Consider the following 144,179-nt stretch of genomic DNA (forward strand, 5'->3'; position numbering starts at 1 on the left):
AGCTTTGCAAGAGGGAGAGCTCAAAGCAATTCCACAATTCCAAAATTAAGTTCCCCTTGGTGTACAAGAAGATCAGGCCACCATCTAGGAAGCTGAAGACCACTTACAAGGCATCAAGGCCCAACTTGTTTATGTAACTTGGTCAGTTGAGGAATGAGCTCAGGATTGTTAGACCGGGGTCTATTTTTGAATCATTTTGTCAGAGACCTTATCAGTGAATGTTTCTTTTGGGTATTGTTTTATTTAAGAATATTAGCAAACCAAAGAGTTGAGTTTATCTTTGTGGTTTCCAAAATCCCTGTTTTGTTTTCGTTATAATTTTGCTATGACATATGATAGTAATTTTTTCTTTCAGGAGAGTTGAAATCCCTCATTCTTATGGTTGTGGTTCATTATATTCTCGTTTTCCACTTCTATGTTTTTAATGGTTATATTACGAATGAAAGATTTGATTAGTGGTGGGAAAAGAGCTACATGTTAAACTGCAACGATGGTACACAAATGTGCCTGATGGGTTTGACCAGCTCGGGTCTCTGTTTCTGGGTTGATGTTTGATTGTTTGTTGACTCATCGAGTGTTCTTGGTTTTTTTAAAAATAAAAAATGTTCTCAAAATATACGTAGAACGTATTTATTTGAAAAAAAACCAAAGTGATGTTTTCTGGTTCCCTCAAAATGATGTTACTATTCCGTAATCCAAATTGCCAGTTAGCCATAGCCGGCAAAATGATGTTACCATGGCAAACTGGCTTATTTGTTCTTTCTTGCTTCTTTAACCGATTTTAATGCAATCCAAACCACGTCCGTTTTTCTTTATTTCTTCTTCAATTCCTTGGCGGTCTCGCAGTCAAGGTCGATGGGTGATAGGATTCTCAAACTTGGTTGATTGCGGTGATTGACTCATGGTTTTTTTAATTGAAGGGGTTATGGTTGGTGGTGTAGAATTGTGGTTTTGTGATCGATTGGAGATTGGGTAGTGGCAGTGTGATTAGCTTGGGTAATTGGATTTGTTGGTGGCCCTTTTGTCTTGTTGAGGTGGGCAGGGTGAAAGAGGTTGAGCTGGAGCCGAGGAGATGAGAGTTGTGGCCTTGTGGGTCAGTTCGACTAGGCCCCAATTGATAAGAGTCGTTGGGCCGAATGTTTTGGTTAATGGTATTGAGACCTTGTCCAAAAATACAATCTGCCAGTTTTATTTTCCACGGCTGTAATTTTATGTTGATGAATTTTTAACATGGATCTTGTTTTGGTATTGATTTGAGAAAATGTTTGAATTACAACTTTTGTTACAACTTTCTCACGTGACAAGTTGTGAGTGTTGAAGTAAAAGTTATGGTCCACAACTCCACTACTTATGACTTGTCACGTGAGTAAGTTGTGGCAAAAATTATAGTCCTAACATTACTCATTAATTTGTACTTGAAATTTCAGTTTGGTTTGTGTTGCTCATCAATTGTTTATGGAAATGTGTAAGTGGATTTTTTTAGGAAAAAAATCCATAGTTTTGTATTTAGAACACATATTAAATTTTATGCTTCGAGATACTCTAAACCCCACACTTTCACATAAGTAAGATACTTTAAACTCCATATTGTAATTTTTTGGGTATATTTTTAAAAGCATGGGATTTAAAGTGTCCCATTGAAAAGTGTAGGATTTGATGTGTTCTAGGAATAAAACTAAAGTTTATTATTATTATTAAATGTATTTTTCTAAAAAAAGAAATAAGCACATCTCGTGGGTTTCCATTTAGCCTAATGATAAAGAAGTAAAGAACAATCATCATAAAATGGATGTCATATGTTGAAATTCTATTTTATTTATTATAATAATAATAAAAGTTAAATCTCATCCAAACCAAAACACTATGCACTTTTTTTTTTTTGGGACATAAAATCGTACATCTATTTGTCTTATTTTTTCCCATGTACATTCCCAATCACCAAACATCTACATTTGGTTGAAAGAAAAACTCAATCTCAAATTTAAAAATACACTAATATTTTGAGTAACCAAATAAAAACAATACTTAAATTTAATTTCAAGAAACACAAAAAGCAAGATATTCACAACCGTCCATCTAAAATTGTATAAGCCCAATAATTTGTCTAACCAACCCCAAAAAACTCCCATAATATACACGATTATTGTTTGTATGCAAATTAGTTCTTTAATATTTTCTTCACTCATAGAAAGAGAAATTTGATTTGGGAGAGTAATAAAAAATTAATAAAGAAATTATATTATATTGAAATGCAGTGTAAAATAGATAATTTGATGTATATGTTTTTGAAAAGTGATTAAGTAAAATAGAAAAAGTATATTTTTATGTTAAGATAGACATGAATTTTTGCACAAGTTGATGCGAATGTTTTAAGCTCATCTTACTTAACCAACACACCGTACAGCTATTTGTCTTTATTTCCCAATTTTAAAAATAACCAAAAAAAAGAAAAAAGAAAAAAACTCTATCAAACTCTAAAGTTTACAAACGCACAATTTTTTTTTAAGAAAATAAACAAAAAATGTGAAAACTCAAAACTTTGCATCCAAATTCACATATACAATACACTTTCCCCTGGTAGTGCTTAGGCCAGCGTTGGTGAGCCTCCTTATGTGGTATAGGCTCTCCAATAAAAGTAGCATCACTCTCGTTAGACTTTTCTACCACCTACGGTTCCTCGGGGATCTGCTGCTCTCTTTCATCACTGTTGCCACTTGCGTTTGTGCCTTCTTAGTTATTGACTTGCGCTTCATCATTACAACTGCGATCAAATCAAGAGAGGTGCAACATAAAAGAGACCATGAGATAGATAAAGAGCGAGAGAAAAAGAGAAATAGTAGGGCTAAGCATGAGTTAGGTGGGTATGAGTTTGCCCTCAATCCGCAGCTCGATTTGTACACATCGTGTTGTAGAGCATAATGGTAGCCTTTTTCATGGAGTAAAAGTAAATGAATAGTTATTGGCAGTAGACTCCCTAAAATAGGGCAGGGAACAAAATAGAGAAGGAAACTCAAAAAGCACCCCACATTAGCTTACCTATCTCCTCCCTATTTTGGGTTTTTGCTACAATTGTTCTCTCTCTTTCACTCCCTTTGTGAATCGTGAACACCCCCTCTACACTATGCTTTACTTTCATCACCTTTTATTGAGTGGTTTTCATCTATATCACTACATTTGCAAGTTTATTCATCTATTTGTGACCACTAAATGACTCTATTAAGTAGTAGATAAAAACAAAAACTCCACATAGAACTAAGCTCAATACACAAGGAAAAAAGAAGGAAGAAAGTATGTAAAAACCTATAATTTTATACTTGGGACAAATTAAACCATATACTTTTAAATAGTACACTTTAAACCCCAGATTGTAATTTTTATGATATATATATGAAAGTATAGGGTTTAAAGTGTCCCATTTAAAATTATGAGGTTTAATGTGTCCTATAAATAAAACTATAGGGTTCATTATTATTATTATTATTATTATTATTATTATTACACTACTAAAAGCTTGTTTCCCACCAATACAATGCTTCTAAAGATTCCCAATAATTGTGCTCATTTGATATTATTTGACACAAAAAGACAACAATTGTCTTTACATATCCTCCGTATGATTCCCTAAAGATTGGAGTCAAAAGAGAAAAAATTCACTTTTTACTATTCATCTGTCACTATTCACCTGTTACTGTTTACTTGTTACTATTCATGACACTGTTCACTCTGAATTTTGCCTATTTAAGGGGGGTTGTCCCTTAAGTTTGGAATAAGTTTTTCTTCAGAATTTTCTTTCCTTAGAACTTCTTCTCTTAGAAGTCTTCTTTGAGAGAAAGTTCATTGTTTCTACTACCACTATTTCCTTACAATCTTGTATCTAGGACTAGAATAAGCTTTGTAATTGTTAACTTGTATTGTTGAGATCTTGTAATCACTAAGTGTTTTATTTTACTTTCAATAACAAGTATTTTCAGTTTTCTGTTTATTATACTACTTATTGCTATCGCCATCTTGGATGATTCTAAATTTTATTGCTTTCATATATACTACTTGACTGGTTCTACCACCTTAATATTGCTTTTAAATTACTTTTTATATAACTGCAATACCGCCTTCTTGGCTGGTTCTACTTTGTTTTTATATTATTTTCAATATAATACAATTGTGCTTCTGCCTTCAGCTTTCATTGAACATTTTAAAAAAGTACCCATTTGCAAGTACAATAATTTTTGGTTTCTACATAAGGTTTTTTTTTTTTTTTGGGTTTTATTTATTTATTTTTATTTTTTATATAACCCTAAATCTCTTGTTAAATAACAATAAAGTTTACCAGTTTAACTAACTAGAACTCAAGCTAAATAAATTATTTATTTATATGTTAAAAAAATAGTTTTTGAGCTACATCATACCAAACAAAACACTTTAAAAAAATTGAACAGAAAAATAAAAAGTATTTGTTTTTATTCTTATTTATTTTTTATTTTTTAAAAGAAAATGTTGCTACAAAACATATCCTTGGGGTTGCATTTGCATAGAAGAAGAGATATAGTAAAAAAGAGAAAATGTTTTTCCAAGCCCAAACCCGCCCGAACCCCACAATCTCAGCTCATTAAGCTCAAGATCCATCAGTCACACAAAACCATAACCATGTCCAACTCAAACCCACCAATACTCCAATCCTATGCCTGAATAGAGCCCAACTACAAATCCAGTCAGCCTGCGACCCACCTAACTCTAACCAAGAGAGCCGACTAAGAATATAACCTACCTATCAACTTGAACTCAAGCCCATCTTCCACATCTTGACTCAACCAAGTCCAAAACTCAGTATCTTCGGCGCAAGCACAAACAAACTTAGCCCAAAAAAAAGAAAAACCCAATATCTCAACTCTCAACTCTCAAGTGCGCTTTTGCATATTTTGTTGGAATTTTGAATTCTTGGCCTTCCACCTTTTTTTTTTTTTTTTTTTTGAGAAACCAAAAAGGGTGGCTCACGTGTGATATCACAGCCGACCACACCCCACAGATACATCGCCTGTGAGTACCACCAGCACATAATGGTGCTCGCGACTTGGACTCCACCCATGCACTTTGTTTTTTTTTAGAAACCAAAGTCCAAACCCCACACCTATGGGGTATGAGGACTCGAACCCGTGCCTGTCTTGGCCTTCCACCTTAACGCTAGGAATTATTCATTTCTATTTAAGCTCTAAGGAATAAACTTCCCACCCATAATTCAAAATTTGGTAATTAATTTATGTTAGCATTTAAATTTTAAAAACAATAATTTTGCAAGTGACATAGCATTTAAATAGCTCAGATATTTTTTTAAAAAAGCTTAGAGAATGAGGTGCTTACAAGTTGTTATAATTTTTTGTTCATTTGAAGATATTAAGAACCAACATTTTTTAAATTTTTTTATACATTAGATAATGAGAAAGAGGAGATTTGAACTCTAACATTTCTGTTAGAATTAGAAATATCAGGATTTGTGAGTTGTGTAACAAACCTATTGATATATCTCTCAATTTCTTTTTTAGCCTTTTATAAATACCTTTAAATTTTTTCTTTATGATTAAATATTCTCTATATATTTGTTTACCATCAACCTTTTCTTTTAATTATTTAACTTATTTGTTTATTTAGAAGTTTTTTACAAAAGTCTCATTCTTTTTTAGATATGACAAATTTTCAACAAATAAACAATCAGTAAAAAGCTGCATCCAGACGCATATCAAATATATATATATATATATATATTCCTTTTCATCTACAAATTGCAAATGAGCAAGGCACATTAATCTCCAAGATCATACCCCCTTCAAAGAAAAAAAAAAAAAAAATCATCCTCAAATATAATTGGTGTATGCAAAAAACAAATGATAATTCAATAGGCTAGCTAGTAGTAGCTAGTTCCTTCCTCCTATGAATGAGACATTTGACGTTCCAATGCATTAATTGTGGTAAACTATGTACTCACGTAGTACACAGTCACATCGATTAGCTATATAAAGTTGCCGGCAATCCCCTTCAGTACACATTTGATTATTGACCCTTTATTTTTTTTAACAGTTGCTACTGTGTCATTTTGGTTTGTTTAAGTGGCACTGTAGCTACAGTAATTATTATTATTATTATTTTTTTTTTCAGTCTTTTAAATATTTATAAGAAACTGCATATATATTATTATACTATTTTCATAATTATTGAGGTGTCAATTTCTTATAAGTCAAAATAAAATAATAAAATATGAAACTGTGACCAATCACAACTGAAAATAAATGTTTTGTGAAAATGCTGTGACACTTGTTGGGTGAATGTGTAAAAACTACAATAATTTTGGTTTGTTCAATATGTACTGTTCATCTTTTTTTTTAATCAACGATTTGTACTATTTTTTCTATATATAAAAAGAGTGAATAGACTCATGAATAGTATTATGAACAATATTTTTGGTTTAGTGACTTGCCTTTTTCTCCCCTTTTTTTTCTTTAAGTTCACCAACTTGGTTTGAGTTTTTATTTTATTTATTTATTTAAGATCTTTAAATGTTTACTTTGTATTTGTAATGTAAGTTTACATTGTATACATATAAAAAGTAACAAATATTATATACATTTAGTAAGCTTATAAATAGTGTTATGAATAGTATTTTTGGTTTAGTGAGTTGGCTCTTTCCCTTTTTTATTTATTTTTTATTTTTTTATTTCTTCAAATTCACCAACTTGGTTTGAGCTTTTTTTTTTTTTTTTTTTTTTTTTTTTTCTTTTCTTTTAAATGATCTTTATATGTTTACTTTCTGCTTGTAATGTAAACTTACATTGTATATACACAAAAAGTAGTAAATATTATATACATTTGCAAAAAAGAAAAAAAAAAGGTACAAATTTTACAAATTTTACATTGTAAATGCAATGTATATTTCTAGTGAATGAGAAAAGTTACAGTAATTTCATTATAGTAGTTTAGTTTGTTCAACTTTTACTGTTTTCCTGGTCGTGTTTTTTTTTTTTTTTTGTGAATGCATAAAGTTATAGTATATTTGCTATATTATTTTTGGTTTGTCCAATTCACGTTGTTTCACATTATAATAAAATATTAACATCACAAATTGACACAATATTTTCACAATTGTTGAGGTGTTAATTCATCATAGGTCAAAATAAAATAATAAAATATCATACTAGAACTAGTTACAACTAAAAATAAAAATATTGTGAAAAAGAAGTGCTATATCCACAATAATTTTCACAATACTTTAATAACAAATCAAATATGGTAAATTGTTATTGGTTTTAATTTAAACTTACCAATAAAATTACTTTTTTGCCCACCAATAACAACTTGTAGTAACCTACTACTTATGATTTGTTGTGAAAATGTCATGGACATAACATTTTTTTGTGTGAAAAATATTAAGACATCTTGATGTTGTCACAATATGTTCAAAACTGCTAAGCTGTCAATTCTTTACAAGTTAAAATAAAATATAACAAAATTATAAAGATATCATGAAAATGTTGCGTCATTCTGTTGTGTTTTTAGAAATTTTTTGTTGATTTAATTAACTTTGTTGAGTCAAAATTCACTATTCCACATACAATTTTCTTGGGTTGACTTTTTGTATTTTTTTTCCTTTACACACTATTTTAAGTAAAAACACATAGTTTTACACAAAAAAACAAAAACAAAAACTTGGGAAAAAAACATTTTTCATCTTTTATGTTTGGGGTAGTTTACAATTCTTTCTTAAACTTTAAAATCAAGCAATTTTTCCCTTAATATTTTGGAAAAGAGCAAATATGTCATATTGTTATTCTTTCAGTTAAACCCTAATGAAACCTTATGATTCTTAAAATATTTTATTGTGTAATGTTTAAATTACTCCTGCTAAATTTTAACATCTTAAAAATTTTATTTACGTATTTTGAGTTTTAAATGACAGAAATTCTTAGAAAGTTAGAATGATGATGGTAGGTGTTTTATTTGTTATCTAAAAAACATTGATTTTCTAGATTTAAATTTTCAAAACTTATAATTTATCTAATGAAAAATTTGATGACATGTGCCTTTTGTTATCTTTTTATTTTTTTTATTTTTATTTTATTTAAAATTTCTTAGCAAAACTTAGTTGCTCATTGTTAGAAGATGATGATACTTGTTATCATTCTTAGAAATTTTTAGAGAGTAGATATATTGTCTCTAGCAAGTAGGTACTAAAAAACTATTATAGTTAAATAAATATTTATATATTAAATAGCTACCCTAATTTTGTGGTTGATCAAAATTCTTATGCGAATAAGATTAACTTTTTATGACATAATTATCAAAATTCTTAAAATTAATGTCTCTTTTGATTAATGTAAATCTCTATATACTTTAAAAATCAAATGATTCATAAATTTTGTGATACAAATAAAATCTAGAATTGACTTAATTATTACTTTTTTTTTTCTACGGCAAGCATGTGCTGCCCTAATTAGTATTAGTATATATTACCTATGGGTGTCCAAGCAGACCCGAAACTCGACCAACCCGCCCAACCTGGTCGACGCCGGCTCGAAAACCGGCCGACCCGACGCCAGCGACGATTGGCGGTGGGTCTCCGCCCATAAAACCCGAGACCAGCGGGTCGGTTGATGGGTTTGAGCATGAAAAACCGATTTTCAACCGATCCGACCGGGAAACACATCGAAAATGGTAACATTTGTTCTTCGCCGATTTTATACTAAGATCTCGGTGGATCTCTTCGAGATCTGCCAAGATCTCTTCAAGATTCGGCCTAATCTCATTGAGATCCGCCAAGATCTCTTTGAGAGCCGGTCAGATCCAGCAAAAGCCAAAGATTTCGGTGAAATCCGGCGACGATTTTTGGAAAACTGAAACCAATCGATACTCGTTCGGTGAACCGCTGACATTCGACCACTCGAACCGTTGCCGTCGGCGGGTCGATGACGGGTCCAAGTTTAGGAGACCCGATCTGGTCAGGTCGGTTCTGGGTTGGGCACAAACCCGACCCGGACCGATCTGTGGACAGGCCTAATATTACCTATGTAGTTAGAGTAGATACATATTGATTCAGTTTTTTAAACATGAGAATGAAAATGAATCGAACAAAGATTATATGGACCACCGACCGAATCTTTGATGAGTTCTCTGTCCACTTTAAAAAAAAGTTTTTTTTTGATACAACACTTTAAAAAAAAAGTTAGTTGAACATAATGCAAATGGCAATGATTACTGTTACTTTTGAATGTCTGAAATGATCCACTCGATTTGTCCTCCTAGTGCGTTATTAAAGAAGAATATGTTTTATCCTCTATCTTTGTTTGGACCGTCTAAATCAAGGGACAAGGGTAGCTCCCTTTTCAAAATTGGAGTTTTCAACGTTGAGGGTTGAAAATCTTTACATTTTTCATCGTTTGAGTCAAAATTTCCACTTCAAATTAAAGATATATATAGACAACTTTTTTTTTTTGGTTCCGTTTCAGACTTTCTCACTAGGTGTTGTCAGTTGTCACTTGATAATTTGCTGATAGAGGAATTATGGCGTATGGTTGTTGAGCACGGTTCTTTTACGTAGACAATACAAACAATGTTTACTTACAATCAGCGAAGCCGTCTTAGCTCAGTGGTAGAGCGCGTGGCTTTTAACCACGTGGTCGTGGGTTCGATCCCCACAGACGGCGGTCTCTCTATGTTTTTATTTGGATTTTTTCTCCAAAATTATAATGATTCATATGAAAATTCACGTGTTTTTTGGATTTTTCTCCAAAATTATAATGATTCATATGAAAATTCACGTATTTCATTAAACTATTAAAATAAAACTACATGCAGATAATTATCAGTTTTTTTTTTTTTTTTTTAAGTTCATGTAAGCTGGAAGAAATTTCATCTAAATTTATTTGGAGGAGAATTTTATCTATCTTTTTCTTGTTTGCTCCCAGCTCCATACAGTGGAAAAAGAGAAACGCTAAACAGAGATATGATCACAGAGTCAATACCAGCCAATAATTGATGATGCATGAAAGGAATGAGAAAAAAGAAAAAGAAAATAAAAATCGACAACCTGATTTGATTAACCTAGTCTGGGTCGAGGCTCCTGGGTATGATTGATTTGAGCAAGTAAGATGGTAAAACAAATAGTAATAGATACAGATACTGATCGATCTAGAATGAAATTCAGTATATGACGATTGGCAACGTCTAGCCACATTTGCAAACCCTGTTTCTCCTTTTCTCATCACTTTTCACACTGATAGTCGATAGATAGATAGATATAAGGATTAATGTCAATATCAATATCATGAGTGTGAAGAAATCAATTGCAGCAGAAACGAGGCAGGCAGGCAGGCAGGCAGGCTTGCCTTGTTCAATCACCAAATTTCTAAAGCATTGAGCTTGTTGGACCATCGTAATTTTTAATTTTTTGATTGCAGGGAATAGTTGCACCGACAATCTATAGATGGTGCATCCACATCACATGTACCTTGAAGCAAATTAATGGGTGTGTTAATATTTTGGGTAGGACTAGGAGATCAAAACAGGAGAGCAAGATAAGATCCCCAATGTCCTACTTAATGGGTGTGGGCTCTCTAACATTACCCGTGAGTGCTCAATGATCGAATCACCCAATAATTAATTAAGACTCCTACCGTTTTAATAATTAATACTTATCCCCTTTATATATATATATATATTTATATAAATCTGTATGTCTTCTTCATGCACATCATTTGGTTCTTCTACGATTTAGGTAATATAATTCACATCAAATGGCCATTCTTAATGAGTGCTCCCTCTTTCTCTTTGTGCGTAAGTTTGCGAGTAATGTTGGGTGCATTTTTTCCCCCTTACAAAGCTTATAAATGGCCCCCTTATTGACAACAATGTTTTTTTTTTTTTTTAATTGTTTTTATCATATATTTTAAAATTTTTTATTATTGACACAAATGTTATTATACACTGTCACAATATGCCACTCCTATAATTATGAAATTTTTGTGTCACTCATTATAAGTATATATTGATTTTTTTTTAAAAAATACTAAGTATTTTTATCACACACATGAGGAGGGGAGAAAGTTTTAAAGAAATTGACAGTGATGTATATCCAAAATAACCTAACTTTTGAATACACAACATAAACTTTAAACTTCTTTAACTCACACTCATTTTCTAATGTGAGTTAACCCACATTTTTTTTTTTTTTTTAAGAATACTAAGTATTTTTAACACATATATACTTGAAAAGTTAAAAGTGAATAATTAGCAACACATGGATCAAAAATTTTGAGAATTCAGTATTTTGTTGTTCTTATGAACATAAATTGACAAATAAAATAAATTTCATAGAATTTTATTTTACCTCAAAATAGAAAAATTAGAAGATATAGCCTCTTTACTGTTTTGATATATCTTATAACATGAAATATTACGTGTTACCTTGAGAGTGATGAAGTTAAGATGCAAATATCTTGCTATCTTGAGAATATATATATACACACAAACGTGTACTGTATAAACATATTTTATCAATCGATATAACATGCATCAATCACTCTTACCATTATCTTACTAGCACTATTAAGAAAGATAAATCATAAAAGTTATAAAATAATACTCTCCTTCGTATCAAGGTAATGGTTATAGAAAGACTCCAAGTTTTTGCAAAGAATGAGAGTGAAAAATACCAAAAATGAGTTCTTACTATTAGACACTAGACTAATGGTGCATCTCTCTACTAGATTGAGGAAGAGAACCTATTCATAGGTTTATTGGATTAAAAAACACAAAAAGAATAAATATGGATTTAATAATTATGAAAAATGTGTCTTTATTAGTTATGGGGGTGGTCTATGAAGTATGCATCCATTGGAATTTGTTCATATCATAGCCAAAACAAAAGTTTTAGGTCATAGATCTCATTATGTTAGGCCATGGTGGGTCGGTGGTTAGTCTTTTTGAAACTTGTTTTGCATTTTCACCATTTAATATTAGTTCGATATTGCCATGTGATGTGTTAGATTGTTAATGGGAATTAAAGAAGGGCAATACTTGATAACAGGGGAAACCGATGAGCCAAAAACCCCACTATCCTGACTATTACGGTTTTACCCCTGTGGAACTTTTGTCCACTTTGGGCATTATGAGGCTCGTATTAGGTCTTGAGCCCTTGACATATAAGAAGATAAAAAACAGTTAATTACAGTAAGTGTGCTACATCAGCTAAAATTGTGTTTTCAAACTAACATTAAGATTACTTTTTTGCCCTAACAATAACAACTAGTAACAACTTGTCACTCAAGATTTATTATAGAATGTTGTAGACATATTATTTATCTTTCAGTTAAATTATAAAATCGTATTTTAAAAACATATGATTTTCAAAGCTGCAACAAATTACGTATAACAAACATTAACCTAAGAAGATAGGGGTAGGTGGTATTGGTAACATAGTTTCTATCATCATCGAAAGACATATACCTCAACCTCAACCTCAACATCTCCATATCAGCTAAGCTCACTAGTGCTCATCTGATGATGTACCTCAGTTGTTGACCGACCAACATGTTGTGTATAACTTGTGCCATAATAAAACATACCTAGACTTCAAGCTATTTCTAATTATTTTTTCACATGAAGCGCAATGCTTAAAATTATTGTAGGAATGAAGAAAATAAGGCACGTCCTACAGCAATGTCCACTAGGACCACTACGATTCCACAAACGTTGTTATCAAATTCCTCATCCATTAGAACTTTGACCCTTTTCTATTTGCATTCCCACATTCCCTTTTATGTAACCAAAAAGCTTGTCCATGTTAACCCCACATCGTTGAAAGTATTCATACCCTCTTATCTTTTTTCCTTAGGGAGTTACATTCTCTGCTCTTCCCATTCATACCAACCACCATGAATTACCTACGCTTATAAATGTCGTAGTCATAAGTCATAACTAACACAACATGGCCTTAGCTATTCTGTATATTCACTAATCATACAACATTTTTTCTTTGTGCAGTAAGAACTTGCAGTTACTAGATCAGTAACGTGGCCATCTTTTGTATAACTCTATTTAAATCCTCTCATTGCCACCGAAATAAACTAATATTCACAAAGCATCTACCTTTCAAAAAGAAAGAACAGAAGAACTTTCGAGGGAAAGAAGGAGAGAGATAAAGAAGAAGGGCAGACATATAGAGAGCATTAGGATATTGATTTGTTCTCATATTCTGGTTTTTCTTGGATATTGAAGAATGCAAAATTTTCACAATTGTGTACCTTTCTATGTCTCTGCATACTATCTTATTCTTCTACCATTAGTTGGCTGTTCATTCCACGAAGACATGAATCATTTCAGCAGTCACAAGAGCAATATTACAGATAACTTTCACAAGGTAAACTAGTTTTTCTTCAAGTTTCCTTTCTTCGCTTCCTCTTCATCTTCTACAAAAGTGTTAAAAAAATTATATTATCCATGGCAAGCCAATTAGTCTCTCATTTTATTTATGTAGTAGTTTATTATCAGCTTTCTAGTATCTAGGAAATGTTGTGCTTAAGCTTAATTAACTGTTATTTAGTCACCTTTTGCAGCTAAGTCCTCAGATGACATCTGATATCACAATTCATGGGATTCTCCTATGGGCTTCACTGGGGTTCTTATTTCCTGTTGGGATACTTATTATCAGAATGTCTAGCAGAGAGGAACCTGGTTCTGCACGGTTCAAAGCTTTTTTCTATGTCCATGTCATTTTGCAGGTAAGCTCTTCATTCTTGTTCTGCATATTATTCCATGAATGTTCATGATCGATTTTTCTTTTTAATCAATAAAAGTAGTGTCTGTGACCCATTACATCAATGTATATCTTTTCTGTTTTTTTAATGTACATGACCACAGATGCCAATTCAGAGCTACAATATGTAATCATTGAAGCTTTGATCTTAGTTTACATCATTATCATAAGTCACTTTTACTTTAATGATGTTGTCCACAATTCTTTTAAAAGCAAATCTTTTTTGTGGCACACGGTTTTGAAACAGTTAAGTCAAACTAATTTAACTATATATTTGATTATGTAATTCTTGTCATTGATGTAATCATGTTTTATTCATATTCATGAGTTTGTGTATGCTAAACCTTAATAAGGTCCTGTATACTAAACCAATTTATTTCCTTTCTCTATTATTGAATTTGAAAAAAATCATAATTTCTATAAGAACTAAACAACCTACTACTGTCACTAAAAGGATACCTCTGTATTAATTTTCCACTATATCATAATCATTTACGAATTTTTCCATGGGTCTAGGAATTATTAAGGCACTAGTTTTTGAGGATTCAAATGAATTAAAAGGAGAAAATTTTCAATTTCTTCCACTAGTGATCATTATTCTGTTTTGGTTTTTAACCTTTGCCTCCTATGTGCTAAATTCTATCTCTTCATCTAACAGATACTCTCAGTGCTTCTTGCCACAGCCGGAGCTGTCATGTCAATAAAAAAATTCGAGAATTCATTTGATAACAGCCACCAAAGACTAGGTCTAGCACTTTATGTTGTCATATGGGTGCAAGTCTTTATTGGATTTTTCAGGCCTAAAAGGTATTTCATTTTTTTTAATATAATATTTTGGTTTAATTGTGGAAATTACGATAGTTTTTGAGGTACTTGCACTTTGCACCCTAAACTATGAACACTTGTAATTACCATACCAATTGTAACAAATTTTAGAAATTATTCCTTATAACCTGATTGACTAGTAAGATTATCATGTGTAAATTATATGACCACAAAATTTTTGTCATTAACTGATTGCAAAGGAAAAATAGAGAATTTAATTTTTAACGGTCATGTGACTTGTACATAATTGTTAATTTTAATAGTCAATCAAGTTACATGGTGCAATTTGTAAATTTTTATAGTTGTTAATTACAAGTTTTCATAGTTTGGAGTGGAAAGGAAAAGTACCCTCATATTACTGATATTAATTTAGGGTCAATTTTCCATTAACCCTTTTTTCAATCACAGTAGAAACCGGTCTCTCACCAAGTTATAGTTGATTCTTAAATATTGATGCAAATTGTAACTACAAAGTCTAAATTATTGCAAGTTCTTGTTTATTTATACATATCTAAATTTCCCTCCTTTTGCAGGGGGAAGAAAGAAAGGGGTATGTGGTATATCTTGCATTGGATACTTGGGACAATAATTTCTCTGGTGGGGATCATTAACGTTTACACAGGCTTAAATGCATACAATAGGAAAACATCAAGGAGCACAACCCTTTGGACTATACTTTTCACAGCTGAGGTCTCTTTCATTGCTTTCTTTTACCTCTTTCAAGACAAATGGGAGTATATGCAAAAGCAAGGTGTCACTTTAGGTGATTTGCCGATCACACTTTCTAATCAAGAAATTCCTGAAAGGTTCAACCAAAAGGAGATGTTGCCTGAACCATGTAGCAAGCGCAATGCACTTATGAATTTGTTTGACTAACAAGGGGTTCTTTATAATATCTTTTTTTTTTGCTATAATTTTTCTTTTGGGTTTCTCATTTGCGCTTTGTTTTTGATGCATGCACTTTATACACGTGGAGGTAAATTTACAAAAGATTACACTAATGGAGTGCATGCATCAAAAAGTGGAGTACGGATTGTGAATCCAATTATGTCTAAGGATTTTTCGTTTTTATGTGTAAGTACATATATGTATACTGTAGCTATATGTTTGATATTATGGGATTAGTAAATTTGGTGGTTTTTTTTTTTAATTGATTATTTTATAGATATGACGGAGGAGAGATTTGAATCTTAAATGTCTCCATTGAAAATATCAGAAGATGCTAACCAGTTGAATTATAAGACTCTTACAAAATTAGACATTTATTAATATGAAATTGTTAAGAGATTATGTAATGCTTTGTTTGAGAATATTATGAAGTTTATAAGCATATTTATGTGTAATACTGTTTTGAAGTGTGTTATGAGAGAATATTAGAATGCAGTACTTCAAATTTTTAATAGCACGATGCATCATATACGTAAAAACATGTACCACTTCTTAACCACTGATGTGCTAGTCTCCTTTATTAATTATTGACAAGGGAAATTGTTTAGGAAATTTTAGCATTAATAAAACTCGTCATCGTTTTGAGAAAGGAACACATACATGTGTTATTGTTGTGTTAAAACTTAATTAATTTGTAAAATCAAATAAGAGGCAAGGGCTAGCTCCATGATCACAAACAGTTAGTTGATCAGAAAAAGATTTGGTTGCATACTTCTGATTAGACACTTTGATGTTGCTTGTTTTGGTAGGTTCCGGAAAAATGTCATGGAGTTCTGATTGGACTATTTAAATAATTTGACTGGCTTACCAAAAGAAAAATTGAAAAAAAAAAAAAAAAACCAAAGCATAGAACCACATTAATTAGGGTTGGCAAATGATTCGAGCTAGGTAGAAACAATGTTACCATCGTATCAAGTGAATTTAGAAGAAGCTACACTTTTATTTATTAGCAAAGTCAAAACTAGCCATTCCTTGTAAATACTTTTGATTAGTAGTAGAGCTGCGGGAGATGCATATATATGATAAAGCTTTCAAACACTAGTAATTATGAGAACTTCATATCATTATCATTAATCTGATATACTTGGCTCATAGCATAGAAATGTAAGAATAGGTTCTCTTTCATTAAAAAAAAGAAGAAAGAAAGTATGAATCGGTTCTCATACCTACATCTAAGGGAAAATAAGTGGGAAAAGAGCCTAACACTACAAAAAAGGGGCTATCCCAACGTTTTTAAAGTGCTGGGATAGCCCCAAAAAGCGTCGATATAGACCAAAACGACTTTTTTTTTTAAAATTTTTAATTTATTTTTTTTTGCACTTTGTAGTGCTACGCAACGAGTGTGGCAATAGGTCCGTTTGACCTACACCAGTGCTTTTAAAACCGCTGGTATAGGTCCTAGTGGTTTTGAGACCCTCTTCTAGTGTTTATTTATTTATTTTTAAAGTGATAGAACATTCTTTATTAGCAGTTTCAAGAACTATAGTGGCACTTTTTTAAAATGAAAACCATTGTTGTATGTGTACCTATAATAGCAGTTTTAAAACCGCCCCTACAGGGGTATTTAGGGAAATAGAAATACAACCTATACCAGCAGTTTTAAACCGCTATAATACGTATTGCCTATGCCAGCACTTTTAAAGCCACTAGTATAGATCATTTCAGATATAGAAATAAGCCCTATATTAGCATTTTGGAAACGCCGTAATAGGCCCAGCCTATACCAGCGCTTTAAAAAATGCCACTATAGGGTATTTAGAGAAATAGAAATACATCCTATATCAACGGTTTTAAACCTTTGTAATATGTACTGCCTATGGTATACCATTATGGAGATTATAATCTCCATAGTGGTATAAAATTCATTAAAAAAGTAAGCTAAATGAATTTAGTGGGTTTGGAAATACAATTTTGTCCTCTATCCATGCACCCAAAATGAGAGAGAGAGAGAGAGAGAGAGAGAGAGAGAGAGAGAGAGAGAGAGAGAGAGAGAGAGAGAGTCCAAGTACTAAAATTTGCAAAAAAAAAAAAACACCAAACAAATTTAACCTTGAATACAAAGTACTAAAATTTGCAAAAAAAAAAAACACCAAACAAATTTAACCTTGAATACAAAGTACTAAAATTTGCAAAAAAACTCAGAATAAATTTAAACTTGAAAGACACATCAAACCTCCTTTAACATAAACAAATATCAATTAATCATAAAGCGGGTTAAGAATAACTCCAACGAAGAACACGACCCCAGATATCTCTTCTCTAATCATGAATATGAACGGATGGTCTGCCACAAAACTGGGAAGTGGAGGAGGTTCATATCGTGAACAAGTTGCAGGAAGATCAAAAATAGTAAAATACATTGCCTCAGTACCTTCCTCATTAACTTCAATAAAAGACCCGTGTAATATTTTGGAAACAAATACTTTTTCACTTTCAAGAGAATCACCCATTCCTTTGAAGTCTCCAACCATCTCAAAAGGTAATGTCAATCCTATATTTTTCATGATTTTTGAAGCATCAAACTTATATGAAAATTTAAATTTTGGAATCCGCATCTCGGAAAGATATACTTCTTTTACCTTAAAGCAATCACCCAGTAACTCCGGGGTGGAATTAAAATTTTGAACTAAATCTTGTAGGGACAAAGTTTAGCTACAAAATTAGTTGTAGCCTTAGGCTACAAACTTACTTAATATCTTTTTATTGGATGTGAATTTTGACAAATTCACCATTGGATTATATCTTCTTCTTATATCCTCTATGCTTGCAAAATTTCAAGAAAATTAAAGATCAATAGCTATGCCATCAATAAATTTTTTAAATTGCAAGTTTTTGTAATTTAAAATTATGCACAAAATATAAGCTTATAGATCATATAGTAAATGATATCCGATTGACATAAAATTTAATATGTGCATTAAGGGCGTAAAGAACATGCAATTCAACGGTTAGATTTTCAAAATATATTATAGTATTTATTTTATTGAGTGAGTTTGTAGCCTTAAGCTACAACCAATTTTGTAGCTAAACTTTGTCCATCTTGTAATCCATCTTTCTTGTTAGGAAGAATGACATACATGGAGAAAATTCTTTTATCTTGTCCTTTTCGATATGGAATTTTAAGAACCTTAAAACTTTTGAATGATCCATAAAAATGTTTCTCCTTTGTTTTTGCAATCATGAAAGGAACCCGAATTGGTTTACCATCAAGGGGATAAAAATCTTTATGTTGAGTCCTATTCATATCAAAAGCATTTAACCAAGCTCCCTTGAAATAAAGTGCACTCGCTAGGATGAATATTGTTTCTTTATTAATGGCGTTATGTGGGAGAAGCTCTTTTATGAGCCCTTTCGTCGCATTATTTGCCCATAAATTCACTTCATTCCTTGCTATTTCCGCCTACAAAAATATTTCAATGTAAAAAGTTATAAATAATCATTGTCAAAGAGATTTGGTGGCAAACAACATTCTAAATCAATAGCAGTTTGTGGCAGTGACCTTTATTAAGGGAAACTATTGTGCCTTAAAGCACATAAAAGGCTACTAATGAGTGCCATTTAGATAATACACCGTAGGTGAACCTTAATTCTTGTGCAAGAAAACAACAGGCCATTTGTGCATTTAGAAGAAGCCACTCTTTTGTTTATTGCAAAAAAGAAAAATAAGAAAAAAAGAAGACACAAAAAAAGTTTTAATATGTGTAAACAACTACATTAAGTATTTAGACAGTCCTTATACAAAATTTAAATAAACATTAGGGTTTAGACAGTCATTTAATTGTATATACATAATATCGTTAGAATGGAGAACTAATTTTGGTATAGATTCTATTTCTTTTTCAACTATTATTAGTAAAGGGCCTTTTTTTTCAGCTATTTAAATGTAAGGCAATTAACAGTATCATAAAATTACAAAACATGTTATAGAAGTCTTTCAAACAATATCCTAAACTAAAGAAAAGCTAACAGTTCTTGTTTGACATTAAAAAAAAATCCCTAAAAAGTCTTAAAAGTCAATAAAAGAAAAACTATAAAAGATATATTTCCATACATCTCTCTCTCAAGAAAAAAAGAAAGGAGAAAAGGAAGCCCTTTTCATTTCACAAATCATCAAACAACTCTCTTTCTCTGTGAAGAGAACCTTTTCTCTCTAAAAGAAAGTCTCCCTCTTCTCCCCCTTTCTCTATTTACCACCTATTTCCATTATCATTGCTTACCACAACAAAACAAATAACAACTTATGTTATTCTTGGTCTTCCTCCCATAAAAAGGGAAAAGAACAACAAGAACAATCATATTCATAGCACCCTTTCTTCTCAAAAAAAAAAAAAAAAAAAATTCAATTCATAACACCCCTAACGAAGAGTTTTTCTTCTTATAAAAAAATTAGGTTTTAGATTAAGTTACCCTTAAAAAGAAAAGAAAGAAAGGAAATCGACAATTGAAGTGACGAAAGCTATTAGAACATCACCATTAGCGGCAATGAAGAACTCTGTTAATGCCATGGTCAAGACCTAACCCTAACCCTACTCTTACTCTTCTACTCTAAATTTACACAACATTCATAGTAAAAATCTTTCAAACAATATCCTAAACTAAGAAAAGCTATGGGTTCTTGATTTCTTGGAAAACCCAGAAAGTCTTAAAGATTCAATTCACGAAAAACTCTACAATCAGTATAATAAAAGTCTCAAAATCTTTTACCACAAAAAAAAAGTCTCAAACTCTACAAGCAGTATAATAAAAATTACAAAACATATAATAAAGGTCTTTCAAACAGTACCCTAATCTAAGAAAAACTAAAGGTTCCATTGTTTGACAAAGAAAACCTACAAACAGTATGATACAAAGTCTCAAACTCTACAAACAGAGAAGAAGTTTCATACCTGATTAACAAAGTCAAGAGTGTGGGCTTCTGCTTTGAAAACGGTTTTGGCAAACTCCTTGAAAGAGGGTTTGAGAGAGAAAGGTTGATTAGTCCAAAGGGTATTAAGAGAAGAGAGAAACAGTCCTTGATTGTTGTTCTCAATGGGTGCTCCAGCATCAATCATTAGCAAGGACTTGGCTTTGAGATCGTTCAAGTCCTTTGCTCCAAGGAACCACATCAATTGCTCCAAGGTACGACCCATAGAAGCAAAAGTCAACAAATTCAATGCGTTGCCGATTGAGATTGGAGACATCACGACATTCTTATTGCAACCCTGGTTGATCTCATTGAGAGTGAGTTGCCAAGCCATGTGCATACAGAGTTCCATCTTTTCCTGTAAATATTATCAGTATACTTTCATGGGTGGGGGAGTATGTGAACTTATATTGGTGGAGTAGCGTAGTTTTTACGTATTTCATTCATATGACAAATACGCTGAGTAGCGTGATTTTTAAGTTTTCCGTTGGGAGAGTAGCGTCATTTTTACAATTAGAAGCGTTTTTGTTTTTTTTTTTTTTTTTTTATAGAAGCGTTTTTGTTTTTTTTTTTTTTATCATTTCTTAAAAAAAAAAAAAAAAAAAATTGCTGAAAATGTGAAGGGAAAAAAAAAAAAAAAAAAGAAGAATAGAATTGTGGCAATGGTATTGCCGAAATAGGTGAAAAAAATGATAAGTGCATACAATTTTTACAACAAATTTTAAGTGATAGGTTGTTATTTTTGGATTAAAAAATTAATCTCAGTGTTAAATTTAAATTTGAACTAATAATAACTAATTACCTGTGATTTGTTGTGAAAATGTTGTAAAAATATTGTGAACGTAACACTTTTTTTTTTTTTTAATTTCTCCCCAGATTTCGGCAACCACAAATTTTTTTTTCCTCTCATTTTTGGCAATGACATTGTCACAATTGCCAAAAAAAATTTTCACCTATTTTGGCAATCCCATTGCCACAATTTCATTCCAAATTTTTTTCCCCCTACCATTTTCGGCAATGACATTGCCACAATTACTAATTTTTTTTTCTAGCAGGAATTTCGATAACACCGCCAAAATTCAAAATTTTCTCTCTCTCACTTTTCCTCTTTCTCTCTCATACTTTTGTTGAATTTCGGCAACACCATTGCCGAAATTCATTCTCTTTTCTCATTTCACTAAATAAGTTGGAACAGTACCTATAACGCAAATAAACTCCGAATTTAGCAATATTTGGCCAAAAGACTCGAAGAAAGGATGCCTTTTAGTGTTAACGATGAGATTTGACCAAGCATAACATACATATATATATTTAGGGTGGTCATTAAGAAATTTTAATTATACAAATCTAATAAAGCGATAACTTGAATAGATCAATGTCACAAAATAATGCATATATTCACGAAGTATTACAATTTCATTCTACTAACATAGAGAAAAAGGGAAAAAAAAAGAAAAAAAGAACTGATAATAGATAAAATGAGAATTGATAATGCTAAGATGAAAGTAATAAATTAAGTGAAAGAGTTTGAAATGATAAGATATATATATATATATATATATATAATATTTGCTAGAACTATGAGTCGAGTCGCTAAGGAGTAAAGAGAGCAAAATTGTTGCGACTACAAAGTCAAAAAAAGTATAATTGTCCTCACCAACAAAGAGAATTTACAACCACAATATTTTTCTTGGTATCATTTTTTAAGGAAAAATGAAATTATGAACTATTTTTATTAAATAGGTTGAATGAGTTACAAATTCAAGTAATTAACAATTTTTATCTTTTTATTTTATAATAGGTTTTTTGTTGAATAATTTGTTCACTTGTTATTGTTTGGTCTTATCTTGTTTTTGTTTGGTTTATTATTTGGGCTAATATTTATTATTGTTATTTAAGCCTTAAAAAAAAGGATTAAGAATTATGTTTGGGGGGTAGAATTAATATTGGAATAACGCTACGTCCACAAAATTTTTACAATAAATTTTAAAAAACTGTTATTAGTGGGTAAAAAAAAAAATATCATATTGGGACCAAATTAGAATTAATAACAGCTTACCACTTTAGATTTATTGTGAAAAATGTTGTGAATGTAGCATTACTCTTATTTTTTTTGAACCAAAATGTTTGTAATTCTCAAATCAGGATGTTCAACATTTTTATTAGGGCAGTCACAATAAATTAGTTTAGCATATAATTTTTTTGACAAGTATGTGTATGTATATATATATATATATATATATGAGATATATTTACATTATTGTTATAGACCAATAGTTAATGATGTAAATTACGAGTCGCAAAAGTTAAGTGAAAATGTGACGTCAAAGCATAACATAAGGAGTACATTAACATCATTGTAATAATATTTAGATGACATAAAAATTGGTTCTCTTTCATTAAAAAAAAAAGAAAGTAAGAAGTGGTTCTCATACTTACATCTGAGGGATAATAAATGGGGGGAAAAAAAAAAAAGACTACTCTCCAGAATTGCATAAAATTCATTTAAAAAGTAACCTAAACATTATGAATTTAGTGGGTTTGGAAATACAATTTTACACTCCATCCAAATAAAATTTGCAAACCTCCTTTAAAATTTAACCTTGAAAGACACATCAAACCTCCTTTAGCATAAACAAATATCAATTAATCATAAGCGGGTTAAGTACAACTCCAACAAAGAACACGACCCCGAATATCTCTTCTCTAATCATGAATATGAACGGATAGTCTGCCACAAACTTGGAGGTGGAGGAGGTTGATATGGTGAACAACCACATAGAGGAGAGCCAAAAGTCAAAGCTGTAGCCTTAGTTCCTTCCTCATTAACTCCAATAAAAGACTGGTGTAATATTGTGGAGAGAAAAACTTTGTCACTTTCAAGAGAATCAATCATTCTTGTGAAGTCCCCAGCCATCTTAAAAGGTAAGGTCAATACTATATTTTGCATGATTCTTGAAGCATCAAATCCATACGAAAACTTAAACTTTGGAATTCACATCTTGGAAAGATTTACTTCTTTGACCTCAAAGCAATCACCCAATAACTCTCGGTGGAATTGAAATTTTGAACAAGATCTTGTAATCCATCTTTCTTCTCAGGAAGAATAACATACATTGAGAATCATCTGTTATCTTGTCTTTTTTGATTTGGAATTTTAAGAACCATAAAGTTTTTGAAAGATCCATAAAAATGTTTCTTCTTTGTGTCTGCGATCATGAAAGGAACTCGAATTGATTTTCCATGTAGGGGATAAAAATCTTCATGTCAAATCAATTTCACATTAAAAGCATTTAACCAAGCTCCTTTGAAATAAAGTGCATTGGCAAGGATGAGTATTGTCTCTTGATTAATAATGCCATGTACGAGAAGCTCTTTTATGAGCCCTTTTGTGGCACTCTTTGCCCATAAATTCACTTCATTCCTTACTATCTCCGCCTACAAAAATATTTCAATGTAAAAAAGTATTAATAATCTTTTGTCAAAGAGATATGGTGGCAAACAACAGTTTATATTTGATGGCACCTTGTCGCAGTGATCTTATAGGGAAACTATTGTGCCTTATAGCACTTAAAAAGGATATTAATGAGAGCCATTTTGATAACACACCATAGGTGAACCTTAGTTCTCGTGCAATAAAACAAGAGGCCATTTGTGCATTTAGAAGAAGCCACTCTTTTGACACTCGCAAAAAAGAGTTTTAATATGTGCAAAAACTACAATCACGAAAACCTAGAAAGTCTTAAAGATTCAATTCAAGAAAAACTCTACAATCAGTATAATAAATGTCTCTAAATCTTTTACCACCAAAAAAAAAAAAAGTCTCAAACTCTACAAACAGTATAATAAAAACTACAAAACGTATAATAAAGGTCTTTCAAACAGTATCCTAATCTAAGAAAAACTAAGGGTTCTATTGTTTGACAAAGAAAAACCTACAAAGTCTTAAAAGTAAATTCAAAGAACTCCACAAATAGTATGATACAAAGTCTCAAACTCTACAAACAGAGAAGAAGTTCATACCTGATTAACAAAGTCAAGAGTGTGGGCTTCTGCTTTGAAAACGGTTCTGGCAAACTCCTTGAAAGAGTGCTTGAGAGAGAAAGCCTGATTAATCCAAAGGGTATTAAGAGAAGCAAGACTTAGTCCTTGATTGTTGTCCTCAGTGGGTGCTACAGCTTCAACCATTAGCATGGACTTTGGCTTTGAGATCATTCAAGTCCTTTGCTCCAAGGAGCTGCATAAATTGCTCCAAGGTACGACCCCATGAACCGAAAGCCAGCAAATTCAATGCATTGCCCATTGAGATTGGAGACATCACGACATTCTTATTGCACCCCTGGTTGATCTCATTGTGAGCAAGTTGCCAAGCCATGTGCATACCGAGTTCCATCTTTTTCCTTTAGGCTTACACTTCTTTTCCTTCTGAGTCTCGTAAATATTAGGCTACTTTCGTGTGTGGGAGTTTGTGTGAACTTGTATTAGTATTTATAGGTAGAGTTGCGTGATTTTTACAGGCCATTAGTAGCGCTTTTTTTATTCAAACTGATAACTCATGGCCGTTAGGACTTTTTGTAGCCGACTAATAGTGTTGCAATGGGTAAAATCAAGTTCTACTTGGTTAAGGATTAGTGCACAGGAAGCCCACTAGCCGAGTTTGCCTAATATAAGTATGTTATTATTTGGGCCTTGCTTAATTGTATTTGTGAGAACGAGTTAGCCTCATAGGAGAAATAGTGCAACAATATTATAGTCAATAGTATATTTGGGGCTTGGTATGGTTTATGTCTGTGTGCCAGTATTGTAACATCGACATGGATTTAGATTCGGTGCAATAATGCACCATGTAATTACCCTTTGTTGTGATATATAAAAAATAACATGGTAAAAAAATTTATGACCTCATACTTTTTAATTTTTTTTTTTATTATCTTAACTTTTACATCCCACAATTGAGTGGTAATCAATATGCTATTGCACAAAATCTAAATCCTCAACTTCATACGGATTAAAGGGGAAAAAAAAACGGGCAAAAGAGAATATAAACATGTTAGTTCGGTCTCACTCCCTGATGATACATTCTGCACCTCTTTGATATAGAGTTATTAGAGCATTCACATCAGTCCATGTATAAGTGTATATAATAGAAAAAATGCTCAAATTTACACATTTTTGTTCAAAAATAGCCCACATCAGTCTGTTTAAAATCTTGCAAAATCTTCTAAAATTATCAACGAGCTACAGTAACCATGCAAATATGCACGGCTACTGTAGCATGTGCAAATCAATATTTTATATTATTTTCTCTCTCACCGGTCTAAGCTCTCTCTTCTTTCTCATTTCACTCTCTCTCTCCCCCTTTCCCTCTCTTCATCTAAAAAAGCAGAGCCGATCAACCATCCACCCGCCACCACAATCCAGTACCACCCCACCACCACCATTACAACACATAATATTCCAGCCAAAAAATCAATGGAAAATCAAACCAAAAATCAACAGAAAATGGAACCCAAAATCAATAAAAAAATCAAACCAAAACTCACGCCCCAGCTGCTATCGCCGCTACCATGGAAGCTTGGGTGGAGTGTTCGCTGCTGCCATGAGAGAGTGAAGATTTGGACCACTGTTTGTGGCGGTGTTGCAGCTGATCTTTAGAGTTATGGGCCACGGAGAAGAGAGAGTGCTGTTCTGATATTGGGGTAGTAGGTAATGGGTAGGTGGGAAAGATAAATAATAAAATAATAATAATAAATGATTATTTAAAGAAAGATTAGTGTATAATAGATGAACTGATGTGGGTATTTTGTAAAAGTGATGGTGTAAAATAGAAAAAGTAGGTTTTTTTGTGTAAAATAGACGGAATTTTTACACATACTGATGTGGTTGCTCTTAGAGTGTATATATATATATATATATATATATAATTTTTTTGGGGGGGAATTTTCAACAAAGTTTAGAAAGGACAGTTTTCTATCTCTTAATCAGAAGAGATGCCTTGTCCATTGATTATAGGGTACCCTTGGAAAAAAGAGGTCTTTAACTACTTTGGGGTAGTTTTTTTTTTTTTTTTTAAATTTATTTTATTAATAAATGGTGATATTAGGGTTTCTTCCACCAAATGCATGCGCCCTAAGTATATGCACACATGTTTTATGAATGCATACACAATCCTATATGAGAACTGTTGGGCTTTGTGAAGCCTAATTGTGTTTGATCTGGTTGACGACTTGACCTGACTCGAAATAATGTTGCATGGTTTTTAATGGGAGAATCTTGTGCGCAGGATATAGAAACTGTTTTTGGTGATTAGGGTTTTGTTGTTGTTGTCATCTTTAGAGAGTGTGAAAAACTGTAACCGCACTTTGTATTTTCCCTGATAATAGTGAAATCCCTGCAATTCTGTAGACATAGGTAAATTACCGAACCACGTAAATATTGTCTTGTGCGTGTAATTGTTTTCTTTGGCGTGTATTTTCTCTATTTTTTGTTTCTCACAGGTTGAGAATTTCGGGTTAATTCCCTACAAGAACTACTATTTTTGTTTCCAACCTAAATTTCCTTGAGCCATATATGATTGTTTTGGCTCGCTAATGGTGATTTTTCAATTCTAGAAGTAGGAAGCTATTTTGTCATTATAGCTTTGGGGACCTAAGTAGTACAAAACAAGGTGTATGTTAGAGTCATAGTTTCTATGTAATTGACTAATCCTTTAAGAAAACGTACTTTACTTGTAATTGGGTAAATCTAAGTTGGGTTTAATATATCAAGAAGTATGTTTTTCAAACATATTAAGTGGTATCATTAAAGACATGAAGGTTGATCCAAAAAACAAGTGAAGAAAAGTTGTTTTATTAAGTCTTGACACAAGCTCAACAAATACTGCTATCAAAGTTTAATGGAAAAACTCGACACAAGCTCGATTTATTGAGATCTACGATTTTAAAATTTCCAGATCTGAAATTTGGCCCATGATAACTTGGATGATTAGGACTTCTCTTCTTACAACCCTAGTCATATATGAGGCTTATTCTAAAAGTCATCATACACAAAAACAAAGACTTAGAACTCATACACTTTGTAAGAAGCTACTGCGTTTTGTGCACCTTAAGATTTTGTAACTAAGTGCTTTTGGATCTTCATCATTTATGAAGTGAAGAACTTTGCAGCCAACAATAATCAATCAAGTTGCTAGAGTTAGTCACGTACTAGGATCCGTGCAAAAGAGTTAATCACAGATTGGAGATTTGTGCAACAAATAAAAGAAGACTACTACAATATCAAGTTCAATTGGGTATTGAAGCGAAGGTTCAACTATATGTTGGTATTTTTCTGATAGGCCAGGGTAGTGGTAAGATTTTGTAACCAAGTGCTTCCGGATCTTCATTGTTTATAAAGTGAAGAACTTTACAACCAACAACAATCAATCAAGTTGCTGGAGTTAGTCACATACTGAGATCTGTGCAAAAGAGTTAATCACAGATTGGAGATTTTTGCAACAAATGAAAGAAGACTACTACAATATCAAGTTCAATTGGGTATTGAAGCGAAAGTTCAACTGTATGTTGGTATTTTTCGAATAGGCCAGGGTAGTGGTAAGATTTCTCATACTTGTAATTGCTTGATTATTGATTAGTGGATTCTTAGGAGTGGTGACCTTAAATTCACCTAGTGGAGTTTTTGCCTTGCGAGAGGTTTTCCCCATTTGTCAACAAATCATTGTGTTAATTTATTTTTTGCTGCATTTAGTTTATTTGGTGATTTGTTGGTGCCTCCACGATACGATATGTATGTATTTGATCTAATTAATTAACTTGGGTAATTGAATTAATTAACTGGGGTCAATCTATCTTAACCCAACAATGTAGACATAGGGCATATTAAGGATGGGATTCATGTAGTTTACTACACTATGAATGCTAGAATACTATTTACGCCACCTAAGTGTGTGATCACTTATAAATTTGTTCCTTAACTATAATGCCAATGTGTTATTTCCGTCAAAATTTATTAGAATCTTGCTATGAAACATCTCCAAAATCTCTCTTTGAACACAAAAGTAGAAGAAATGATACTCTTTTTAGGTGGGTTAACAATGCAAATGTGACAAAACATAACATGAGGGGTACATTAACATTGTTGTAATAGTCGATAATGTAAACTAAAGTCTTAAAAGTTAGTTGGATGATTTAGAAGTGACTCTAAAATTTAAGGGTGTAAGTAGAATTTAGTTGACATTGAAAAATCAACAATCTCATTCTTGCAAGCTTTTTTTATTTTTATTTATTTTTTATTTATTTATTTTTTTTTATTTTTTAAAATTTAGAATTCTAAGTATTTGTAACACACACATGGAAAGAATGGAAAAAGTTTTTAAAAAAACTTACAGTGGTGTATATCCAAAATGTCCTAACTTACAGTATTTCTTTTGAGAATACTAAGTATTCTTGCAAGCTAGTAGGTTGCAAAACAAGAGAACCATAATCTTCTAGCTATCATTATCTTGTTTCAATTTTAATTATATAACCAACCGTCAAAATTAATAATTTATTCTTCACTTACAATTTACCACTCATTGTTTGTCTAGCAATGTTCTTCAAGGGCAGAAGTTATTAACATTTCAAATGGCACGGGAGCCTACACCATTTGATGAATGAAGCGTATGTTCTCAAAGATATAACCAACCAAATATATAAACAATTAAACACAAGAAAAATAAGCACTTTTTTTTTTTTTTTTGCTAAATGAAAAAGAAGCACACAATTTGATCTAATAAGCTTTTCAATATACATAATATATACATTTTAAAGTTTTCTGTTTTTCCCTCACCTAATTATACTGATCTTAATGAAATATTTTATTTAAAGAACCTTTTTGGCATTTGAGATAAAGAAAAATCTTTCGTTTAATTGCAATTGAAAATTAACGGTTACTATTTAAATGCTGCTAATGAATTTAAATTTATTTCATAAATCCACTTTTGTTTTCACAAATCATATAATTAATCTTACAAATAAATCTCATTCTTAGAGAGGTTTAATTCTAAAGCTCTATTAATATAAAAATTAGAAATACCACTTAGTATAAAAAAAAAACTAAAAAGTCAATAAGTTAGGAATAATTAATTTTAATATATTATTTAAAAAAAATTAATTTCAATTTTTAAAGTTCTAAAAAACAAAACTATTATATACATGACATCAATTAGGGTGGTAAAATTGGACAAGACCCGTGAACCCGATACAACACGACATGAAATTATAAAATTATGGGTTGAGGCTTAACGGGTTCGTGTCATATTCGGGTTGACATGACTGACCTGTTTAATAAATGTGTTGGGTTAGTGTTGAACACATGAACCTGTTTGACCCATCTAATCCGTTTAATTAAATGACATGTTACCAATATACCCATATAAACTTATTAGTTATTGTGATTTATTTTCTTTGATATATTGTGATTGATTATTTGTGATATTTGGATATGCTTTAGTTTTAAACAAGGAAGTCAATACCGTACCGGAGGCTGTATCGGTTTGGCCAGTGGTACGATATATTTCAGATATCAGTCAATACTGGTGTACAGTTTCGAATTTACCGCTATTTTCATAAATAGATATATAAATATAATATTTTCTAGGTATAATATTTTATTTAAGCAAAATTTTCTTTGGACTAAAGAAAAATCAACTAATTTATTATTCTTTACTTGTCAAAAAATGATAATATAAATATTAAAAACAATGAAATGGCCTTATGGGTACATTAGTAAAGAATGAATATATTAATGTTTAAAAAAAAAATGAACAGCAAATAAATTCAGACTTATTCATTACAAATAACAATTTACAATGTTTTTTTTTTTTTTTTTTGGTTAAAAGGCCATTCATATAAAACCAACAAAAGAAGACTACACAGATACAGCTGCCATACTAGCAGCAACTAGTCTAGCATAATACAAACCATTATTGTCCTTAGCAACTAAAGTTTCTAGTTTAGCAGTAAAAGGAAACTCAAAAACAACAAAATCTTCCTTCATAACACTACCCCATTTTGCCAACCAATCTGCACACTTGTTGGCTTCTCTAAACACGTGGGGCACCCTTACTTGAGGAAGCTTGCCCAAAAGATACCTGCAATCAAAAAGCAGAGGAGCATAGGCAGAATTAGGATTTTTATTAGAATTAAGCAGCCCCACAATCACCTTAGCATCTAGTTCCACTTCCAGCTGCCTAATTCCCATATGATCCGCTAGTTTCAACCCGTCTCTTAGAGCCCATAGCTCAGCAATAATACTTGAGGTGAACCCGATTGATCTTGCATATCCCCTAACCCAAGCACCTTGACTATTAATTTCTAATGATTCCTCCACCTTTTGCGTTGCTTGGATTACCAAAAGATGCACCATCCGAATTAAGCTTAAACCAATCCTCCCTTGGTTTATTCCATGCCATTGGTATAGCAAACTTAGCAGTGGCTGTTTTAGCTTTACTCACACAAAAATGGTATTCTCTAGTTTGATTAATACACTCAATGGGCAGCCACGGGTTGGGAATAGAGTTTTCAAAAACAATCTTGTTCCTATTTTTCCAAAGAGCTGAAATGGTGAATAAGAACACTGAACTCCATGGCATATCAGATTTGTGCTTAACAAGACTCATACTATTTGATTGCAGCCACTCTTCCAAACTTCCCAAGAAGGTATGTACAAGTGCTTGTGGAACTTTAGCACAACTCCAATATTTGCGAGCTAGCTCACAGTCACGTAGCAGATACGTAATGGTCTCATCATGCCTTTTGCAAACAAGGCACTTGCCATCACAATTTATCACTCTTGCTGCCAAAACACTCTTAACGTGAACACTAGTATGTAAACACAGCCAAAGAAACATGATGATTTTAGGCAAAATGTCAAGCTTCCATATCCACTGCCCCTTGAATGAAGTTTCTGAAGAATCATCCTCAATACATCGCAGGTAGGCTGACTTGGTGGAGAAATCACCATCTCTAGTGAATCTCCACATAAGGGAGTCCTCTCTTTGACCAAAATCCTGAATAAGAATAGCCTTGATTCTATCCTTTATAGTGTCTGGCAACTCAAATGAAATTAAATCCCAATTCCAGCCATCCACACCCCTAAAATCTTCCATGGTGAGAGATAAATCCCTAGGGCATAAAGGTCCTTGAATCAAATCCCTTAGAGAGTCACCCTTTAGCCATTTGTCAAACCAAACTTTAGTCCTTACTCCATTTCCTACACCCTAACAGATTCCACTAGAAAAAAATAGGGAATCCGATTTTTATGGCTTTCCAGTTAAGGGAGCAAGGGAGATCATCAAGATCCCTTGCTCTCGTTCTAGAGGGAGAGCAATATTTCTTCAATATGACCTTAGCCCATAGTGCCTTCTTCTCTTGGTACATTCTCTAATTCAGTTTAGCAAGCAAAGCTATGTTCTTAGCTTTGGCTGCTGGAATTCCGAGACCTCCATCCTCTTTGGGCCTCACAATCTTGCTCCAACCAACAAGATGCAACTTCCTCTTCTCACTCGTGGATCCCCAGAGGAAGTCCCTATTCAATTTATCAAGTTTATCACAAATATGAGAAGGGAGAGCCACCCCTTGCATAATGTGGTTAGGAATGGCTGACATAACAGATTTGATTAGTACAGCCTTACCTGCGAAGGATAAAAATTTCGCTTTCCAACCCGAGAGTTTATGCATGACTTTGTCCACCATAAAATTATATTGTCTACTATTTGAAATGGCTATCAATCATTAACTATCAATTATGGTAGAAACAGAGACGAGGGTGGGGGGTGATAGGGAGGCAAAAATTATAGAAGGCCTGCCTTTTGATGGGAGCATTGTTATTGATACAGTCGGGTATGCTGGAGGACTCTGGATTCTCTGGAAGACGGAAGACGTGGAGGTAATCCTGCTATCAGCCACGAAGCATGAAATACATGCAACGGTTAAGGTGTGTTCTTCTAATTTATCTTGGCTTATATCAGCTATTTATGTTAGCCCTAGAATAGCAGAAAGAAAAATTCTCTAGAATAATTTAAAAATTGTTAGCCAGCTGCACAATCTCCCTTGGCTCATGTTGGGTGATTTCAATGAGGTGCTAAGTGGGGATGACAAATTTGGCGGGAACGGTGTTAATCTAAATAGGGCCTTAGAATTTAAAGAGTGCTTGGATGAATGTAATATGCTGGATTTGGGCTTTGCCAGCCCAAAGTATACTTGGACGAATAGTAGGCCTATTACGGACCTTCTCTTAAAAAGGATTGATAGATGTTTCGCTAACCCAACTTGGAGAACCCTGTATTTAGATGCCACTGTTACCCATCTGCCTAGAATCTGGTCGGATCATTGCTCGGTCCTTTTGGAGCTATGTAGACCATACGTGTGCCATCTCAATAAACCATTTCGATTTCAGACGACGTGGTTACTGCACTTGGAATTTCCTTCAGTGGTGCAACATGCATGGTCGGAAAATAGAGGGTCGGAAAATAGAGGGCTACACACAACTATTTCAGATTTGAGTAATGCTACAGCCACAAACTTTTTTACAACATTTTTACAAACTATTGATGTGACAAATTCTTATTAGTTCTAAAATGGGTCCACTACTAACATTACATTTATGTTTATCAATAGTTATTTAAAAATTACTAAAACCACATCAACAGTTTGTAAAAATGTTGTAAATTAGTTTGTGTCTATAACATTACTCTTCAGATTTTGCTATTACAGCTAAAAAATGGAATTCTGAAGTGTTTGGAAATTTATTTACTAGAAAGAGAAGAGTTCTGGCCAGATTGAATGGTGTTCAGAAAGCTCTGGCTGAAAATCCCAATGGTTTCTTAATTGACCTGGAAAAGAAATTAATTGAAGAATATTCGCTTATCATGCTCTAGGAAGAGGAATATTTGGCGCTTAAATCAAGATTGAATGCAGCCAATTTTGGGGATCGCAACACTTCTTTCTTTCATGTGACTGCTGTGGTAAGACGTCATAGAAACAAAATAAAATGCATTAAAGATTCTGTTGGGAATTGGATTCTTGATGATTTGGAGATTAAGGATCATATAAAAGCTGGGTTTTAGAAACTGTATGCCACTGAATCCCTCTACTCCCCAATTGCTTCAAATGTTTCAGATTTTGCTTGTAGCTATCTTTCTGAAGAAGACAACACTAAAGTTGATACTGAAGTTTTTGTTGAAGAAATAAGGGATGGTTTGTGGTCTCTCAAAGCTTTTAAAGCCCCTGGCTTGGATGGTTTTCATGCGGGTTTCTTTCAACATTTTTGGGCAGATGTGAAGAACTCGGTTTGCAAGGAAATTAAGGAGGTTTTTAGCAATGGAATCATACCGAGTTATCTTAATGAAACCCTTGTGACCTTAATCCCAAAATGCCAAAGCCCTGAGACCCTTAATAATTACAGGGACTAGCTGGACCTTCTGGAACTTAATAGTAAGGGTAATGAAGGAAAGTTTACTAGGCTATTTGAGTCTAGAGAAGTGGAGGACCCGGCAATAGGTAATGTACGTGTTTTGTCAGTGGATAACTCTCAAAAGAAAATATGTGCAGTTAATGTGAATGACATGGAGGTCTGCCAGGAAGCTTTGAGCAGTGGGAATGCCGTGTGCAGTGAAAAATCTCAGAGCTATACAGGGATGGATGAGATTAGTAACAAGACCCATCAGAAGCATAAATCAAAAAGCAATGAAAGTTTGGGTATTAAGAGCACCAAAAGCCTTAAGGGATCTAAAATTCAGAAGTGCTTATTAACAAGCTTGGGAGGCAGAAGCGAGTTTGTCGGGAGTGATGAGCTTGAGAATGGAGGGAATTTTATTGGGAATGAGTCCAATACCTTAATCCGGCTGGGCCATATGGTATCGAAATAGGACTGTGGTAATACCAGACGAGATGATTGCACAAATCAGGGCCACTCTGACGGAGACGCTGGGTTGGTTCGAGGAGGAGTTGGGCCAAGCTTGGAAGCACATATTTCCCATAACCCCATCCAGCATCAGAACTAGGAATCTGGCACTGGACCATTCGGCTTGGAATCTCACACCCAACTTGTGGTGGAAATTCCTCACGGATGTTCCAGCGGTTTCGATGGAGGCATTAGAGGAGTTGAGCAGGTAGCGGCGGCCATCAGTTGTGCCCCATTGGGACGAATCGAGTTGGATCATCCAAGAAAGGAAACTGGTGGACTTCAGAGGAGCAGTCACAACCCACATGGGAAACCACCCTTCTCTGAAGCTCATTCAATCCTTGCACCAGTGCAAAAACTAGATGCACTCCTTTATTGCAGGGAGGACATAATAGGCATCTTGAAATATATGATGATATGGAAATCGAATTGGATGAGGTCCAAAGATATTCTGAGGAGGATGGGATGGAGTATGGTGGAAGCAGCTGTAATGAATACTAATCCCATGGAGATTGAGGTTCCTTTGGGTCAATTTACAAAGTTGAAAACTTGGAATTAGTGATTTTGCTTTAATGAGAGTAATTCTATAATTGTGACGGTGGGCTAGTTGATGCCAGCTATTGTTTAAAAAAAGAGTGTTTGGTCTTATCTCTTTTCTCTAATAAAAGAACCACAACTGAACTGACTACAGCTTTTTTTTTAGCCCTTGGACAAGCGAGCAAAGCCAAAAAAAAAAAAAAAAAAAACAAGATTTGAAGAATTTTTTTGCCATTATTCTCAAGTCAAGACCGAGATCGAGAGAGAGAGAGAACTGCTACCCAGCCTACTCCGGGCAATTCTCGATTGCGTAAGTTCACAAATCTTTGGATTTTTCAGTTTCAGTATTCTTTTGGGTATTAGCTTTGTTTTGGAAACCAATTCCTTGTGATTGTGAACCCAAAAAATGAGAGAATCGTGTTTCGGCCAGGTATCCATTTACTGGCCGAAACAGCTGAATTTTGCCGGTATAGTCGATAAGTCGCCGGTACGGCCGGTATTTTTTTGGGTACGAAACAGGGGGTATATTTGTACCGGTGCACTGACCGGCATGGTATATACCAGTCATATCGATTGGTATGGTACGGTATTGACTTCCTTAGTTTTAAATGATTAGTTTTGAATTTTATATTAAAAATATTTATTTATTTGTTTTTTCTTAATTTTTTTTTTTTCATTTTGATAAAATTTGATAAATAGATCGACATGACTGACCCGTTTAATAAATGTGTTGTGTTAGGATTGAGAAATCTTAACCCGTTATATATCGAGTTAATGTTGACTTATATAATCGAATACTCATAAATTTACACGACACGAATCTAACACGGAAACACAAATTGCCACCCTCATCAACATTTCAAAGCTCTTTGCGACGAAAAAGGCATGGTGCAATTTTCTTAAGCAAATCGAAGCCAAACCGACCAACCTGCACTTGTTCTCGATCCTTGTTCTTGCACTATAATATACAAGGTCAAAAGTATTCACTGACTTCTCAGACACCCAAGAAAAAAAAAAAAAAAAGAATTCTAATAATCAAGGGTGTTTTCGTAATTATGCAAAGCATGACCAATATTTTACATCTTTATCTCCTCCTTGTACCAATTTCTCATCTTCCTCGATCGGTTCCTCACTCTCACTCTAGGGTCTAGACAGACAGACACACACTTCTGACTTCTGAGTAAAAAAAAAAACTACTTTTAAAACAGCAGACAATGACTTCACACCATGCCCATGACCATGCCCATGCCCATGACCATCATCATCACGACCATGATCATCAACACCACCATCATGATCATGACCATGATCATACTCATGGGGATTCAACAACAAAGTCATGGGTGGGCCCTGATGGGAAGGTGTACCACAGCCATGATGGACTGGCACCACACTCACATGAACCCATATACTCCCCAGGCTACTTCAGCAGAAGAGCTCCACCACTTCTCACCAGGGATTTCAATGAAAGAGCTTTCACTGTTGGCATTGGTGGCCCTGTTGGTACTGGGTATCCTCTATTTCCCATTTTAACTATTCTATTTTGTTGCTTGCTTCACATTACCATGACAATTTACACCCATCTATTTTTTTTTTCTCCTTAAAAAAAAAAAAAAAAAACTGAGAAATGATTGATTATAATTCTAGTTTATGAACTGCTAATTTTTAGGTTCCTTTAAGTTCATGTCTATTATTAAGATTCAAATTCTTATGGGTTACTGGGTAGTGTTAGTTGGTTTAAGTAGTCAACTTGGTAACTCATTTATTTTCATAAGTTCTTCCTCAATTAATTAGAAAGGGCTGTGCTCTTGTCCCTCATCATTCTTTCTGGATAAGTGCAAATGTTTGAGAAGGGTGGCATTCACAATGAAATCAAGTGCTAACATTGTATTTGTTAGTCTATTCTATTAACCTATTTATCATTCTTTTTGGATAAGTTCAAAAGTTTGAGAGGCATTCACGATGAAATCAAATACTAACATTGTAGTTGGTAGTTTATTCCATGAACCGATTTATTTGAGTCATTTTCATTATTATAGTGAATATTTCTTTCAGGCTTCAATGTCTTTTGACACTTGATGATGTGCACTTGTATACAATTTTGAGCTTTGGTTGTTTCTTCCTATCATTGTTTTTGACATATTTGCCTTGTTAAGTATCATTCTCTTGAAATGTGAATATGGATGATTAAGAGGGAAAATAGAGATATATGATTTTTGATGCCTTCATATAGGATTTTTCATTCATCCAGCCCTTCATTCAAACTTCATTGCTTGATTCCCCTTTTATTTCAATTTATATATTGTGCATTGCTAGCCTGTTAAACTCAATGAACAGGTAATGATGCAGTTCTCTTTCATGCATACAGGAAAACAGCTTTAATGCTGGCTCTCTGTAAATTCTTGCGGGACAAGTACAGTCTTGCTGCAGTAAGTAGAATTTCTAAAAGCTTTGAATTTTTTTCTCGATTATGATTTATTCCTTCAGTGTTAATGAATTTATAGATTTGGAATTGATGATTTCCGCTCACATTTGAGCTATTTAAAAGATCATCAAACAGAAATGCAGCTTTTTTAAGGAAAAATTTAGCACTTTGCTGAACATAACCAAACCAATCAACAGCCGATCCTTGGTGAAAATTAAGAAAGAGAGGGGACAAAAGAGAAAAGAAAAAAGAAGTGTCACCTTCACTATTTTAAACTGAATAATTGCTTGAAAGTATTTGCAAAATTCCAGTCCTGAGGGTACGAAGCTTTTCTTGAACTTTGTGGGGTAGTTGATGTTTGTAAAGTAAAGACCTTGAAGTCTGTGTGGATCATTTGCCTGAGGAAAGGCTATATATACATAAGATAAATTGTAACAATTAGGCTTAACCTAGAGCTTCATGTCTTGAAGTTATAGATAGATATACAGCTCATTCAAAAGAAATCTGCATTATTTTTAGTGGTTCACCGTTCACCTCAGATTGACCTAATCTCATTTCCCTTCATTACTTCCAAACGCATTCATACACATATATTTCATACTGTGTACCTATGTTTAAGCATTTCATTCTTGTATATATGTATATATTTACTAATCCCAAAAATGAATCTTGATTTATTTACAGTCTTTCTAGCTTATTATATGTAGATTTGCACTTCCCTCTTTAGTTAGTCAAGAATGGATGCTAAGTATTTAACATATTCTCAACTCATTCAGTATCTTGTTTTGAATTATTTAACATGACTGTGCCCAAAACAATATATAACCAGTTGTTTAAATTATATTATAGACTCAATATTGAAGCATGAAGTGGAAGCAAGATCTTAGATTTGCTAAGGTAGATTTTGCTTACTTAGCATATCATCTCACTTACCTTGCTTAATCTTTTTTTTAAACAGCGTATTATTTTAAATTACTTGGTTGCTATTTTTCTGGAGATCTCAAGCACCCATAAAATACAATTTTCTACCAGTTTTCTGTTTTAACAATTGCAAGAAGTGAATTAAAATGTTTCTTTATTAAAAAAGTCCAATCCATTTTGCTTCTTTGATATCAAAGGCTATCAATTTGATGGCCAGTTCAGTGTAACTGTGTAATAACTGGCAACAGTGAGCCTTGCAAGAGGTACCATCCTGATCTGGAGGAGGTGGTGGGGCAGCTGCTGCCTGCTGGTTCAACTGACCATGGAAAAGCTGCTTGCTGACTCCAAGAGAAATACAACTTCCTTTTGAAAATAACCTTATTATTCATACAAAATGATGGATGGTCTAATACAGGAGCTTCATATACATGGGAATATATATAACATTGAACCCATGCTAGACCCTTTGCATGTTCTGTGCACACAACCAGTCAACATGTTTTGATAATTTGAAGGGGGATGTTAATAGATGCTTTAAAACGGATGGATTAAGAACTATGTAATTATTGCAGGTGACAAATGATATATTCACAAAAGAGGATGGTGAGTTCTTGGTGAAAAATGGAGCACTTCCTGAGGAAAGGATTCGTGCTGTAGAAACTGGCGGCTGCCCACATGCTGCAATTCGTGAAGACATTAGCATTAACCTTGGTCCTCTCGAGGAGCTTTCTAACTTATTCAAAGCAGACATACTTCTTTGTGAATCAGGGGGAGGTACTTTCACAAAAATGATTGATGTGGAATATGTTTTATTTTAAATGGATATGAACTGATATGAAGTTGGCACGTCATAAGTTAAATTGGCAATGATGGTCATATTGGCACCACAAAAACAAAATTTGGAGTTGAGTGGCTTAAAAAAATTAATTTGGGAACACGCATTTTAATTAAGATAAAAATGGCAGTGATGATAAATCTTGGAGTTCTATTTTTTTTTTTTTTTGACATGCAGGGGGCAGGGGGAGGAATAATAAGAATGGGTCTTAATGGGGAATTAGATATTTCTAAGAAAAAAAAGGTTAGCAGCTTTAAGCACTCTGGATATTCAAAAATAAAAAATAAACGAATAGTTTGTGATCTGTTTGTAGAATATAGTTACAAAATAAGGATATCATTTATATAATAGATGATATCATGTGGCAACTAGTTTTGGCGGTTGGGATCAGTTGCTCGTAGGTTTTACTAGCTAGAGGCGAGTCCAAAGAGCTTTTCTTTAGAAAGGTTACTTGTGTTATCAAAAAAGAATATATTTACAAAATAAATTTGTAACAAAATTGCTCATATCAAATTGTGTGTAAGTGATTCAATAAAAAAGGTTTTGATATTCACTTGAATTTGTGTTGTTGCAGATAATTTAGCTGCCAACTTCAGCAGAGAACTGGCTGACTATATCATTTATATAATAGATGTCTCTGGTGGTGATAAAATTCCTCGCAAAGGTGGTCCTGGAATTACCCAAGCCGATCTCCTAGTATGTGCTTTCTTAATTTCATAGCTGTTGCTTCCATTGTGACATGCACCTACTCTGTCAGTGATCAATATTGTCGACCGATTTTAAATATTAACTACTCAGGTAGTCTGATGAAAATGAGTTGATTCCATTGGATTGCAGGTAATAAACAAGACTGACCTTGCACCAGCAGTTGGAGCTGATTTGACTGTTATGGAGCGTGATGCACTTCGAATGCGTGATGGAGGGCCATTTGTCTTTGCTCAGGTTGGGTTGAGTACACATTTTATTTGGTTATCATAAACATTCTATTCAGCATTATATTGGTCCCATGAGCTAATGGGAGCACGATTACATTAATCTTGTGTTTCCATAGAATGTGTATAATGTGAAATGTGATTTAGAAATAAAACAGAAATTAAGAGGGAGACTAATAAAATAGAGATATGACAGATCAGAATGTTCTCGATGGCATTGTTACCTGTCATAGTGCATCTTGACCTGTAAATATGTAAAAATGTGCTTATCTCAAATGTGATAAAATAAAAAATAAAACTCACTGTAAAATGCTAGGCCAGAGTTTGAAATGAGCAATTTTCTTTTAACAAATGTGGAGGTCCTTCTATTATATCATTATGTTGGGGTTCTGGACCATTCAAGGATAACTTGTTGGATAGTCATGAGTCTCATGAGTCATGACTTACACAGTAGGTTCCCACCCCACTGATCATCTACGATGCTGGGAATGTTGCTTCCTCAAATGTCACCCTCTTGGGCAGGCAATGTTAATGTAGTCCTAACCTTTATTATCTAACATCTAGCACAATATATGGACTATAGAAGAGAAAACATTGTCTTTCTATTTCGAATCTTTGATGTCCTTGTGAGAATGTCAATGTCAATATTTGTGTTGTCCATTATGTATGTATGCAGGTGAAACATGGGGTTGGTGTAGAGGAAATCGTGAACCACGTATTACAGGCTTGGGAGCTAGCGACTGGGAAGAAACGTCATTGAATTGTCTTTCACCTTGTATTTTGTATCTTATGTCACTCTTGTATTGGATAGTTATTTAAATATCTGTGCCTTCATTTTTGCAATAATTTTGACTTTGTTTTCATGCATTCTTCAAATTTGGGTACCCAAGTACTAGTTTGAATTCAGTTGTACTGATCAATATCTTTGTCTTGGATGTTATTACAAAGAGGTCTGTTGTTTGGAGAATGGAGGTCTGTTGTGTGCATTCATATCAATCCTAGAAGAGTAATTCTGAAAACGTCCTATAGTATTGGGAAATCAGCAAGTCACATGGTTTCAAATCTAAAAAACTTAAGTCTGATTGATTGTTCAGCCTATGTGCTAAACGAGTAGGACAATGATTTGTATGGATTCTAGAGAGATGTGAGGGTTTTTTTTTTCCATGTTAGGCTAATTTCCCAAACATATGTATTATGTTGATGCTTTAGAAACATTTTTGTTATGTGACAACTTTTGAAACTCTGGTCTCTATAAGATTCGAGTTACAATGTGAAGAACTTGAGTCTTTGAAACTTGAGTTCCACTAGAAACTTAAAAAAAAAAAAAAAATGAAGAAAAAAAAGCCATCTCATGATTTTCTTTATGGAAAGTGGTCACATAACAAAGCCGAGATAGTAGGTATAAAAAGTTGAGAATTGAGTGAGACCTAGGCCAATTTACATTACAAAAACCATTTAGGCGGTTAAATATATATTTCTTTCCTTTGTTCATTTTCACATGGGTGCCACCCTCCCTATTCCCTAAGGTAGCCAATATCTCTTGCCATTGTTCATTGTCCACATAAGCAGCTCGTGGACAATGAACAAATTAATGCCTTATCCGGTTATCCCTTGCAATCTCTCTCATTTCCACTATAAGTACGTACCTATATTCTCATTATAAGAGACAAATAGAAACAGAGAAGCACTGAGAGATAGAGAATAAAGATATATATGTATATGTATGTATGTAATCCTTAGTCGCTGTATTACAAGTACCCATCGATCTTCACTCCATTAGTTGCTGTATTACAAATTAGGGTTTAAAAGTTTATGTTTGAAAAGAAAGGAAAAATGGGTGAGGAGAGTAAGAGGAAGGCAAAAAGGGTGGTGGAATCGCTGGGATGGCTAACGGTATCGTTGATCATGCCAAAGAAGCAAAGGGCCATAGCTGGTTTGGGGCTTGGCCGAGTAGCTGCGAAGTTAGGATTTTAGTTTAGGGGGGACAAGGTTTAAAGACAATATTAAACTAAAATAACCTTAAAAAAACTAATCAATATTAATAACCTAATAGATAAACAATTGTAAATAACTATAATTGTTATACAAAATTTAATATAAGTATAAACTATAGTTTATTTTTTCATAACAAATTTAATTTGCTCAACAGTATTTGACGTTTTATACTTTTAAACTGTTGCATGGTCACTAATAATCAAAGTAAAAAAGTATAGCAATAAGCCAATAACCTGTAAAATTGGAAACTAAAAAGTCAAGAAGGAGAAAAAATGGATAGTGGAGGTTTGAGAATTTCAATACCGTATTGGGACATTAGTTAGTTTATCTTTTCTATATAAAAATAGAGTGTAAAATTTAAGACCACCATCATTGCGGTGAAAAAAAACCCAAAAATAATAATAAAAAATAAGAAGGATAATAGAAGAAAATTGAGTTAAACAGTAAAGTGTCATATATGGTGATAAGCTATAAATTTGGACAATATAATAAAAGCTTAAAAGAGAAAATAAGTAGTACTACTGTAAGTGGGATGATCTATGCAGCTCTTTCCCTTTTTATTTTACGTGTCAGGATTGTTTTTCTATAACAAGACATTTTGTTTTCTTGAATTTTTTTTCCTATGTTGGGCAAAGCATTTAAGAAAGGAACCTAAATACTATAATCTAGAGGACTTTTCAGGAGGAGTCAGGGGGGGGCAGTTGCCCCCTCTCGCCCCCCCCTTGGCTCCGCCCCTGGCTGCGACACTGGACAATGACGAACACAAGCGTTTTGTTAGGTAAGGGTTTTAATTCTTTCTGGTTCTGTACACACAGTTTGTAATGTTGAAATACTTTTAGTAAAAAATGAGAAACACAAGGTCAAAGATTTTAATTAGCTTGGAAATGGTTGATTGGGGCTGGGTTTTAACAGTTCAAATCAGTGTAATAAGAATGTATAGTAAAGAGATTATGTGGGTCATTATTCTGATGCAACTTGTTTGTTTGGGTTTGGTTGTGCAAACTAGTCACTCCATACCAAATTGTTTGTCTACTCAAGAAAATCTAACCCTTTTTGTGGCAACACGGTTTTGAAACAGTTAAGTCGAACTAATTTAACTATATTTGATTATGTAATTCTTGTCATTGATGTAATCATGTTTTATTCATATTCACGAGATAAGGTCCTCTATACTAAACCAATTTACATCCTTTCTCTATTATTGAGTTTGCAAAAAATCACCATTTCTGTAAGAACTAAACAAACTACTACTGTCACTAAAAGGATACCTCTGTGTTAATTTTCCACTATATCATAATCATTTAGGAATTTTTCCATGGGTCTAGGAATTATTAAGGCACTAGTTTTTGAAGATTCAAATGAATTAAAAGGAGAAAATTTTCAAGTTCTTCCACTAGTGATCATTATTCTGTTTTGGTTTTTAACCTTTGCCTCCTATGTGCTAAATTCTATCTCTTCATCTAATAGATACTCTCAGTGCTTCTTGCCACAGCCGGAGCTGTCATGTCAATAAAAAAAATTTGAGAATTCATTTGATAACAGCCACCAAAGACTACGTTGAGCACTTTATGTTGTCATATGGGTGCAAGCCTTTATTGGATTTTTCAGGCCTAAAAGGTATTTCATTTTTTTTTTTTTTTATATATAAAATTTTGGATTAATTGTAGAAAATTACCATAACTTTGGAGGTACTTGCACTTTGCACCCTAAGCTATGAACAATTGTAATCACCATCCCAATTGCAACAAATTTTGCAAATTACTCCTTATAACCTGAATCACCTGATTGACTAGTAAGATTATCATGTGTAAATTATATGACCACAAAATTTTTGTCATTAACTGATTGCAAAGGAAAAATAGGGAATTTAATTTTTAATGGTCATGTGACTTATATATAATCGTTAATTTTAATAGTCAATCAAGTTATATGGTGCAATTTGTAAATTTTTATAGTTGTTAATTACAAGTTTTCATAGTTTGGAGTGGAAAGGGAAAGTACCCTCATATTAGTTTAGGGTCAATTTTCGATTAACCCTTTTTTCAATCACAGCAGAAACCGGTCTCTCACCAAGTTATAGTTGATTCTTAAATATTGAAGCCAAATTGTAACTACAAAGTCTAAATTATTGCAAGTTCTTGTTTATTTATGCATATCTAAATTTCCCTCCTTTGGCAGGGGGAAGAAAGAAAGGGGTACATGGTATATGTTGCATTGGATACTTGGGACAATAATGTCCCTGGTGGGGGTCATCAACGTTTACACAGGCTTAAATGCATACAATAGGAAAACATCAAGGAGCACAACCCTTTGGACTATACTTTTCACAGTTGAGGTCTCTTTCATTGCTTTCTTTTACCTCTTTCAAGACAAATGGGAGTATATGCAAAAGCAAGGTGTGACTTTAGGCGATTTGCTGATCACACTTTCTAATCAAGAAATTCCTGAAAGGTTCAACCAAAAGGAGGTGTTGCCTAAACCATGTGGCAAGCGCAATGCACTAATGAATTTGTTTGTCTAACAAGGGATTCTTTATACTATCTTTTTTTTGCTATAATTTTTCTTTTGGGTTGATCATTTGGCTTTGTTTTTGATGCATGCTCTTTATGTTGGAGTATGCGTGTGTTTCAAACACTTAATGTATGTTTGTGTCTCACATTGGTTAGGAATGAATCTTGTTATGAGTTTATAAGGCTTTGCACATCTTAGGTGGTAAGTTGGATCACAATGGGCTAGGTGTTGGCTTGGGTTTGGGTTTGTTACATCATTCTTGGGCCTCATTCTATTTCCTTTCTTTTTCCTTTCGGCCCATTTTGGTTCTGCCCGTTGGGGCATTTAATGTTCAGTCCGTTGGGCATCAAATCTGCACAGTAACCGTTAGGCCTAGTCCTCTAGTCAGCCCACTTGTCTTACATGTTGGCATATATAAAACCCTACAACACACACTATTCATTTAACATTCATTTTTCTTCTCTTCTCCAGCCGCACATCCCTCTGTCTTTGCTCTGTTTTGCTGCAAAATTTTCAGCTTCAATTTTTTTTTTTTTTTAAGGAAAGGAAAGGCAAGAGTAAGGTTGTTCTAGTTCTTCTTGCTTGAGTGTGTGATCAACTTGAAGAAATTACTATAGTCTAATCTTGGGGGGTTGTTCGGTCAAGAGAGCCATTCACACCGAGTTCTACTCCGGGTGGCACGAATCAACCTTTAAAGACAACACATTTGCGTGATTCTATAGTTTGTGAGATCTTTCTAACTCTATCTATTTATTTTTGTCATTGCTAATTTTTAGGGTTTGTATTGTTGAATCAAAATTTGTTTATTTAGCCATATTTTCCAACACTTTATACATGTGGAATGTAACTTTACAAAAGATTACACTAATGGAGTGCATGCATCTAAAAGTGGAGTACGGATTGTGCATCCAATTATGTCTAAGGATTTTCGTTTTTATGTGTAAGTACATAAATATGTATATTGTAGCTATATGTTTGATATTATGGGATTACTAAATTGAGTGGTTTGTTTGTTTGTTTGTTTTTTTTTTGGTGATAATTTAATAATTAAGACGGAGAGGAGATTTGAATCTTGAATGTCTCCATTGAAAATATCAGAAGATGCCAATCTATTGAGTTACAAGATTTTTACAAAATTGGACGTTTATTGATATGAAATTGTTAGGAGATTATGTAATGCTTTGTTTGAGAATATTATGAAATTTATAAGCATATTTATGTGTAATACTGTTTTGAAGCGTGTTATGAGAGAATATTAGAATGCAGTACTTCAAATAGCATGATGCACCATATACGTAAAAACATGTACCACTTCTAAACCACTATGCACTAGTCTCCTTTATTAATTATTGACAAGGGAAATTGTTTAGGAATCTTTAGCATTAATAAAACTCGTCATTGTTTTGAGAAAGGAACATGTGTTCTTGTTGTATTAAAACTTAATTTGAAAAATCGAATAAGAGGCAAGAGCTAGCTCCATGATCACAAACAGTTATTTTTTATCAGAAAAGATTTGGTTGCATACTTTCTGATTAGACACTTTGATGTTGCATGTTTTAAAAGGTTCTGTAACATTCCGACTCAACTTTATAGTTAAACTATGTGTTTGAGTAGTTAATTATTATTTTAAGCCACTTTCTTTTTATAATTAATAGAATAATATTTAATAAACATATTATTTTATAATGCCACTGAATAAGAATGATAAAGATTATAAATAATTGAATAGCTAATTTTATTATGAATATATACTAAGAATTTACAAAACTATATTAAGTGGTTTAAGTTATTAGATACATAGTTGGTGTTTTAATTAGGTATGATGCATGAGATGTTATAATATGGTTAAGGTTGTAAGTAGGTAGTCAAAGGAAGGACATAGTTGTAATTCCACTTACACATGCAACCAAGTGAAATTTAACACGTGTAAAGCCAAAGTGTCATGCATGTTGACACACGTTATCCTCTTAAACTCCAAAGACCAACACCTAGCCGGCCTTGCAACAAACAAGCTTCACCTCATTCTTCTTTCTACTCTCTCAAAGCAACTAGAACAATAACCAAGAAGCTCTCTCCCTCTCTATTCTCACGGGTCCAAACAAATCAGAATTCTCACCTCACTTTGCTCTTATTTTTCTTAAGGAAAGAGCTAGAAGCTCTCTTGAGTCCCTTTTCTCAAACCCACAGGTCCAACATCAAAAGAAAGAAAAACTCTCAACTCTCCTCTCCCTCTCACACCTACGGGTCCAACAGCAACAAGAAAGTTTGTTTCAATTCTTCTCATGCTCTTGTTCCCAACTTAAAGCTAGAGTGATTCTAGCTCTATTACTCCAAGAACCCGTGTCTAGGGTAAGGGGAAAATCTAGTTCTTTTAATCTATTGTCTAGTTAAATTTAAGTGATGGTTATATGAATTTGTATATGGGATTGCTGGATTCTAGAGATTGCTGATTGCTTGAATATGATTTGAGTCATTGTTTATGCTTGCATGTGCTCCTAAATGATAAACTAAGATAAAATTTGTTATGGGTAAGTGTTGAAATAAGTAAAATAGCTAGATAAACTTATGGAATTGCTAATTGAGGTGTTGAATGTGTAGTTGATTCAGTAATTGAAGTTTGTTAAGAGTTAGTTAATAGGCACTTCATGAATTTGTTAAGAGTTGCACTTATTAGTTAACCTGTTTGGTCATTATAAATCTTGTATTTTTCTAGGATAGGTATGGGTAAAAGGTTTATAGGAGATTATTATATAATATGTCTAGTATGTGTGTATTAAATTTCATATGAAAATACCATCGTTTGATAATTGTTTGTGAATTTACAATAAAATGTTGCAAAATTGTCACTATGGCAGATTCTGTGTTTATGCATGATAAATTATGTATTAAATATTATACAGTGAATTTGGATGCTAGGGATATTTCCTATGAAATCTAAGACACTTTTGGTTGTTATTGATTTGGTTTCACAGCAATTGGATCAATACAAAAATCATAGTGCAATTTGTAAGTTAATTGAAATTCTATTAGGACAGATTTGAGTATGCTGTCTTGTATGATTTTTAGTAAATCATGGTTTTATTATTTATTTCTAAAAATGATATGGAATCTACTAGACATACATAGGAGTGGCTCTATAAATTGACATGAAAATTGGATGTGAATTGATAGCACATTGGTATTTTATAAGTAAAGTATATGTTGCTGGAATAAACAGTGAACAGTAAATGATATAACTAACTTTGAGGATTTAATTTTAAAGTTAAGGTGAATGATTTGAGCTATAAATTAATATGCTCATCATTTGGTATGTCTGAATTATAGATAAATTTTGTATAACTTGGCTTAAGGTTTAGTACTTAAAGGAGGGGTTTTAAATCATTCAACTGTTATTTTTATGAAGCTGTTTTGTTCATTCTATATGTTGCCTTTATGCATGCACCATTGCTTCCAATCTCAAACATATTCTGAATTGATTTTAAAGCTGTTTGACATGATCTGAATATGAACATTAAAATAATGGTTTCTCTATGATTTGGTACATCATGTTGTTTGATAAATATATCTTGTATTTGGGAAACCTTGTTGAGGTGAGACTATGATTTTTCTTGATTTTAAGAGATAGGCTTTGAGATGAATGTGTAAGTTTATGATAAGGAATAATTGATAGTAATAAATTTTGATATTTGGTTTAGGTGTTACCAGCCCTTAGGTCTGAGCTCCTTCGACATTAGGCTCTCGGTTCCTCAACTTTCAAGTAAGGTATATGGGCATTTGATAAGTCATGAGGTTATTTTAAAGTGTATTATGCATTAAAAAGTTTTTGATTAGAGATATGACATATAATCATGTTTCAGACAAAGATATGTTCGTGAGTTTTTGAAACCTTATGTATATGATTTAAGCATATTGATGCTATTACTTATATTACGAACATAATATTTTAAGAATGAAGTGGATATGCTACTGTTATGAAATATTTATGCAAAAACATAGTTATCAGAAAAATATAGTTTTCGGTTATTCCATTGTTATAATCTGAACTCAGTCAGTAGGGGTTATAGTACTAGTATTTCCATGGAGATTTTGATTGGCCATTATAAGTAGTGAGGACTTTGCTACCCGCACTCGTTGGGAACGACCAACTTGTGGAGGATGCCAACCGACCCCCATGGTTAATGATATGATCACACCGAAAGGGGTAATGCTTTCTGATATAATCTTGGGATTATCTAGAATTGTGGGGAATGCTGGATGCCTGGCACTATGTGTTGGAAACCTCCCAAAGTTGTGATAGACTTACAATTGGACTGACTAATATGTATCATGAATGAGCTATTATGCTATTTGGAAATTATAAAGAAAATTTGTTTTTTAATGATAAAAGTTTTTGAAGTTCTGTTGTGCTTTAAAGATAAAGCTTCTGATGAAAACTTATGTTAAAAAGTTATCAGATATTTGTTCTTTAAGAAACGTTAAATTTTATGACTACGAAAGTTATAATATTTTATGAGAAGAATTTTATACAGAAAAGTTTTCTTATTCATCAAGATGTTTCTAATTTAAGACAAAGTTACCAATTATCTGATTTAAGTCAAAATGGTTATTTTGTAATGAGAATATATATATATAATATATATGTATGTATGTATGTATGTTTGTATGTATGTATGTATATATATATATATATTTATATGATTTTAAACAATCAATATTATATTTGGTGACTTTGTAAGAAATGAAAGAAATTCAGTCTGAAAAGGTTTTGTAATATTATTTTGATAAGAAGAAGGAGAACAATTATTTTCTATGAAAAGTGTATAAATTATAATTATAAAGAGTATAAAATATTGTGCATGAAAAGATGTTCTCCCATCTGAATAATCACAAAATGAAATGATTTGATTTACATGCATTCTTATTAAATTCTCATGTATCTTATCATTACTGAGCTGAGTAACTCAACCCTTTTACTGTTTCAGTTAACAGGTTTTATTTTGGAGTAAAGGGAACTTTAGTCGAGTTTTGGAAGGAGCTGGTTTTAGTTTTAAAAGCATAGATCCCAAATTAGCAATTTGATGTTTAGCTTTGTAGTATTGTATATTTTAGGATCCAATGAAAGTTGTGCACCTTAAAGTATTAAGAGATGTATTATGTGAAAATCAGAATTTGAATAATTGGTGGATTATGTTATTCTTTGAGTACAGGGTAAATGCTCTGAATATTAAGTGAAAAATCTTATATCAAGAAAGATAAGAAATAAGAAAGAAAAGAAAGAGGGAAGCTTTTGTTAAAAAGTTTAGTTGATTCTTGTTAATATCAGGTTTAAGCTTGATATTAGCATGTCGGTCATGGTCACAATTCAGGTATTGGGTTTGGGACGTGAAAGGTTCCGGTCGGGAAAAATGTCATGGAGTTTTGATTGGACTATTTAGAATAATTTGACTGGCTTACTAAAAGAAAAATTGAAAAAAAGAAAGAAAGAAAAAGAATCAAAGCATAGAACCACATTAATTAGGGTTGGCAAATGATTCGAGCTAGGTAGAAACAATTTTACGACCGTATCAAGTGAATTTAGAAGAAGCTACACTTTTATTTATTAGCAAAGTCAAAATTGGCCATTCCTTGTAAATACTTTTGATTAGTAGTAGAGTTGCTGGAGATGCATATTTATGATAAAGCTTTCAAACACTAGTAATTATGAGAACTCATATCATTATCATTAATCTGATATACTTGGCTCATAACATAGAAATGTAAGAATTGGTTCTCTTTCATTAAAAAGAAGAAGAAAGTAAGAATTGGTTCTCATACCTACATCTAAGGGAAAATAAGTGGGAAAAGAGCCTAATCTCCACAATGGTATAAAATTCATTAAAAAAGTAAGCTAAATGAATTTAGTGGGTTTGGAAATACAATTTTATCCTCCATCAACCCAAAATGTGTGTGTGTGTGAGAGAGAGAGAGAGAGAGTCCAAAGTACTAAAATTTGCAAAAAAACTCCAATTAAATTATACCTTGAAAGACACATCAAACCTCCTTTAACATAAACAAATATCAATTAACCATAAAGCGGGTTAAGTACAACTCCAACGAAGAACACAACCCCAAATATCTCTTCTCTAATAATGAATATGAACGGATGGTCTGTCATAAAACTGGGAAGTGGAGGAGGTTCATATTGTGAACAAGTTGCAGGAAGATCAAAAATAGTAAAAGATGCTACCTCAGTACCTTCCTCATTAACTTCAATAAAAGACTCGTGTAATATTTTGGAAACAAAAAGATTTTCACTTTCAAGAGAATCAATCATTCCTTTGAAGTCTCCAATCATCTCAAAAGGTAATGTCAATCCTATATTTTTCATGATTTTTGAAGCATCAAAATTATATGAAAATTTAAACTTTGGAATCCACATCTTGGAAAGATATACTTCTTTTACCTTAAAGCAATCACCTAGTAACTCCGGGGTGGAATTAAAATTTTGAACTAGATCTTGTAATCCATCTTCCTTGTTAGGAAGAATGACATACATGGAGAATATTATTTTATCTTGTCCTTTTCGATATGGAATCTTAAGAACCTTAAAGCTTTTGAAAGATACATAAAAATGTTTCTCCTTTGTATCTGCAATCATGAAAGGAACCCGAATTGGTTTTCCATCAAGGGGATAAAAATCTTTATGTTGAGTCATATTCATATCAAAAGCATTTAACCAAGTTCCCTTGAAATTGTTTCTTTATTAATGGCGTTATGTGGGAGAAGCTCTTTTATGAGCCATTTCGTTGCATTATTTGCCCATAAATTCACTTCATTCCTCGCTATTTCTGCCTACAAAAATATTTCAACATCAAAAATTATAAATAATCATTGTCAAAGAGATTTGGTGGCAAACAACATTCTAAATCAATAGCAGTTTGTGGCAGTGACCTTTATTAAGGGAAACAATTGTGCCTTAAAGCACATAAAAAGGATACTAATGAGTGCCATTTAGATAATAAACCGTAGGTGAACCTTAATTCTTGTGTAAGAAAACAACAGGCCATTTGTGCATTTAGAAGAAGCCACTCTTTTGTTTATTGCAAAAAAGAAAAAAAAGGAAGACACTCACACAAAAAGTTTTAATATGTGCAAAAAACTACATTAATTATTTAGACAGTCCTTATACAAAATTTAAATAAACATCTGGGTTTAGACAGTCATTTAATTGTATATACAAAACATCATTAGAATGGAGAACTAATTTTGCTATAGATTCTATTTCTTTTTCAACTATTATTAGTGCATGCATCTGGGCCCTTTTTTTTTTCAGATATTTAAATGTAAGGCAATTAACAGTATCATAAAATTAGAAAACATGTAATAGAAGTCTTTCAAACAATATCCTAAACTAAAGAAAAGCTAACAGTTCTTGTTTGACATAAAAAAAAAATCCCTAAAAAGTCCTAAAAGTCAATTAAAGAAAAACTATGCAAGATATATTTCCATACATCTCTTTCTGAAGAAAAAAAAAAGAAAAAAAGAAAAAAGGAAGCCCTTTTCATTTCAAAAATTAATCATCAAACAACTCTCTCTCTCTCTCTCTCTCTCTCTACCACCTATTTCCATTATCATTGCTTAATTACCACAACAAAACAAATAATAACTCATGTTATTCTTGGTCTTCCTCCCCTAAAAAAAGGAAAAGAACAACAACAATAATCATATTCATAACACCCTTTCTTCTTTAAAAAAAAAAATTCATAACGCCCTAACGAAGAGTTTTAATTTTCTTCTTATAATAAAATTAGGTTTTAGATTAGGTTACCCTTAAAAAGAAAAGAAAGAAAGGAAATCGACAATTGAAACGGCCAAAGTTATTAGACCATCACCATTAACGGCAATAAAGGACTCCGTTAATGCCATGATCAAGACCTAACCCTACTCTTACTCTTCTACTCTAAATTTACACAACATTCATTATAAAAATCTTTCAAGCAGTATCCTAAACTAAGAAAAGTTATGCGTTCTTGATTTCTTGGAAAACCCAGAAAGTTTTAAAGATCCAATTCACGAAAAACTCTACAATCAGTACTATAATAAAAGTCTCAAAATCTTTTACCACAAAAAAGTCTCAAACTCTACAAACAGTATAATAAAAATAACAAAACATATAATAAAGGTCTTTCAAACAGCACCCTAATCTAAGAAAAACTAAAATTTGCAAACCTCCTTTAAAATTTAACCTTGAAAGACACATCAAACCTCCTTTAGCATAAACAAATATCAATTAATCATAAGCGGGTTAAGTACAACTCCAACAAAGAACACGACCCCGGATATCTCTTCTCTAATCGTGAATATGAACGGATGGTCTGCCACAAAACTTGGAGGTGGAGGCTGATATGGTGAATAACCAGGTAGAGCAGGGGCAAAAGTCAAAGCTGTAGCCTCAGTTCCTTCCTCATTAACTTCAATAAAAGACTGGTGTAATATTGTCGAGAGAAAAACTTTGTCACTTTCAAGAGAATCAATCATTCCTGTGAAGTCCCCAACCATCTCAAAAGGTAAGGTCAATCCTATATTTTGCATGATTCTTGAAGCATCAAATCCATATGAAAACTTAAACTTTGGAATCCACATCTTGGAAAGATTTTCTTCTTCGACCTCAAAGCAATCACCCAATAACTCTGGGGTGGAATTGAAATTTTGAACTAGATCTTGTAATCCATCTTTCTTGTCAGGAAGAATGACATACATTGAGAATTGTCTGTTATCTTGTCCTTTTCGATATGGAATTTTAACAACCTTAAAGTTTTTGAAAGATCCATAAAAATGTTTCTTCTCTGTGTCTGCGATCATGAAGGGAACTCGAATTGGTTTTCCATGTAGGGGATAAAAATCTTCATGTCGAGTCAATTTCACATTAAAAGCATTTAACCAAGCTCCTTTGAAATAAAGTGCATTGGCAAGGATGAGTATTGTATCTTGATTAATAATGCCATGTGGGAGAAGCTCTTTTATGAGCCCTTTTGTGGCACTCTTTGCCCATAAATTCACTTCATTTCTTACCATCTCGGCCTACAAAAATATTTCAATGTAAAAAAGTATTAATAAATTTTTTTTTTTTATACAATATAGAATTTCTATTCTAACCTAATCTAAGTGTATATATGTGTGAAACTCCCTCTTGGAGACTTGAACCCTTGAATCCTGGCACTTACCCTCCACACCCTACACCCCACAAGCATTTATATTTGTAGAGTGACCATCGCACCAGTGGTGATATTAATAATCTTTTGTCAAAGAGATATGGTGGCAAACAACAATTTATATTTGATAGCACCTTGTCACAATGATCTTACTATTGTGCCTTAAAGCACTTAAAAAGGATATTAATGAGAGCCATTTTGATAACACACCATAGGTGAACCTTAGTTCTTGTGCATTAAAACAAGAGGCCATTTGTGCATTTAGAAGAAGCCACTCTTTTGACACTCGCAAAAAAGAGTTTTAATATGTGCAAAAACTACAATCACGAAAACCTAGAAAGTCTTAAAGATTCAATTCAAGAAAAACTCTACAATCAGTATAATAAAAGTCTCAAAATCTCTTACCACCAAAAAAAAAAAATAAAGTCTCAAACTCTCCAAACAGTATAATAAAAACTACAAAACGTATAATAAAGGTCTTTCAAACAGTATCCTAATCTAAGAAAAACTAAGGGTTCTATTGTTTGACAAAGAAAAACCTACAAAGTCTTAAAAGTAAATTCAAAGAACTCCACAAATAGTATGATACAAAGTCTCAAACTCTACAAACAGAGAAGAAGTTCATACCTGATTAACAAAGTCACGAGTTTGGGCTTCTGCTTTGAAAACGGTTTTGGCAAACTCCTTGAAAGAGGGCTTGAGAGAGAAAGCCTGATCAGTCCAAAGGGTATTAAGAGAAGCAAGACTTAGTCCTTGGTTGTTGCCCTCGATGGGTGCTACAGCTTCAACCATTAGCATGGACTTGGCTTTGAGATCATTCAAGTCCTTTGCTCCAAGGAACTGCATAAATTGCTCCAAGGTACGACCCCATGAACCAAAGGCCAGCAAATTCAATGCATTGCCGATTGAGATTGGAGACATCACGACATTCTTATCGCCCCCCTGGTTGATCTCATTGAGAGCGAGTTGCCAAGCCATGTGCATACCGAGTTCCATCTTTTTCCTTTAGGCTTACGCTTCTTTTCCTTCTGAGTCTTGTAAATATTAGGTTACTTTCGTGTGTGGGAGTATGTGTGAACTTGTATTAGTATTTATAGGTAGAGTTGCGTGATTTTTGTAGTCGACTAGTAGTGTTGCAATGGGTAAAATCAAGTTCTACTCGGTTAGGGTTTTTTTTTTAAAAAAAGGTTCTACTTGGTTAAGGATTAGTGCACAGGAAGCCCACTACCCGACTTTGCCTAATATAAATATGTTATTATTTGGGCCTTGCTTAAGTGTATTTGTGAGAACGGGTTAGCCTCATAGGAGAAATAGTGCAACAATATTGTAGTCAATTGTATATTTGGGGCTTGGTATGGTTTATGTCAGTGTGCCACTATGTAACATCTACATGGATATAGATGCAATAATGCACCATGTAATTACCCTTTTTTGTGAGATATAAAAAATAGCATGGTAAAAAAATTTATGACCTCATACCTTTTTTTAAAAAAATTTTATTTATTATCTTAACTTTTACATCCCACAGTTGAGTGGTAATCAATATGCTATTGCACAAAATTTAAATCCTCAACTTCATACAAAAAAAAAAAACTGGCAAAAGAGAATATAAACAACATGTTAATTCGATCTCACTCCCTGATTATACACTGCACCTTTCTGATATGGTATATCTCAACTCGTACTGTTCATTATCCTTTTTTTCCCTGCAGTACGCGGGTTTTGATTGTGCTTTTTTTTTTTTACTTTTAGTCTTTTTTTTTTTTTAATATTTATATGTCATATACACCGACTTAACAAATTCTTATAATATTTTCACAATTATTGACAATTTGGTTTTGCTTGCACTCTTTTTGTCTTTTCTTTTAAATATTATATGTGCATATACAGTTACACTGATACAACAAATTCTTACAATATTTTCACAGTTATTGAAGTGTCAAATTTTTAAAAGTGAAAATAAAATAATAAAATAAGAGACTGAAACTAATCACAACTAAAAATTAAAGTATTATGAAAATGTTATAACACCTTCTTCTTGTCACAATATTTTCACAATCGCTGAAATCTCAATTCCTTATAGATCAAAATAAAATAAAATAAAAAGAAATGTTATGTTCATAACATTTTCACAATAATTTTATAACAAATTTTATCTGGCAAAGTATTTTTGATGGATAAAAAAGTGATATCAATAGTTGACTCAGTTTAAAACCAATAACAACTTGTCATTTAGAATTTGTTTTAACAATATTATGGATGTAACATTTCTATAAAAAAAAAAAAAAAAACTATTCGAATCCTAAAAATGAAAGTATTATGAAAATATTGTGATATTTTGTTGTATTCTTAGACTTCTTTTTTAGTATATATGGTCAAATTGGGTAAGCCAAAATTCATGGTTTCATGCACAATTTTCTTGTGTTGTCTTTATTTTTTTTTTTCAACGCATAATTTTAAAACTAGTAATAATTTTTCACCTAAATTTTGTTGTGAAAATGCTGTGGACGTAAAAAATAAATTAAGTAATAAAATATCAAACTGGGACCTACCATAGCTGGAAATAAAAAATATTGCAAAATTGTTGTGAAATTTTGTTGTATTCCTAGGCTTCTTTTTTGTGTGACATTTTGTTGTGTTCTTAGGCTTTCTTTTTTGTTTAGTCAAATTTGGTAAGCCAAAATTCATTGTTTTAGGCACAATTTTCTTCAATTGGCTTTTTATTTATTATTTATTTTTTTTTAAATGCACGGTCATAAGTGGTTAGCCCAATTTAAAGTCAGTATCAATTTACCACCTAAGATTTATTATAAAAATATTGTGGACATAACATTTCTTTAAAATAAAATAATAAAATATCAAACCAGGACCCACCATAGCTAGAAATAAATGTATTGTAAAATACCGTGACATTTTGTTGTGTTCCTATACTTCTTTTTTGATTTAGTTAATTTGTTGAACCAAAATTCATTGTTTTATGCATAGTTTTTTTAGGTTGATTTTTTTTAACATCAAGTTAAAAAAAAAAAAAAAAAAAAAAAAAACACACACAAACACACACACACACACACACACACACACACACACACACACACACAAATTGATGAAGTAGCACTTTCCTCCTTTATGTTTGGGGTAGTTTCATTCTCCCTAAAACTAAAGTTGAATAATTTCCTCCTTTATATTTTGTAAATGAGCATATACCCCTATTGTTACTCTTTTAGTTAAACCCTAACAAACTCTTATAATTCTTAAAATATTCCATTATGCAATGTCTAAAATAATCCTACTAAATTTTAATATCTCAAAAAATTTCTTTATGCATTTTGGATTTTATGCGGTAGACTGATAGTCATTCTTGGAAAGTTAGAATGATTATATATGATGCTCTATTTGTTACCTAAAGAACACTAATTTATTAGGTTTAAATCTTCTAAACTTATAATTTTATCAAATAGAAACTTTGATGACAAATGTTTTTTGTTATTTTGTTCTTTTTTTAATTTCTTTTCCTACTTAAAAGGATGTTCATTAAAAATATGTAAGCTAAACATCGTAATTAGACTCATAAACTAAGATGATAAAGAATGAAGTATGAATAACAAAATCTTCGTTGTAGATGATTGCAAGTACTTAATTTGATAAAGATCTTCAAAAAAATTGTAGCATATATCATCGTTCATTGCGAAAATTTAAATATTGTGGAAAGATGATGACATTCATTATCATTCTTTGTAGCATTTTTTAGTAAGTAGATATTAAATTTAGTAAATAGTTTCTACGAAATTGTCATAGAAAACAGATATTCAAATAGCTATTTTAAATTTAAGTATATGACTTCATACTTCTTCAACAAAAAAAAAAATCTATATTAATTTTCTCACTAAGTGTGAATTTGGATAGCACATTTTGCGCGTTTCAATGCGGCTGCGTTTTTTTTTTTAGTGGGTCCACGGGCATTGTTTATGGGACCTGTAAGCATGAAAAAAAATGCAAATCTAACTTTAAAACCGGGTCCCACGGCACTATTTATACATTTAAAATTTATTTTACTACAGTGTTTTCAATTTTCAGTAATAAGCGGTATCCAAATAGACCCTAAAGAGCTAGCACATGCAATCCACACTAGTGTGTATATATATATAAAATCCTTTTTTTGGGGGATTTTTTAACAAATTTTAGAAAGGATAGAGTAGCTTTCTATCTCTTAATCAGAAGGGATGCCTTGTCCATTGATTAAATGGAAGGTTTATATTGGAGTATTTTGGGGGCTTGGTAGAGTACCTGAAACCCCCAAAACACCCTTGGAATACAGAGGTCGATCTTTAACTACTTTGGGGTAGTGTTTTTTTATTTTATTTTATTTTATTAATAAAGGGTGATATTAGGCTTTTCTTCCAACAAATGCATGTGCCCTAAATATGTGCACACATGTTCTATGAATGCATACACAACCCTATACGAGAACAACTATTTTTCGTTTCCAACCTAATTTCCTTGAGCCATGATTTTTTTGGCTCACTAATGGTGATTTTTCAATTCCAAAAGTAGGAAACTATTTTGTCATTATAGCTTTGGGGACCTAAGTAGTACAAAACAAGGTGTAGACATAGGGCGTATTAAGTGTGGGATTCATGTAGTTTACTACACTATGAATGCTAGAATACTATTTACACCACCTAAGTGTGTGATCGATTATAAATATGTTCATTAACTATAATGCTAATGTGTTATTTCCATCAAAATTTATTAGAATCTTGCTATGGAACATTCCTAAAATCTCTCTTTGAACACAAAAGTAGAAGAAACGATGCTCATTTTAGGTGGGTTAACAATGAAAATGTGACAAAGCATAACATAAGGGGTACATTAACATTGTTGTAATAGTTGATGATGTAAACTACAAGTCTTAAAAGTTGGATGATTTAGAAGTGACTCTAAAATTTAAGGGTGTAAGTACAATTTAATTGACATTGGAAAATCAACAATCTCATTCTTGCAAGCTAGTTGCAAAACAAGAGAACCATAATCTTCTAGCTATCATTATCTTGTTTCAATTTTGATTATATAACCAACTGTCAAAGTTAATAATTTATTCTTCACTTACAATTTACCACTCATTGTTTGTCTAGCAATGTTCTTCAAGGGCAGCAGTTATTAACATTTCAAATGGCACGGGTGCCCACACCATTTGATGAATGAATGAATGAAGTGTATGTACTCAAAGATATAAACAACCAAATATATAAACAATTAAACACAAGAAAAATAAGCACATTTTTTTTTTTTTTTTTGCTAAACGAAAAAGAAGTACACAATTTGATCTAATAAGCTTCAATCTTATATTATATATACATACATTTTAAAGTTTTCTGTTTTTCCCTCACCTAATTATACTGATCTTAATGATTTATTTTATTTAAAGAACCTTTTTAGTATTTGAGAAAAAGAAAAATCTTTTACTTAATTGCAATTGAAAATTAACGGTTACTATTTAAACGCTGCTAATGAATTTAAATTTATTTCATAAATATATTTTTGTTTTCACAAATCATATAATTAATCTTACAAATAAATCTTATTCTTAGAGAGGTTCAATTCTAAAGCTTTATTAATATAAAAAGTAGAAATACAACTTTAGTATTAAAAAAAAAAAAACTAAAAAAGCAACAAATTAGGAATAATTATTTTTCATATATTATTGTAAAAAATTCTCAAATTTCAGATTTTAAAGTTCTAAAAATAACATACAAAAATGTTATACACGTGACAACAACATTTCAAAGCTGTTTGTGATGACAAAGGCATGGTACTATTTTATTAAGCAAATCAAGCCAAACCAACCAATTTGCACTTGTTCTTACACTATATATAAAGGATAAATTGTAAATTACACCCTTAAAGTTTAAGGGTGATTAGATTTTATACCTTAAAGTTTCAAAATTTGGATTTTACCTGCTAATGTTTGGGAGTGTTTGGATTTTACATTTTGACATTTCAAAATTTGAACTTTAGATCCTATATTTTGGGGGTGTTTGGAGTTTACATCCTAAAATTTCATAATTTTGGGTGTAAAATTTAGACACTTACAAAATTTAAGAGGTAAAATTCAAATTATAAAATGTCAAAATGTAAAATTCAAACACTACAAATTTTAGAGGGCACAATTTAAATTTTAAAACATCAAGATGTAAAATCCGATACCTCCTTACAATGCGAAAAACGATTCTAAAAACGTTAGGGGTGCAAAGAAAAGATTCTAAAAATCAAGGGTGTTTTCGTAATTATGCATAGCATGACCTTTTTAAAAAAAAAAAAAAAAAAAAAAAATCTCAATCTCATCTTCCTCGATCGGTTCCTCACTCTCTCTCTAGAGTCTAGACAGACACACACACTTCTGAGTGAAAAAAAAACAACCTTTGCAAACAACAGGCAATGGCTTCACATGATGACCATGACCATGACCATGCCCATGACCATCATCATCATGACCATGACCATGATCATCAACACCACCATCATGATCATGACCATGATCATAATCATGGGGATTCAACAACAAAGTCATGGGTGGGCCCTGATGGGAAGGTGTACCATAGCCATGATGGACTGGCACCACACTCACACGAACCCATATACTCCCCAGGCTACTTCAGCAGAAGAGCTCCACCACTTCTTACCAGGGATTTCAATGAAAGAGCTTTCACTGTTGGCATTGGTGGCCCTGTTGGTACTGGGTATCTTCTATTTCCCATTTTAACTATTCTATTTTGTTGCTTGCTTCACATTACCATGACAATTTACACCCATCTTTTTTTTTTTCCTCCTTAAAAAAAAAAAAAAAAAAAAAAAACTGAGAAATGATTGATTATAATACTAGTTTATGAACTGCTAATTTTTAGGTTCCTTTAAGTTCATGTCTATTATTAAGATTCAAATTCTTATGGGTTACTGGGTAGTGTTAGTTGGGTTTTGTTGGTTTAAGTTCAAATGTTTGAGAAGTGTGGCATTCACAATGAAATCAAATACTAACATTGTAATTGGTAGTCTATTCTACGAACCTATTTATCATTCTTTCTGGATAAGTTCAAAAGTTTGAGAGGCATTCACAATGAAATCAAATACTAACATTGTATTTGGTAGTCTATTCCATGAACCGATTTATTTGAGTCATTTTCATTATTATAGTGAATATTTCTTTCAGGCTTCAATGTCTTTTGAAACTTGATGATGTGCACTTGTATACAATTTTGAGCTTTGGTTGTTTCTTCCTATCATTGTTTTTGACATATTTTCCTTGTTAAGTATCATTCTCTTGAAATGTGAATATGGATGATTAAGAGGGAACATAGAGATGTATGATTTTTGATGCCTTAATATTGGAGATTTCATTCCTCCAGCCCTTCATTCAAACTTCATGGCTTGATTCCCCTTTTATTTCAATTTATATATTGTGCGTTGCCAGCCTGTTAAACTCAATGAACAGGTAATGATGGAGTTCTCTTTCATGCATACAGGAAAACAGCTTTAATGCTGGTTCTCTGTAAATTCTTGCGGGACAAGTACAGTCTTGCTGCAGTAAGTAGAATTTCTAAAAGCTTTGAATTTTTTTCTCAATTATGATTTATTCCTTCAGTGTTAATGAATTTATAGATTTGGAATTGATGATATCCACTCACATTTGAGCTATTTAAAAGATCATCAAACAGAAATGCAGCTTTTTTAAGGAAAAATTTAGCACTTTGCTGAACGTAACCAAACCAATCAACAGCCGATCCTTAGTGAAAATTAAGAAAGAGAGAGGGGACAAAAGAAAAAAGAAGTGTCACCTTCACTATTTTAAACTGAATAATTGCTTGAAAGTATTTGCAAAATTCCAGTCCTGAGGGTATGAAGCTTTTCTTGAACCTTGCAGGGTAGTTGATGTTTGTAAAGACCTTGAAGCCTGTGCGGATCATTTGCCTGAGGAAAGGCTATATATACATGAGATAAATTGTAACAATGAGGCTTAACCTAGAGCTTCATGTCTTGAAGTTATAGATAGACATACAGCTCATTCAAAAGAAATCTGCATTATTTTTAGTGGTTCACTTTTCACCTCAGATTGACCTAATCTCATTTCCCTTCATTACTTCCAAACACATTCATACACATACATTTCATATTGAGTACCTATGTTTAAGCATTTCAAACTTGTATATATGTATATATTTACTCATCCCAAAAATGAATCTTGATTTATTTACACTCTTTCTAGCTTATTATATGTAGATTTGCACTTCCCTCTTTAGTTAGTCAAGAATGGATGCTAAGTATTTCACATATTCTCAACTCATTCAGCATCTTGTTTTTAATTATTTAACATGACTGTGCCCAAAACAATATATAACCAGTTGTTTAAATTATATTATAGACTCAATATTGAAGCATGAAGTGGAAGCAAGATCTTAGACTTGCTAGGGTAGATTTTGCTTACTTAGCATATCATCTCACTGACCTAGCTTAATCTTTTTTTTAAACAGTGTATTATTTTAAATTACTTGGTTGCTATTTTTCTGGAGATCTAAAGCACCCGTAAAATACAATTTTCTACCAGTTTTCTGTTTTAATGATTGCAAGAAGTGAATTAAAATGTTTCTTTAATAAAAAAGTCCAATCCATTTTGCTTGTTCGATACTAAAGGCTATCAATTTGATGGCCAGTTCAGTGTAACTGTGTAATAACTGGCAACAGAGAGCCTTGCAAGAGGTACCATCCTGATCTGGAGGAGGTGGTGGGGAAGCTGCTGCCTGCTGGTTCAACCAACCATGGAAAAGCTGCTTGCTGACTCCAAGAGAAATACAACTTCCTTTTGAAAATAACCTTATTATTCATACAAAATGATGGATGGTCTAATATACCTGGGAATATATATATCATTGAGCCCATGCTAGACCCTTTGCATGTTCTGTGCACACAACCAGTCAACATGTTTTAATAATTTGAAGTGGGATGTTAATAGATGCACTAAAACGGATGGTCTAATATAGGAGCTTCATATACATGGGAATATATATACCATTGAACCCATGCTAGACCCTTTGCATGTTCTGTGCACACAACCAGTCAACATGTTTTAATAATTTGAAGTGGGATGTTAATAGATGCATTAAAATGGATGGATTAAGAACTTTGTAATTATTGCAGGTGACAAATGATATATTCACAAAAGAGGATGGTGAGTTCTTGGTGAAAAATGGAGCACTTCCTGAGGAAAGGATTCGTGCTGTAGAAACTGGGGGCTGCCCACATGCTGCAATTCGTGAAGACATTAGCATTAACCTTGGTCCTCTCGAGGAGCTTTCTAACTTATTCAAAGCAGACATACTTCTTTGTGAATCAGGGGGAGGTACTTTCACAAAAATGATTGATTTGGAATATGTTTTATTTTAAATAGATATGAACTGATATGAAGTTGGCACGTCATAAGTTAAATTGGCGATGATGGTCATATTGGAACCACAAAAACAAAATTTGGAGTTGAGTGGCTAAAAACATTAATTTGGGAATACGCAGTTTAATTAAGATAAAAATGGCAGTGATGGTAAATCTCGGAGTTCTTTATTTTGACATGCAGGGGGCAGGGGGAGGAGTAATAAGAATGGGTCTTACTGGGGAATTAGATATTTCTAAGAAAAAAAAGGTTAGCAACTTTAAGCTCTCTGGATATTCAAAAATAAAAAATAAACGAATAGTTTGTGATCTGTTTGTAGAATATAGTTACAAAATAAGGATATCATTTATATAATAGATGATATCATGTGGCAACTAGTTTTGGTGGTTGGGGTCAGTTGTTCGTAGGTTTTACTGGCTAGAGGCGAGTCCAAAGAGCTTTTCTTTAGAAAGGTTACCTGTGTTATCAAAAAAGAATATATTTACAAAATAAATTTGTAGCAAAATTGCTCATATCAAATTGTAAAAAAGGGTTTTCATATTCATTTGAATTTGTGTTGTTGCAGATAATTTAGCTGCCAACTTCAGCAGAGAACTGGCTGACTATATCATTTATATAATAGATGTATCTGGTGGTGATAAAATTCCTCGCAAAGGTGGTCCTGGAATCACCCAAGCCGATCTCCTAGTATGTGCTTTCTTAATTTCGTAGCTGTTGCTTCCATTGTGACATGCACCTACTCTGTCAGTGATCAATATTGTCGACCAATTTTAAATATTAACTACTCAGGTAGTCTGATGAAAATGAATTGATTCCATGGGATTGCAGGTAATAAACAAGACTGACCTTGCACCAGCAGTTGGAGCTGATTTGACTGTTATGGAGCGTGATGCACTTCGAATGCGTGATGGAGGGCCATTTGTCTTTGCTCAGGTTGGGTTGAGTACACATTTTATTTGGTTATCATAAACATTCTATTCAGCATTATATTTGTCCCATGAGCTAATGGGAGCACGATTACATTAATCTTGTGTTTCCATAGAATGTGTATAATGTGAAATGTGATTTAGAAATAAAACAGAAATTAAGAGGGAGACTAATAAAATTGAGATATGACAGATCAGAATGTGCTTGATGGCATTGTTACCTGTCATAGTCCATCTTGACCTGTAAATATGTAAAAATGTGCTCCGTGGCATTGTTTACCTGTCATGGCACAATGTCAGAAAACTTTATTATGTTTCATGTACATGATCCTAAGCATGCAATAGAAGAGGCTTATCTCAAATGTGATAAAATAAAAAATAAAACTCACTGGAAAATGCCAGGCAGGAGTTTGAAATGAGCAATTTTCTTTCAACAAATGAGAAGGTCCTTCTATTATATCATTATGTTGGGGTTCTGGACCATTCAAGGATAACTTGTTGGATAGTCATTAGTCTCATGAGTTATGACTTAAACAGTAGGTTCCCACCCAACTGATCATCTATGATGCTGGGAATGTTGCTTCCTCAAATGTCACCCTCTTAGACAGGCAATGTTAATGTAGTCCAAACCTTTATTATCTAACATCTAGCACTATGTATGGCTATAGAAGAGAAAACATTGTCTTTCTATTTCGAATCTTTGATGTCCTTGTGAAAATGTCAAAATTTGTGTTGTCCATGATGTATGTATGCAGGTGAAACATGGGGTTGGTGTAGAGGAAATCGTGAACCATGTATTACAGGCTTGGGAGCTAGCGACTGGGAAGAAGCGTCATTGAATTGTCTTTCACCTTGTATTTTGTATCTTATGACACTGTTGTATTGGATAGCTATTTAAATATCTGTGCCTTCATTTTTGCAATAATTTTGACTTTGTTTTCATGCATTCTTCAAATTTGGATACCCAAGTAATAGTTTGAATTCAGTTGTACTGATCAATATCTTTGTCTTGGAAGTTATTACAAAGAGGTCTGTTGTTTGGAGAATGGAGGTCTGTTGTTTGCACTCATATCAATCCTAGAAGAGTAATTCTGAAAACGTTCTATAGTATTAGGAACCTAGAAGAGTAATTCTGAAAACGTTCTATAGTATTAGGAAATCCGCAAGTCACATGGTTTCAAATCTAAAAAACTTGAGTCTGATTGATTGTTCAGCCTATGTGCTAAACGAGTAGTATAATAATTTCTCCATGGAAAGTGGTCACATAACAAAAATGTTTCAAAATCAGTCATGTAACTAATACGTTTAGTCTAACTTTTGTTATGTGACAACTTTTGAAACTCTAGTCTCTAAGACTCGAGTTACAATGTGAAGAAGTTGAGTCTTTGAAACTTGAGTTCCACTAGAAACTTAAAAAAAAAAAAAAAAAACCATCTCATGATTTTCTCCATGGAAAGTGGTCACATAACAAAGCCGAGATAGTAGGTATAAAAAGCTGAGATGTGAGTGAGACTCAGGCCAATTTAAATTACAAAAACCATCTAGGTTGTTAAATATATATTTCTTTCCTTTGTTCATTTTCACATGGGTGCCACCCTCCCTAATTCCTTAGGGTAGACAATATCTCCTACCATTGTTCATTGTCCACATAAGCGGCTTGTCAGCAATCCATCCTATTTATTAAGGGTAGAAATTTAGCCACCAAATTAATGCTTTATCCCTTGCAATCTCTCTCATATCCACTATAAATATGTACCTATATTCTCATTATAAGAGGCAAATAGAAACGGAGAAGCACGGAGAGATAGAGAACAAAGAGATATATATATATATTTATATATATATGGCTTAGTTTTGCCTTTCTCACAAGCAGTTTTGGCTGACAACACAGTAGATTATATGGACTTCATTGGTAATGCACAAAGTTGCTAACAGATTCGGATAAGGATGATAGATTTTTATTTTTGATAAATGTTGAATACTATTAGTCCTATCTGTCTGTTTCTTGATATCATTTTTCATCGATGTTTGCATCTGGGTCATGGTTATCATAATAAAGGTCATTGATTGTAAAAATGATGGTCATCTAGAAGGGGATTAAGTAGCTCTCAAGATTCGACACATGCGCATGCACGCACACACACACACACACACATATATATATATATATATATGATGTGGTGGATGGTTACTAGAGTAAGCAATTCAGAAATAATTTCACTCTAATATTACTCTCTCGTCTTTATATTTCGTTGATTTTACAACATAGGCCAATTTATTCTTATTACAATTTGTACAAGCATATAGGCCCACTAAAACCCATATCTAAAAGCCGACGCACATTAATGCATTTTGTATTTATTTATTATGGCCCGGCCCACTTTTGCAGAAGAAATTTGTTCTCTAGTTCTTTAGCCACAGAGAAATTTAAAAGAAAAAAAAAAAAAAAATTTCCCGTTGGCCAGAACCCAGAAGAAGCAGTAGCAGCAAATCAAAAAAAATTTCTTTCCTTCGAGTGAAAAATAGGCAAATACCCATCGATCTTTACTCTATTATTAGTTGCTATATTACAAATTGCGGTTTAAAAGTTTTAAGTTTGAAAAGAAAGGAAAATGGGGGAGGAGAGTCAGAGGAAGAAGACAACAAGGGTGGTGGAATCGCTGGGATGGCTAACGGAATCGTCGATCATGCCAAAGAAGCAAAGGGCCATAGCTGGTGTGGGGCCCTCCTCTATTCTCGAACTTAAGGCTCAACTCTACAAGTCTCAGGACGAGTCCAAGAAAACCAAGGAACTCTCCGGCCCCGACCTCCATTTCCACCGCACCAAGAAGATCCTCCCCGCTCCCAATCTCTTCTCCGCCAAGAACTCCGGCGTCGATGCTCGCGCTCTCAAGTACCTCTCTCTCCCTCTCTCTGTCTCTTAATTAAATAAATAAAAATTAGCAAATTTTTAGGTTTAGGGTTCCGGCTCTTTTTTTGGGTGGTAATGATTTTTTAGGAAGCACGGACACTTCATTTAGGCTAGGCTGCGCCGTTTTATGTTACAATTTTTCATAATAATCAGACTGGGAATTTGGGATTTTTCTAGATTAATTGCTTTGTATGAACTTATATTATTGATCATTAGGTTTATCAAAGGAGATAATATTTATCTATGCTTGCAGTTTTTGCTTTACGTTCATTGGGATGATTTATAGTAATAATATAATTGTGAAACATGCTTAACAAACAATGTGTTGTGAAAAATAAACTGGGAATTTACGTGGTTCCACTATAAAATAAGGAGATTGCAATAGTAGCCCAAAGCCACTCTCACAATACCCAAATCCACACGCAACACAGTGCTGTCTTTTTATGTATAGATATGCTGGTTTCATGTTTATGGCCTAAGTTGAATAATTTTGTTGTGTTGAAATCCAGGGACAAACTTGAGCTGAAAGCAGTTAATGATGGATCAGTCAGCTATGCGGCGTTAGAGAAGAAGGCTGAATTATATGAGAAGCTAGCGAGGGGAGAGCTGTCTGATGAGGAAGAAAAGGAGAAATATTGTGTGGATTTCTTCCGCAAGAATGTTGAGCAGGATGAGTCAGAGCAACCTCGGGACCAAGATGCTTCTTCTGCCACAGTACCGCCCGAAAGTGAAGATGGTGAGAATGATGCTTCTTTTTGGTTTAAGACAAAACCTTTGGGGCTTGGCCGAGTAGCTGCAACACTGGACAATGACGAACACAAGCGTTTTGTTAGGTAAGGGTTTTAATTCTTTCTGGTTCAGTACACAGAGCTTGTTATGTTGAAATACTCTTAGTAATAAATGAGAAACACAAGGTCAAAGATTTTAATTAGCTTGTAAATGGTTGATTGGGGCTGGGGTTTTAGTAGTTCAAATCAGTGTATTCAGATGCAACTTGTTTGTTCAGGTTTGGTCGTGCAAACTAGTCCCTCCATACCAAATTGTTTGTCTACTCAAGAAAATCCAACCCTTTTTAGGGGACATCATCTAGTGCATTATTTTTAAATAGAATCTTACCAATTTTCAAAATTATCCTTCTTAATTTAAATTCGAACTAACAAATGGAAAATGAATATTGACTTTTAAAATAAAGTCATGGTTAAGAAAGTGATGGGGAATGTAACTGGCAGTTCCCTTTGAAGACTTATAAGAGGTGAGGGAAGGCTAGTTTGAGTGCTGAAGCATTAATTTGGGGTGTTTTGCATGATGGAAAACTCTTTTGGGACCTTTCTTAGTCTAAATTAAATTGAGTTTACTCATGCGCTTTATTTTACCGTTTATGTAGATTAGAAAGTTGCTGGGCTAGTTTTAAGTGAGTTTTCCTGAGTTCTAGAATGGGCTGTTCTAAGGGCGCTTGAGTCTTATTTTATACTTTGACTCCTTTTTCTATTTGGTTTAGAGGTTCTTAATTACTTTTCTTTATTATTAGGTGTTGAAATATTTCTTGGAAAAGATTATTTAGGCATCCTAGTCTTGCTGGGAAAGGTTCTGGCAATAACCTATCTAAAGTGTGATTGCTCAGGGTTTATTATCTTTCTTTGTTTCTGGTTCCATTCACTGTGTGACACCAAATTACCATCAGATTCATTCAAAATCCGGTTTTTTATTAGTTGGCCCTATCTAAACTCTTAAACACCAGACACTATTCAAGAAACCTTCAAGATCTCATCAAGATTTCTATTCAGTGTTGAATTTATAAAGATCCTACATCAAAATTGGTACCCATTAAAGTTTCTTTTCTGTGAAAAAAGTTATGAAGATTGTGTTTGTTGACTTTTCAAAAGGGACAATATTTTTATCCCAAAATAGGGCAGAGGGATTATCAATCACTTTGTGACTGTGGACATTTTAATTTATTTGAAACCTTTGTTTTCAACTAAGAGAGAGCATTGTTACTGTTATCTTCCGGTGCTTCTTACTATTCATACCAACTTTGGGTTCTTAAACATTTAGCCCCTATAATTTAGTTCTGGGCCTTTTTTTTTTTTTTTTTTTTACCTCCCCCTCATTTTAATTGCATTATTAAGATTGATTAGTCAGGATTGACCTAGGTTCAGCAGTTGAACTTCTTTGCTAATTTGGTTGTGGTTGCTGTTGTTTACTCATTTAAATTATCGAGTCTGACAAGTCAGGGTTAGCCTAGGTTCAGGTGTTGAACTTCATTGCTAAGAACGAGTTGCTTATGGTACAAGGAATTTAGGCAAAATCCAGTCATACAGCAAAAGGGTTTTTATTTTTGTAAATGGCTAAATGCACAATCAAGTAGAACATAAATTCTCAATGAAAACAGCTAAGTAATGTTCAGTTGCTAATTGTATATGTTCTTTGAGTTGTTTCTGGCCTTTGGTGTTTGAACTTTATCTTTCCTGAGTCCCATTGCATCATTTTGTTATTAGAAACTGCTACCTGTGTGTCATATCACTACGGCAAATGATTGTTGTGATTGTGGCTTTCCATAGGGAGGTTCATGAAGAAGTAAATCAAGCAAGAGAAAAGGCTTCTGAGCTCAAATTGCGCAGGCAAGAGCAAGCAGCAACTCGCCGAGAGAAACTGAGACAGGCTTATTTAAAGAAACGGCTAGAGAACCTAAAAGCTGCATCCAATGCAGAACAGACATGATCAGCCCAAGGCAAGGATCATATTGTTTTGTTAGTTGCTATTGACTTAACCAGGTCAAGATGCTTGTTCCTTACATTCATTTCATGGTGAAAAATGCATTGGAATTCACTTCATCCTTCAATGTATTTTTTACTCGTTACTTTTTTATTTGTGTACAGTAAGGGTGTTTACAGTATGAATTATATGATGAAGGTCACTTATCTGAATGCACATTGCCGTCCTTTTAGGCTTTTAAACGACCTCTGCCATCCAAAAATAGAAGAAAAATAAAAAGTTAGGTCATTTTTGGTAACTATTTTCGTTTTTTATGTTTACATTAGCTTGTTTTTAAGGGAAAAAACAATTATTTATTATTTCTTTTTTGTGTTTTCAAAATGAAAAACACGTTACGTTTGGTTAGTTAAAAAAACAGTTTCTAAAATCAAAATAACAGAAAATTTGTTAAGTTACTGTTTTGGAAAAGGTTATAATTTTTTTTGGAAGTATTTACACCGTTTTGTCTATTCATTCTAATTCAAAAACATTTTTGCTTCCAAGTTTTTAAAATCAATATACCTAGAGGAATTATAAAATTAAATGCTATGTATGTAGCATTCAACTCATAGCTTGAAACTTTAATCAAACAAAACTTGAACCGTATCAATGAAAGTTTGGTAATTATGTAAGAAAATTAGGCTTTTAAATGTTATAAAAGATGATTAATGATTAAAGTTTATAATGAGCCATTAATAATGCTTATTATTTGCAAACATCAATCCTGTGTCCTGCAATATGATTCCTGTTGTTGGAGATATTATACTAAATTCACGGAAGATTACGTCAGTTTTGCTTTGTGGTTCACCATTCTACAAATAGACTTCTACTTGTTTAAATTTACTAACTGACTCAGTTTATTTATATATAAAAAAGAGAATAGAAAAGAGAGTTGTGTAAGTATAGTTAAAAGAGAGAGATGCTATTAAATTTCAAAAGAGAGAAACTGAAATCTCTTCTCTCTCTTGACTACATCTTATCGGCAACATTTAATCAATAAGTTATGGTGGGTTTTAGAAAAAGGGTTTGAGTATTTGTGCTGCAATTCAAATGAATTCTTTGTTCTTGTTGGCCATTAAAATCTCTAGAGGCGAAAAAGGTTTTAGTATAATCAATAGAAAGAGATCAGATCAGATTCAAAAAACTTTTATAATCAATAGAAAGAGACCAAAGAAAGATAGCCACAAAGTAAGATAGTCACGAAAAAGCCGAATACTAAGAAACGTTTTTAGCTAATTTAATTGTCTTTCTTCTATGCACGTTTACTGCTTATTTCTCTCAATTTCTCTTATAGATGGTCCATATCAGCGCATATAAGCTCTAGAATACTGAAATGCAACATTATAAACTCTTTGGACAATCCGCTGCTGAGGATAATTGTATATATAAACCCTGAGCATACTTTCATTAGCCATTTGAGTAACTATCGGTGCAGTGCAGTAAGAACCAAAAACTGTGTTCTATTGTGATAAAATGAAAAACAATAATCATTTTCACCCTAACCTCAAGTGCCTTTTTTCTTTTTAAAATTTTATTTATTTATGATAAACTGAGTTAGGAAATATAAATTGGTGGGAGTTTTTTTTTAGTGAAATGATGGACCACGAAGCAAAAGTGACATTGTCCATCAAGGAGTGTATAATTTCTCATTCTCAAATATAAAAAAAAAAAAAAGAAAAAGAAAAAAAGGAGTGTATAATTTCTCTTGTAGTTGCCATAGCTTCAACAGCTTAATCAATTAAGTCAACAATGTGTGATCGCTCTCCCTAATTATTTCTATATTCGATGTCAACGATAAGGTCATCAATATTGAATTGAGTAAACAAGCGATTATTTCTTATTGCCATCTGAATGAAATTATGAATTGTGCAATAGGCTCTAATCACATTCCCTTATTGACATGGTTTATAATGAAGCATCATTTTTAAGACAGTAAATTATGCCTTTAAAATGCCAAAACATCTTTCAATTACATTATGAAGAGATAAATGTCTATAATTGAAAATCTCTTTAGTAGCTTCAGGAGATCCCCACCTCAAAGTCTCATAGACGGTATCTCTTAGTATGGTATGGAGGTGGAAACCTCTTGGTGTATGAATCCACTAAAATAGTTACCTAACAAGAGAAAGAGAGAGAGAGAGAGAGAGAGGCATGACAGTTAAATATGTATTATCAAGTGGAGGAGGCCATGGGAAATTATTTTCTAACCTTTGAAGTGCATCTAAAAGTACTTGTGAGTCATTTGCCGTTCCCTTCTAACCCGTGCAGACAAATGTGAACTTCATACCGAAATCACATGCACACATTATATTATGGGCAATTGTGGGCTTTCTATTTAGTTGACTTGTTTTGACGTTGGTGCCTATGCACTGATATATATTCCATCAATTGCACCAATACATTTCCAAAAATATGTGAGCAATCAATATTTGCATGATGAAAGTATAAAATGAACAGTATTAATTTGTGATTACCTTGAAATATGAAAAGAATTTAGTATTGTTAGCAGTATGTGGATGCACTTCATTAGCAGTATAATGAATTTTCCCATATGGCACATTGCTCTTACAGGTTTCTTAAATTGCTCATCCATTGTCTCAGTTGAGTGATGAAAACGATATGCTACTTATATCAGTAAATACTTTTAGTTTGTTTTTATTTTTATTTAATCAATTACATTAATATTATTATTATTTTTTTCAATAAGAAACATATGTGAGGATTCTATTGACAGTGGAATTGACAGATGTTTGTTGTTGTTGTTGTAAAATACGTCACATTTACAAATAGTGTGAGAAAAAGGTTTAATAAGAGTATCCGTAGCAGATGTTACATAAAAAATGTCATTTTGACACATCAAAAGCCTACTTTATTATTTTACCACATCATTTTACAATATCTCATTTATCAGATGTTTTATCATTCAATTCTATACATTAAAATAATATTTACTACACATTAAGATAATATATTATCTCCTCCCCATTATCATCAACAACAGCAACAACATCAACGGCACAACCACCAACCATTGATGCCAAATAAAGAAAAAAAGCTTCATACCCCTCATCTAGGGGTTTGAATGAAAAGCATAAGCAAATCCAAGAACTGAAAAATAACAAGATTGCACCAAAAATTAAGCTCAACACAGACAAAATCCTTTAGAGCTAAGTTGAAATTGATACTCTATCATAAGATCCTACTGCCTTAAAGTTGAAATTGCCTATCCTTTTAAAACTCATTAAATTTGTTATTCTTTGTAAATTTGTGTATATAAACATTTGTCGTAAGTTACTAGCATATATATATATATATATATATATATATGTATGTTATTGTTTATGTTTATGTGTGTATATAGGGTCTACCTTTGGTGTTGACATTTTTTTTTTTTTTAATTAATATCAGAAAGGCAATCCTTATAACCATCACCTTGGGCAACAAAAGTACTTTCAAGATGCGTTGAAGAGAAACATATTTGATGTAATCTTCTAAATATTTTCCTAATTATTTTTTGGGAAATGGTCCTAGGAATCAACTAAACAACAGCTTTCAAGTAAAGACATATTTACTATTGTACAAGACCCTGTTACATAAATAGATGCATATTTAGTTCAGTACATTACAGTGTTATGTAGGTAAAGGTAAACTTTGATCACAATGTTATGGTTTTTATTTATTTTGTCAACCTTGTTACAAAGATGAAGACAAATATTTTATAATACACTAGTATTTTTATTTATTTAGGAAAAATATTATTTATCTCTCATTTGTTTTCCACCATAATGTCATTTGATCAAGTTTATTAGTCCCATTGTTTTTTCTTATTTTTATTACACAAAAATTTATTATTTTTCCAATTTAGCTAGGGTTTTTTATATATTTTTTTTCATCACAATTATAGGATACTAGATAAAACATTGACCTTTCACATTGGTAGACTAGTAACACTTACACTTATACGTTAGTAAAAAAAAAAGTTAAATAAGAATTAATACTTTAAAATCAAATATGGAAAAAAAAAAATAGAATTACCTTTCAAAGCTCAATAAATTTGTTTCTCTTCATGAATTTTTGTATATAAAAATTTAAAATTATGTTATTAAAGCATATTTTTATTCATTTTCACTATAAATTGTTAATTTTTTTAGTGCATTAGTTTATGTATATAAATATGTTAATGTTTATGATTATAAATTTGATTTTAGTGAGAGTGCACACACGTGTGCTGTGCCACCTCATTCCTGTATGTATTTTAGTTGGTTTGTTTTAGGAAATTGTTTGGCCTTGACGATCAATTCTTATCCATTCTATGTATTTTTACCATGGTTTTAAAAACCGGACGTGAGAGGGATATGGCTAGTGTTCTAATGGGGTTTGGTTGTTTGGTAGGATTTTAGATGAGTTTGCAATTTCTTGACAATAATTCAAGTTTATTTTGATGCATTTCTACTAATTTCAACATTCCTTGAGTTTGTTGGTCCGTCAGAAATTATACTATGGAGTATAAATGTTCCATTATTGGTTTCTGGTTTGCTTAATCTTTCTATTATATACAGATTTTCATGACATAAATATGCAGATTGTATAATGACTATAACTGATATATCATTACTTCTTTCTTAAATATGCAGATATTGAATTCATGCCTAGAAGCAAAAGTGTTATTAATGGACTATTAGACCCCAACTGAAGGCTGAAGAACGATGCTAAAAGTTTAGGTTTAAGTGTTAATGTTGGAAGTCATCTTTATTTGAAGTGTTAATGTATGTTAAACGCTCAATTTGCAAGCTTATTGCTTGGTCTAATGTGGTGTAGTGTATTAATTTGGTTGTAAAGAATTGCTTGTGTTTACTGTTGCCATGTCAACTCAGAAGAGGCTTATGATTTAAGAGACAATAAGCCTCAAGTTGAGTTTGTAAAAAGAGTTATTAGTTAGTAAATAGGGTCATAAGTTGTAATCGGGATATTCATTTTGATGTTATATATATAAAATGGTGATCACACCATAATAAGATATCCCCCTTTACTAAGAAAAAAAAAGTGTATTTCCTTACTTAATCTCCTATTTTAATCCTAGAAAGATTGTGATCATAACTTTCCACGAAAGATACATGCTTAGTGAATTTTAGGGGCTACCTAATCCCCACAGTAGGTGATTTCATTGTTTGGCCTTGATGATCAATTCTAATCCATTCTATGTATTTTTACCATGGTTTTAAAAACTGGACTGGGACAAAAACCTTTTTTGCCTTCGGTTCTCAGTTCAACTCGATTTTTGACTAGTTTTAACCGGTTTTGATCAGTTTTACCGGACCAAATTGGTGCTCAGTTCCCAGTTGAACTGGTCGGGCCAGCTGTTTTGGTCTAGTTTTTAAAACCATAATTTTTATACTTTTAACTATCTATATTAACTTTTGCCTTATCAAATGAACAGTTAGTTGCATTTAATTTTGGTTCCACCATGAAGATTATAGTATTCCATTTTATGTATTTTAGATGTATTTTTTTTTTGTTTTTTTTTTTTTTTGTTTTGAGTAGAAGATATTTTAAGTGTTATTAGACATTATCATTTTGTATGAAAATTGTTCCAGCATGAAGATTATAATTATAGTATTTGTTTCACATATTTTGCATTAATTATTAGATATTATTCGACCAAGACACCAGTTAGTTTTTGGTGTATGCAAGAATTGAATTTCAAATCTCTTATTTAACCATCAAAAACTTTAAAAGAGACTCATCAAAAAAAAAAAAAAAAAAAAAGGCTTTCAAAGAAATTATGGTAGGCAACTTTGCTCTTAATTTATAGTGATCTATCACTTTCGACGGAAAACACTTGCCATCACCAAGGCTTGACCTCTTCAACTAAAGTAAACCAAAACATAATGATAATCTCTCCTTCCAAACCACACCCCCCCTATTCTCTCCACCAACTGCATCTAGATCAAGACCATCGTGGCCATGAAGCCGTGAATACGGGTAATCCAAGGCTCTACCACGGAACAAGATATCTTCCCAAATTCCTGCTAGGTGTAAATGGATTTAAAACTCTATCAATGTCATTATAGGCAAAATTAGTTTCATAAACATTTTAATTGCTATATTTAAACACCCCCCCCCCCTTAAATTAAAATAAAATCATTAAATCATTTGAAAGAAACCTTAATGATTCCATTTTAGAAAAAAATTTAATGATAAAATGTAACAATTAAGGGTACGTTTGGTACACTGAATGTAAATTATATTAGGAATAGTAATATTTATTACTGGAAATAGAAGACATTGTAATATAATAACTATTACTATTCATAAGTTTGGTTGTTACATATAGAAAGTTTGTAAAAGATTATGTATAAGGAAACTTTATATTTTTGTAAATATATTAATTTTAAAACCTATTATATGAGCTAAAGAATAGCTATTACATCCATTTTAAAGAGGAATAACTATTCTTCAATTTAAAGAATAGTTATTCCAATGTAATAACTAATCCACATAATAAAGATGTAACCAAATGACCGAATTACTATTACACATGAATAATTATTCCATTACATGAGCTATTATGGCATACCAAACATACCCTAAAGCTTTGAGGATAATCAGCTAAAAAAGGGGAAAATTGTAATATAACTTTTTTTTGGGTGCAATCTTTGAAGACCAAGGCTAAGGACTCATCTATACATGCTTGACTATTATTGTGAGTAGATTATCATTTTGTAATTGTAATATAATGTATTAATCTGTTCTCTAAAATTTTTGAAAATAAATATTTTCCCTAAAAATTAAAAAATTTCTAAAATTATTTTTTTTATCTTTCTATCTCTACCAATATATCATTCTATTATTTTGGGTGTGTTTTTCATTAGATTGATATTATTCCTCTATAAGGTGATCCATATTTTTCGAAATTATGTTATGGTATGCTATGTTTTTTTTTTTTTTTGGTACAACTAAACTTTTTAAGTTTCAAATAAATTATTCATATTCTTCATTCTTTTAAAGGAGATTATTATAATAATCAAAACTCATAACAAACTTATGTTGAATATATATAATTTATTCTCAAAATTTTATTGTAGAAAATTTGTTCTTCCTAAAAATTTCAAAAAGTAATTTCCATCACTCTATTTGTACAAATATATAAATTTATAAATTTTTTTTATTGATATTATTATTCTTTTTTGAAATGGTCCATATTCTTTTAACTATTGTTAGTATACATCATATTTTTCTAATTTCATTTGGTACAATTAAAATTTTTAATTTTTAAAGTTATTATTTAAATCTCTTTCTTTTTAGGAGATTGATCACAAAGAATCTGTTGTTGGATCATGTAATATTCATCTTGACAATAAATTATCTATTATGAAAACCAAAACTTATCCTATAATTACAGATATTTCTCAAATAATTGATAGTACTTTTAACCATAATTTTTCTTTTTTCATTCTTAAGTAAGTACATCAAATTGGACTGAAATGAACTGAAATGAACCGAATCAGACCAAATAGACTAACGTGGACAAAATTGGACTGAATAGCTTGAAGTGGACAGATTTGGACCAAATGGATTGAATAAACCAAAGTTGACTGAATTGGACAGGAATGGACTGACGTGGACCAAATTAGACGGAAGTGAATGAAGTAGGTCGAATGGACCGAATTGGACCAAAATGGATCGAAGTAGACCAAATGGACTGAAGAGGACCGATTTGATATGTTTCCTAATTTTTTTTTCTTTACAACTAGAGATTTTTAACTCAAATATATTATTATTATTATTATTTTTTATAAGTCAAATATATTATTATGATAATCAAAACTCATCACAAAATTACACTTGGTATTACTCAAATAATTGATAGGCACATTCAAATACATAGCCAAAACTGCTTTGTAATATATATTCAAATTTTCACTTCCAAAATGACTAAATATTAACTCAAAAAAAAATTAAACCAAAGCTATAAGAGGGAGAGAGAAGAGTTGTAATAGGGAACTCAAAAAATACAACACCAAAAAGTATTAACCCAAAATAGAGTTATAAAAAATATAATGATTCGTCAACCTAAAGTAGGGTTGCAAGAATGAATGAAAAATGAAACAATATTAATTAAGAACTTTAAAGGTGAAGTATAAATATATCCTTTCCCATATAATATTTATTGACAGAATTTCGTACATAAGCTATGTTAGAAATTTGAAAATTTTTCTCAATATCCAAACTTTCTCTTGCTGATATCAAAAGCATAAAAAACATATATAAAAAATGTATAATCCAAAGAAAAAAATGAAACAACTACTTTCAAGACCAAAAATATAACGGTCATATTTCTGGAGAAAAAAATGTTACCTTTAAAACGTTAAATATTTTTTAAAACTATTTCATCTTTCTATCTCTATCAATATATCATGCTATTATTTTGAGAGTGTTTGATTGGTATTGTTCCTTTATGAGGTGGTACATATTCTTTGAAATTATGTTATACTTTTTAAGTTTCAAATAAATTATTCAAATTCCTCATCCTCTTAAATGAGATTATCATGATAATAAAAAATCATAACAAAATTGCACTCAATATTACACAAATATAGGCACACTCAAATTCATAATCAGTATTGTGTTTTAATATAATTTCAATTATTACTTCCAAAATAACTAAGTATTAACTCAAAAAAAATCAAACCAAAGCTGTAGAAGGAAGAGAGACTACTTGTGATGGAGTACTCAAAAATACAACACCAATACGTATTGACCCAAAATAGAGTTTTAAAAAACACAATGATTCATCAACCAAAATTAGAGTTACAAGGAAGAATGTAAAATAAAGAGAGAAAATAATCACTTTTTCAAGAGAGAATATGAGAAAGAATTAAAAATTTATAGAAAATAAGATGAGAATAAAAAGAATAAATATAAAATAGTAATAAATTCAAAATTATCCAAGTCATGCTTTATAATAGAATAACATTATATTTCTTATATACTATCTTTATAATTCAATAAGATAAAATTGATGAAATCAAAGAAAAGAAAAAAGATGACAAATTAAAAATACAAAACTAAACCACATCAACCTAAAGTAGATATGTAAGAAAAATAATAAAATCCACTAAAAATGAAAAAAAAAAAAAAAAAAAAAAAAAAGAGAAAGAGAGCGAGAGAGAAATAACCTTTTGTGTGTGGAAAACTATGCATACAATGAGAGGAGTGAATTGCAAACTCATAATAAGAGGATAAGAATGAGAAGAGCCAAAAATAAAAGAAGAGCAAATTGCAAATTTAAATCCTCTTAGTTCCAAAAAAAAAAACTCTTTAGTTCAAAAAAAGAGAGTTTTTTGAGAGAAATGGGAGGGAAAATTGAAATTTCCTTTGTTTGGTTTGAGTGGAAAGGAAGGGGAGAAAAAAATGAAAAGAATTTTTTCTCCCAAATCCACCATTTTATTTCTTACCAAACATAGATATTAGAGCTTAACAAGTTCAATTGCCACGCATAAGCAATTTCCCATAATATATTACTCCTACTCTCATCAATACTATTCTATTCTGTTAACAATTTTTTATCTAACAATTTAACATTAGAAAAACCCTCTTCAATTTAAGCAAAACAGTCCGAAAGGGAAGAAAAAGAGATGAAAAATAAAAAGTAGACTCAACATAAAATGTCAGAAGTGGGATTTGAACCCACGCCCTCGTTAGAGGACCAGAACTTGAGTCTGGCGCCTTAGACCACTCGGCCATCCTGACAGATGTTAACTATGGCAAAATACAATTTATAATAATAATAATATTATTCATAAACAAAATATAAAAACGACTCCGCTGGGGATCGAAAACAGAATCTCTAGCTCCGTAGACTAGCGCCTTGTCCATTGGGCCACGGAGTCCTTGTTGATTCAAAAGATCAAATAAATATTTTATATTCAATAATTTCACGCAGATTCCACCCAAAATAATTTTTTTAATAATAATTTATTGATAAATAATAAATGTAATCCACCCAAAATAGTTATATAATTATAGCCTCTTAGAAGTGTTATTAAACCTGGCCAGTTGGACCGGCAACTTAGTGACTCGGTGCATAGATTAGGCCGAGTGATTAATTGGATAGAAAGAGTACATCACCCAGTGGGTTTTAAGCAACCCGTGTGACCTAGCTAGACTTGTGAATTGTGTAAAATTACATTAATAGGTCCATTTTATTGACTCGTTTTTTGTTTAAATGTGTGATAATATGGTAATTTAAATAAAGAGAAAACCTAAAGAAATCCTCCCCCCCCCCCCCCCCAAAAAAAAAAAAAAAAAGCTTTGTTCTATACAGATTCATACTATTGTACATGACCATCACTTTTCAGTTTTCATAGTTCACCAAACCTAAGACTACGAGGCTGCTACTGTGCATCAATTTTCTATGCTTTAAAGTTTAAACAGATTAGTACTTAGCCACTAATTAGCACGTAAGTATGACTATATGACTTTATGTACCAATTATCTTCTTTTGTTTAGGTTTTTTCTACTTTATTTGTTGATTGCTTTTAAGTTTAAGTATCTTTTATTTATTTTTATTTTTTTTGTATACTATCAATTGTGTGAGTGGAGGAGGTATACCATGCATCCGGTGTATGTATCCCTCCTCTCACATGGAGCTGGACTCCATACCCTCAAGGTGAAAAGGAGGAAACATACACCGGATACATGGTGTATTTTTTAGTGTGAGGTTATGACATTGTGACCATTGTTTCTTCTTTGAGTTTTGCCCCTTTATAAATAAATATATATATATATATTTAATATACATAATTGTAAGACATGTAACAAGATTTTATATAGCAGAGGCTTTGTTTACAATCCTATGATATTCATTTATTTTCCTTGTGAATTTTATATAATTTCTAATGTTATTGCTTATGAAATATTGATTTTGTATTATAATGACGAGTTTAATTTAGGCATATGCCTATTTTTTATTATAAATTTACATATTCATGTTATAATTTCTCAAACTTATATATATATATATATATATATATATATTTATATATATATAAAATTAATTTCTTGAAGAGAGTGAAACAGAGTCCTGTAATAGCAAACCAAAGGGGGCTAAACCAGTATTCTTAGTATTCAAGGCCTTCATCACCAATAAAGAATCACCCTCCAGGATAGCTTCAGATATGCCCACCTCTTTAGCAAACTCAAGAACTTTGTTGGCTGCCAAGGCCTTAATCTCGATTGGCAGGAGTTGTTAAGGAACCCGAGTAGACAAGGCGTCAATGACAAGTCCATCCTGGTTTCGAATGATGACCCCCAGGTCGGAGCACTTCTCTTTAGCAAAAAGGGCACCGTCGAAGTTGATTTTAAAGGTAACTAGATCAGGCGGTTTCCATCGGGCTCTCCTCCTCAGCCTACTCGAAAGTGGTGAAGGTTGCACAGCTTTATATTTTGCATATCTATCCTGAGCCAGTTAATAGAGTTGGTTGAGAGGGTAGTGGGTTTGCTGGGTTCTCACCTGGTTCCTTTGATACCAAACCGACCACACAGTGAAAACAAACAAAATCGGGTTCCTTTGGTGTTGAAACACCCATGCCATGAGCTCGCTGAAGCTGGTAAATCTCTGTTGGTTTCAAAAACTCCTTGTATCGTTCAACCCCTAAACGCCATCCAACTCTTTGCAACTCTAAACCACATGCACAACATCTTCATTATCTTCCTTGCAGCAATCACATAGCTGTTCTGTGATAATCGTTTGACGCAGTAGGTTGCACTTCGAAGGGAGTGAATTCCGGCAAGCTCTCCAAATCAGATTCCTTACTTTATTTGGGCATTCAAGGGCCCAAATCTTCTTCCAAAGCACTTTCTCATGGTCTGGTTGCTATGCCACCTAGAGACCAACTTCATCCTCCTTCAAAAACCGATACCCCGTTTTGCAACTAAACCTCCCATCATGCTTCCATGGCCAATACAAAGAGTCATCCGTAGCTTTTCTAGCCAAAGGAATATTTTTTATTTCTTTAGCTTCTTGTGGTGCAAAAATCCCATCCACCATCGCAGCATTCCACATTCTAGTTCCCTCATCAATTAAGCAATCCATAGTGGCTTCTTCCATTGTTTCCACCAATGGGGAGAGTACCTTAGTCGGATGTTTTCGGGGCAGCCAATGGTGTTGCCAGATTTTTATTGATTTACCATTCCCCACCCTCCAACATGCACCATCTAGGATAACATCACGACCTTGCAATATGCTCTTCTAAGCGTAGGAACCTGAACTTAATTCCTTAGCTTCTAGGAGGGAGCGATTTGGGAAGAACTTTGCCTTGAAGACTTTATAGAAGAGGGTTTCCTTATTATGCAAAAGCCACCATGCTTGCTTCACCAAAAGAGCGTCGTTAAAGTGAGCCAAATCGCGAAAGCCCATACCACCTACCATTTTGGACTTATTCAATTCACTCCACTGGATCCAATGAATCTTTCTTCTATTTCCCCTTTGCCCCCACCAAAAATTCTTTATCATTGCCTCAATATCATCACAAAGCTCTAAGGGTAATTTAAAGCACCCCATAGCATAAGTAGGGATAGCTTGTATCATGGATTTGATTAGGACCTCTCTCTCAGCTTGTGATAGCAATTTACCCTCCCACCCTTGAAGTTTTCTCCAAACCCTCTCCTTGATATAATTGAACTAGCCTTTTTCCCCCTACCCACAAAGGAAGGAAGGCCCAAGTATTTCTCATAAGACTTCACTTCTTGAATTTAGAATGATTCTTTATGCTTGTTTTTGCTTCATCCGTTGTAGACTTGCTAAAGTTGATTGCAGTCTTATCTTTGTTGATTTTTTGCCCTGACAATGACTCATATTCTGCCAACAACTTCAACACATTATTGCAATCCTCAAAGATTGACCCGTAGAAAAGCAAGCTATCGTCTGCGAAAAACAGGTGGGTTAATTTAGGACCTCGTTTACACATGGAAAAACCCTTAATATTTCCATTTCTCATTGAGGGTTTAATGAGAGCATGAAGTCCTTCCATACATAAGAGGAAAAGGAAAGGAGATAGGGGGTCTCCTTGCCTAATACCTCTACTAGGGTGGATCATTCCAATAGGCTCCCCATTCACCATGATAGAGTACGACACCATTCTCACACAACTCATCATAAGAGTAATCCATCTAGAACAAAAACCCATTCTCTCCATAAGCCTCTCCAAATACACCCATTCCACCTGATCATAGGCTTTACTCATATCTAATTTAATAGCCATAAAACCATGTTTTCTTGAATTATGGTGTTTCATATGATAAAGGGTCTCAAACGCAATCATAATATTGTCTGAAGTAAGTTTTTCCTTAGCAAATACAGATTGATGTTCTGTAATTAGGGATGGTAAAAATTTCTTCAACCTGTTTGCTAAGACCTTAGAATAAATCTTATATAGGACATTGCAAAGACTAATAGGGTGGAATTCATACACAAGTTCCGGATTAGCTATTTTAGGAACAAGAGTAATGAGTGTATGGTTGAAAGGTTCGGGTAGGATACCTGAATTAAGCCATGATAGAATGGTTGAAGTAACATCATGCTATATTATTGACCAAAAATGTTGATAGAACAACGGTGGCATACCATCAAGACTTGGCGCTTTTAGAGGTGCCATCTGATTTAAGGCTTCCTTAACTTCCAAATCTGTAAATTCCTTCACCAACTCAGCATTCATCTCATCGGTCACCATGCATGGGATTTTCTCAAGAGAGGCAACATCCAGATTCGGGTTGGAGGTGGAAAAAAGGTCCTTGTAATAACTCTTCAACACATGCCCAATTTCTTCTTGTCCGGTCAGTCAAGTTCCATCCCCATCTCTTATTCCTCTAATCAGATTCTTCCTAAATCTCTTTGTAGCCTTGCTATGAAAAAAGGCTGTGTTATTGTCACCTTTACTCAGCCACAACACTCTTGATCTTTGACACCACATCCTTACTTCTCAGTCTTGCAGCAAATTAACCTCAGTTCTTAAGCTTCTAACCCAAGCATTATTCCCACTCACCATAGCTTCAATTTCGGCCAAGGCAAGTTGATTCTTTTTGATCTCTAATTCTCTCCTCACGTGCCCAAAGTTGTGTTTATTCCACCATGTTAATTCTTGTTCACACTTAGCCACTTTTTTTTTTTCAGAATGGCTATGCTTGGATTTTGCTCCCTTGTGGTACTCCAAATCTCTTCAACCGTTTCACCACAAGTTGGATCCGATAACCACATTTCTTCAAATCTAAAACATCTCTTCCTCCTAGGTTCAGGCAACCCCGACAAATTGATCAAAAGAGGAGTATGATCCGAAGACATACATTGGAGATGATGTATTCTAGTTCCTGGAAATTTCTGAAACCAAGAATTTGTAGCCATGCATCGATCCAATCTTGTTCTTATGGAATGACCATCCTCATAATGTTTAGCCCATGTGAATTTAGGACCCATGTATCCCAAGTCCATGAAGCTACATTCATCGATCACATCTTTAAATAATTGCATTTGATTATGCTCTCTAGGTGCCCCTCCCCACTTTTCCTCTTGACGGACAATTTCATTAAAATCAGCACCGCAAATCCAAGGAATGTTCATTCTAGAATGCAAGCTTCTCAGTTTACTCCATGCTTCACTCCTCTTGTGGGTTTCGGGCTCACCATAAAAACCTGTGAATCGCCATGCATTTTCAGTATTTCCATTGATTATCATATCAATATAATACCTGTGGGAATTAACAACATCAATGTTAATAGAGTTTTTCCAAAATAAAACTAGGCCACCACCTCTATTCAGCCTTGGAACCACCCACTTCTAATCAAAATTAATCTTGCTCAAAGTACGATCTAGCCTTGCTTCATCTGCCCATGTTTCGGCTATAAACACAACAGAGAGATCTTTTGCTTGTATCAATCTAACAAGCTCATTCTCTGTACGTGGGTTCCCAAGCCCACGACAATTCCACAATAATAGATTCATTGCTTCTGGCAGGGTTGGTAACCAGTCTCCGCCAATATCTTATTTTTTGTTGCACCCCCCCAGAAACCTTTCTCTCTTTTTTTTTTATAACTCGGTTAGGCTTGCTGAACTCCCTGCATTTCTTTTTTCCACCACTGCTTTGGATATAGCCACATTTGATCCCACCTCTAATCTACTAAGCCTCAATATGTTTTTTTTTTTTTTTTTTTTTTTTTTTTTTGAGAAACCTATATGTAAATCATTTTATATGTGAAACACCTAAATTTTTTACCATCAATATTTTAAAAATGTGAGGCATGAAATATAAAGTTTTGTTTTATGTAAATTTGCGAGTACAGAGTACAAAACATAACGGGATATTAACTTAAGAAATGAAAGTTTCACATTTCAATACTCAATTGCGAGTACAAAAAGCCTTTTGCTCTTAAGAATACAGAGTTGATACTGCAAACCAACCCACCATTAACGTTACCTTCATACACAGCTTTCTCCATATGTATATGTCAAGACTCAGTTCCGGACTCACACACCCGAAGAGAGAGAGCGTTAGAAGAAAGAGACACTCAAGAGACCCATCTTCAAGCTTCGAACCAAACCCAAATCACGCCGCCCTACCCCCATCCACGTGCCGGTGAGTTCTCCCTTGCTTCTTCTCTTTTCTCTCTTCTTCCTCATCTCCTCTTATCTTCCATTTCCGACCTCTTCTCCTCCGTCACTCTCAAACCCAAGCCCAGACCCAATTAACATTTTTTAATCATAGTTTGTGTGGGTGGTGGTGGGTTGTGCTTGTCCTTGGTGGTGGCTGGTGGCTGGCTTGAGCTTTGCAACTGCAAGTCAGTGATGGCCCGCAGACTCTGTTCCCGTCTTTTCCATTTCCATTTGCAGCAACCGTCTGTTTCTCCAAGATCTCATTCTGATAATTATATATATTTATATTCTTAGCTAATACGTATTTGCTTTCCTTTCTTTTATTTTCTTTGTCATTTCTGTTTATAATCTTTGTTTACAAAATCTGAGAAATCCAACTTGGCTCTTTCTTTCAGATTATATATCCTTTCTGGAAGCGCCTCAAGATATCCCTTTAATTTGGGGGGTTTTCCCGGCATTTCAAGGTTACTATTCCTCTTTTAAAAGTTCTATTTTTCACGGCTTCTGGGTTTTCCATTGTCACTGTTTTTGAATGATTTTCATTGTGTGTGAAAGAACCCATTAAGAGGTTTATGATTGTTGGTGAAAATCATAGCTGAAAGCTTGTGATGTTATGACATGTAGTCTATGTATTTGTGCTAAGTCCTTATAGAAGAACATTAGTTTGATTATTTGAAAGTTACCCATTTCAAGACTTCTATTTGGGGGCTTTTGTGAGGTTCTACAGAGCAAACAAAACTATAATGGCTGATTAAATTGCTGAGGAGGTCTTCAAATAAATATTTGTCTTGGAGTAATCGGGTTTGACTGGCTGTCACTACAACTCTCTGGTTTTGGTTTGTTGGCATTATAGAATATAAGTACACTCTTTAGTGTAGAGTTTTGTTTTGCTTTTTAAATAAGTACCAATAGTTAAGATACGTCTTTAGAAGCTAATATGCCATTTAATTTTGATTTCTTAAGAATTTAGGAACTTAATGCCCCACTAGTTAAGATCGGACTTTACGTCATTGTCATCAACAACTAGACCAAATTTATGATTCTTCTCTACTAATAACTGATGCGTGATAAGATGGATGCCATATATTTTTTGACCTACAACTTATATGAAGGGGTTCTTGTAGTTTTCTTGTTCTAACTCATGGTTGCAACAAGGATTTAGTTTTCACATTGTCTGCTGTTGTTCTTCCTCTGGTATGCTAAATTCTTCCACAATATATTGAATATTTTGCAGCATCACGAGCCTATGCTCGAGGTGGGCGCAAACATTATGATCTTTTTGGCAATGGAAAGCTGCATGATGAAGATTTCAGAAAAACATGGAAGAAAGAGATGGATGAAGATACTTCTCTGTGGGCAGGGAGTGAAGATGAAAGAGATGATGAAAAAGATCCTAAAAGTCGTCTTGAAGAAGAAATTCGGAGAGTGAGACAGCAGGCAAAGGAACATTCTGACCTAATTGATGCCGATGACAGTGATGAATTAAGAAGTATATGGTCTGGAAGTGATGAGGAGAAGACGTTGTGGACTGGTAGTGAGGGTGATGACGACGACAATATTCCTACAGAAGCCTACCCAAATGAAAGTAGTGATAAGTACATAGACAAATTGTTTGAGTTTGAGGAAATGCCCAAATATCGAACAATCTCTGAATTATTGAAAGCTGAAAATGAACCAGAAGAATTGTCCCCAGGAAAGCAAGCTAGGAAAATTGCAGTTGAAAATGCCTTGAAAAAATTGAAGAAAGGTCCTGATGGGCGTTACTCCAATGTGTGGGAGGTCATGAGTGATATAGATATTCTAATTGGAGCATTTGAAAGGGTTGTTTCTGGACCAGAGTACGCGGAGCTTAGACTGGGAGGGCCTAAGAAATTAAATATGCAGTTCTTTAAGGATATACAAGCACGTATGAGAGATCAAAATTACAAGTTCTCACCTGAGTTAAAGCTGAAGCCGAAGAGCAAATTAGTTTCAAGAAAGAAGTGGCAGAAAGCAGAGTCTAGAAGGAGGAAAGCACAAAAGCGTTAAGTTGTAATTGTTTCCTTTCGGCACTAATGTGAGTTAAATGTATTATATATCCCTGCAACTGGTGCTTTTCAAATGTTCAAATCTGTAATCATAGGTATTTTTTTATTATTAGTAATTATGGTTTTACTTAGTTCGTAAGATTATCCTCCAATATTATAATTATACATATAATCCATGCACCTGAGTTTCTTCAATGCACCTGATTTTATAATTATTCATAAAATCGATAAACACATTAATTCTTTTGTTTTTTGTTTTAGTTTCCAAAGGGTGACAAGGCATTCAATGCTAATTGCATTTACTGCATTATTGGCTAGAATCTGATAATGATGACTAATTTTTCAAGTAACAAATCTGGAATATGAAACTGTCCTAAAGAATTAAGAGGAATGCGCAACCAAGTTTAGTCACCACCTGCTCAATGCCCACTTGCAAATACGACTAGAGTCCAAATCCAAAATTCTTGACCCTCCAAATGACAATGTTGAAAATAGAATATCACATCATCACTGAAATAATAGTAATAAAAGAAAATAATATTAAGAATAGCCATTGAAGTGCCAGTGGAGGCCTCTACTCACAAGATTGAGTGAACATTATATTTGGATTTTGATCTTACAGAATATATATATATATATATATATATATATATAATGCTTGTTTGAGTTTTTGTCCAATTTACATTTCTTTGAATGTTAATAATCATGATGAGTCACTAATTTTAACAATTGCTTGATTAGTAATGATCACAATAATTACATAACTGATAGGAGTAATGTAAAATGAAGTTTCTCCTTTTCAAAAAATACAGTTTAGAAATTTGAATATATTAATGTTAGCACCTTCAACTTTTCGGAGGAGTTTTATTGCTTTCTGCATGCACCCTTGACAGTTGCATTTTGAGAACATATGTCTGCCAACAAAAGGAATGAATCAAATGTAAAATAAAAAGAAAGCAAAAGTTTAGTGAGACTGAGAAAAAGAAGTAAAGGCCAAAAAGAAATAGATGAAAATGCATAATTGCTTTGGAGAAAGATGATAGAAAATGGCTTGAAGTAGGGGCCTCAATCTTTAAGAATTCATTTGATGACATTTTCAACAGTGGCTCTTCAAAATGGAGATGCCTGGAACCTTTTGCTTCCTATTTTCTGCTTTCTCTACAGTAGCATATTTCTTCCCAATCTAAGAACCACCATGCTGTAGGAAGTTCAGGTAAATCAAATAAGTTGGGAGTTCCAAGTCTGAGAGAAAACAAGGGAGAATAGATGTGTAAGTGTGAAATGACATAAGTACCCCATTTGTTATTCATGCCAGATGCTACTACCATTTGCTGAAACACATACATTGTTACTTCCGATTTTTTTCTTTTTTAATATTCTTTTTGGTTGATAAATTCTTTTAAAAGGAATATATATATATATATATATATATTTTTTTAATTCAAGTCTATGCCCGTCAAATCCATGGTTTTTGCTTTAAATATATACTATATTATAATTGAGAAATTATTGGGTAGTTTGGGACTACAAGGTCAGCAAGCTAACCTTGTAGTCCCAGCTAATAAAATTAAGCCACCTCACTAAAATGAGATTACATCACCATACTTGCCATGTCAGCCCAATAAGGTTGTCTCCTTGTAATGTCTATTAGCTTTGTTAGAACAAATTCAAATCTTTTCAAAAATTTAGGCATGAATGGGCGGGTCATTGAAAAATCTGGGAATATAAAAACTCTTCAAATCTCGTTTTTATTTTTATTTTTATTTTTCCGTCTTCTGAATAAGGTTAGGTAATATGCTTTCCCTAAATCCACCACCTCTGATGGAGACTTGTTTTAATAATCAGTGGAGATAGTGTCTCCTCCTCCTTGCCTAAGATTTGAGCCACAAATAGCCCTAAATCCACTCCTTCTCATCTCGGCCTCCATTCCCAGTTAAGGGACTTAGTTTGTCTGTTTATTTATTTATTTTTTCTAGTCTTTCACCTTGTTTCTAAGTATGATAGTCATCTATGAACGATTCAAGAGATGGAATGTATAGAAGATGATGAAAAAAAAAGGCATAAGTTGGGAAAATTTTATGACTAGAAAGGTCAATTGGTTTTTTTTTTTTTTTTGGTTCTTTGGCCGTGGAATGGAGATATGGGTATTTGATTTATGCTGTAATAGTACAAGTTTTTTACTATCTCTATTGGTCTTCTTTATTCTCAGATTTTTTTCCCCTTGATTTGTGTAATTAAATATTTCATGAATTTGATGTTGCTTCACTAAATTTTTGTAAAATTTTATATGGAAGGTCAAATTAATAGGCTTGGTCCATACGATTACTCTCTTGAAATGTTGTCTGCAAGGTGTTTGTGGAAATGCTTATTTGATTGGCATTGTCTATTGTCTTATGCTCTCACTTTTGTTGGATGGTAATACAGTGGTGTCATTTGTGGTGGTATTGTTTTAGCTATGTGGTGTTCATGGAGCTCTGGGAAGGGGGGAAAGAGGAAAACGTCTATATAGAACTTTGGTCTGAATAAGGTCGATGTGAGGGATGACATTTTTTTTTTTTTATTTGCATGTGTTAATGTGTTTGATAATTATGCATATAAAGTATTTGAGAAAATGCAACTTAATGATAACTATGAATGTTTGAATTGTTCTCCCTTCCATGTAGCAAAAAATTAAAACATACATCCAAAGTTTACTAGATTACTGAATAATAATATTATATTGGCTTTGCTACTTAAGAATGGCTTTAGATTAGTCCTCTTCCATACTAATGAGTGATAAATTGTAAATTTTTCTGCTTGCTGCTATATAACTAGTTAATATTATTGTTGGTTTCCATTAACATGCTTTTGGTAATCAACACTACAAATCTTATTTAAACATTCCAATGGTTGTTATTACATGAGATTTGGGCTTTGAATATAAAATCTTGTATTCATTTGGATCTATGGAATTAGAAAACTTTTTTGGGCCAACTATTTATGGTTAATACAAATTGTCTTACTGTGTGGGCTGAAGTATTGTGGCCTCCAATGAAAAGCCAGGCACTGGAGAATTTTTCAGCAGCCATCAAAATTCATGTTTCACCAATCAAGCTTCATGTACCAAATGTTGCTCCTTTGTTATCAAAAAAAGGCTTTGAAGTACTCAAGGATCGATTGAAGTCAATGCATGTTGAAGTTGGCAAGGCTAATTTTCAGTTTTAGCTTTTACCAACAATTCAAATTTGATATATTCTAATTTGTAGAACAACTTGGATAATTTGTTTGCACTATAAGCACTAAAAGTCAAAGCCCTTAAATCATCATATCAAAAAAAAAAAAAAAAAAAACCCTTAAATCATTGCAATCAATATGTACTCATGTATGATAGATTTTCCTATTTATGCGTTGTCTTAAAGAAACTAGAAACCAAAGGAATATGCATTCTTTACATGACTATTAGTTCATAAAGTATTATAAACAATTGAGCAATTACTTCAAGTTGAACAATTTTGATGTCTTGCATTATATCAAAATTTGATCCAAGAGAAAAGTAGACAAAAGATGAACAGAATTTTGTTAAAATATACACTTTGATCACAAGGCCATACCGCCATAATAACAAGAGTCTTACTAAACTATAAAGTTTGATTACAAGGCCATAATAACATTATAGTTCCACATTTGATGTATCTCTTGCTTCTTGACTAAACATATTTGTGAACTCCAATGGCTCTTAGCTAGATCACTTTGACTTGCCTCACTCTTTGTTATGCAAGTTATTTTGGTATCAAAGCTCACACTACAATCCATTGAAGCTTCCAGCTGCCACAAAATCAAATGCCAAGCAACATGAGAGAGATTAATAGTCTCACATTAGATACAATAATATCAAAACACAAGACCAGACAAGTGCCTTAACCCCAAAACAAAAAGAAACAGAGCACTCTCCTAAGTAGCTACAATAGACACAAAGCAACAACATGCCCTCCCAAGTTATTTATGTCATCTGTATATGACGGAATGCTACAAAGAGAGAAGAATTAAGACAAGTAAATAAAGATAAAGGACAACAACAGTTTTGGAAACTAGGACTATTTTAAAAAATAAAATAAAATCGACAAACAATAAACTTAGATAAAAAATTTTAAATAAAATGAACAAAAGCAACCAATCCCACTTCTTGGATAATACCAGAACTGTTAGAGAGATTGCAGATCAAAACAGAAAACATTTGTTAATTGTTGTTGATTACACTTCAAAGATTCAAATTTCACTTCCAATTTCCATTCCCACAACCATTCAGCAACCAAAGCAAGACAACAATTACTATTTTAACATGACAATCAAAGCCCATCTCAAGAAATCATATATAACACTTACAGGCATAAACCACAAGCACAAAACGCATACAAAAATCAAAATTCAATAATTACCCTACTAAAAAACGACAAAAGAAAAAAAAAAGGGGGAAGTCCCTCACCTCCCAAAATGTAGCATTTTTCTTATAATCAATACTCATTTTTTATTGAAACAAGCTAGAGAACCAACAGCAAAACAAGAACAGAATAAAGCCAACAACAACCCAAAATTTAGGTCCAGCCACTTGATGCGAGACCACCAACAAAGCTTAAGAACTAAAACAGAACTACAACATTAAAAGGGGAACCAAACTAACAAAGCACAGGTTAATAACAAATACAAACAACATTCTACGAGAGAGAGCCAGCAAACCAAACATTAAACATCTTCAAAAATGTACTATTACTTAAATAAAAGATGCTTGGACTCATGATTCGGTAAAAGGACTAAAATATTCAAATATATCTGTAGTTTATCAAGGCCAAAAAAGAAGAAGCAATTTTTAGAACAGAAATGTGAAACCAAAAGAAAATTATTGTGCCAAAGAATTAGACTTAGCCATCAAAGATTCAATACTTAGAAACAAGGTGAAAGACTGGAAAAAAATAAATAAATAAACACACAAACTAAATCCCTTAAATTCCTGGGAATGGAGGTTGAGATGAGAAGGAGTGGGTTTACGGCAATTTGCGGTTGAAACCTCAGGCAAGGAGGAGGAGACACCATCTCCACTGATTATTAAAACAAGTCCCCATCGAAGGCGGTAGATTTAGGGAAAGCATATAACCCAACCTTATTCAAAAAGACAGAAAAATAAAAATAAAAACGAGATTTGAAAAGTTTTTATATTCCCAGATTTTTCAATGACCTGCCCATTCATGTCAAAATTTTTGAAAAATTTTGAATTTTTTCTGAGCTAATAGACGTTATAAGTAGACAGCCTATTTGGGTTGACTTGGCAGGTATGGTGATGTAACCTCATTTTAGTGAGGTGGCTTAATTTTATTGGTTGTGACTACAAAGTCAGCTGGCTGACCTGTAGTCTTGGACTACCCAATAATTTCCTATTATAATTTGCGCTTATGTGCGAAAACATTGAATGGTATTGATAAAAAGGAAAAAAAAAATGAAGAATCTTATTAGTAATCATTTGAATTTTATAAATTCTAAATTATTATTCAAGCAAAAAATGTTAATTATTATTATGAACGTTATACAAGAAATTTGATAGCTGAAACATTATGGTTGACAACAATCTTTTTTAAAGAAAGCAAAGTAATGAAGTTGTTGTTTTATTAATTGGGATTTTAAAAATTATTTTGAAATCTACATTTAAAATTAGTATCTCAAGTTTTGTTAATGTTAGAATCATGACAAGAGTCACAAGACTAGTACTTGTATACATAGATGATTACTTTGGTTATGTGATTTAAGTATTTCTCTTCCTAATTCAACTTTAGAATTGGCCGTACCTAGTGTACAAAACTCCCACTTTTTGTAGGGTCTTAGAAATGTTATAGTAGGTCACCTCATCTCCAAATTTTTTGGCAAGGCTAATCCTTGGACTCAAACCTACGACCTAATGCATTTACTGAAAGACATTTGTCATCACACCAATACTTCATCTCTAAAGATCAAATTCAAGGTGTTCTAACAATTTTTTTTTTTTAAAGAAATTAGTCATGTAATTGACAATGTTTGTTTTACAATATTCATCGATGTTATCTATCTGAAATTTCGATTAAAACGACTTTATATTTTTCCATCACAAAGAAAATGATTCTACCAATAAAATAAAATAACCAACAAGATTCAAGATGGTTAGAATTTAAAAGCTTTTTTTTTATTTTCTTCTTCTCTTTTGAAAATATCATAAAAAGGTTGTAATTATTGCACCATCAAACATCAAATGAAGTTAACTCATGTGAAGATTTTCTTCATTGTCATGTCAATTAAAAATTTTGGCTTGGGATATCAATGATTGATTTATTTGCCCAAGTACGAGTTATATATACAGGCATTTGATACCACATTCCCTAAGGGCGCAGTTTATGGGTTCTTAGAGCATCCACATCAGTGGATGCAAAGTTTTGCATAATAGAAAAAATATCACATTTTACACATTTTGACCAAAAAAAAAACCAACATCAATGGATGTAAAAGTGTGCATTTATGTAAAAGTGTGCATTTATGCACAAGTGCTACAGTAATCGTGTATATATGCACAGTTACTGTAACTCTTGTATTTAATATTTTACAATTTTTTCTCTCTTCTTCACCTCACTCTCTTAGCTTCTCACTCTCACCTCTCTATCGTTTTATCTCTGGTCCCTCAGACCACCAATTAGTCCAACCACTCTCATCGATCACCGATCAGTCCACCGATCTCGCAGCGCCGCCACCAATACGATCTTGCAGCACTACCACCGAATCGCAACTCACTCACCGATACAATCTCACTCACCTTTGATCCTTTTTAATTTTTTTGTTTGATCAGTTTTGGATTTTCTGTTTGATCAGTGGGTTTTGGGGTGATGGTGGTTGATGATTGTGGGTTGATGATGGTGGCTGGGTGCGTTGATGGTGGGTGTGGATTGATCGTTGATGGTGGGTGAAGATGAATATTTTATTTGAATAAATGTGTATAATAGACAAACTGATGTGGGTGTTTTGTAAAAATGAGAGTGTAAAACAGAAAAAGTAGGTTTTAGATGTGCAAATTTACAAAATTTTTGCATCCACTGATGTAGATGCTCTTAGTGGTAGGCCATTATGCATGGAAGTTCAATGATAGGACCACATAATTCCCCACAACTTGCCACATGGCAAGTTGTGATTGGCAAAGGTGTGATGGTGGGCCATGTGGGGATACACCTTTGCCAATCACAACTCGTCACGTAACAAGTTGTGATACAAAATTGTGGGAAATTATGTGTCCCAAGCATTATTGGTGCTTGGAAACTTGAAATGAGGCTGAAAAGAGCTTCTTTTTTTCTCTGGCAAGTGACTGCCAGCCGTCTTTTGACATGGCCAGATTTAACCCGTCAAAATGACCAGTTGTCCTCAATTTTTTTTAATGAGACAAAAATGTTCTTTTGCAATTACTCTCCATTTCCTATTTTATCTCCCACCAATGCGTATTTTACGAATATCTTCTCCCTCACTTTACCAATATCATAGAAAAAACTAAAAAGAGAGTTCAATGTTCAGCCCAAAAAAAAAAGAAAAAAGAAAAAAGAAAAAGAAAGAAGAGTTCAAGGAATGATCAAATGTTTACAAGAACATAGTGTTCAAGAAATTATAAATAAGGTACATATATTTCTTTTGTTCTAAATTTATTTTTCAAATATATTGAAATATGATGTTAATATTTATTTTTCATTTTTGTTAAATTATTATAAAATCAATGGATGAGAATTTTGTTGCAAGTGAGACTCAACAATTAGTTCCAATGAGTTGTTTTGACTTAAATGAATTACCTCAAGAAGGTACACTGTTTTATCTTATTTTATTTATAGTTGATATTTCATTTATAATTGAATATGATGTTGATTTTTTTTTAATCCTTGTTACAACATAGAACAAATGAATGATATTGTAATTGCAAGTGAGATTTATCAAAGTGTTTCAAGGAATTGTGTTGACTTAAGTGAGCTTCCAAATGATGGAGGAAATAAAGACACTTGTGGGGAGGAAGTAGTGGTTTGGAATGAATATCCAATAGAAGAAATAGGAGTTATTGATGAAAATGAAGATACAAATTCAATAGAAAATGAGTTTGAACCTTTTGTTGGTCAATGTTTTCTTAGTGAAGAAGTGGCTTTCATTTTCTATAAAAATTATGCAAATCGATATGGTTTTACAATTCGAAAATGTCTTTTTGTCACAAAAATGGAGAAAATATAAGACATGATTTCTTTTGTCATGGGAAGGTAGATGACAATTAAAAAGAGTGAATCCATCTAAGGAGCAGCGAAATAGGATACTTCAAGATGTGGATGTAAAGCTCATCTAAGAATCACATTGCGAAAGTCATTTGACATTTTTCCACAAGAATGGCATGTCACTAAGTTTGTTATAAATCACAATCATGAATTGTTGTCCCCTTCAGAAGTGAGATTTTTTTTTTTTTTGGCCAATAGAGTTATCACTAAAGAAGATAAAAAATCGCATTCTCTTATTGAAAAAGGGTGGACTTTTTGGTTAGACAAATAATACGTGTTATGGAGCTTGAGAAAGGTGTGAAGCATGGAGATCTTCCATTTTTTAAAAGAAATATCCATGACCTTTATGTGAAAATAAGAATGATGCATGCAATGAATGATGCTATGGATCTCTTATAATTGTGCAAATTTGTTAAGGAAAAGAATTCTAAGTTTCAATATGCATACACAACTAATGAAGAGAGTAGGTTGGAGCGTATTTTTTGGTCGCCTACTCCTTTTTTTAATTGGTACCAAAAATATGGAGATATGATTGTTTTTTATACTACTTACAAAGTAAATACATATGATATGCCTTTTGATATTTTTGTTATATCAATAATCATGGAAAGAAAATTCTCTTTGGTTGTGCACTTCTTTGAAATGAAACAACTAGTGCACTTCAATGGTTAATGAAGGTACGTAAATTATTTAATTATCTTGTAAGCTTGTGCAATTATTTTCCAATTTTATTTGATTAATTAGTAGTTTAATAGTATATATCCTTTGATATTTTTTCATGTGTTAATAACTTTGTATTTGATTAATATACTTTTGCAAATTTAATGAAGAAGTTACCTAAGGAAATTTTAACTGACCAAGATTCATGGATTACAAAGGCAATATCAAAAGAATTGCCATCCACAAAACATGCTTCTTTGTATATGGCACATTACTGCTAAATTTAGTGGTTGGTTTACGACAATTCTTCGTAGTCAATATTCAAATTGGTGCACAGATTTCTAAAGTTGTATAAGTTAGACTTATGTGAAGAATTAGAGTATCAATGGTCTCAAGTTATGGCAAAATATGAAATGCTTACTAACAAGCATGTAAGTGGTTTATATCAAATCAAGCATTTTTTGGGTACCATGTTACCTTCATGGCTATTTTTTGGGGGGAATGACAACAACCAAAAGATCCAAAAGCATAAATGCATTTATCAAACAGTTTGTTAGTTCCCACATAAACTTGACCCAATTTATTGAACAAGTAAGTCATTATTTATCATTGCTTTCTTTTATTGTAGAATTTGATTTATTTTTTATTTGTTAATATTTTTAGTCTTTATGTGTCTTTAAATTACTTACAATTTGTAATTTTAGGTTGACCTCGCCATTGAAGATATTAAGCAAAAACAATCACATGATACAATGTTGAAGAAATATAGAGGTTCTTCTTTAAAAACATTGTCACCAATAGACGAACAAGAACATCGTGTGTTAACACCCTATGCTTTTAAAATTTTTCAAGAGGAGTTTGGAAGAGCCACACAATATTTGGTGCTTCAAGAAAACGGTATTGAATTTGTGTTGCAATATTATGAAGAAAAAACTAGTCAAAAGCACTTGGTCTTATGGGATGGTGAGATGACTAGTTGTAGTTGCAAGAACTTTGAATTTTGGGGTATACTTTGTTGTCACACACTTACTGTATTTATTCACAAAGATTGTTACCAAATTCCATCTTTGTATCTTCCACCATGTTGGTCTTGCGAAACATCATTAGGTGGAAAAGAACCGATAGTGTTGAATGATGAAAATTTAGTGGACAAGGAAAGTACGGTTGATGCTAATGTTAATGATGCAATTGATGGAGATTGTTTTGTTTGTTGTCCTCTTCCCTCGAAGATGAAAGGTCGCTCAAAGCAAAAAAAAAAAAATGAAAGGTGGAAAAGAATTGGGAAAGCAAAAGAGAACTTGTGGGTTTTGTAAGCATGTTGGTAATAACATCCCTACATGTTTGGAGAAGGAAAACTCAACTTCCTCAAATGATGCAAAGAAAATGAAAAATTGTACTTCAATAGATATGGGATTAAACCCAATATTTTAATTGAAATGTTAGGTCTTTAGCTTAAAAAAATCACCAATATAATGTTTGTCAGCTTTTTATTTTTGTCGGTGTTATATTATCATTTTGACAAAATTATGCCAATGAATAACATGCATTCTTGAAAAAATAGAAAATTTTACCATGGAAATATCAATGAATATCATGAAACTTTTTCAATCCAAAGCAAACCGGTCTTCTCATGACATTTGAAACACAAAATAATGATGTCCTATTTTTAAACTCAAAATAATTTAAAAATTATTATTTATGTTTTATTGTCTTAGGACACTAAATCTCTAATACCTCTAAGGCTCTAACCCTCTACTAATCAATAAAGTATTTTTATTTCTTTCATTTTGAATTTTATTATTTTTACTATTTAAATAAAATAAATGTCAACTCCACATAAAACCCTAAATCTATGGGGAAATATAACGGGGCACCAACACATCCCCACCAATTCACGCGAGTTTGTCCTAACAAAAAGTTTATGGACTGAGGGTGTGGCCTCTCACATACTTACTCTAATAAGGCTAGTGGTACAGAACCAAAAAAAAAAAAAAAATACAATGACTCAAGCTCATGCCATCACATATACAAATAGAAATTGCAAACTCAAAAGGATTTGGTCATTGTTGCAAGAAACAAGATTTTATTGCCGTGATACTTATTGACCTCATATCATCTTGAAATGTAATACAAATGTGTATTTGTCAAAATTCACACTCAATAAAAAACTTGAAATTTAAATATTTTATAGATGTGATTTTTTTTTTCTTAAATGTGTGATAAAAAGCTAAAAGTTAGCTTATTTTCAAAAAAATTAAAGTTAGATTATTTGCATAAAGCAAAAAGAAAGTTTGTTTAAAGCAAAATCCAAACGCACAATTAATATCAAAATAAAAAAGGGAGAAAATTGCAAATTACACCCCTAAAGTTTGGAGGTGTTTAAATTTTACACCTTGACGTTTTAGAATTTGAATTTTACCTCTTAAATTTTAGGGGTGTTTGGATTTTACTTTCTAAAGTTTTGGGGGATTTAGATTTTACACCTTGAAATTTATAAATTTGGTAGTATAAAATCCAAACACCTCCAAAATTTTAGGGGTTAAATTCAAATTCTGAAATCTCAGAGTGTAAAATTCAAACACTCTCAAATTTTAGGGGTGTAATTTGCAATTTACCCGAAAAAAAAGTCAAACTGATTTTGATATCAAAATAGTCTAAAGTGCAAACTACACCCTTAATGTTTGGGAGTCTTTGGATTTTACATCCTAAATTTTTAGAATTTTGATTTTATCTCTTGAAGATGTATATTGTTGTATCAGTAGCCTCTTCATTTATATTTTTCCATTAAGTGCCACATAATCATGTTACACGTGTTTAGTTTGTCCGATAAAATAATATCATATGGCAGAATGAAAATGACATAAATAATGGGCACAATTGATACTTATAATAAATTTCTTAATAAATTTAGTTTTTCACAAATATTTATAATAAATTTCACAATAAATTTCATTATGGTTAAAATAATTAACTGTGATACAAACCCACCTATTTTACTCTATAACACTCTCAATCTATAAATTCAAAAACTATGAAATTTATTGCTAAAAAGTTGTGTTGGTAGCATTATTTAATAATCATTAAACTTAGTTATTCATTGTGTAGGCATTTACGCAAAAAAAAAGTGGGTGTTGTGTGGCTCTTTTTTTTACCACGAATCCACATAAGGACAACATGTTGTTTGGTGGTAGAGTGTTGTTTTCGGTTAACTTTTCTCAATTGTGTAACTTAATAGTGTTTGAACTTTCGAAGAGGAGGGGTAATGAGTGAGGGGTAGTTTAGTCTTTTTGAAAAAATATAATCAGTCAGATGTCTCTTTCTTGTTCCATAAATGTATTCTATTTTGATGAAACACACACATTTACAACAACACGCCAACTCCAAAACTGCTAGCGGCAGTTAGAGTCGCGGAGCCATTGATAAACACACATACTCCATGCAAACTCCTCAATGTGGGACAAGCCCACACATAAGCTTTTCCTTTGATGAATAATTTGGCTTGTTTCTTGTAGGAACTTGGATACCAAAGCTCTGGATGATACCAAGAATTATTCAATGATACCAAGAATTAGAACCAAACCCAATATCTAATCAATGGGCTTCATCCAAACTTACAAGTGCTATTGCAATAACAAAAATAATTGGGGTAATATATATACTACTGCATATGTGGATTGTTTTTTCTGTTGTAATAGTAACTTAAATTTATTACATCAATTTAAGATTATTGCAATAATTACAACAACACGCCAATTTCACAATAAATTTAGTTTTTCACAAATATTTATAATAAATTTCACAATAAATTTCATTATGGTTAAAATAATTAACTGTGATACAAACCCACCAATTTTACTCTATAACACTCCCAATCTATAAATTCAGAAACTATGAAATTTATTGCTAAAAAGTTGCGTTGGTGGCATTATTTAATAATCATTAAACTTAGCTAATTGTTTGTAGTAAAGGAGCCAAGTATCCATAGCCAAAAAATTATTCACTGAATCACTGTGTAGGCCTTTACGGTTAGGTGTCTCTTTCCTGTCCCACAAATATACCCTCTGTCCATGTAAAAGCAAAACAAAACAAAACAAAAAATATTCTTTATAAGTACGGTAATGAATGCAACGTACATTTATAGAGAGAGAAGAAGAAAGTTTTTTTTTTTGCAGAAAATGTAAGGATACTGACAACACCACTTACTACAACAGGGTTGCTAATGAGCTTGCACAATACGCCAAGATCAACCATTACACCCAAGTTTGGAAAGGTGTTTCTCCACCTTTTGTATCTCATTCGATTCTTTCAAATTAGAGCCCCACCCTTTGTATCCTGCTGTTGGCTCTCTATTGTAATCCTTTCCTTGTTAATGAAATTTGTTTCCTCTCAAAAAAAACAAAAACAAAAAACAAAAAATACAAAACAAACAAACTCTTTTCACTCGGATCCAGCACGCTCTTTCTTCCACAGAACAAGGTATGTTTGACCATCATATTCTCATTTTCTTGTCATTTTTGTTCATTGTTTTTTCTGTTGGGTGCAAGTTTAGAACAATATGGCTATGAGTAGAATTTAGTATTTTAAATTGATTTAATAAATTTAAATTACTATTACAACAAAAAATAATCCATAAATGCAATAGTATATATATTACCCCAATTATTTTTGTTGTTGCAATATTACTTGTTGTAACAGGTCTTTACTCTATAACACTCCCAATCTATAAATTCAAAAACTATGAAATTTATTGCTAAAAAGTTGCATTGGCAGTATTATTTAATAATCATTAAACTTAGTTATTCACTGTGTAGGCCTTTATGCCAAAAAAAAAAAAAAGGCTTAAAACTCATAGACGCAATAATATATATTACCTCAATTATTTTTGTTGTTACAATGGCTTTTTTCACCTATTTCAACAATATATTTTGATGTAAAATAAGTAGTTACTTATTGCAACAACATATTTCAATATAAAATAAGATTGCAACAACATATTTTAATATAAAATAAGGTCTATCTATTACAACAACACATTTATGGATGTTTTGATTTGTTTCCTACCATTGAATTTGATATATAAGATTTCATATGGGATGAGAACTGCTCTAGGATTTACAGCAAATTTTAGCATGGCAAATTTTAAGTAGGGTTGGAGGATTTTTTTTGCTATTCCAGGAGTTTTAGCTATTCCACCCCTTCTCATTTCCTTTTTTGCTCATGACCCCGCAATATACTATATAGAGATGAAAAACTCTAGAAAAGCAAGAAGAGAATATACAAGAACTAGGGGTGATGGTTTTGATTCTAAGTTTGAGCAATTGAAGGAGGAGAGTCAGGGAGCTTGGAGTTCATTGAAGTATGTCTTCAGTCGTCAATGTCATCCTTATCTGATTATCAATTGTGTACGGGAGATATGTCTGCAATTTACGGGGATGTTTGCCATCAGTTTCTTCTTTCCAACTCTTCTAATGAAATTTGATGTCTCCGCATATGTATCTTATGTGGCACTAATGGTTCTTGAATATGTGAACTTGGCCACAAGTATCATAGGTTTATATTTGGTTGCTAGGTTTAGACGATAACGGGCATTTATAGTGGTCTTTTCATTTGTGATGCTCTTTGGACTCCTTTCAGTTTCAATTTTGCTACTGAAAGGGCATTATTCTGTGTTGTATTCTACACGTAGTGAAGCATATAGATTTTTTGGATTCCTCCTGGTTTATTCACTTGGATATGGAGTAACTTCATTAGAATGGATTGAAGTTGATTTCCCAAGGAGAGCTAGTTCAGCTGCTGGCCCTATGATGATGAGTATAAGTTTTTTGATTAAGTTCATGATGAGCTATGCACTACTGCCAGTGATTTGCAGCATGAAAGGAGGATTATTTGTCCTTTTTACAGTAATTGTTGTCTGCATGCTGGTCCTCATTTATCTCCTAGTTCCAGAGAGTTCAGATATTCCAGAAGAAGAGATGGATGAAAAAGTTTAGAGTAAACATTGGTTTTGGCAGAGTTATATGGCACCCGAGGAGAGCTAGCAAAAAGGGGGGAGATTATTATCAGAATCTTCATCTTCTTTGAACATAGATCATAATTTTCTTGAACACCTGGAAATGTAATGTTTTGTAAGCACAAATTGACTAATGAAATTGTAATGATTCATTTATAATTATTTTTTTCAGCCTCCTTGAAGCTTAGCTTCCAATATACATTCTCAATCTCAGTGGACAAATGCATCAACAATTATTTAAGATTTAATCCAATAATTTGCATGCATTCATATGAAAGCTATGAATCAATAATTTCTAATTTCATTGCTTGCTTTAATAACAATGTATAAGCTACATGTAGGCCTTTACGCAAAAAAGAAAAAAGAAAAAAAAAAGGCTTAAAACTCATAGATGCAATAATATATATTACCTTAATTATTTTTGTTGTTGCAATGGCTTTTTTCACCTATTACAACAATATATTTTGACATGAAATAAGTGGTTACTTATTGCAACAACATATTTCAACATAAAAATAGGTCTATCTATTACAACAACACATTTAGACGTAACAAGGCAATTCTTGCAATAATTTATTTGATTTAATAAATTTAAATTACTATTACAACAACAAAAAAATCCATAAATGAAATAGTATATATATTATCCCAATTATTTTTGTTGTTGCAATATTACTTGTTGTAATAGGTCTTTACTCTATAACACTCCTAATCTATAAATTCAGAAACTATGAAATTTATTGCTAAAAAGTTGCATTGGTAACATTATTTAATAATCATTAAACTTAGTTTTTCACTGTGTAGACCTTTACGCAAAAAAAAAAAAAAAAAAAAAAAAAAAAAGGCTTAAAACTCATAGACGCAATAATATATATTACCTCAATTATTTTTGTTGTTGCAATGACTTTTTTCACCTATTACAACAATATATTTTGACATGAAATAAGTGGTTACTTATTGCAACAACATATTTCAACATAAAATAAGGTTTATCTATTACAACAACACATTTAGATGTAACAAGATAATTTTTGCAATAATCTTAAATTGATTTAATAAATTTAAAATACTATTACAAGAAAAAATAATCCATAAATGCAATAGTATATATATATTACCCCAATTATTTTTGTTGCAATATTACTTGTTGTAACAGGCCTTTTTTTTTTGTAGTGATGTCTCATTACTACAATTTTTGTAGCTATATAGATGCCTATATATAAAATTTTTGGGTAAATTTCACTAACTACCCCTGAGGTTTGGGCAAATACCAAAGAGGTCTAGAAGTTTTCAAAACCAACCCTTCCAGTCCTTTATGTCCAAACGGACCTAACGTCGTTAACCTCTCCTCTCATCCCTTTCTCTATCTATCTCTCCTCTTTCTTGAGTGATAAAAATAGAAACACCCCTGTAATTTTCTCAATAAACAAACAGGGAAAGAAAATGCTTGAATGAATCCAACAATCAAAACGAAAAACACACAACAAAAATCACAAATCCATCAAGAATTGTGACAAAAAAAAAAATAAAAAAATCAGCCTCTCAACTCAAAATCCTAATCCCAAAACCAAACCCAATAAATCAAAACCTCTCTTTAACCAAAAACCCAAAACATCTTCTCAAATTCACAAACACTGCTCACTCCATCACCAAAACCCCTTTACCAATGGCTCTCAAGCTCAACATCTTCATCAGCAAAGAGAATCTTTGCTCAAACCACAGCAAACCCACAAAACCTTTGCTCAAACCACAGCAAACCCACAAAACCTTTGCTCAAACCAAAGCAAACCCACCCTGCCGATCCAAACCAAAATACACAAACCTCCACCGCCGACCCATCGCCGATCCAAACCAAAACCCACACCTCTGCTGCTGACCCACAAATAACCCAAACCAAAATCCACAAACAACCTCCATCACCAACCCACAAATAACCCAAACCAAAATCCAAAAACAACCTTCACCGCTTCCACACCAAAACCCATGAACCACTGCTAACCCACAGCACGACACCGCCGAAAGACCACGAGAACCATTACCAATCCACGCCGAAACTCGCAAACACTATTTACCCATAGCTCAACGTTGCCCAAAGACCACGAGAACCAACACCGATCCACACCGAAACCCATGAACGCTGCTGACCCACACCACAGCGCCGTCGCAAAGACCACGAGAGAAAAGAAAGGGACAAGAGAGTCAAAGAAAGGTATGAGAGTGGAAGAAGGTTAAGGCAGTTAGAAAGATTGAGAAGAAAGGTCTAAAGAGTGGAAGAGGGATGAAGGATTCAGAGAGGGTGAGAGAAGAAAGGTTTGAGTGAGTGTAAAAGTTAAATAATGGCGTTAGGTCCGTTTGGACTTAAGGACTGAAAGGGTTAGTTTTGAAAACTTCTGGACCTCTTTGGTATTTCCCCAAACCTCAGGGGTAGTTAGTGAAATTTACCCAAAATCCTTTGAACAAGTATATAGTAACTTTGTATTATCTTCTTAATGCATTTTAGATTTCAAGGTTACGAATGTTAGGTGTTGTACAATAGGGGAAAATGGGCAATGCACTTGTTCTCAAACTCCATGCAAGATTAGGAATGAATACATATTTTGGGACTCTTTCCATCATTAATCTTAGCTAATTGTTTGTAGTAAAGGTGCCAAGGACCCATAGTCAAAAAGTTATTCACTGTGTAGGCCTTTACGGTCAGATGTCTCTTTCTTGTTCCACAAATAAACCCTCTGTCCCGTGTAAAAGCAAAACAAAACAAAACAAAAAATAAAATTTCCTTTATAAGTACGGTTAATGAATGCATTATGTACGTATATAGAGAGAGAAGAAGCTCTTTTTGCAGAAAATGTAAGGAAAAGTTCTGGTTTGAATGTGAAAGAAGCTGGTTCAAATGAATTTGATTTGCTATCTATTCGGATACTAACAACACCACTGACTACTTTTTTTGATACAGTGGCATCAAGCACATCTTCTTTCACTGGCTTGAGTTGATCAACAAGCACATATGTGCACTCTTGAGCCAAGCTGTGAGTAATATGAGCTCCAATTGCTGAAATTTTGTCTTGAAGGGGTTGATTCACTCGGGAGGACTCCGAGCAGACAAACACCACTGACAACTGAGTCTGCCATCTCGTTGTAAACTCGAGTGTTACACTTACACCGTCTCTTTTCTCTCTTCTTCTTCTTCTTCTTTTTCTTTTTCTTTTTCTTTTTTTTTTCATTTCTCAAAAAAAAACTTTCTTCACTTAGATCCAGCACGCTCTTTCTTCCACAAAACAAGGTATAATCAACCATCATAAGTGAGAGGGTTGTGGTGAGAGCTCAAATAGAGAATCTTCTTTCTTTGGAAGAAATTTTATGGAGACAGAAATCGAGGATGTTATGCATTAAGGAAGGAGACAACAATACAAATTTTTCCCACAAGGTGGCTAACTCCCAGATAAGGTAAACCATCTAAGTATTTTGGAGGTGGATGGGGTGATTTATGAGGAAGAACCAAAGGTGGTGGATCAGGCAGTATAATTCTATAAAATTTCTATAAGGAGACAAAGGAATGAAGGCTTTTTGTGGAAGGGTTGGAGTTTGATCAAATTGGGGGGTTGTCTTGAAAGGAAGTTTGAAAAGGAGGAGATTATTGGAGTTGTCAAAGAGCTAGAAGGAGATAAAGCTCCTAGTCTTGATGGTTTCTTTATGGCCTTTTACCACCATTGTTGGAGAGTTGTGGAAAGCGATGTTTTAGTTGTGTTTGAAGAGTTTTATCAATATAGTAAGTTTGAGAAATCTCTTAATGCAACTTTCATAGCCTTAATCCCTAAGAAGAATGATACTTCCAATATCTGAGACTTCACACCTATTAGTTTTATGGGGAGTGTGTATAAGATTTTGGCTAAGGTTTGGCAAATCGCTTGAAAGAGGTTTTGGATCAGTTGATATTCGAGTCTCAGAATAGTTATGTGGGTGGCAAACAGATACTTGATTCAGGTTTTATTGCTAATGAGTATGTTGATAGTCGAGTGAAGAGTAAGATTCTGGGGGTTATTTGTAAGCTGGATATTAAGAAAGTCTACAATCATTTGAATTGGGAGGCTTTCCTAGATTTGTTGAAGAGAATGGGATTTCAGGTGAAGTGGTGTAGGTAGTCTGTACTTGTATATCTACAATTCAATTCTCTGTCTTGGTTAATGGGTCTCTAGCTGACTTTTTTAATTAGGAGCTTGAGGGGATTGAGACAAGGGGACTCGCTATCTCCTATGTTGTTGTTGTTGTTGTTGTTGTTGTTGTTGTTTTTTTTTTTTTTTTTTTTTTTTTTTTTTTTTTTTTTATGATGGAGATTTTCCACAGGATGTTGAAAAGAGTTGAAGGTGATGGCTTGCTTCATGGTTTTAGGTCAGATGGTAGATGGGATGAAGGGGAATGTGTCTTGCATCTTTTGTTTGCGAATGATACAATTCTGTTTTATGATGCAGATCCTACATGTTTGGATGCTACTACTTTGTTTCAAGCTGTGACAGGTTTGAAGGTCAATGTCTTGAAGAGTGAGACAGTTCTAATAGGGGAGGTTAATAATGTGCATGCCTTAGCAGAGATTTTGGGCTATAGGATTGGGACTTTGCCTATGTCTTATCTTGGTATGCCGTTGGGGGCTTCCCATAAGTCCTCTACTATTTGGAATCCTATCTTGGAGAAAATTAAGTAGAAGTTGGCAGGATAGAAGAAGCTATATTTGTCAAAAGGTGAAAGACTAACGTTGCTTAAGAGTACATTATCTAGTCTTCCTACTTTCTATGTATCTCTTTTTACTATCCGTACACATGTGGCTAATAAAATTGAGAAGTTGTAAAGAATTTATTATGGAGAGATTCCAAGACACATTTGGTGAGGTGAGATAAGGTGTGTGTGCCTATGGCAAATGGTGGTTTAGGAGTAAGGAAATTAACTACTTTTAATAAAGCCTTACTAGGGAAATGATTATGGCGGTTTTGGGTTGAGGAGACACAGCTTTAAAGAAGGGTTGTAGCTTTGAAGTTTAGGGAAGAGTGGGGGGGGGGGGGGGATTTCCAAGCTGGGTAGGGGTGTACCTGGGTATGGTTTGTGGAGAAGTATCCAAATGGGTTGGGAGGATTTTAGCAAAAATATTCGGTTTGAGGTAGAATTGGGGGATAGAGTGAAGTTTTGGATAGATCGGTGGTGTGAGGATTTACCACTCCAACTGGCCTTCCCAGTTGTGTATAGGATTGCCACTAATAGAGAGGCATCAGTGGACTCTTCTCTTGAATGGTTGAGGATAAAGGAACAAAGAAGTTGGAATGTTCGTTTAATTCAAGAACCAAATGATTGGGAGATGGGTGTTGTGGATGAATTCCTTCGTACCTTGGGATCTAATTTACCTCCAACTAAAAATGGAGACCGTGTGAGATGGAAGTTAACGAAGAATGAGGATTTTGACATCCACTCGTTTTATAATAAGTTATGAGGTCCCTTAACAATTATCTTTCCTTAGAAAGGTATTTGGAAGGTTAAAGCTCCTTTGCGTTTTTATTTCTTTGTTTGGGCCACAGCTTGGGATAAGATTCTTATAGGTGACAATTTACGGGGTAGAGGCTTTGATTTTGTTGACTGGTGTATTATGTGTCGTTGTAATCGGGAGACAGTGGATCATTTGCTACTTCATTGTGAAAAAGCTTACAGTTGTGGAGCTTGGTTTTTAGATCTTTTGGCATTTCATGGGTCTTGCCAAGATTGATTGTAGATACTCTTTTTGGTTGGTGGAATTGGTTTGGAAAGCACTCTTTTAGCATTTGGAATTTTGTTCCGTTGCACTTAATGTGGTGTACTTTGAGTAGAGCTGTCCAGACCCGATCGAAGCCCAACAACCCGGCCAAACTGCCCGATGCCAACCCGATTCCAACCCGAACTGAAGGTCCAGTCGGTCGGCGGCGGGTTTTCGTTCTCAAAAACCGACACTGGCGGGTCAAGTGGCGGGTTTGCATCTCCAAAACCCGAGCAACCCGAACCCGACCGAAGCTACAAAAATATCCGACCAAATCCTGCAAAAACAAGCCAGATCCGACGAGATCTCCACCAGATCTAGCGAGATCTCAACCAGATCCGGCTAGATCTGGTGGGATTTAACCAAAATCCAGCAATTTCTAGCCAAAAAAATGCAGATTTCATAAAAAAAAATACAGTTTCCGGCGAAATTTTTCAAATTTCCGGTGATATTTTCCAGTTTCCAGCGAAAATTCCAGATTCCGATGACTCTTTTTTTTTTTATAGATTTCGATGCCTTTTTAATTCCGGCAACCGACCCGGCCCGACAGACGCTAGCCATCACCTGAAACCGAACCGACTGATTTTTCCAGCGGTCGGTTTCGGGTTCCTCCGCTCCTCCACCCGACGCTGGCAGGTCGAGTCCAGGTTGGGTCCAAAACCGACCCAGCCCGGCCCATGGACAGCCCTAACTTTGAGGGAGCAAAATTGGCAAACTTTTAAGGACATGGAAAAATCTGATGACCACTTGCTTGCTTCTTTTAGTGGTTCTCTTTTTTACTAGTCTAGGGTTTGGGGACTCACCTCTAGTGATTCTCTTTTTTACTAGTCTAGGGTTTGGGAACTCACCTCTAGTGATTCTCTCATTTTGTTCCTTAGTTCTCTCCTTTGTAATTAGCTTTTTCTTTGTCTTTTCGTTTCTTTTTCTGTAATCTTTAGTCTACCTTACGCTCCTTTTGCATGAGATAGCTTTTTGAATATACATCTTTCTTACTTATAAAAGAAAAAAAATCAGTTATCTTTCTTTTTTCTTCTGTTAAAGTATTCTGAGTTTAACTATATTAGCTGAATATGGATGATTGGATAGCAAACAAATGTTGCCTACCTCTACGTTTTAATTAGAGAGCTAAATGTCATATTTGAGGGATATATAGTGAGTGAAGAAGTTATCTCCAAGATTCATTGTAATCCTTCACAATAGATGTTAAAAATAAGATTATTATTTTGAAGATTCTGAGCTAATTTTTAATATTCATTGTAATCGTTCACAAAATATCAATAGCTTTTTCTTTTATTTTCACGATATGGATATTGAAATCTGTACTTTATCAACTGCAGAAACATGATGAACATTAGTCACAACCATTGGTCATATGATAAAATGTTATGTTATCAAATTGGTCACAACCATTGGTCATATGATAAAATGTTATGCTATGAAATTAGTTATAACCATACAGTTTTGCATTCCCATTTGAATACGGATGAGAAGTGTGAAGGCGTTGGTTCATCTGAGGAGGATCAAGATAACAGTGCCGGAGAAACAGAACTTCCTGAGATTGATCCACGTGCTGAAGACTGAGAACTGAAGAACCACAAATGGCCCTATCCTTCGGTATGTGTATCCCCTTCGAACCGAATTCCAAACTTCTTTCACATTATAGAGCAACTTGCATATGTGTAATGGTAACTGGGTTCACAAACTATTATAACTCCCTTTTATTTTGTGTCAAATACACAGGAGACAGAAAAGGTGGCACTGGTTGAATCAACTGGTTTAGACCAAAACAAATAAATAATTGGTTCATAAACCAAAGAAAATTAACGTCACTGGAAACCTTCTGAAGATATGCAATTTATGGTGATGGATGGACTTCATCCACAGAATGCAACTCTCTACAAGGATGGTCACTACATGGCTGATGGTCATTACCGTTTGGGACCGTGAGCAACAACTCACTTGCATGGTCTTTGTTACTTGAAGTTGTAATAGTTTTATATGCCAGGCATAGCCTAAAATTGTTAAGTAGTAATGCTGTGTGAATTCAGTCATGAGTATAATTTAGTGTACCAGAGTTGGGATCAGTCCTGCAGACTGATCGGATATTTTTTTTACAGTAAGTGTCATCGGTATAGTTTAGGGAAAGCTAGTCCGTATCTGGTGGTGATCATTCGAGATGAACTGTCATTGTGCCATTCAGATCAATTTGGGATGTTTTGATTTGTTTCCTGTCTTTAGAAGATGCAGAGCTCTAGTGTGTAGCTTTGCTGTGTGCTTTAAATATGTAAGGAGGTACTATTAGGATATTTCTATTTTTCAGCATATGTATTTTAATTAAACTCTTATGCAAATTTGTAAGGGCAACTACTTGCTGGTAAGTGTATATAGTGAGAAGAAACTAATATGTGAACTCAATTAATGAGGAGGTTGTAATATTGTTAGTCTTTCCACTTTGGGACTATCTTCTTCTTAGTCTTCTTTTTTGGGTCTTGTAACTAAAATATTCAGTTAGATTGTTTGTTCATGGCATCACTTTGTCTTGTCATATCTAGAGTCTAGAACTAGACAAGCTTATGCCTATGGTAGTCAATATTTGTATGGATGGACTGTTAGCCTAGAAAAAAAGATCTTACCTTTCTGCTGCACGTAGTAGAACACTAAACACTTGGGTACTACATTCAGATAGGTCTCATATGTTGTGAGTGTTCCATTGCATGCAACAGAAACATGAGATACCTCGTTAGCCTAGGGATGTCCTTGCTAGGTGTTCCCTATGTCATTCGCTTAAGCATTTTGCTGCGGGAGAAGCACTTTAGGTACTTATAAAATGTAAGCAATCGATAGTTACGTTGAAAGAAAGAAGAGTTGAAACTAGGGCTAACTTATTAGGAAAATGTTAAATTTTAAAATTGCTAATTCTATGTGAAAAATTATGTATTATAGAGGTTTGTAATCAATGTATTTAAGTTAGGATAAAGTCCACGCAAAAAGTTGTAGGAAGAATTTGAAGACATGAAATTTCGATCTAATGAAAGTTGGATTCGCTCGAGCAATCATTAAAGTTTGGCAAAAACTTTGCACAACACTAGCTCGAACCTCACTTCAACAAGATTATGAAAACCTAGTTTTGAGTTCTATTTGAAATCCAATTTACCCTAGCTTTTTTCATATCTATATATTTACCCTCTAAAGCACAATTTACAAAGGAAGAAGTAAGTAGTACATAGAAAATCTTGAGAGCCTTTTACCCTTGATCTTAAACATAAAATTCTTTGGAGCACCAAATTTTTGGGTACATTGTAGACGAATTTGTTTGTGAAAAAAGATTTTGTAGCAAAATTCCAAAGTTTAGGAGGACTACAGTAGGAAGGTTTAAACGAGGCGTTTATTAAGGTTGCATAGAAAATCTAGAACTACGAAGATCTCATATTTTTAGACTATTGTAACCATTTATTTTATTAGTGCATTTTCCACAAGGTTGGATCCACAAGAACAGTTTTTCCTTTAAAGAGATTTCTCATTAATTTTTCACTTTGTCGTCTATTGCTTTTATTACTTTTTATTATTATTGATTTTAGATTTAGTGAGTTATAATTATGGTTGAGATAGCTGTTTGGGCTATCAATTATTTGAAATAAAAACATAACTTGACTAATTTCTTCCATTACTTAATTACCTTGGAATTTAAACCATTATTTTTTTCAAAGAAATAACATCTCTATTTGAAATGTATCTATTTTATGGTTAAGATTTATTATTATAAATCCAAAGGTATATAGGATCCACATGGCATCATGTATACTGCTAAATTTAAAAGAAAAAATTAATTCAACTTGAAATGGGGAGGATCCTTATTCCAATTTATTCAAGAGGTCACCCTCCTTCTAAAAAAAAAAAAAAGTTAGAAATCAAATGTGAATTAAAACTTGACAGATATACATATTATCATATTCATGAAATAGACATCAAGGATCATGGTATAAATCCTTCCACTTATATAGAAATCAAAAGGGAAAAAAGAAAAGAAATAAAGAAAAGATAAAGGCCTGATCTTTCGCCTTGATTAATGCACATCAAGTTCTAGGGGATGAAATATAATTATATATGCGAGATACAGTATATAGACTCTACTACCGTAGGGCTAGAACTCATGTAAGATTTGTTGCAATAAGTTGGGAAAAAATAAATAAATAATGCAACGGACTAGTTCATGCAGGAATTAAAGAACAAATGGCAAAGATGGGAAAGTGTTTAGCTGATAGTATTATATGGCTGCAAAGTATATGGTTATCAAAAAGAACGAATTCAACATCTGATGACAAAGATGGGAAAATGTTTGTATTCATGCATACAGCTTGGCTTTGTAAAAATTCGTGTCTGCCTACTAGCTTCAGCAAACATTTTTAGTATTATTACAAATGAGAGATCAATGTAAGCTTTATATAATGAATTAGTAAGTATTAAGAATTTGTAGAGTTTAGGTTAGGTTTTAGCAAATCCATGCAAATTACAAATATATATATTTGACTTGTCCAACTTCTAAAGCTGAAGCATATAGCTATCGTTGGCATTAAAAAAAAAAAAAACACACGTACTCTACAATAAGTAGCAATGTAGCATATATATATATATATATATATATATACACACACACACAAACTAGACTCATCACATGAGCTTTGCGCGTGCAATAATACTATTTCTTTTTTTTCTTTTTTTTTTGGTTTAGTGTTATAATGCTTAAAAATGATATATAAATAACCGTATGTATTTTTTTTTTTTTTAAGAAGAAGATAAGGTAACGTGGAATAATGTTTAAAAATGAGATAAAGAACTGTAAGAAATTGAAGCTCAATGGAACATTTGAATTTATTGTTTGGGATAAGAATTGTGATAAGTTAAAAAAATTGAGATTTGAACAAAAAAAAGACGATATATGTTAGTGTGAATGAATGAAAATTTTTGATAATTATATAGAATTTGGATAACAAAAATTTTGGAGTGTTTTAAAGTTTTTTTTTTTTTTTTTAAATCATAAAAATTTTGGGATAATGAGAATTTTTTTTTTTTTTTTGTACGTGATAGTATTACTGTTTTAGCCTTCTTTTTTTTTTGTAAGAAAAAAAAATTAAACTAAAATGTAGGTTATTTCAAAATTTATATGAGAATATTTTGGTACATCAAAAAATTGAAGACGAAATAAAAAATACTCTTACTAATAGTATATATATATATAAAGAGAGAGAGAGAGAGAAGTTTTGGTTGGGCTCATCCTTCTCCAATCCAAGAAGGTAGCAAGTAACAGTTATTTTTAAGTATTTTCCAATAAATCAATGATGTCGTACTGGCCCAACAATAAAAAGTCTTTTTTTTAATATATATATATATAAATAAATAAAATAAAAAATAAAATAAAAAAATAAAAAAAAGGGTATTGATTGCGGTAGAGGAGTAATTCACCCCAGGAACAACCCGAACAGTGAAGAGCAATATTTTCAAATTTTGCTTTCACACTACTAGATACTAGATTGGACCCATAGGCCACGCCCAAAGTTGGGCCGACCAAGCATCAACGAGCAAGGGCCCACTTAATTAAATAAATGTTATCGGCAATGCCGTTGTGCGGGGAAATTGTACATTCACACTTCACACTTCACCCTATATATAGCATACGAGAGGGAGCTATTTTCTCGATTAAAATGAATAATACTAGAGATATAAATTATTTTATAAAAAAATTTACAAACGGGTAATATGGTGAGTGATTATTGGTAAATGAAAAAGTATTATTAATGATGGGTCTAAATAAAAACTAATAAGAGATTGATCACATCAACATTTTTGTAAAAATATTATAAAATAGTTTGTATATGTAACATTACTCAATTAAAGTTGTAGATTAAAGTCTCTAAGTTAATTAAATGGACTACTCTAGGAATTTCTTTCTCATAGTAATTACTTTATGTGTATAGGATATGAGATATTGGAGTCGACATGTATATTATGAGTATGTATTTTCTAGGGAGTCTAGGTTAGACAATCAAATTGTCACCACTCACTGTGCATTTTAGCATACTTATTAGGAGACGAACATTTGGAAAGTGTTTTTTGGATCCTTGTTCTTTGAATTATGCAACAATACAATCAATAATGTAGTCCTTGTAATGACCTGAAAACATGCAACTTGGCATAATATATGGTGGCTATTCTTTCTTAGAGATGCTATTGGAATATAATGTGTTTAATACTTTGTACCTATGGGTTTATATATACTTTAAAGTTGGATTCATGTACTGCAAAGCTTAAGCACCTCATGAAAAGAATAGTGAGATTCTTGTATTTCTAAACCGACACCCGAAATCTGGAATTGCATTTTTTTTTTATCTTATAGGAATTGGTGTGTTTGCAGGCAATCGAATTTGACAAAAGGAAAATTCTTTGATTTTTCAAACAGTAGCCATCCACGCTTTCTACTACTTCACTTATGTTCAACTCTTCAATTTGATTCTTAAAAAATAAAAGTAAAAGATATCTTCAATTTCTTCATATTTCAAGACATACATACTGCAAATAAAGTAACTTAATAGTCTCATACTGCTTACGACATGACTATATATACAACTTTACAACTTGACAAATTGAGAATTGATCAAAGCTCAGTTTCATTCAAAATTTGTACATATACATTTAAAGTAAGTTTAGATACGTTATACTAATCGTTTATTTGTTGAAAGTATGACAATTTTTTTTTTTTAAACAGAAAAGATTTTGCGTGGAAACCTACTAAAATAAGATGCCAAAAAACCCATACTTTGGGCCCATTTGGTATGTATGTTCAAACAACAGTTTTCATTTTTTTGAAAATATATGTTAGTGAAAAAGTAAGTGAAAATACGTGTAATATTGTTTAAAAACTGAAAACATATGTTTAAAATGGTGTACCAAATAGGGCCAAGCCTAAAATATTTTCGAAGTGGTTCCATAAATTATTATTATTATTATTATTATTTATTGCAAAAAGCATGTAATTAAGATCTAGTTTGCGATGGGCCATTGTTAGTGTTCGCTAACTGACATATTGAAGCATGGCTGAAGCGTGCCTATGATATCCTACAATATTTACGTAACCTTTTCCTCTATCATATGTCATTATTATTTGCTATGCTTCATTCTTTTTTAATGCAAAATTAAGACGTCTACATGCTAACGTGGAAAAGTAACCTACGTGGAAAAGTAACCTAATTCATGTTGTCATCTACCACGCAAACCCCTAGCTAAGGCTCTGACTTACTTTTGCACCAAATGAATATAATTTTGAAACCCGGACGGTTCAAAGACCCGTATAAAAGAGAGGTTTAAGGTTTTTAAGGTCTGATCGAGGTCGAATCGGAGTTGAAACGTGATGATGTCATAATTAATTTAATAATTATTTAAAATATAAATAAATATACTAAATTAGCAAAAAATGAAAATTTAACTAAAATAGTTCAAATATATATATGTGGAAATTTATTTTGAAAATAAACATTTTTCAACCTAAGATTTATGGTGAATTTATTATAGAATTAACATTACTTTAAATAATAATCCAATACAATAGTTTATTGTATAAATATTATAAAAATATTAAGTAAAAATATCATTACATTAATTTCTAACTTAGAATATCTACGTTCATAATATTTTTATAACAAATTATAGGTTAATTCAAATTTAAATCTATCATTGAGATTATTTTTTTGTTCCAACAATGACAACTAGTATCAACCCACCACTTAAAATTTATTGTGAAAATATCATAGCCATAACTTTCTCTTTCTAACCTAATACAAATTTAATATCTTTTTCTTTTTATTCCCTCCATTCACCTACCACTCCAGTGCCAACAACACATCGCATTTGGTCTCATCAAGATATCAACTTTACCTTTTTTTAAAAAAAATTTCCCCAAGGCTTCCATTTCCCAAAGTTTAATACACCACACCTTTTAAAAATGGTTTAGCTTTTGTCCAGTGGCTAGTGGCCACTAGAGCCGTCAGGATACGGACACATGTCCAGTCTTGGACACGTGTCCGCAATCCAACGTGTCCAGTGACACTGGTCACTGGACAGAAGCCGAATCCTTTTAAAAAAATCTCTACACCAAGTTAGCCTTTTACTTCTACATATTTTTTCCTTCTTTCGTCTTCTTAAACTTCGTTTCTTCCGTCACTCCAACTTCCCAATTCATACCTTTTCTTTTTTTTTACCTTTCTTTAGTTTTCTTAAACCAGTTTACGCAACATCTAGACTGAGTAGAGGCAGGAAAACAAGACAGAGAAGGGAAGAGAAGAAGATTAAGAAGAGAAGTTATGGACAGATAACAAACGAGAGACAGAGCTAGCGAGATAAGGATGATGGGATCTCAATATTTTCAATGTTTGACAATATCTCATAGTGGTTGAAGCTTCAACCATGGTGCTGTGATCTTCTATTTTTTTTAATTTTTAAATTTTTTTTTTTTAAAAGCGTTGATCTGAATCATGAGAACCATTCACGATTTTCAAATCCCAGTGGTTCAACTGCGGTTCGAATGGTTTCGTGCTTTCTGTGCATAGAACAGTTCTGGTGGTTAAAAGAACCGTGTTAGTGAGAGGTTCCCGATAATCCCAATTGAACTGTATGGTTCGGTTCGAGTCTGAAAACCATGTAAATGAAATGAGACAAACTCAGAAAAGAAATCTTATTTTATGCACTGGGTGTGCTAAGAAGCAAAGATCTATCTACATGTACAAACAACAGTATGACTTGGATAATGACAAAGACTAGTGTGAAATGTGAATTGATGATGTACGGCACCGAGATCCCAAGACCCATAGGGGCCTTTGGGCCCAGGCCCAATGGGGCAGCCCCATCGCCCTAAGCCCTTCTTGAAACTGCCTTAGCGTAAAAACGAGCTTTGGACCTTGAATTCCGAAAAGTGTTCGGCATAAGCTTTCCCGAACAAGAGTATGAACCGTGTCTGGGAAAATCATGATTATGCTCGGGAAACTGCATTACCGAGCACAATCGACTAAGCTGGAACCAAGTTCCAAGGCCATAATTGTTGCACCCCACTCTCACCTAAATACCTACTTAAATCAGATAATATTGGACCTTCAATAGCACTAGCGGAGGCTGCAATCATAATCTCCCCACTAACCTTGGCTATAAATAGCAGAAGTTTGGGAAGAAGAAAGGGTTCAGAAAAATAGAGAGAAAACAGTCAAGGGAGGAGAAGAAATTGAGTGTTGCTTTGAGTCTCTCTGCCGAGAACGACCCAGAGTAGGAAATCTTCAAGCCCACTACAAATAAATTGTGAGCCCAAGTGAGTTAAGGCCCAACAGTCTCATCTCTAGTTCCCACAGATGATTATGATCAAGACAACAGTGGTGACCTATGTAAACAATTGGTGTGTCAGGAAATAAGAAACCTAACCAAATCTATGGATGCAAATAACAGAAATCAAAGAATAAAAAAAAAAAAAAAAAATCATAGCACAAGCACGCACACAAATGCACATATTTACTTGCTTCAACCAAAATTAGGATTACAATCATAAGATTGCTGAGATTTTATTATGCCAACTAAGTTTAAAGTGACTCGAACTCAAGACACTCCACATAACAGAGTTTTGTTGGTCAAAGGTCTCAACCACTAGGCCACTAATCACATACACTATCTTATTATTTGGGTTACATACTTGTGAAAAATTACAATAAAAGATAAAAGGCATTTAAAGTGTATTTAAATAAATAAATTTTAAAAAAAAAACCTTCAATAATTGTACTAACACCAATTTTAATTTGTTTACAACCCTAGATCTTGGAGAATTGAAATACCTGAACCCCAACATAACCAATAATATAGTAGATCAGAATTATCTAACTCCACATACATCCTATCATGGTGCCATCAATTAAGTATCCTACAAAGTCAATTTTAAGGTTGGGAAAAATGTGAAAATTCAAAGAGGGGGTGATGGTTTTGTGGGTTTTGTAGGACTGGGATTCTGGCTGCAAGAATGAAGCTCTACAATGTGTTTGACTGGGTGGTGCATTTGGTGCAGCTGACATGCTGTGGATAGGTGGATACCTGTGACAGCTATGGAATTTATGATTTATGATGTAGATAGCCTTTTGAGGGGTGGAGGGTGCCTGTGGTTGGATCATTTTTTTCAGCAGAGGTCTGGATCTTGATAAGGTATGAATTGTTTATTGGGAGATTAGGGTACAAAAAGATGAATTGTGTCACCAACAAGAAGACTGATTACAAGATTATATGGTGCTTTAGTTTGAATTTGGAAATTTATTTCCACGAGTAGAGTTTTATATGCAATTAGGACTACATGGAATTTATAGGATATAAAATAGAAAATTAAAATTTGAGTGAAGAATATTAAAAGGGGTAGGGGTGGTTCTGCTATTTGGGTTTGTGGGGGAAGGGTTGGGGTAATTTGCAGATTAGCATAATTTTGCCACACTATTACATTAGTTAGCATGTTAGAAATGATTTATGATAGTAGCATCTCAAGTTTTTGGAACTCGAGTTTGATAGACAAATCGAGCTTTAAAGGCGCTCGAGTTCTATTTGCTGATGTGTAGTTCGTTTTTGCCACATAGGTCTTGAGTTTATGAAACTCGAGTTCTACATGGATCTCGAGTCTATGAGACTAGAGTTCCCTACAGTAAAACATGGCATACTTATTTAGTTATCAAACTAGATCAGACTCACCCACGTCACAAATACTGATCACCAACTACACGCCCAATGATTAGGGCTCACTCTTCACTCTTACTACTAACCCACTTCACTCTCACTACTCACCTACTTCACAAATACCCACTAATTAGAGCTCACTCTCACTCACCTAGAACACTTGCCACACAGTCTCTCTCTCTCTCTCTCTCTCTCTCTCTCTCCACTTCACAAATACCCACTGATCAGACTCACCCCCTCAAACTCACAAATACACACCCACTGATCAGAGCTCACACACCTGCCACATGCCTATCTCTCTTTCACTCCACTTCACTGTTGATTACATATTGAACTCACACCACATTGCCTTTCTCTATCATTGCCCCTCTCACTGATATTGGCTCTCAACAAATTTAAATTTCAAGTAACATACTATGATAATTATTTATACAACTTTGTGTTCTTAGTGTAAATATTGTGAGTATTTATTTGCTAGGTTTTTTAGAAAAACTTATCTAAGATATTTAGTATTGTTAGTGTAAGGACACGATTTGCTCCCAAAGCCCAAATGGATGGTCAATGATCCAAACAGCCCAAAACAATGAATTTGTTAGAGGGTGGGCTTGAAACTGAACTTTCGATGAGTTAGGTGGACAATGATCATAGTAAGTTAGTTATTGCTAGAAAGAATAAAACAAACAGTTTTGAACAAGAAAAGTTCTCCTTGGTCAAGTCCAAGGAATGTCTATTCTTATATATTTCTCTTAGACTTATACAAAATTACAGTTCTTCAGTATACAGTGATCTCTCTCTAGATTTTCTTATGATCCCTTTTGTAATGGGGTTTTTCTCTTTTATATTCCCTTCCCTTCTTTCATCTCAGCCCTCCACGTGTAAGTCAGATTTGCTAATATTCTTGATAATTTTCCCATCAGCATCTTCTTAGAGTATTTGGGGGTAACTGTAAGGCTGAAAGTTACTGTTTAGGTATCACTTTCACATTAATGCAGCCAGAGGGTTAGATGTAGAGCATTCAATGCAGTGGTAGCAACTTTCTTGTCAGATATTTACCAACTCCTTTTTGTCTCATCCCTCTCTGATGTTTATCCTTCCAAGCACGACTGCCTGTTGCCCTGTTCTTGAGGGATGATCGGACCATTGAATTTCACTCTGCTTAGCCGAGGAGGTATTTATCCTCGAACAATGTCTCCTCCTCATTATGACCAGATTTCTTCCACAGCCAATTAATCTATATGCCTTCACTAGTATTTATCTGTCCTCGAGCTATTTGACATCCTTGGACACGGCCCATGGCCCAATACTTATATCTACGCCCTTCATCCCTACAATTAGGTTGTTATCAAGAATGCATTTTTAGCATGACTTAAGTAATTGATGAAGTTTTATTGAAAAAGAGAATTACTTTATGTTCAAGATGATGAACACAAAGTATCTTCAAAAAGATTGTTAAAAAAATATAGTATACACACTCAGTGTACTTTTTCTTTTTTCCATAAAGATTGTTAAAAAAATAAAAATAGAAAATAAAAATAAAGAAGAAAGAAGGATGGTTTAGTGTAAGCACAATATCCTGTACTTTAGAACATTAGACTTCAAATTTTAATGTGCAATCATCTACCAAGCAACCATTACATTACAAGCATCCCTACATTTCCTAAAATATCCATAAAATTCTTCTTCTTTTTTTCTCTCTGATAATAACCCTAAAAATCAAAACTTGCATTAGATTCTTAATTAAATCTGCCCTTCTCAAAGAGTAAATATATGCAACAAATTGAAAATATAGAACGAGAGGGGTTTTGTTGTACTACTAACCTAAGTAAGAGAGAGAGAGAGAGTCGGAGCATGATTATCATTTATTTTAGTAATATGTGCAATTCTAATAAAATTTTAGTCAAAGTGGAAGCATGTGCTATGTTAAGATTTATGGACACAACAAAAGTACACAATAATTTGTTATATAAAAGTTTCACGAAATAATATTTCAACCTTATTTTTGAGTTGTAATGGTCTGACCCAAAACCCAAGACCCACGGCCTCCACGACCCAAGACCCACGACCTCCATCATGAATAGCACCTCCCCGCCGATTTGAGAGGGAGACGAGCAAAATAGAGAGATGAAATTGATAGAAGGAACAAAGTTCAACAGAGGGGACTTAGATGAATGAGAGAGTGAAATGTGAGAGAGAAGATGAAGAAAAATGAGAGAGGAGAGAGAAGAGAGACAATTTATTAGAATTACGCTTTATTTGTTTCAATAGAAAACCTTATGTAAATATAGTTTTTTATATTTTCCAGTGTTTGGTAGTATAAATAAAAATAAGTAAGGGAAAAACTATCTTCGGTCAACAGAATAAGTATAGTTTATTTTTAGAGATTATATTACTCACCAGTGTCGTGGAATCTTTGAGGTTTGTTCTTACTTTGTCATATTTATTCTGTTTATTCTCTTTGTAACAAAAAGGAATATCGCAACATTATTTCCCATTTTTTATTGAGAGACCTTAGTTTAGCTTAAGCTTGTTTAAATTTTATGAGAGATGTTATTGTCTACAACATTTTTACAACAAATCACAGGTGGTTAGTTGTTATTGGTTCAAATTTCAAACTAAAGCTAAGATTACTTTTTTGCCCCAACAATAACAATTAGTAACAACTTACCACTTAAAATTTGTTATAAAAATATTGTAACCATGTCATTTCTCAAATTTTATTCTTTTGATAGTTGGAGAGAAAACATGTCTTAGCCAGCTTCTTTTGTATATTTCCTACCTTTCAAAGGGCATGAGACTGGGGATGTGTACTTTTATAATGCCTGGACTGCATGTGAACCTCAAGAACTCAGAGCCCTTAGTGACAAGACCCTTGGCATACTTTCCATAGTTTCTGAGCAAATGCTTAGCAATGGCAGGGCGACTCACCACCACAAAATTTCTAGGCCCAGCAGCAAGGCAATAAATGGGTCCATACTCAATCATCCATTTGAAGAGTGGGAGAAAAAGAGCACCACCCAGAAGATCAGACACGTCATTTGATAATAGGTGGGATGCCTACCAGTAGCTGAAGGTACAAATAAGTTATACAAAGTTAGGGTTTTTTACTTTGTAGAACAATGCAATTAATATCTCATATTGGGTAGAACAATGCAAAAACACTCACGCTAACATCTCCTTCCCCCAAAATCAAATTAATTTATTAATTTGCTTTAATATTATTTTCTATATATTGCTCTTTCTCTCTATCCGCTTCAATTGTTCATGGAATTTTGTTGGTTTGTGGTTGTGGGTTGCTCTGGCTGCATGGTTGGGCTTTGGTTTGCCGCCGATGAAAAGGGGTTTTCAGAAAAAAAATTTAACTGTGTTTACGGGGGCTTTGGTTTCTGCTGCTTTTTCATATTGCTTTGGTTTCTGTTTAAGCTTTACATACATATTCATATTGGTAGATTCAATGTGTTTGCCTTTGCTTTCTAATTGTTACTTTCTCTCTCTCAAAAGGTTGAATGTTTTGTTATGTTGAGCTATCTGGGTTTCGTTTGAATGGTTTTCACTGTTTTTTGCTGTTAAACTTTGGCTTTGGGAATTATTCTTTTTTTTTTTTTTTAATTTTCTGTTAATAAGGCATATTTACACTCAAAAGCTGTTGTGTTAGTAAGTGAAGGGTTCCAATGTTGATTAACTCCTTATTTTTGTTCTTTGTAGGTACTTAACAGGATTTTGTTGAATTTTTGGTGTTTTGGTTGCTTTTAGTTCAAGTGAATTCCATGAGGTGAATTTTTTATCTAGCTTTGATGTTTACATCTATGAATTCATACTGCAATTACAATTAAGGCTTAGTTGAGTTGATTAATGGTTGCTTTGTCATTTTAGGTGTTGAATTTATTATTTTTTTGTGTTGGTTGGAAAATTTTGATTTTTTGTAGTTTGTCAAACCAATATATTAGCAAAAAATTTGCAGATTGTTCCTGTGTTCCATGAAGCTAAAGAAGGAGATTACTGTTAACCAAAGTGAGAATTTTTATTCCAAATATCTGCACTGCACACTGTTTCATAAAAATCTGCACTGCACTGCACTATTTCAGTTTCTTTTGGTGAAGTGGTTTATTGGATTACTAAGGTTTTCTTAGGGTGCTGAGAAAGTGAGGAAAATTGTTGGAACTACCTTGCTTGAGATGGTTTTAAAAATTATTGGTAAATTAAACTGAGTTTTTCAATTTTTAGTGAGTTTAAATCTGGATCAGCATAAAGGTTATTAACTAAGAATTGTAATTTGCTTTTGATAAGTTAACATAAAAGCCCAATTTGAAAATTTTCAATGCTTTTGTTCTCGTGCTGATTTTGATTGTTTGAGATAATTGTAGTGATTGTTAAACACCTTCAGGTAGGTAATTATTTGATGAATTTATAATCAAATCTTTGATAGTGAGTAAATCCCAAGGGATACCACAATCAGTTGGGAACCCTCTTGAAGTGAGGTCAGAGGTTTGAATCTCCCCTCCCCCTTCCTTGGGTCTAAACCTTACTAATAAGAAAAAAATTGTGAGTAAAAAAATTCACTAGAACCTCATTACGTTTGAAGAATTTGATAATGAAAATTTCAAAGAAAAAATTTTTATACCTCTTTCCTGTGTGCCAATTCAGTTTGGTTTACCAAGATTGTGCTGTGATGATTCTAATCTTTGTTATCATTTTACTTGTATTAATAATCTATGGCATTGTAAACAAATTAAGCTTCTTGATATTGGATTGCTAAGGGACTAGGAAGGAACTTACTTGCTTCATTTAGAACATAAATATACTATTATTGATTGGTCAACTACATGGCTAGCTTTGTTCATAAAGATAATTGAGCTTGAGTTCACATAGGCTCGCTAATAACAACTTGAGCTAGACTGGCATAATTCTTACATCTCAACATGGCTCACTAGTAGTTGTGATACTCCAACCATGTAACTTAGAGCTCTAGCAATCCAACTGACTAAGTTAACTTGAATTCGTCTTACCTATTTTTTTTTTTTTTAAACTTGAATTTGTCTGAGTTTGATCTATCATTTAGACTACATTTATTTTAAGGTCATAACTTACACAAAGGTGAGGACTCTGCCACTACTGCAAAATAATTACGTTTGAGTGTTTAAAATACAAACAGATAGTCTGTTTACATTTTCATACACAATAGCTTTCTGCACGGGTTAGCGTCTAGTTATTCATATAATCCATGCACCTGAGATTTCTTCAATGCCTAGACAACATTGTTTACTCTTTTTTATGTATGCTCTTTTATTCTTGGCTTAAATGTAAAAACACCCCTGGGGTTTGGGTCAGTTGCCAAAACACCTTCTGGAGTTTCAATTCTTTCTTATAACTCCCTAAGATTTCCATATCTGCCAAGTTGACCTCTGGAACTATCTTTCGTTAGCTCTTATCGATGGAAAGTTGTTTGTGGTGTTCTTTCTCACATGTAGATGCTCATCATTTCTGTAGTTGGATAGATGTAGTGGGACACCTGCCTGTTGGTCATCATATTGGATAATGAATGATCATGCTCATAAATTGGCAAACCTTCTGAAATGTATCCATATGCACCTAGTTCATGGCCTCCTAAGGGAACAAAACCAGCATCATTGCCAAGAGAATTCGCATGGTCATGCATTGGTATCATTTTGTTTTGAAATCTTTCATGATTGCCAATTATGAGTCCATCCCCACCCAGATCTAGATTTTGCATCATCAAATTGTGATTGAATTCAGCTGTCACAGTCTTGGCCCCTCTACTCTGATTAAACACCATTCAGATCTCCAATCATCATCTCCTCTGCCAAAGGTGGGAAACATGTGCTGATTTTGGGAGGGATTAAGGCCATTGATCAGATATTGGGTTTGGTTCTGGTTCTTGGCATCATTGAATAATTCGTCTTGTTTCTTGTTGTAACTTACAACAAGCCGAATTATTCAATGATGCCAACACTTGTAACTTGGAGACCAATCTCTGCATGTTTACCAGTTCTAACCAGCTTATTGATCAAAAGAGCGGAACCCACACTACCTGTGACAGTGGCCTTCTGCATCTCTGCTTACCTAGGAACCAAACCCAATAGCCAAATTATGGAATCATCTCTTTATCTTTCTGTCCATAAAAATTATGGTAGCTTTCCTTTTAAGCATTAACAATTGACTCTTAGTTTTGTTTTGCAAAAGATTATGGATTTCCCATTCTGCAATTTAGATCTCTTGAATATTAGTTTCTTTAACTACTTTCACTGACATTAATGCAGATAACATTTATAAATCTGTGGAAAACAAATATGTCTGTGTGTTTTTCTTTATTCATAAAACTAAACATAATCACTGTTATGTTGAGAAACAAATTAAAGTGTTCTACATTTGATTGAGTATAGTTTGTCTGTCTTATTTGCATTATTTACAATTATTAAATTGTACAGCGTAGGTTGCAATTAATCTTGACTCTTTAAATTTAGAACCAGATTGCTATGGCTCAAAGCCACTACTATTTTATGTCCTAAACAAGAATTTTCCTGAGTGATTAACCCCAAAACCTTCAGCTACCTTTCACATAATAATAAACTACTTTGCAGCATTTTACAAACTATGCTGGAAAGTACAATTGATGAAATGTACTTTGAAGAAGATGATAATGTCTCACTATATCTTCAAAAAAAAAAAAAAATCGAACCATGACCTCTCTCTTAGTCTTATCCTTGCTCATTGTTTAACTCTGCAGTTTGCTGCTGTAGTTGAGATATTGGATGACCCAAGTTGCAACTGACCCCAGCAACACAAGACATATGGATCATGGTTTTGAGGACAGAAGGCCATTGTATGGATGGATTGTAAATCTCCATTGGAAGGTTCTACAGTTGATAGAATGATAGTTATGGTGTAAATGCATAGAAAGATTCAAAATCTTCTTTTGTATTTCCATTCCCAAGTTGGCTCCAAGCCATGAACTATATAATATCATTTAAAACTAAGAGTGCGTTTGGATTGAGTGATTTTTGGGAGAATGGAAAATCAGGAAGAGAAAAGATAATTTTTGGTTGTTTGGTAGAGAGAGAAAATGAGAGTTGATTTTGGTAGGGCATGGGTATTTCCCAGAGCCCACAAAAAACAAACCTTCCCAAATCTGAGAGAAAACGAGTGAGAAGAGATGTGCAAGTGTGAAATGACATAAGTACCCCATTTGTTGTTCATGCTACTACCATTTGATGAAACGTACATTGTTATTTACGGTTTTTTTTTTTTTAATATATTCTTTTAAGTTGATAAATTTTTTTAAAAGGAGGCAGAAAATACCTTGATGCTTTTATATATATATATATAGACACACGTATGTATATATGTAAATTTATTTATTCAAGTCTATACCCATCAAGTCCATGATTTTAGCTTTAAATATATACTATATTACAATTTGTGCTTACGTGCAAAAACATTGAATGATATTGATAAAAAGGAAAAAGAAAAAAAAAAAAAAAGAATCTTGTTAGTACTCATATTGAATTTTATAAATTCTAAATTATTATTTATTATTCAAGCAAAAAATGTTGATTATTATTATGAATGTTATATAATGAATTTGATAGTTGAAACTTGAAACATTATGGTTGACAACAATATTTTTTTAAAGAAATTAAAAGTAATGAAGTTCTATTAATTTGGATTTAAAAAATAATTTTGAAATCTACTTTTAAAATTAGTATCTCAAGTTTTGTTAATGCTAGAATCATGTCAAAGACTAGTACTTGTATACATAGATGATTACATTGGTTATGTGATTTAGGTATTTCTCTTCCTAATTTAACCTCAGAATTGGTCGTATCTAGCGTTCAAAACTCCCACTTTTTGTAGGGTCTATGAAATGTCATAGTAGGTAACCTTACCTCAAAATTTTTGGCGAGGTTGATCCTCAAACTCAAACCTATGACCTAACACCTTTAATGAAAGGCATTTGTCATTACACCAATACTTCATCTCTAAGTATCCAATTCAAGATGTTCTAACAAATATTTTTAAAGAAACTAGTCATATAGTTGACAATATTTGTTATACAATATTTCGGTTAAAATGACCTTATGTTCTTTCATTACAAAGAAAATGATTCCATCAATAAAATAAATTAACCATCAAGATTCAAGATGGTTAGAGTTTAAAAGCTTTTTTAATTTTGTTCTTCTCTTTTGAAAATATCATAAAAAGGTTGTAATTATTGCACCATCAAACATCATATGAAGTTAACTTATATATATGAAGATATTCTTTATTATCATGCTAATTCAAAAAATCTTGGGATATCAATGATTGATTTATTTTCTCAAGTACGATTTATACATATAAATATATATATATATATGATACGATATTTAAGGTCTTTCACTCTTTTGCAAAAAAATTAAGGGGAAGTTCCACATAATCTGAAACTGCTAGAGTGGTGAATGTGACCCAAAAAGGGGAGTCTCTGCTATAGTGGTGAATGTGACCCAAAAAGGGGGTCTTACATTCCATGGAATCTCACATCGCCTAGGGAAGCACATAAGAATGTGTTTATAAGGAATAACCTCCCTTCAATGTGTAGAGGCATTTTCCCCCACTGTTGTGTGCTTTGAGGGAGAACAAAACCGTGAGGGGCATGGACCTCAAAGCAGAAAATATCTACACAGTTAAACCGGGGTCGTTACAAATGAATGTATGAGTCATGGACTCATGCATGGGGTAGTAACTATAGGGACTCTATATGCAACATAATAGTTTCCACCGTGAGACCTGGTCCGAACCCAAATAGAACACCCCACTCTAGCCCTTCACCTGTGGTGGATTTTCCTTCCTCCAAGGACTTCCTCTTCATCTCATCGAGACCAAAAAACACACTTGCGCTTTACATATTTCCATACTCGCCAAACACATGCCAAGTGGTTTCGAGTTTCTCCTTGTTCAGCCCAACTTTGGCTTCAATCTCTTTGAGAATTGTGGGGCCACCTGGATGGGGTACCCAAAACAATGAGTTCCAATCACTAATTCCCAGTGGGCTTAATGCTTCAACCAAGCATTTCTCAGCGTTGTCACCAATCAAGGTAGGCACATTCTTTGACAAATGAAAAGTAAGACCTAGTTCCCTTAGATGTGCTTCAACTGAACCTTCTGAGTTATCCAAAATTGTTTCTCAGCATACACAAGTTGGAATAATGGCCGTTCCACTGATGTATCGGGATCCGCTCCAATAATCACTGCTGCTGCACCATTACCAAATATTGCTTGGCCTACAAGAAAAACTAGGTCGGAATCTGAAGGTCCGCGAAAACCATCGATTGTTACCTAGGAGCATACAACTAGAACACGTGCACCAGCATTGTTCTCAGCCAAATCCTTAGCAATGCGAAGAACTGTCCCACCAGCAAAGCAACCTTGATGATACAACATGACCCTTTTTACAGATGATCGAAGGCCAAGGAGCTTGACAAATTGATAATCTGCACCAGGCATATCCACACCTGAAGTTGAATGGAATATGAGATGTGTAATATTGGCTTTAGGTTGCCCCCACTATCAAATTATATATATATATATATATATATATATAATTTAAATAATGGCATGTATAATTGCACCTCCCACAGACAGGAGGATATTAAAAAAAAAAAAAAAAAAGATTTCAGGCATATTAATATTGGAAAAGTGGTTCTGAAGAGCGATAATGTACCCTTTCCCTCCAATTATAGGGTCTTGGTATTGTATATTAAAAATGATAAAAAGTAAAAGGAAAAAGATGAGAACAATATGATGTGACAAAACCAAAATCAAAGTTGACGTAGACAAAATCTTCTTTAATCCTATCATAATTTACTATATAGGTTCTAATTAACTCAACTGATAAAGTTTATAATAGTTGAATAAGAGATTTGGGGTTTAATCCTTTCTTATATCAAAAACCGATTGGTGTATTTGTCTGATAATAAAGAATTATCATCAGAAACGTACCATATATAGATTGAAACTCTCTAAAAAAAAATTACTATATCTAATTATAGTTAATATTGTTATAATAATAGTCAAAGCTTGATCGAAAATTATTATATTAACTATAAATTAAAGAAATTTCTCTATGACTATCGTATAAAATTTAACATTTCCCCTAATCTACAAGACTTAATGACATTATGTTATATTTTTCTCCCCAAAAAATGACATTATGTTATATGTGCATTTTCCATATTTATAAATCAAACAATATTTAATTTTGATATGTGAGGAGTGTGTAAAGAAGGAAAAAAAAAAATGATTCAATAACTTTGTTAATAAAATAGCCTGGTTGAAAATCAATCAATCAATATATATATATATATATATATAAGTAGAAACCTCATGCAAGAGAGTTTGAGGTTCTACCATATGACACTTTGTATGAGTAGCATTTTATTTAGTCTTTTACCTCACCCCATCTTATTAATGATCAATTTAAGCCATAAATGCATAAAGTTAAAAGATTTGATTCCACCCCCTTTTCCAACTTCTTGAACTCTTCCACTTTTAATTTTATTAATTTCAAAAATGAAAGGTTTTCTCCATTCAATGTTAGTTTTTCATGTTATAACACCTGTTATTTTATATATTCTAGTTTAAAAAAAAAAATATATATATATATATATAAAAGGGCCAAAAGAAAAGTAGAGAGAGAGAGAGAGAGAGTATGAAATTGGCTTTGGCTTATGGTGCATAGGTTCTAAACCTCTCAACAGCACTGTCAAAGCTTAATACAGTGATTCAGCGACATTTGAGACTTCTAAAAGTATGTTTAGGAAAGACATAGAGCCTTTATATGTGTTTTTTGTGGTTATTTAGGTTATATTTGGTAACAGTTTTTGTCTTCTATTTTCAAAATCTTGTTTTTGGGAATATTAAGAAAAAACAATTTTCTTGTATTTTTGAAAGTAAAAAGATAGTTTTTTGAAAAAAAAAAATAGAAAATACTAAAATATGTTGTTACTAGGATTTGAACTCTAATGCTAACTCATTAAATAAGACAAATTCATTAAATTAAATGCGTTTTTTCATTGACTTTTAAAAATTAGAAACTAAAAATAGCATTTTGCATGTTTTCAGTTTCCTTCACAAATTGAGATTTGAGAACAATTTTTGTTTTCTGTCCATTTTGAGTTACCAAACAAGTTTTTTAGTCTCAAAAATAGAAAATTGTTTTTGGAAACAGAAAATAAAGGAAAAAAACAGTTACCAAGCATACCCTTATATTTTTGGGAAGTGCTTAATCTTTGTAAGTGATTAAGGTACTTAGAGGTATGTAGAATTAAACTTAAGATATGAAATAGTATAATTTTATATTTCTTTGTTTAATTGTTATTATATTTTTAATCTATAGACATGTATATTTAGTTTTGCAAATTAAAATTTAAAAATCTTAAATCTTAAATGTTCAGCCTTCAAAAGTTCATGTGTTTTTAAAAAAAAAATAAATACTCCTAAAAAAAGAAAAGGAAATAATAAGTACTTTTATATTAAAAACGTCAAATGTAAGAACCAAATATACATGTACACTTGATAAAATAAAATAAAAAATCAATAGGCATGTAGATCTAATTAATTAGGGTTACTTATATATGGATATATTGTATTACAATTTTTTTTCTTCGAATTTTAGTGACATAATATATAATCGAAATTAATTTTTCCATTTAACACATATGAGTGTTATAAAATAACTAATAACAAACACATGCATCTTGCAGCATTGCTGTTAGTTTTTATAATGTGATAAGAAATCCATATGCTTGATTTCTTTCTATGTTTGCTACAACAACAACAAAATCAAAATGGCAAAACTTAATTATTTCACGGGTAATTCTACCGTACCCCCCTAAAAAAAGGGGGGGTACGGTACCCACTAGTAGGTAACCTATTATACCAGGTTACTTTTTTCTCACATTTGACAGTTCCATCCTCACATTGTGCAGTTCCAACATCACATGTGACAGTTATTTTCTCACATTTGGTGGTTCCCATACTTTTTCTCACATTTGATGCAGTTCCAACATCACATGTGAAAATTCTTTTCTCACATTGTGCGGTTCCCTTAATTTTTTTTCTCACATTTGACGATTCCATCCTCACATTGTGCGGTTCCAATATCACATGTGACAGTTTTTTTGTCACATTGGGTGGTTCCCTTACTTTTTTCTCACATTTGATGGTTTCATCCTCACATTGTGCTCCAACATCACATGTGACAGTTCTTTTCTCACATTTGGTGGTTCCCTTTCTTTTTTCTCACATTTGACGGTTCCATCCTCACATTGTGCAACTCCAACTTCACATGTGACAGTTCTTTTGTCACATTGGGTAGTTCCCTTACTTTTTTCTCACACTTGATAGTTCCATCTTCACATTTTGTAGTTCCAACATCATATGTGACAGTTCTTTTCTCACATTTAGTGGTTCCCTTACTTTTTTCTCACATTTGACGATTTCATCCTCACATTGTGCAGCTCCAACATCACATGTGACAGTTCTTTTCTCACATTTGGTGGTTCCCTTTCTTTTTCTCACATTTGACGATTTCATCCTCACATTGTGCAGCTCTAACTTCACATGTGACAGTTCTTTTGTCACATTGGGTGGTTCTCTTACTTTTTTCTCACACTGGACGGTTCCATATTCATATTTTATAGTTCCAACATCACATGTGACAGTTTTTTTTTCTCACATTTGGTGGTTCCCTTACTTTTTTCTCACATTTGACGATTTCATCCTCACATTGTGCAGTTCCAACATCATATGTAACAGTTCTTTTGTCACATTTGGTGGTTTCCTTACTTTTTTATCACATTTGACAGTTTTATCCTCACATGTAATGTTAGAACTATATAATGTGACAGTTTTTTTGTCACATTTAACAGTTCCATCATCACATTAAGTCGTACCAACATTACATATGAGCATAGCCAACCCTTACCAACCCCACCAAATTACCTAATAATCGAAGAATATATATATATAACAAAAATGCTCTTAAAGTCTCTAAATTCCAAAATACCCTTAAATATACGAAAATTACCAAAATGCATTCTAACAATTAAAAAATTACCAAAAGTAACCCCGAAACTCTCAAAAATTATTGGGATATCCTTAAAACCTAAAAAATGACCGCGATGACCCTAAAATCTAAAAAATGACTGAAATACCCTCTAAATCTAAAAAATGACTGAAATACCCTCTAAATCTAAAAAATGACTAAAATACCCTCTAAACCTAAAAAGTAATCAAAATACCCTTAGTTACAAAAAAAATTACCCAAATGATCATGAAACCTAAAAAATGACTGAAATGATCTTGTAACTTAAAAAGTGATAATAATGCCCTTAAAACCTAAAAAATGACAGTAATACTAATGCACTTTAAACCTAAAAAATTACTGAAATGACCTTAAAACCTTAAAAAAATTTGAAATATTCTTGAAACCTATAAAATGACCAAAATACCTTATTAAACTTGAGAATGGCAAAAATACATCCAAAAATTTCAACAATTATCGGAATACCCGTAGAACCTAAAAAATGATCAAAATACCTTTAGAACCTAAAAAATGATCGAATGACCCTAAAACCTAAAAAAAAAATGTCCAAAATTACCCTAAAACATAAAAAAAAATTATCAAAATAACCAAAAAACCTAAAACAATGTCCAAAAATACCTCATAACACTTGAAAATGACCAAAATACTTTTGAAACCCTTTAAAATTACTAGAAGACCCTTAGAACCTAAAAAATAACTTAATGACACTGAAACCTAAAAAATGACCGAAATGACCTCGTAACCTAAAAAATTACTTAAATACGCTTAGAACCTTAAAAATGACCGTACTTTTGTCACATTCAATGGTACCTTTACTTTTTTCTCACATTTGATAGTTTCATCATTATAGTAGGCAATACCAACATCACATCTGATTATATTTTTGTTACATTTGGTGGTACCGTTATTCTTTTCTCACATTTGATAGTTCTAATGTCACATTGGGTAGTATCAAATCACATATAATCATACTTTTGTTATATTCAATAGTTCTATTATTTTTTTCAAAATAATAAAAATAAAACAATAGTTTCATTATTTTTTAGTCACATTAGGCAATACCAATTTCACTTATACTTTTATTGATTCATAACAATCTTGGTAATAATTAAAATGCTAACAATGAATTTTCCCAAAATAGTTATAAGCTTGAAAATTAACAAAAATACCTAAAAATATATAAAATGACTAAAACACATTTTTAAACTTTCAAAAAAGTGAACAAAGTAGTGCTAAAAATACCTAAAATGATTACTGTAGGGACACAATTTTTAACGACCCAAGGATGACATTGGGCTCGTATCTAAAAGGGCCCGAACAATATGATTTGTAGAGAGTGGGTTTGGAAAGGCCTGTCATTGGGCGCTGGGCAGGGGTCTGATCCGGATTTTCATGGAAGCCCATGCGAAGGTAGATTTGGCCTGTAGGGCCAAACCTTACATGGATGGGGTTTGAAAGGTCTATCTCCTCGGACTTAGTCCGAGTAACGTCTCATCCTCGCCCCCCCACTATGGGTTCCCCCCCTCCCCCTTTTATACTAGTATTTTCTTCCCGTTCTTCACATACGTGTGAGTTTCTCCTTATTTTGGGTGGTTACTCGTCTTATCAACCCTCACGTTAGAGTGGTTGGGGAAGAGCTGGATAGCATGGTATGAGTATGGGTTTGTCAGGCGATGGGCTCCACATTAAGGTGCTGGCAACCTTTTCCCTTGTGCTGCTCCTGTGCTGAATCTGTCCTTTTCTTCGGGCGTTTTTGTGAGATGTCGGGCATAAAGTCGTCCTCGGCCACATCCTTGGGCCTTCAAGGAACTTTTATTGTGTGTCCCTGACAATAGGGCTCCTCGGCCTGGGCTTTGGGCCCTTAATGTGAAGTGGGCCGGGGTTCCAATTTTCAGGCCCCACAATTACAATACTAAATATTTTGAAAATGACCATAATAGCGTCAAAACCACTCAATTTGGCCATGTTAGAGTGATATCTTGGATTTTTTTTTTTAGTGATTGTAAAGATATTTTGGTCATGTTAGAGATTTTCAAGACAACTTGGTGATTATTGACATCTCATGAGTATTTAATCAAACACATCTCAACTTTTTTGGTGTTTTTATGGTGTTAAATTTTCTCAATGAAAAAAAAGGTGACCCAAAGCAAACGTTATTTGTTAGGAAACATTTGCTCCTCTAAATGATTCCAAAGAAGTTATATATTTAGACCATACAATGATGTAATTGTGAACCATAAAGAAGAAAAAAAAATTGAAACCTAAAACAATTTAGGCCTCAGTGTGTTTTCTTGAAGAACTTGAAATTGAAATCTAAAACAAATTTAGGCCTTAAAGCATGTTCTTGAAGAACTTGATATCCCAGATATGAAGGGAAAGAGTGTAAAATTTAGAAGCAAATAAACAATGCATTCTGTAAGGACACGATTCGTAACGAACCGTAACAGCGTTGGGTTCTCACGTAAAAAGACCCAAACAATATCATTTGTAGAGCATGGGTTTGAAAGGCTAGGCCTTGGTCACCAGATGGTGGGTTTTTCGTGATGTTCATACATGGTTAAGTTTTCTTCACTCCTAGAGTCTTTCTCCTGGAGGTGGGCTGGGAGGCTCTGGTTTTTGGCCATTTTTCCCAGCCCTTTCTTTAGATTGCTCATTTTTCCTTTTATCCTAGCCTGCGTTCACTGTCCTTCGTCCACGTATAGGGTTAACTTTTCCAAGACTGATACTTATCCCATCAGCCCATACCCAAAGTTGTTGGGAGTGGCTGTAAAAGTCGAAGAATACTGCTCTGTCAGGTGCAGAGTATTGAATGGCAGTAAAGGCAGCTTTCCTTGGATATTTTAGATTTTCTTTCAAGCTTAGTCCTATACCGTTTTTGCCCCCTCCTTCCGGTGGGACTTTGGGTCTGCCGAGGATTGAACTGTCCTCGGCTGTATCCCATGGCCATCTCGTGCTTTATATTATCAAGTTTGGGCCGTAGCTCTCCCCAGCTTGGGCCTTTGGGCTCCCCACGAGTAAATAGGTCTGGCCTATAAATTATTTAGGCCCCACACATTCTAATTAAAATAGCTAATGATATTCTTGTTAGGAAATAACAAAATAAAGCAACCAAGCAAAAGCGAAAACACACCTAATCAGCAGCAAGCTATAGCTACATTTCAAAATAATTTTAGATTTTAAAGTCTGCCAAAATGCAATGTTATCAACAGTTAACAATTACATTCAATTGTTTTCAGTAAACATGAGCACTCCTAGCCAACCTCACAATGGCAACATCATAAATCTAATTGTCAACAACATTGCATGTGTGCATACAACACATACATTTGTAATCATGATTCATGAATGATACAAACTCAATCTCCCTTTCAATAGAAGAGAAAATTCACTAAATTGCAGCATTTTCCAAAAAATTCAGTCATCAATTTATACAAGTCACTGTCATTTGAGTGACCAAAAATAATCATGTAGTGGAATATTTCTAGCATTTTTATTATTTTGGAACATTGTTCATTTTCTTTTGAAAGCACTAGATTTGATGCCAACTTGTATCACAAACGTTCCGACCAGTTCTCCTACAAAAAGTAGACACTGTTGATAAAGAAGCAGTTAAAGCAAATTATGTGAAAACTGTAGAACAAGTGAATATATAATGAATTGCGTGAATCTTACTAATAAATTAAAAATGATCCAAATGGTCTTTTCGGAGGGCTAACTTGGAGAGCATCTTGCTCTTCAACAGCATCTTGCTCTTCAATGTTCTTCACTCTCCCCATACTCCTATCGCAATATAGCTTGAAATAAAAACAAGGTAAGCAATAACATACATTAAAAAGTAAATAAATTTCACAGTTGAAACATCCTAGAAATGTTTTTTCACTCTAAAGTATTTCTTGTCCTACAAGTTATAACACTCCATCTTTAAATCTCCTTTTACTAAACTTAAACTCCAAGTACTCTATTTTAGACTTGCTTAACCTAAAACATTTAGATTCTAAATCCTCCCTCCAGATTTGCGACAGAGGACAGTTCAGGGGAAGTTTATGTCCCCTTTAACCCATAAGGTTTTAGGTATGGTAATTGGTGAACCTATGTAACACTAACACTTGTAGTCTGTGGCCTTGTGGATTTATTTTTTGGTCTGGCATTATTGGTTCAACCTGTCAAAAAGTGAAAAGCTTCTTCCATTTCACTCATTGCTGAGAAAATATATTGGGAATTACGAGGCAAGCCTACCTGCATGTGTGAGCAGAGAAGTCTCACACATAGAAACACAGGGCATAATAGTAATGACAGAGAAAGAAAGAGAGAGGGAAATTGGGGTTTGTGAAGTGTGTCTTTCTTGTCTCCACAAGCAGACAAGTGAGTTTGGCCTAAACGCCATGCATGGTTGAAACATACCATCACCCTTAAAAAAAAAGTTTCAAATATCTTACATTTTCTCCAGCCTCATTTCAAATATCTTACAATTATTTGTCGAACAATTGGGGGGGGGGGGGGGAAGTTAACAACAAAAAAAAAAAATTCAAGTTCCAGACAGCAATAGGAACATTCAATCAAATTAAACAAAGGAGGAACATAAGGGCCAAAGAAGAAGAAAAAAATAAAGGAGGAAGTTAATTAATAAAGCGATTCAAATATTCCCTTGAATTAGAGTAACACTTAAGAAAGTGTGTTTGCTTTTTAAATTAAAGAAAAGGCCAATATGGCCCGCAAAAGCTTTCTTAAAATCTTAGTTATGAGTAGAAATATGGGTGTCTTTTTGTCCACCTCTTTAATCAAATCTCTCAAAGACCAAGCCAGTAGCAACCTGACCTTGGAACTCATATATTTACACGCTATGCAAATTTTCACTGCAACAACACACATGGGATGGAGGGAATGTTATGATTAGAAGTAAAGCAAGCAAAGCAGGCACCATAATAGAAATCCAAAGAAGTTTAGTATAGAGCTACCTAGCTATAGCTTTAGCTTTAGCTTTTGACCTCCTCTCAGTCTATTGGTCTAAATTGGGAGAGAAAAAGTCCTAGGATCTGGTGAGTAAAGAAGAATAAGAAGTGCAATGGTTTAAGGCGTGAGGGAATCTGTTGGTGAGGTTGTTGGCTATTTTGCCTATTTGCTTGCCATGGGAGGTTTCAGAAATTAATGCAATTCAATCTTTGCAGCTTATTATGAGAGACTCATTTCAGGATATGGAGGACAGCGATTCTAAGGCATTGAAGTTCATTCAGCAGAATGATACTGAGATGCAGGGGATAGATGAACTCAGTTCAGTGGCATGTGAAATGGTCAGATTGATTGAAACAGCAACAGTTCCAATTGTAAGGGTTGATTCAGCCAGTCTCATCAATGGCTGGAATGTAAAAATCGTGCTATTTGCTTAGTAAATAGGATTGTGCTAATTTAAGTCAAAACCCTATAAAACAAGTACTTCCATAGGCTGGTGAAGAAAAGAAGAGTAAGTAATATGGGCAATGTTTATTTCATACTGACACATACCAATTGTAGCACATAACTGTCATGATTTCAGTGCAAGAAGTGTGTGCATAGTTGTATGCAATAACTGGTTTGCACTAATATTTACCCAAATAACAGAATATCAAGACTCAAGTAGGCATATGGGCAATGCATTGGAATGACTAGGAACAAGTTGCTGCAAAAGTCCCGGTGAATCGACTTAAGCCTGGTCTCAAGTTGATAATCACATCACTTCAAAGTGCTATATGGCAGTGAGGTTTTTTCTTTAAAAAAAAAAGGGAGAGAGGTAATGTGTGCCTTGAAATTGGACATGAGCAGGTCTATGACATGAGCAACTAAATTTACCTAGTGAGACAGTCATAAAAAAATATAAAAACAAAAAAAAAAAAAACCTTGCCATCTAGCATAAAAAGTAGCAGTCCATTTCATTCTAGTTGGCCATCTAAAAATGCTATTGACTAATTCAACATCTCAATATAAAATAACAGGATGGTTCTAAAAATTTCGTTATTTTGATCTACAATCTCTTTAATTTATTTATTTATTTGATAAATCAGAAAATTTTGTTAGCACAGACACCAGAAACAACCTGAGATGCAAATAGCAAGCGAAAGTACAAAAAACCCAATTCTGTACTAGCCAAAATGCAACATAACAGCTCTCAAACTCTAAAACTATAAAACTAGAAAACACTCAAAACAAAATTCAAAATTTGATTTCGAGATGCTGCAACAGCTACAGAATTACAACTTAGTTGTACACCACATAGAAAAGAAATGAAATAGAAACAAAGAAATAGCAACTCTATACCCGTGTCCTCCCTAGGACATAAAAGAAAAAAATTATTTCTTTATAAAAACCCTTCCCCCTTAAATACATAGTCGTTGCCTTTTTCCTCTGCTAACCAATAAAATAAAATAAATACAAATAAAATTTCAACACCACACTAACAAGAACCCACACCCCCTGATGAGCAGAACACAAAGCCACAAGTTTTGGAAACTGAATCCCTAAAAAGCATTTCAACAAGCACTTTCTGTGCCACTTATATGAAAGAACAAAATTGGAACCTCACCAGCACAGAAATTTGCCAACGTTACAGTGAAATGAAATTTAAGAGCGAAATTCCAAAATTTTCTCAAAAATCAAAAAAGAAAAGGGGCACAAAACAATGACAGAGAAATTAGGGTTTTGTTTGATTCTTACCTTAAACAAAATCAAAACGATTTGATCCCTTAAAAAACCCTCAGTGGTGAGTAAATGAGGACGCTGATGGGATGAAGTGAAGTTGACGAACATGGAAGAAGAAGCAATCTGAGGTTTGTTTAAGAGAAGGAAAAAGAGGGAGCACACGAGAGAGAGGATATGAAGTTGAGAGAGAATCACCTGTTTTTCGTTTTTTTTTTTGGCTTTTATATAATAACCTAGTCTCCCGGTGACAGGTTTCGCGCTAAACTTAAATCAACGGTCACAATTAAAATAACATCAATTAATGGTATAGATTTGGATGGGTACCGTAGCCCCTAAAAAATATATGGGGTACAGTAGAATGACTCTTATTTCACATATTGTAAACCATTTTGCCAAGAGGCTTTTAACTCAACTAGTTAACATTTCTCATTGTTTCCAATGGAGATATCCAGAGTTCAAATCTTCTCATCTCTATTATAACCATCAATTTTTTTTTTCTTTTTTCTTTTTTTTTTTAAAGTAAAGCATTTTTGCCATTTTACTAAAGTTTTCATTGTAATTGGTTAAAACTTTCACAAATGGTAAATTATATAGCTTTCAAATCAAGCTTAGGCATCATTCTCACCTTACTCGTTATCTCACTATCGTCACCATATGTAACTTAGAATTACATCCTATCAATTTTGATAAGAAATCACCTATTTTTACTAATTTTGTTATTAAAATATATATATATATATATATTTTTCAAGAGATTTATAGGTTTATTTGATATATATATTTGAATGTCCTGTAATTTCGTGAATGTATATGAAAGTGGGTAAGTATGTAAGCATAAGATACCATCAATATATATATAAGTTTACGTCCACATAAAAATAAAATAAAAAGGTTTGTGTGAGTACATACGTATGCGCTTGAACTTCTCTTTCAGTTCAGTCTTGTGTTGGCTCTTAGTGATGCTGAAGTAATAATCTGGAAAATCATCTTGGTATGCACAGTTTGGCGGATTGGCTGTACCAATGGCTAGAATTGTGGCTGGACCACAAGCTCGTTGGGCATTTCGTATTTTTTGAACATCTGCCATTGACGCTAGGCTGAAGCAAACAACAAAAGAGTTCAGAGAAGTCACAATTTGACACTTTCTGTCTTGACCTCCAGGTTCAATTTGTTTCTTATAGAGGAATTTTCTCTATAAATAAATAATATGTTTTCCCTCTAAAACCCCTTCAACCACTACTCCATATACTTAACTCTCTGTATGATTGGAGGAGTGGTTGAAGAGATGAGTTAAGTTTGATTTGGCCAGTTTCTTAAAGCATACTGAGTTTGGCTTTACCTAGTTGTTAGGGAATTTGAAAAAAAAAAACAAACAAACAAACAAATTCCATCACATGGGTCAATTCTCAATACTATACTTTGCTTCTAGAGAGTTGTTCATCCTGATAATTGTTCCGCACTGAGTTCTACTTCTGTTATTGTTGTTTATTATTCGGATTAAACTTCTTTTCTTGAATAAGATTTGTGCATTCATTGAATATATTTCCAAACAATTTTAAAGATTGAGTTTCGTGTATTTTGAGATGGATGAACAAACTCTTCTCTTAAAACAAAAACTATTTTGACATTGCAAAGATAGAACATTTTCATGGAAATAACTTTAAAAGGTGGAACAAAAGACTCAAGTTGTTTTGGATCCGTTGACAGTTTAAACCTAATCTCATAGTTGTTTTTGAAGCTGCAAAGGTTGAGCCTTTTGCTCTGATTGCTCTTATTTAATTCTAACTGATTGAAATTTGGAACACTTAATTCTATTTGTGTTGTAGTAAAGATGTGGGGAAGCTTATATCAAGATGTTAGTAGCAACCAAGACAATTGCAAACCACTTCTCTCTTCTTCTATACCTATACCAACTTTCCTCGAGGAATGAAATTTTGTCTAATAATATTGCACTAACGTCTATGCGGCAAACCAAGTAAAGGGATCTTAGGCTTGGTGATAGCAGAACGGAAGGTTTGGTGATAGTAGAACAAAACTTAGGCTTGATAGGATGGTGGCCAATGAAGATTGGATGAGAAATTTCCCGAAGGCCAGAGTGTTTCACTCCGCAATGTCAATTTCGGACCACTGCCTTCTTAAACTAAGTCTAAACAAAGGGCGGAATCGGGTGAAACCAAAGAAGAGGTTCATGTTTGAGGCTATGTGGACAAGGGATAACAGATGCAGGGAGGTGGTGGAGATGGCTTGGGACTCTGTTAGTGGGAATTCAGAGTTTGAACTTGTAGATAGACTGAGGTGTTGCAAGGAAAACCTTCAGAAATGGAATTGGCGAGAGTTTGGGAACGTGAAGCACACTATTAAGCAGAAGCAAGAGAAACTCCCAACACTTGGGAGTCCCTAAACAGTCTCCACGACAAGGTAGAGGAGGTCCAAAAATTGAAAACTGATATTAACGAGGCTTTGACCAAGGAGGAAGTAATGTGGAGCCAGAGGTCAAGAGCTATGTGGATCAAATGGGGGGGACTATAACACAAAATTTTTCCATGCTACTGCTAGTCAAAGACGGAAGAGAAATAGCATACTGGGATTGATGGATTCAAGTGGAACGTGGCAGGATGATCCAAGGACTGTTGAAGGTATCATTTTACGCTATTTTGCCTCCATCTTTAAATCAAATCAGCCATCAAATTTTGAAGCAAGTCTTAGTGATATACATCCCAGAGTGACCCCGACCATGAATGCATCCCTGACTGCTAAATTTAGGGTAGAGGAGATTTAGAATGCCCTTCATCAGATGCAACCAACAAAGTCCCCAGACCCAAACGGTATGTCTCCAATTTTTTACCAAAAGTACTGGGATTTAGTAGGGCCAAAAGTTATTGAATGTGTTTTAAAAACCCTCAATACAGGTGTGATGCCTAGTGGACTCAATGAAACATTCATCTGCCTCATTCCAAAGGTTAAATCTCCCCAACAAATCACTGAGTACCGCCCTATCAGTCTATGCAATGTGAGCTACAAGATAATATCCAAAGTTCTTGCTAATCGATTGAAAAGAATTCTTGCAGAAGTGGTTAACGAGTCCCAATGTGCCTTTGTGGCAGGAAGACTGATTTCAAACAATGTAATGGTGGCATTTGAAACTATGCACTGCATTAACGGAAGGAGAAAATGTAAGGATCCTTTGATGGCCCTAAAACTAGATATGAGCAAAGCATACAATAGGGGGGAGTGGCGGTATTTGGAAGTTATAATGCGAAAATTGGGGTTCAATGAGAGATGGACTTCCCTTATGATGATGTGTATTAGCACCGTTACTTACTCGGTCTTAATCAATGGATAGGCCAAAGGTAGTATTGTTCCTTCAAGGGGATTAAGGCAAGGAGACCCAATTTCTCCCTATCTGTTCTTGTTATATGCTGAGAGGCTGTCTGCCATGTTGAGGAAAGAGGAAGAGCAAGGAAATATTCGAGGAATTGTAGTATGTAGAGGTGCTCCACAGAGTGCTAGAGGCCTATGAAGCCGAGTCGGGGCAGCAACTAAACAAGGAAAAAACTTCCTTATTCTTCAACAAGAACACCAAGCGAGAAGTCCAAGATCAAGTGAACCAGATTTTTGAAGCCCAAGTTATCCAACACCTTGAAAAGTACCTTGGCTTGCCTCTTTTAGTGGAGAAGGGCAAAAGAAAAGCTTTTAATTGCATTAAGGACCAAGTGGGGAGGAAAATTTCCGGATGGAAGGGTAGATTGCTATCAAGTGCGGGGAGAGAGATACTAATCAAGGCAGTTGCCCAAGCAACCCCTACGTACACAATGAGTTGCTTTAAGCTACCGAACTCGCTTTGCAAAAACTTAAACTCAATGATGAGCAACTTTTGGTGGGGGCAGAAGGATAAGGAGAGGAAAATGGCGTGGGTTGCATGGCAGAAGCTTTGCACTCCAAATGAGGAGGGTGGTTTGGGGTTTAGAGACCTTAAAGTGTTTAATCTTGCCCTCCTTGCTAAACAAGGGTGGCGAATCCAACAAAACACCAACTCTCTAGTCCATAAGGTGCTTAAAGCGAAGTATTTTGCGGATAGGACCTTTAGGGAAGCTCAATTAGAAAGAAGACCATCCTATATTTGGTGGAGCATTATGGCAACCAAGGAAATTGTAGAACTAGGGTCCAGGTGGTTAATTGGAAATGGGGAGCATGTTGACATTTGGAAGGATAGGTGGATACCCACACTGGATTCCTTCAAACTGGTTAGTCCAAAGGTCCATTTAGAATCTAATAAACTAGGTTGCCTACTAGATACTACTACAGGGTCGTGGGATGTTGATAAAATGAGACACTCCTTTCTTCCTCATGAAGCCGAGGTTATTCTAGGGATCTCCATCAAGCCTCGCCTCTTAAATGACTCCTTAATATGGGCATGGACCAAAAATGGTAGGTTCTCAGTGAAAAGTGCATATAAGGTGGCCCAAAAATGGTTGAAAGAGCGAGGTACCAAGGCAGATGTTGGGGGAACCTTTGATAAATCACGGATGCAATCCCTTTGGAAAATGATTTGGAACCTAAAATGCCCAAACAAGATTAAACAATTTATGTGGCACTCTTGCATAAATATTCTTCCGACAAAACAACGTTTAAAGTCTAGAGGAATAAGCATAAAGGACTGCTGTGACCAATGTGGCTCAAGTGAATCTTCAGGGCACGTTCTATGGGGCTGCAAACTAGCATCAGAGGTGTGGAGTGAATCAAAATTAAAATTACCCTCCCTCCCCAACCAAATGCAGGAATTTATTGAGGTTGTATGGGAGATCAAGGAGAGAAAGCCTAACATAGACTGGGAGTCCTTTGCTGTCATGGCTTGGAGTTTGTGGAATCACAGGATTGCAGTCAAGCATGGAGGGCAATGCAAAACTACAATCAGAATCACAAAGGAAATGGTAGAATATATGAAAGAAATCAAAAAGAAAAATCACAAGACTAATAGGCCTCAAGATGCATCCAATCCCCTTTGGTCCCCCCCTAGAAATGGCTGGTACAAAGTTAATGCAGACGGTGCAATATTTAAAGATATTGGCTGTTGTGGAGTTGGGATAGTTATTAGGAATGATGAAGGTCTGCTGATGGGGGCAATGAGCAAACGAGTCAAGCTACCACTGAAGGCCTTGGAGTCAGAAGCTCTGGCTGTGCAAGAGGAAATTATGCTGGCTTGGGACTTGGGGCTGAGGGAGATTGAGATTGAAAGTGACTCCCACTTGGTGGTATCAGCCTTGTTAAACCCTAAAGCTATACCATAGGCCATATCCAAAGTGATCGAAGGAGCTATGTTGAGTCTTCGCTGCTTCAAGGCATGGAGGGTTGTTCATGTGCACAGAAAGGGGAATGCAGCAGCGCATATAATGGCGAGGGAGGCTATATCTGTGTCTGATTGTAACATTTAGGTTGAGGATACCCCGCCCACTATAGCTGAACAAGTACTCAAAGATGTAACCAATTTGTATGATG

General features: G+C 33.3%; 12 protein-coding genes, 2 long non-coding RNA genes, 3 other non-coding genes and 2 pseudogenes across 20 annotated transcripts in view; 10 read left to right on the forward strand and 9 right to left on the reverse strand.

Moving 5' to 3' along the window:
- The window catches only part of LOC115991859 (60S ribosomal protein L18a-like), a 2,380-nt gene extending 2,003 nt beyond the window's left edge, over positions 1 to 377 (forward strand). The window contains exon 4 of the mRNA XM_031115809.1: positions 1 to 377. This exon is cut by the window's left edge and continues 205 nt beyond it. Within this exon, the coding sequence (XP_030971669.1) occupies positions 1 to 137 (137 nt within the window). The 3' untranslated portion in view covers positions 138 to 377.
- A 9,237-nt stretch (positions 378 to 9,614) lies between these two features.
- TRNAK-UUU lies at positions 9,615 to 9,686 on the forward strand. Its single transcript has one exon. It is a non-coding gene; the product is annotated as a tRNA-Lys (tRNA).
- Positions 9,687 to 12,849: 3,163 nt separating this feature from the next.
- Positions 12,850 to 15,833, forward strand: LOC115992957 (cytochrome b561 domain-containing protein At4g18260). 2 transcript variants are annotated; one of them, XM_031117206.1, is made up of 4 exons: positions 12,850 to 13,399; positions 13,596 to 13,760; positions 14,454 to 14,602; positions 15,154 to 15,833. In XM_031117206.1, exons 1-4 carry the CDS (start codon positions 13,259 to 13,261, stop codon positions 15,494 to 15,496), a joined length of 798 nt encoding a protein of 265 aa, XP_030973066.1. In that variant the 5' UTR covers positions 12,850 to 13,258; the 3' UTR covers positions 15,497 to 15,833. The 2 variants fall into 2 exon arrangements, with proteins under 2 accessions (XP_030973066.1, XP_030973067.1); XM_031117207.1 differs by having other exon boundaries at positions 13,311 to 13,399; positions 13,583 to 13,760.
- A 1,916-nt stretch (positions 15,834 to 17,749) lies between these two features.
- LOC115990789 (serpin-Z2B-like) lies at positions 17,750 to 20,823 on the reverse strand. Its single transcript, XM_031114579.1, has 3 exons — positions 20,455 to 20,823; positions 18,599 to 18,968; positions 17,750 to 18,059 (listed from the first exon to the last, which is right to left on the reverse strand). Exons 1-3 carry the CDS (start codon positions 20,821 to 20,823, stop codon positions 17,767 to 17,769), a joined length of 1,032 nt encoding a protein of 343 aa, XP_030970439.1. The 3' UTR covers positions 17,750 to 17,766.
- A 2,290-nt stretch (positions 20,824 to 23,113) lies between these two features.
- On the reverse strand, positions 23,114 to 24,864 carry LOC115990790 (serpin-Z2A-like). The gene is made up of 4 exons (XM_031114580.1): positions 24,670 to 24,864; positions 24,495 to 24,578; positions 23,770 to 23,909; positions 23,114 to 23,273 (listed from the first exon to the last, which is right to left on the reverse strand). Exons 1-4 carry the CDS (start codon positions 24,862 to 24,864, stop codon positions 23,114 to 23,116), a joined length of 579 nt encoding a protein of 192 aa, XP_030970440.1.
- An 11,190-nt stretch (positions 24,865 to 36,054) lies between these two features.
- Positions 36,055 to 41,029, forward strand: LOC115992956 (urease accessory protein G). The gene is made up of 6 exons (XM_031117205.1): positions 36,055 to 36,459; positions 37,318 to 37,378; positions 38,868 to 39,069; positions 39,705 to 39,826; positions 39,968 to 40,072; positions 40,739 to 41,029. The coding sequence occupies exons 1-6, from the start codon at positions 36,164 to 36,166 to the stop codon at positions 40,820 to 40,822; spliced, it is 870 nt and encodes a 289-aa protein (XP_030973065.1). The 5' UTR covers positions 36,055 to 36,163; the 3' UTR covers positions 40,823 to 41,029.
- Positions 41,030 to 41,895: 866 nt separating this feature from the next.
- Positions 41,896 to 44,621, forward strand: LOC115990791 (annotated as a pseudogene).
- Positions 44,622 to 50,629: 6,008 nt separating this feature from the next.
- Positions 50,630 to 51,262, reverse strand: LOC115990792 (serpin-ZXA-like). The gene is made up of 2 exons (XM_031114581.1): positions 51,025 to 51,262; positions 50,630 to 50,922 (listed from the first exon to the last, which is right to left on the reverse strand). The coding sequence occupies exons 1-2, from the start codon at positions 51,260 to 51,262 to the stop codon at positions 50,630 to 50,632; spliced, it is 531 nt and encodes a 176-aa protein (XP_030970441.1).
- Positions 51,263 to 52,701: 1,439 nt separating this feature from the next.
- Positions 52,702 to 54,755, reverse strand: LOC115990794 (serpin-ZXA-like). Its single transcript, XM_031114582.1, has 2 exons — positions 54,387 to 54,755; positions 52,702 to 53,628 (listed from the first exon to the last, which is right to left on the reverse strand). The coding sequence occupies exons 1-2, from the start codon at positions 54,753 to 54,755 to the stop codon at positions 52,834 to 52,836; spliced, it is 1,164 nt and encodes a 387-aa protein (XP_030970442.1). The 3' UTR covers positions 52,702 to 52,833.
- Positions 54,756 to 60,095: 5,340 nt separating this feature from the next.
- Positions 60,096 to 65,161, forward strand: LOC115992955 (urease accessory protein G-like). Its single transcript, XM_031117204.1, has 6 exons — positions 60,096 to 60,496; positions 61,277 to 61,337; positions 62,946 to 63,147; positions 63,758 to 63,879; positions 64,021 to 64,125; positions 64,874 to 65,161. The coding sequence occupies exons 1-6, from the start codon at positions 60,195 to 60,197 to the stop codon at positions 64,955 to 64,957; spliced, it is 876 nt and encodes a 291-aa protein (XP_030973064.1). The 5' UTR covers positions 60,096 to 60,194; the 3' UTR covers positions 64,958 to 65,161.
- Positions 65,162 to 66,551: 1,390 nt separating this feature from the next.
- LOC115992958 (uncharacterized protein At4g18257-like) lies at positions 66,552 to 69,983 on the forward strand. Its single transcript, XM_031117209.1, has 3 exons — positions 66,552 to 67,011; positions 67,539 to 67,862; positions 69,588 to 69,983. Exons 1-3 carry the CDS (start codon positions 66,731 to 66,733, stop codon positions 69,745 to 69,747), a joined length of 765 nt encoding a protein of 254 aa, XP_030973069.1. The 5' UTR covers positions 66,552 to 66,730; the 3' UTR covers positions 69,748 to 69,983.
- A 9,466-nt stretch (positions 69,984 to 79,449) lies between these two features.
- TRNAL-CAA lies at positions 79,450 to 79,533 on the reverse strand. The gene has a single exon. It is a non-coding gene; the product is annotated as a tRNA-Leu (tRNA).
- Positions 79,534 to 79,600: 67 nt separating this feature from the next.
- On the reverse strand, positions 79,601 to 79,673 carry TRNAR-ACG. Its single transcript has one exon. It is a non-coding gene; the product is annotated as a tRNA-Arg (tRNA).
- A 2,360-nt stretch (positions 79,674 to 82,033) lies between these two features.
- Positions 82,034 to 82,345, reverse strand: LOC115990795 (uncharacterized mitochondrial protein AtMg00310-like). Its single transcript, XM_031114583.1, has one exon. It carries the CDS (start codon positions 82,343 to 82,345, stop codon positions 82,034 to 82,036), a length of 312 nt encoding a protein of 103 aa, XP_030970443.1.
- Positions 82,346 to 85,169: 2,824 nt separating this feature from the next.
- On the forward strand, positions 85,170 to 87,566 carry LOC115989189. Of its 3 annotated transcripts, none has more exons than XM_031112853.1 (3): positions 85,170 to 85,409; positions 85,822 to 85,890; positions 86,661 to 87,566. In XM_031112853.1, exon 3 carries the CDS (start codon positions 86,759 to 86,761, stop codon positions 87,452 to 87,454), a length of 696 nt encoding a protein of 231 aa, XP_030968713.1. In that variant the 5' UTR covers positions 85,170 to 85,409; positions 85,822 to 85,890; positions 86,661 to 86,758; the 3' UTR covers positions 87,455 to 87,566. The 3 variants fall into 3 exon arrangements, with proteins under 3 accessions (XP_030968713.1, XP_030968714.1, XP_030968715.1); XM_031112855.1 differs by lacking the exon at positions 85,170 to 85,409 and adding an exon at positions 85,622 to 85,683; XM_031112854.1 differs by lacking the exon at positions 85,822 to 85,890.
- A 14,075-nt stretch (positions 87,567 to 101,641) lies between these two features.
- Positions 101,642 to 102,388, forward strand: LOC115990796 (sugar transport protein 4-like). The gene is made up of 2 exons (XM_031114584.1): positions 101,642 to 101,939; positions 102,033 to 102,388. The coding sequence occupies exons 1-2, from the start codon at positions 101,642 to 101,644 to the stop codon at positions 102,386 to 102,388; spliced, it is 654 nt and encodes a 217-aa protein (XP_030970444.1).
- Positions 102,389 to 121,656: 19,268 nt separating this feature from the next.
- Positions 121,657 to 126,163, forward strand: LOC115989683. The gene is made up of 3 exons (XR_004092054.1): positions 121,657 to 121,985; positions 122,618 to 122,684; positions 125,658 to 126,163. It is a non-coding gene; the product is annotated as an uncharacterized LOC115989683 (long non-coding RNA).
- A 1,489-nt stretch (positions 126,164 to 127,652) lies between these two features.
- On the reverse strand, positions 127,653 to 129,319 carry LOC115990799 (annotated as a pseudogene).
- Positions 129,320 to 135,298: 5,979 nt separating this feature from the next.
- Positions 135,299 to 138,889, reverse strand: LOC115989682. The gene is made up of 3 exons (XR_004092053.1): positions 138,699 to 138,889; positions 135,687 to 135,808; positions 135,299 to 135,589 (listed from the first exon to the last, which is right to left on the reverse strand). It is a non-coding gene; the product is annotated as an uncharacterized LOC115989682 (long non-coding RNA).
- Between the last annotated feature and the right edge of the window lie 5,290 nt (positions 138,890 to 144,179).

Source organism: Quercus lobata, chromosome 5, assembly GCF_001633185.2.
Source record: "Quercus lobata isolate SW786 chromosome 5, ValleyOak3.0 Primary Assembly, whole genome shotgun sequence".
NCBI classification, from domain to species: Eukaryota; Viridiplantae; Streptophyta; class Magnoliopsida; order Fagales; family Fagaceae; genus Quercus; species Quercus lobata.

Coding starts and splice junctions, on each gene's coding strand:
- LOC115989189 (XM_031112853.1), top strand. CDS start 86,759: ATGGATGAAGATACTTCTCTGTGGGCAGGGAGTGAAGATGAAAGAGAT.
- LOC115992956 (XM_031117205.1), top strand. CDS start 36,164: ATGACTTCACACCATGCCCATGACCATGCCCATGCCCATGACCATCAT. Junction 36,460..37,317: donor GGTGGCCCTGTTGGTACTGG/GTATCCTCTATT, acceptor TCATGCATACAG/GAAAACAGCTTTAATGCTGG. Junction 40,073..40,738: donor GGCCATTTGTCTTTGCTCAG/GTTGGGTTGAGT, acceptor GTATGTATGCAG/GTGAAACATGGGGTTGGTGT.
- LOC115990789 (XM_031114579.1), bottom strand. CDS start 20,823: ATGGAACTCTGTATGCACATGGCTTGGCAACTCACTCTCAATGAGATC. Junction 18,969..20,454: donor CTCTTGACTTTGTTAATCAG/GTATGAAACTTC, acceptor ATATTTTTGTAG/GCGGAAATAGCAAGGAATGA. Junction 18,060..18,598: donor TGGATTACAAGATGGACAAA/GTTTAGCTACAA, acceptor TGAAAAATATAG/GATTGACATTACCTTTTGAG.
- LOC115990790 (XM_031114580.1), bottom strand. CDS start 24,864: ATGGAACTCGGTATGCACATGGCTTGGCAACTTGCTCACAATGAGATC. Junction 24,579..24,669: donor TGAATGATCTCAAAGCCAAA/GTCCATGCTAAT, acceptor TGGATTAATCAG/GCTTTCTCTCTCAAGCACTC. Junction 23,274..23,769: donor CTTTATTTCAAAGGAGCTTG/GTTAAATGCTTT, acceptor CTAAGGCTACAG/CTTTGACTTTTGGCTCTCCT.
- LOC115992955 (XM_031117204.1), top strand. CDS start 60,195: ATGGCTTCACATGATGACCATGACCATGACCATGCCCATGACCATCAT. Junction 61,338..62,945: donor ACAAGTACAGTCTTGCTGCA/GTAAGTAGAATT, acceptor TAATTATTGCAG/GTGACAAATGATATATTCAC. Junction 64,126..64,873: donor GGCCATTTGTCTTTGCTCAG/GTTGGGTTGAGT, acceptor GTATGTATGCAG/GTGAAACATGGGGTTGGTGT.
- LOC115990792 (XM_031114581.1), bottom strand. CDS start 51,262: ATGACTCAACATAAAGATTTTTATCCCCTTGATGGAAAACCAATTCGG. Junction 50,923..51,024: donor TTCCACCCCGGAGTTACTAG/GTGATTGCTTTA, acceptor TGAAAAATATAG/GATTGACATTACCTTTTGAG.
- LOC115992957 (XM_031117206.1), top strand. CDS start 13,259: ATGCAAAATTTTCACAATTGTGTACCTTTCTATGTCTCTGCATACTAT. Junction 13,400..13,595: donor TTACAGATAACTTTCACAAG/GTAAACTAGTTT, acceptor CACCTTTTGCAG/CTAAGTCCTCAGATGACATC. Junction 14,603..15,153: donor GGATTTTTCAGGCCTAAAAG/GTATTTCATTTT, acceptor CTCCTTTTGCAG/GGGGAAGAAAGAAAGGGGTA.
- LOC115990796 (XM_031114584.1), top strand. CDS start 101,642: ATGAAAAACTCTAGAAAAGCAAGAAGAGAATATACAAGAACTAGGGGT. Junction 101,940..102,032: donor ATATGTGAACTTGGCCACAA/GTATCATAGGTT, acceptor GACTCCTTTCAG/TTTCAATTTTGCTACTGAAA.
- LOC115990795 (XM_031114583.1), bottom strand. CDS start 82,345: ATGGGGTGCTTTAAATTACCCTTAGAGCTTTGTGATGATATTGAGGCA.
- LOC115992958 (XM_031117209.1), top strand. CDS start 66,731: ATGGGGGAGGAGAGTCAGAGGAAGAAGACAACAAGGGTGGTGGAATCG. Junction 67,012..67,538: donor GTCGATGCTCGCGCTCTCAA/GTACCTCTCTCT, acceptor GTTGAAATCCAG/GGACAAACTTGAGCTGAAAG. Junction 67,863..69,587: donor GAACACAAGCGTTTTGTTAG/GTAAGGGTTTTA, acceptor GGCTTTCCATAG/GGAGGTTCATGAAGAAGTAA.
- LOC115990794 (XM_031114582.1), bottom strand. CDS start 54,755: ATGGAACTCGGTATGCACATGGCTTGGCAACTCGCTCTCAATGAGATC. Junction 53,629..54,386: donor CTCGTGACTTTGTTAATCAG/GTATGAACTTCT, acceptor ATATTTTTGTAG/GCCGAGATGGTAAGAAATGA.